Here is a 144,179-nt window from a genome sequence, read left to right as displayed (position 1 = left end):
GCCCACCCACCAGAGAAGTGAATGGATACGGCTCTCCAGAGAAGCAATGTGGGGAGGTGCTGGTGAAAAACTGGATGTGGTGTGTGTGTGCATTTGGGGAGGGGTCACTTCTTCTAAACACAGCTGACTCACAGACACTCCATCACTCCCTCTGCACCATGGGCTGTCCACACCCACAGCGTCCCCTGCCCTGCCCCTCTCCCTGTTGAAATCAGGCTTGAAAGGAGCCTTCCATTGGCTCCAATAAGAGGCTTTCCCAAGCCCAATAGTTATACAAGGTGGGCAGTGGGGGAAAGAGACCATCTTCTTGGAGATTACAGCTGGAGAGGAAAAGTCAAGTCCCCCCTCCCCAGCTGTACTCTCCTAGAAGCCTACTTCAAAACAGGCTTACAAAATTGAAAAGTGAGTGTGTACAGGTGTGTGCAGTTGTTTGCAGTATATGCACAATGCCCACAATTGTTTCTCCAGTTTACAAATGGGTCCTAAAAGTTGGTATCCTTTTTTGGGCCCATGGGATGGGCTCCCCTTCCTTGGAGTTTGTTTAAAACTGAAAACCCTGTGAGATTAGGCAGAGTGGCCCAAGGTGCTTCCTGACTGAATCTTTGAACCTGAGTCTCCCACATATTAACACAACACTTGAACCACTACACAACACTGCCTCCCTGTGTATTCAGGTTATAAAAGCCCTATGGGTTATAAGGGCTCCCCAGTATGAATGAGAGGATTGTAGCCTTTACAACAGGAGTGGAGACCAGATGAACTTATGAAGCTGCCTTGGAGAGAGTCAGACCATTGGTCCATCTAGTTCAGTATTGTTGGCACTGGCAGGCAGTGACTCCAGGTTTCAGGTAGGAGACTTTATCAGTCCTTCCTGGAGATGTCAGGACTGAACCTGCAACCTTCTCTGTGCAAAGCAGATGTTCTCCTACTGAGCTATGAATCATCCAAACCTGATGTCCTCCAGATGTTGTGGATTCCAACTCCCATCAGCCCTAGCCAACATGGCAAATGGTTAGGGATAATGGGAGTTGCAGCCTATCAATGTCTGAAGGCTCCTCATCCTTGGCAATAAAGGCAGCTGGTAGTGCTGACCAGCACTTCTGCTGTCCTCTGAATATCAAAATCTGGAGGCACAACTGGGTGGTGCTGTGGTCTAAACCACAGAGCCTAGGGCTTGCTGATGAGAAGGTTGGCAGTTCGAATTCCCGCGACGGGGTGAGCTCCCATTGCTTGGTCCCAGCTCCTGCCAACCTAGCAGTTTGAAAGCACATCAAAGTGCAAGTAGAAAAATAGGTACCGCTCTGGCAGGAAGGTAAATGGTGTTTCTGTGCGCTGCTCTGGTTCACCAGAAGTGGCTTAGTTATGCTGGCTACATGACCCGGAAGCTGTCTGTGGACAAATGCCGGCTCCCTCAGCCAATAAAGCGAGATGAGCGCCGCAACCCCAGAGTCATCTCCAACTGGACCTAACGGTCAGGGTTCCCTTTACCTTTATTTGCATGCCTTACTTGTGATTGTCTCAGGATCACCTGGTTGGTCACTGCTGAAAACAAATTATTGGCGTGAGATGGATCCTTTGTTCAGCTAGTTAATTTATTATGTCTTTATATTCATGCAATTTCCTTAGCTTCAGGTTGCCCCCCAAAGTGGGATAAATTACAACTGGCTTTGTTAATCCAACAATGATATCGTGTTCCCACAAGCACCTGAAGGGTGTGTGCTTCTAAAAAGGAACAACGGGCTCAAGTGACAATTACTAATACTGTTTCAATGTTGTGGGACTTACTCAGTGTTTACTTAGCAAGCCTTCTGTTTGCTTCCCTGCTTATCTATCATCTGCTTGTTTCACTACTGGAGGAAACTTAAGATCTGGTTCATCAGGGCTGTAATCCTGTGTGGTGCCATTGTCTCACATGTGAACAAGTGAAACACCATTATCGTTTCGTAATCTTGTGGAGCATTTACACATTACACTTCATTATGGTGACAGTAAGAGGTGCTCTGTAATTGCTTCCAAACAGCTGACAGTGGCGTCGAAATGGCCCACATGATCTGAGCCAACCGCTGATCGAAACATCTGCATGTTATGTGGACAAGCAAAAGGGAAACTCTCCATGGTGGAAATAATAATATTCTGCTTATTCACTAAAATGTATTTTAACTGGCTTTGTGTAGGTAGAATATGCCTTCTAGGGATGCCTACACATTGTCAGTATTTTGCAGGAAGAATAGAAGCTCATGCTGGAACTTTAGGCTTGTGTATTAGCCCTAGTGCAACAAACTGAATTTTAAAAAGGCAAAAATAAAAATAAAAATAAAATGGTCGTTTGGAAAGTGATACATCAAAAAGTGTGGGATGAACAAACTCCTAATAGGAAGCGGTGCAAACACCCTGCAAGCAAATCAGGATGAATGTTCATTGTCGTGTAACTGCCCCGTAAACTAATCAGAATGAATGCTCAGCGAAGTCTAACCATTGTGTAGAGCAAGTTAGGATGAATGGTTAATAAACAAATAATTTGAAGGAGGCCTGGGTCTACCATCAAGGTGCGTTAGTGGGGTGGAAAGTAAGACAAGGAACAAGCTCTCCCAACCACCCCTTTCCAATGGTTAGTTTAATTTAGTGTTGTTGTGTCCTGCCATTCTTCCAAGGAACTCAAGGTGGTGCAATTCAGCATCATCACCATGCCTCTCTGTGTGACAAATAGGTCTCTCCCTCCCAACGATCTTATTCTTCTACCTGTGAATTGAGGGACTCTTGGCTCTAAACGAGAAAGTGGGAATTTAATAGATTGGGAAATACTTTAGGCCCACATTCCTGGAATGGAATGCATGGCGTGGTTGTTGAACCTGGGACCTCCAGGACCTGGGAGATGAAGGATAAAGTCCTGACTCAGCCATGATGCTCACAAATGTCACCTTGGACCAATCCTGGTCTTCTAGCCAGGATAATATCTAGTAATAATATCTAAAAATACACAGGCAGTTGGATAGTTAATCTAGACTTGAGAAGAGATGTTATGGATGTGTCCTGTCCTGGTTTGCTTCCCCCACTTTTGCTCTTCCCACCGAGGGGCACCAGCTTGAGGCAATTGGGGGGGCTCAATGTTGCGTGCATGATGTCCCAGCATCACCCGTGTGATGTCTGGAGGAGCTGGTTGCGGAGCCAAGCACGGTGTGCCTCCAGTGGCTGGTTCTTCCTCCATGATGCCACCTTCAGCAGGAGGTTGCTTCAACCCCTCTATGGCAGCAGAGCAGCAGGAGGAGAAGACGGCCACTGGAGGCATGCCACGGTCAGCTCCACACTACCCCCAAAATATAGGGGCCTCCAAAAGGGGTTGCCCCCTAGGATCTGGCACCCATGTTCCTACCCAATACATTCCCTCGCCTACCTGCCCCTGTCTATGTGTCTGGAAGAGAAATTATCCTGAAGTCCTGAAGAAACGCTGCCAGTCAGTGCAGACAATATTAAGCAGGATGGAATGTTGTTCTGACTCGGTATAAGGCCGTTCCCTATTCCCTGTCATCCTTCATGGCTGGGTGGGGATTTGCGTGATAATTCCCCTACCTAAAATAATAATAATAATAATAATAATAATAATAATAATAATAGTAATTTATTTATACCCCACCCATCTGGCTGAGTTTCCCCAGCCACTCTGGGTGGCTCCCAATCAGGTGTTAAAAACAGTACAGCATTAAATATTAAAAACTTCCCTAAACAGGGCTGCCTTCAGTTGTCTTTTAAAGATAGGATAACTGCTTATTTCCTTCACATCTTAAGGGAAGGTGTTCCACAGGGTGGGCGCCACTACTGAGAAGACCCTCTGTCTGGTTCCCTGTAACCTCACTTCTCGCAATAAGAGAACCTCCGGAAGGCCCTCGGTGCTGGATCTCAGTGTCCGGGCTGAACGATGCGAGTGGAGACGCTCCTTCAGGTATACAGGACCGAGGCCGTTTAGGGCTTTAAAGGCCAGCACCAACACTTTGAATTGTGCTCAGAAGCGTACTGGGAGCCAATGCAGATCTCTCAGGGCTGGTGTTATGTGGTCCCGGCGGCCACTCCCAGTCACCAGTCTAGATGCCACATTCTGGATTAATTGCAGTTTTCGGGTCACCTTCAAAGGTAGCCCCACGTAGAGTGCATTGCAGTAGTTCAAGCGGGAGATAATTAGAGTATGCACCACTCTGGCGAGACAGTCCGCGGGCAGATAGGGTCTTAGCCTGCGTACCAGATGGAGCTGGAAAACAGCTGCCCTGGACACAGAATTAACCTGCGCCTCCATGGACAGCTGTGAGTCCGAAATGACTCCCAGGCTGCGCACCTGGTCCTTCAGGGGCACAGTTACCCCATTCAGGACCAGGGAGTCCCCCACACCCACCCGCCTCCTGTCCCCCCAAAATAGTACTTCTGTCTTGTCAGGATTCAACCTCAATCTGTTAGCCGCCATCCATCCTCCACCCGCCTCCAGGCACTCACTACCTTTAAGTGGTGCCCTGCAAATTTGCCTTGTGAGAAGGCCTCCTCTCTCTGGATCTTGGTAAGGTTGTCCCTTGAGAGGCTCTTAATAAAGTGATAGGAAATAAATGCACCTCTAATATTTGTCTTTTTAACTAGGGAATAATGTTTAAGAAGAATGACAAAACCGAAAGCAGCTATTTCTTCACGTAGGAGCCTTCCAGAGAAGAGAGAAGGTTACTGTGTCAGAAAGCAAAACTAAAACAGAAAGCCATTGTGAGGATGCCCGGGAGGTGGGTGGGGCAGGCATTTGGGAAGCACAATCGCTCCCCTTGTGCGAGCTGCTTTGCGTTCCCACCAAATATTCCCCATTGATTGCAATACCATGCTAAATATTTCGTTCCATTAATGCAAGTTGCTGCAAAGTGGAGACAACGGTTCCCCTCCTCTTGTCAAAGCAGTTGTAGCGTTTTAAGCGATGCTGTTATCTCCGACATCTTTCCCCCCTCTTCCTCTCTTTCAGAGTAAAGCATGAGGAGCTCAGCTGACTCAACAAATGGCTTATTCATGTCTAGACTGATCTCTTTCATGTCACTTTGCTGATGGTGGTGGTGTCTGTATTTTGCTGCAGTGCCAGCTCAGAAGCTGCTACTACCAGGCTAGTCCAGTAATCAAACAGAAAACGTTTCTTGCAAGGATCAGCCTGGGGCTTTTTTAATACCACGGCAAACACTGATACAGTGCACCAGCAGGAGGATCTGCTTCTAGACTGCCACCAGTTTTGCTCTAGGGATTCGAGCACAAACCGGAAATCTAGGTTTGTGCAATTAAAGGGGATTAAAGTGCTCTGTCACACCACTGCAACAAATCCACTTTAAAAACAACCGCAGACTTTTTGTGCTTAAGAAAGTGACACATAAATCCATTGAAAAGTGTGGGACGCTCAAATGATTAACGAGAAGATGAATAAACATCTCATAAGCAAATCAGGATGAATGCCCGTTGACGTAAAATTTGCATGCAAACAGATATTGCCTGCTCACAGACCTGTCACAGGGCGCTTCCAAACTGGTGGCATTTTTGAGTGGGATTCATTCACATACTGGTAAGTTCAGGTTGCATCATTCTAGCTGGGAGGTTTTAAGTAGCCAACCTGCTTCCCAAATAAAGACCGGAATTTTTGCAATAAGGAAAGTGATGGGGAAATGCACTGGAAACTGTGGGATGACACTTGCTTTGACACAAGGTAATTTAAACTACCTGCAAAGAAATCAGGATGAATGCTTACAGATATCGATCGGTTTTATGTGAATTGATATTTGTTCCAATTCAGTGGTAACCCACAAGTTTTCCTGGGGAAAGCAGCAGGACAAGAGGAAATCACTGTCAGAGCAGAAGTGTGGATGAGCCCTAGCTGCCCACCCTCCATTACTGTCTGCTTCAGACTTATGGTCTCTTGTCTTCCGTTGTGTCTAGCTACTCAGGTTGCCAGCTGGCCAGAAAAAGAATGGCCTGGCCTGCTTTGGGGGTAAGATACCAGCTAGAGATACCAGCCTGGAATTATCATCAGGCCCAGTGTCAGCACCTGCCATAGGGGGTGTCATGGGCCAGGAGTTGGCTTCACCTGCTCAACAGCAGTCTGAAGTGGAAGAAGGTGGAATGACTCCACCTGCAGCTGATCAACCTTCAAGGACATAGAGAAGGCCCTGATGGGAACCAGCTGGCACTGATAAGAACCAGCTGGCTGCAGCCTTCTTAAACAGAGCTATCAGCAGCTGTCACAATGCTCGCTGCTCTGCGATTTTCATTCCTACAGCTCTCAGCTCTGCATTTGGACTCTTGGCTGTGTGATCATTGGACTCCCTGACCTCTGGATTGTCTGACTACATGGGTTGCTGTTTGTCCAACCCTTGGAATGGACCTGACTTCATATTCTGCCTCTGCCTCCAGGCAAGTATATCTCAGAGACTCTTCTATTTGCTTGGCCTCACACTCCACTGAGCTCTGCACACTTGCTCAGCAATGGGACTACAAGAGTGGGGCGTGGTGGGGCTTGACAGGGCCCATCTTGGCTGTCACCTGACACTACAATGGACTAGAGAGGGCCTGTTGGTGGTGCCGCCACTGGCTGCTGTCTGGTTGATGTTGACCGGTGACAAGGCCTTCTAGGTGGTGATTCCCATTTGTGAGATGCCCTCTCTGGTGATGTGTGTGTGTGTCTCCAGCATTATTAACTCTCAGGAGGAACTAATCTCTTTTGAGGAAACACACATTAGTAGCTGAAATAACTTGTCTCCTTAAAAATATTTACAAAATGTTTTTAGATGAATGTTTTCAATTCCATTGGGAGGTAAGGCATCATAGAACTTTTATAACAGCACTAACAACAATATTCTTGCAAGTGAGTTAGTGAGGGAGAGGGCATCCAATATGAGGAGAAAGTCAAGTGAATGTAGAGCTCTCTGGAAGGACATTAAGTTAAGAGGCTATTACCTTCTTGTACCACTGCAGAGGTTGTATACTAGTCTGCTAAAGTCCTATGTCAGGAACAATGAAAACACACTTTGGGTTAATTTTAGAAAATGCACTTCCAGGTTTGCTCTGTATAGTAAACCTGCAATGCTCAGATTCAAACCTCTCTCCACGTATTTCAGTCAGATGCTGCTCCTTTCTCCCTCAAAGAGCATACAAGGAATGCAATCTGGGGCTGGTCCTCTGCTTCCGTGGGGTCCCAGTGAACCAGGAGGCTGAAGGAGGATGCTGCCCAAGATGTTCCAAATATTACATGGCTCCGTAACATTTAGGGCAAATAAAACAAGACAATAAAATGGTTGCTGCCAGTGAGAGGCGCCATTTTTTGTGGTAGCTGCTATTTATCTTTTCTTGCCCCACAATGCCAGGGATAGATGATTTTCCTGGGGAGCAGGTTTTCCTGGGGAAAGCGGGCAAATGAATAATAATAATAATAATAATAATAATAATAATTTATTATTTATACCCCGCCCATGAAAAACCTCTCCGACCCATGCCTAGAATTCACAGAACAAATGCATAGGTAAAGTAAAGGTAAAGGGACCCCTGACCATTAGGTCCAGTCATAGACAACTCTGGGGTTGCGGCGCTCATTTCACTTTATTGGCCAAGGGAGCCAGTGTACAGCTTCCAGGTCATGTGGCCAGCATGACTAAGCTGCTTCTGGCGAACCAGAGCAGTGCACAGAAATGCTGTTTACCTTCCCGCCAGAGTGGTACCTATTTATGGTACTTGCACTTTGACGTGCTTTCGAACTGCTAGGTTGGCAGGAACTGGGTCCGAGAACGGGAGCACACCACGTCGCAGGGATTCGAACTGCCGACCTTCTGATCATTAAGTCCTAGGTGCCGCCTGTGTCCCGAACAAATGCATAGGAAGGGACAAACAGAAGTATGCATGAGCCCTACGTACAGGCAACTCCCATTTTGCGTACGTTCAAAGCACGCACGACTGTGCATGCACATGTTGGTTTCAGACCCAGAAGAGGGCAGAATGGGGGTGTGACAGGCTTGTGCACATTCAGTCAACATGCATGATGACCTGGAACTCAAGCCCCATGCAAATTGGGGGTTGCCTGTATTGTAATAGTACTTGGCCCATTATGAAAAACATGGGCAAAATACTTTGCTAATCTTCCATCGATGCTTACTATACCTGTTCATTTGTGTGACTGACCCATTAGGCCAACAAAATCACATTTTAGTTCACTTGCTTTCTATTTCCTATGTATTTATTACCAGCACATGCCCACAGCCTAGGTAACATTCTTGCTATCCCTGATACGGTCAGCAGATGACAGCATTGAATTATTTTAAAGGCAGGCTGTTAAATATATTCCCAATTTGCCCGGAAAACTATCAGGCCATGAAGTGAAGTGGGAAAAGGTGCTTAGAAAACAGATTTTCTTACAGCCTCTCTGTCCCACCATAGGACTAATCTCTTTTGAGGAAATAACCCCTCATTCACACAAATACACACACTACATGTACACCTGACCCCGGGTTTTCTGTAAAACATTTTTGCAGTTTTTTGGCAGCTCACTGCTCCATGTTAAGAGTTTCAGACTCGCTTGTGTTATGAGTTTCTGGGTGCCAGACACTGAACCCCTGGATTCAAATGTTAAAATATAAGGCAACCCAGTTTCCTGGTGAAATCGCCTGGGTGATGGGCCATTACAAGAACAAAAGGAAGGTGATGAGCCATTAGGAAAGCCAAAGAAAAGGGCAAATGGCAGGCATGCCTCCCTCAGCTTAGAGTGAGTTAGAAGACAAAGGCCAAGTTTCAACTGGAGTCTTTAGGGTTGGCTGGGATGTGACCTGGAGGAAAATGGTTGCAGCCTAGTAAAGGCGATGAGCTGGAGAAAGGGTCAGAGTACAGTAGTTGATTTTTGTTTTGGATCCAAGGCTGTGCCTAGGGGAGAGGCAAGACCCTCTTGGGGTGTTAATGCTGTGAACGCCTCCATTGTAGGCCCAGGTTGTATATATGTGTAAATAAACTGTATATCCTAGAGATACCACAGTCTCTACCGAGCCTCATTTCCAAAACGAAACACAAACCCTGGAACCCCTGGAATCTCACACCACACCGAGATTGGGGGTGGTGTGCAACAATACCAGTAATCATGCCAGTAAATGCTGAACTTCAGGCCACCATACCAACTCCATCACAGAAGTCACATGGACCCTCTGTGAACATGCCCAACTGTCCTCAAGCAATAGGAAGGAGGCTCTAGGTTGTGGGCATTGGCGATGTAGGTTGGAAAGGTTCTTGTCCTAAAAGTGGGGGCATGTGGCTGTTATGTACTGAGTTGAATAGGATCCAAAATGCAGCAGTCTGATTGGTCCTAGAACAATAGGATCCAAAATGCAGCAGTCTGATTGGTCCTAGAACAATGCAGCAGTATGATTGGTCTACAGGAGCCACCCAATCCAGCTCCAGATGGAAGTGAATCCACAACCTGATTGGCCTACAGGAGAATTCTGGAATTAGCCAATCACGTGCAGCCCACTGTGTAAATAATGTCTATAAAGCAGATACTTTGGGGGGACTTCCATTCCTCCTCACCACTATGAGCTGAATAAAGAGCATGAAATCCACTCTCTGAGTATATTTCAGTGGCCCATTTAAAACTGTGCCCTACTGCCTCAGAGCATTTGGAAATGGTCTTCTCCTTTTTGGACAGTCCACAAGCCAATACGGACCAATCAGGATGGGCTGGGCTGCCCCAAGACATTTTGCTGACTGAGAGTGAAGGACAAGATGGTACCACCACCACCACCACCACCTTTCTCTTCTGTGCTTGAGAGGAGCAGCGGAATTGCTTAGTGATCAAGCTGTGCATGCACATCTCTGCTCTCTATCACATTGTCACCACCTCCCATCCCTCAGCATCTGTTGCCTGAGGTGGTCGTCTCACTCTGCCTAGTGGTTGGGACAGCTCTGAGGACAGCTGAATGTACTGACTATGAAAAATTGTGTGTCTGAACAATAGCTTATACCAAGAACAAACTTAGTTGGTCTCTAAGGTGCTACTGGACAATTTTTTTATTTTCATATATATTATGAAAAATACTGTTTTTGTGCAAGAAGACATCTCTCCGAACTCTGGGGGGAGAGAACATGGAGATTGCTGCTGCAGTGCCCCTTTGAGACATATGGAACAAGCCAGATCTCCTCCAATAGTGGGGCCTCTCCTCACCTTTCTTTCCTGCTGTGGGGAGAAGAAACTTTTTATTTCAAACTAACTAGAGTTCCCGATGACAGCCAGACTTGAAGAATTGTGGTTTGAGAACCAGCCAGGATCTCAAACCACAGCTTGATTCTGACTTGTTCTAACACAGTTTAAACAAAACCACGGTTTTCTAAATTTGTACATCGCGGTGAACTGTGGTTAGCTTAAAACTGAAAACAGAAGGCACTGACTCATCCTTGTGGGCATGGAAGATGGAGAACTAGCATGTGAAATCCTGAGGCTCCTTTGTGTAGCCAGTTCCCAGAGTGGTTGAACAACCAATCGCTTTCCCCAGGAAACTCTGGGAAGGGGAACAGGGAGTCTAACAACTCTCAGCTCCCTTAACAAACCACAGTTCCCGGAATTCATTGGGGAATACCATGATTGCTTATAGTACTATAAGCTCTAAATGTGTGGTGCAGATGTGAATTGTTTTATTATATTTTATTATATTTGTTTTTAGTCTGTTCTACTGTTGTATATTTTTATTGATGTAAACTGCTCTGGGGCCTACTGGTGAAGGGCATTATACAAAGCCCTTAAAACCTACTAGGAGTGTACTTTATGTCTACGAAAGTTCATGGTAAACAAACACGCCCAAAGCATCCATTTTAAGCAGTCAGGGAACCTGTAGCCCTCCCAATGTTGTGGGAGTCCAAGGCTGTGTACACATTACTGACTTAAAGCTCAGCTAGGTCATTCTTTCTCTCAGTTTGGATCAAAGCTAGTTTGGGAGGAAGATGCATCAAAACAAAGGATTTCAGATGAAACTGAAGAATAGATATTCTTCTGAGAGGCACAAATACAAGATGGGTGACACCTGGCTTGAGAGCAGTACATGTGAAAAGGATCTAGGAGTCTTGGTTGACCACAAACTTGACATGAGCCAACAGTGTGATGCGGCAGCTAAAAAAGCCAATGCAATTCTGGGCTGCATCAATAGGAGTATAGCATCTAGATCAAGGGAAGTAATACTGTCACTGTATTCTGCTCTGGTCAGACCTCACCTGGAGTACTGTGTCCAGTTCTGGGCACCACAGTTCAAGAAGGACACTGACAAACTGGAACGTGTCCAGAGGAGGGTAACCAAAATGGTCAAAGGCCTGGAAACGATGCCTTATGAGGAACGGCTAAGGGAGCTGGGCATGTTTAGCCTGGAGAAGAAGAGGTTAAGGGGTGATATGATAGCCATGGTCAAATATATAAAAGGATGTCACATAGAGGAGGGAGAAAGGTTGTTTTCTGCTGCTCCAGAGAAGCGGACACGGAGCAATGGTTCCAAACTACAAGAAAGAAGATTCCACCTAAACATTAGGAAGAACTTCCTGACAGTAAGAGCAGTGGCGTAGTGTGGGTTGTCAGCACCCGGGGCAAGTCAAGTAATTTGCACCCCCTAACCCGTGGATTTGCGCCCCCTAACCCTAACCCCCAGATGTTGCGCCCGGTGCGGCCGGCCCCCCCTGCACCCCCCACGCTACACCACTGAGTAAGAGCTGTTCAACAGTGGAATTTGCTGCCAAGGAGTGTGGTGGAGTCTCCTTCTTTGGAGGTCTTTAACCAGAGGCTTGACAACCATATGTCAGGAGTGCTCTGATGGTGTTTCCTGCTTGGCAGGGGGTTGGACTTGATGGCCCTTGTGGTCTCTTCCAACTCTATGATTCTATGATATGGATTGTGGCTAACTTCATGTGTGCCCTGCTTCTCAAACCAAGAGAGTGTACTGGATTCAGAACGAGAAGAAGCTGCACATGCACCTTCCGTCTGCAAGCTTAGCTTTCCGAAATCATGCCTGCATTTTGCTGGTTTGTCTCATGCCCAAAGCTTAATTGTGCAAGAAATAGTCTGGAAATGTAGAAACATTTACTCTCTCACTACAGGAAAATCCTGGGACCAGTTCCCACTCTTGCTTTCTGTAAACTCCTTCATTAGCAGCTTTATTTTCCCTTCCCAGCTTCTGTGCCGATCAGTTCCTAGGAACTTGCAAATGTGAAGTGGAACAAGCCATGTCACAGGGAGGAATTCCTTACAGATTTGTTACAAAAACATCAAAGTGTTTCAGATAAAGGTCAAATTCCTATGTATTGCTTTACTCGGCTAACTTAAGAGTAGGAAAGGGAAACATCATTAAGGAGCTAATGGGGGGGGGGAAGCACTCCGTTGAGCAATATATAAAACAATCCTGATTTTCCTAATTAGTGGTTTTAGTTTAATAAGGAGATTGTTCACAAGAATCAGGGTTTACTGCTCCAATCCCCTCTTGAGATACACATGTATGAAGCAAGTGTGGCCAAGACATTTACCATCCCTGTTCTAATCAGTAACTCCACTTTTAGGCATACACCATTGGATTCAAAGTGTTAAAATAGTTGGGGAACCTGTGGCCTTCCTGGTGTTCCTAGACTTCAGCTCCCACCAGTCACTTCCAGCATGGCCAGTGGTCAGGAACGATGAGGTAGAGTCCAGCAATATATGGAGACCCACAGATTCCCTGCCTCTGCCTGAAGAAACTGAATTGGCAGAAGAGATCCTAGGATGAATTTAGTCAAATGTTTGAGCAAACTTTTATTGAAAAATGCCACAAAACCTGGGATATTTTACATGCATCATCGCAGACCCTCCAAGTGTCCCTATTTTCCAGGGACAGTCCTGGATTTACAGAAGTTACCCCGGTTTCTGATTTGATACAGGAATGTCCCATTTTTTTCTTCAGACATTCCTATTTTCATTGGAGGGTATAGAATAGATAATCTCTATTTTCATCGGAGAAAAGTTGTAGGGTATGCATCATGTTCTTGTTTCAAGTTCCCCCAAAACTCTGCTTCCTCTGCCTTGCCACCCACCCTCTAACAGAGCAAATACCGGTCCTTTGCAGCTGAAAACTAAAGATATATGACAACTTCTGCTTAAGACTTCGGTCCCGATTTTCCAGTGACAGTGCCAGAATTACGAATGCCATCCTGGCTCTTGATTTGATCCTGGAACGTCCCTATTTCTCCCACCAGTGCTGCCGCCACTGAGATTGGGATGAGCCAGTGCCTGTCCCAAGCAGTGGCGACAGTGGTGAGGGAGCATCCCCTTGCCTTTCCACAGCTGCCACTGCCAGCCTCCTTCCTTGGGCGGGTCATGGCATCTTCTGGATAATGGGAGAGGAGGAGGAGGAGAGGCTGCTGAGGCCCAGCCCGTATGACACGCCAACTCTGAGGGATAGGCAGAGGGCAGGGCCACCCTGGGTGGGAAGAAAGGGAGAGAGGAGTGGAGCACAAGAAGACTTGATTTAGATAGATAGATATAGACAGATAAATAAAATACTTCGTGTGCCCATGTCTAATCTTGCCCCTTTCAAATATTTATTTTTTGGTTTGTATTTTTTTTATATATATAAATCAACCAAAGAATAAAATTCAGAATTAAGGGATTTTCTCAGGACAGTGGAGGGTGTGTGTGTTGTGTCCTCTTGGTGAAGTGGTGATGGCACTTGCCTGTCTAATGAAAGAAAATGCTGGGGGGGGGGGACAAAAATGGGGTGGGGGTTTGAGGAGGGTCAGTTGGGGTAGGGAGTGAGAAATGTCCCTGTTTTTATCTGAGGAATGGTGGAGGTCTTAGTGTATCCCCAGGTCTTAGCCTGTTCCTGTACATTGGGCACTTCATAAGAACATCCCTGGACAGTAACATTTTATGCTTCTGAGTTACGAGGATACCACATACTGAGGACCATCATTTATCCTAAGAAAGGGCAGTTTTGTTTTTCCACATTACCTGCCTCCAACCCTGGTGAGCATCATCATTTAGGAAGGACACCCCACCCCCAGCTCTGTATTACAGATTACATGTGATTTTGTTCCTCAACCCACACTCTACTTTTAGCCTGTCTACATGTTGGGTAAAGTTTATCATTGAAGAGATAGTTAATGATAATTCATTTATTGCATTTTATCCTGATCTCCTGAACTCCTCCAATGATTTGAGGAGATGAGCTGAACCACTGAAGAGATAGTTAACCATAATTCATTTATTGGGTTTTTCATCCCAATCTTCCTGGAAGGAGTTTGTAACGGCATACCAAGTAACAGGGCAGGGCAGGGCCTACAAGAACTCCAGGAATTAGGTTAGGCTGAGAAGTTGGGAGAGGGCCAGGGTCACCTCGTGAACTTCATGGTCCGAATCTAACACTGTTTTCATTGCATTACCAGCATCACAAGATGTCACACATTCAAGGCTTTAATGGCAGACAGCCCTGCCATTTCTATCTCATTTAGGCAATAATACATCAATCCCACAAAATTAAGGGTGTGTTGAACATTAATGCATGAAACAAATCACCGACTTTTTCTATTCTTTTTTATTTGTAAGCATTAATCTGGAAAGGATCAGAAGACCATTTCCCATGGAAAATAGACGACAAGGATCCCTCCTCTGCTCAGAACAGCAGCCCCCTAAGTCTATTGTTTATTAATAGTTTTGGAGCTTTGTTACATGTCTAACCCGTCAATTACCCCTTAAGGAAAGGGCAGCATCGCTATTTGAAGCTCCTGCAGTTAAATATCCATCAAAGTCTCCTTCTATTAATAGAACACCAGCAAACGAGTACGCATTTGGTTTTCAGCACACAGAATACATCCATTTATTTATTTTGCATATTTACCTTGAATGTATCCAACAATGGGCCTTTTAACCTTTCATCTCACTTCCTTCCCCCCACCAAAAGCATGTGGTCCCCCTTAATGAAATCTGAAATAGCTCCTATGACAGGAAGGTGATGATGCCTCAACATACCGGTAGTCTTTCCAAATGCATTTCTGTTGTAGCAATACCATTGACTTGTCACTGAGATTTCATTTCTTTTAACTTCCATTAGCTAGTTAAACCACAAACAATGGAGCAAACTAATTTTATCCTGCCTGTATGAATTATCCATTTAAACTTACTAGAGCATATGGTGTAGCCCTGAATAAAATGGTTCCCAAGTGGTTTGGTTTGGTGGAGTTGGCTACCTATTTTATGTCTTGCTTTCCCACAGATTTATGAGGGGAGGGGGGGGAAACCCCCACATAAAACTCAGTACCCTTAATTGAAATTCAGCCAATGCCACAGGGGAGCTGTCTGGAATTAGTTCCAAACCACAAAATTTGCATACTTTCCTTCTTGGCATTATGATTCATCCTTACTCACCTATAAATTGGTTGCTAACACAGGATCTATACTTCATGGCTGACAACATGTACTACTATAATGTGGAAAATCCTTCCCTCTGCCATATGTGAAGCAGGGAACATCAGTTGCTTTAGATGTTGCGTAAAGTTGTACCATGTTTTCCCTAGTCTTTCCCTGGTTCATAAGATTGGACCCTGTTTTATGTGTGCGGATCCTCTGACTCTCTGCTTTATTTTCTTGTATACTGTTGTTTTATTGGTTTTAGGTTGTATTTTTGTATTAAAGGATATTATTTTTATATTGTACGTAATGTACATCGTATCTTTGCTTACTATGACTGTGACCCCTTGTGTCCATGTTAACAGGGAGGCAACACTGTTCAATTTGGGTTGCATTATGTCTGCCCACTGACCAGGACCCATTTGAAACTTGGCTAACCCAAACCTTTGAGGTTTATACTACAAGGAGAAACTTAGACCTTGAGGTTCTCAACATGATTCTATTTTTGATTTTCCCATCTTCTGGTCCACCCCACAGCCCTAAAATAGTGCTTTGGTGTCTTTTTTTAACTCTCTGGTTTCAGCTGCTTTGAGAAGACTTTTTTGGAGGTTTCCATTACTGGAAATGGATATACTGATTTTCTTCCCACTCATTCTACCTAACCACTAAGTAGACCCTTAAGCAATCTCCACTTTTGTATTCTTCTGAGCAATAATAACAGGATTCTACAGCTGTATACCAATGCGGTTTCAGCTGCAGGAAATCTGTGCTCTGAGCTCCATGACTTTCATTGAAGGAATGGGTGGCATACATGATCCTAGTGATGGACAGCAGGCCATGATATCCAAATCCTCCACTGTCAGCTCTGTGTCTCTTTAGTTGCGACAAAGAAAACAAATTCCTACTTTTAAAATTTAGACACATTTGTATCCATTAGGAATTTCCCCTCTTAAAGGTTGAGTTTCTTAGAACAGTTCCCTCCCCTCACAGGATAGTTGCCAACTATGGGACTAAACAACACAATACATTTAGCACCATCTCAGTTTCCAGTGCAAATAAATGGTTTACTCTGGAATGGGAAGTTGATGATTTCAATGGAAAAGACTCTGAGTCACAGCTTCCACACTGTACCAGCTAAGTTTAGGTCAGAAGGTAACTTCTAGCCTTTTTATAGGACTTGTGGGCATTTTGAAAAGGGGCCTTGAGGTGCTGTGGAACTCCAGTTCCCATCAACCCCAGCCAGCATTGCCAGCAGAGTTGAGGGGAGTTGTAGTCCAACAACATCCAGAGAACTATAGGTTCCTCACCCCTGATTTAAAACATTTCATGACAAAGGTTCCCAATCACTCAACGGATAGAAATCCTCTTCAGGCCCACATTCATGGGGACATGAAGCAGGAACTGCACACCCCATCTCGTTGCATTTTTTTTAACCTTCCTGGGTTTACAGCATTGGTGGCATAATATTTTTTTTCAGGCTGAAGACTCGTGGACAACCTTCCTACAGTGGCAGACCCTCCAAGTGTCCCTATTTTCCAGGGACAGTTCCAGATTTACAGAAGCCATTCCAGTTTCTGATTTGATCCCAAAATAACCCGCTTTTCCTTAGGACATAATAAAACATTAAATATTTAACAACTTCCCTATGAAGGCAGCCCTGTATAGGGAAGCTTTAAAATGTTTAATGTTTTATGTTTTTATGTATGTTGGAAACTGTCCAGAGTGAGTGGTTGGGGCAACCCAGTCAGATGGGTGGGGTATAAATTGTGTGTGTGTGTGTGTGTGTGTGTGTATTGATTAGGACATCCCTGTTTTCATCAGAGAAATGTTGGAGAGTATGCAGCGGCATGCCTGTGGTGGACAGGGCCTGATGCAAAGATGTGAGCAGGGTAATGGACGCAACTCTTTCCTTCGTGCAGTACGTTGCATTCCAGCCTTGCAAATGGGCACTATGCAGACACTCCACATATCTCTTCCTCCTCCTTCCAAGGAGGCAAAAGACATTATCACAATTCAAGGACACATTCCAGCCAGGCAGATGCATTCAAGGGGTGTGGGGTCTCAGCAGTGTTTCTCAAACTTGGTTCCCCAGCTGTTGTCGGACATCATGCCTAGCTAGCAGGACCAGTGGTCAAGGATCATGGGAGTTGTGGTCCAACAACAGCTGGGCTCACAATCAAGTTTGAGAAACACTAGCTCCTTCTCACACGCTCCTTCTTGAGTGGTTTGTCCACCTTTGGTCCCCACCCTGCACTCACCTGAGATTCCTAGAAGGTGTCTGGTGAGGGTAGCCAATGGGTCTCAAAACCTTGGTGAGTTATAATCTTCCTCTGCATACAAAGACAGGTTCAGCGGATGAGACCAATAGTGGGTCTAACAGCCAAGAAGGTGGTTTCTGCACATGCTGTAGAAGGAAATGAATATAATAAAATGAATATAATAAATATATTGTTATATAAATATAATTCTGAAGGCTCGACAAAATCACTCTTCCATGTCTGTAGATATGATGGAGACTCTTCCTACAATGGCATTTGGGGGACATCCTATAAATAGATGATACCACACCTTTATCTGAAGAAACAGCGGCTTCTTTGAAGAATTAAAAAAAAAAGTAAATGGGTGTTTGACGGCCTGCTTGATGTGAGTTTGGCTAAGAATGTGATGTTATTACATTTATGGATGCAAAGGCAATGTGATCAGTTTAGTTTTTTTCAAGACATCAGCCTAGGAAAGAGGTGCCCCTTTACTGAATAATTATTGATATATCAAAGAGTAAAAGCCTTGGGGTGGGGGCAACTGTTGAGTGCAGCAACTGCTATATAAGAAAGCAGATATAGACCAGGAAGCAGTTTTGTTATTGTCTTTTTGCCAGCACTCTCAAGTAAATACAGTGTCCCAAATCAAGAGCAATCCAATCTGTCTTGTTTTAGAAGTGGTTTACTTCATTCCCACTTACATGAGATACTTGACTTTTCAATCTGAAGTGACATAAGCATGCTTTGAACATGTCTCCAAACCCAATATTTACTTGAGAAGTTTGTGCTAAAACATCAGGGGTTGTGAAAATCTTTTTGCTTATGTGCAAATCTTCGAGATTTCAGAAAGGCATATTCTTCAATAGGGCAAACTTTTTACCATCAGTTCCAACCAGAGCTGTGCTAAAACAGGTATTGTTACACATGGCCATAGCCTTTGGCAGGCAGAAATGATGTCAGTGACTGATTGATGGTTCCATAATGGAGCTTAAGAGTTAGATGGAGTCCTCAGGGATGTTCTGAATGGAGAAAGCTTTCAGAGAGAGAGAGAAAGATTACTCATCTCTAGGGATGCAGAAAATTCAATTCAGTTCATACTTTGTGTGAAGGTATCTAATTCACAACACCTAAAGTAATACACAGACCAAAACACAGTTTTCCTTTGAAATTCAGTTTTCAGAATTTCTTGATGCAGTTTTCCACAACCCCAAAATGTGTATATTAGGAGAATGTGTATTCAAAAAGGCATATATTAATAAAGATAATGTACAAAATGCATTGTATTGGAGGAAAAATGTGTATATAAGGCAACATTGCATTGAAATGTATAGGTTAGGGGAGGAAATCACCCTAAATTCCTGATGAATTATTGTGAAGACATTTGCTTTAAAAAAAATTGGCACAAACTGTTGCAGCTAGGGCCAAAGGCATAAGCATCGCTTCACCCTCCCTAAGCCTGGCAGATGCTTTCCAGGCTTTGGAAAGGTGGTGCTGGCCTTTAATACTACAATTTACCAGGAAGATTTAGGGTAAGGTTACCAGATTTATTTCAGTGAATCTGGGGAATCAATCAATCAATCAATCAATCAATCAATCAATCAATATTTTTAAAAAGAGGGGGAAAGTTATAAAAAATAAAATAAAGAAGTAATATCTTCTCTTCTGTGGTCTCCTTTGTTGCACGGCCTTCCCCTGGGTCCCAGTCTTTCTTGGAGCGCTAGCCGTGTTTCCCCCTCCCTCTCCCTCCTTGCACTGTGATCCCCTACAGGCTTACTCAGGAGTAAGCATTAGGAGAAAGCCCCTCCTGCTGCTGCTGCCCTGCCTGCCTGTCTGGGTGTCTCCTGCACAGGCATCGTCCGGTGGCCGCCCATCCGCGCCGTGGCACATGCAGTCAGCCACGTCCAGGGCAGAGCTGGCGGTGAGCAAGTGAGAGGAGGCGTGCTTGGACCAGATCAGCTCGTCTCCTGCTTGCCTCTAGTCTGCGATGGCCAATGATGAGCTGGCCAATAAGCTGAGCCACCACTTGCAAGTTGAGGAGTGCAATGGCAAAGCCAAGCAGCAGCCACAGTTGCCCAAGCACCACCCAGAGGCCGAGCCAACGGCCTTGGGCAGCAGTGCTGATGGCAAGCTGAGTGCCAAGTTGCAGCGGCGCACCGAGCTCAATGACCCCACGCAGCTCTCACCCAGCACCGCGTTTTCAACCCCTACACCAAGTCCCCATATGATGTGTCTTGTGCACAACACATCATAATATGGGAAGAAGAGTTTGGATTTGATATCCTGCCTTTCACTCCCCTTCAGGAGTCTTAAGGCGGCTAACAATCTCCTTTCCCTTCCTCCCCCACAACAAACATTCTGTGAGGTGAATGGGGCTGAGAGACTTCAAAGAAGTGTGACTGGCCCAAGGTCACAAAGAAGTGTGACTGGCCCCAGGGGACTTCCAGCGAGGCAAAATGACGGGCGCCACGACAGTGGAAAGCTCCTGAAGCCAGCCAGAGCCAACTGCACTACCAGGCTGGCTCTGGACTGCTGAGACTGCCGCTGTTGCTGCCATGTTTCCCGGGGACATTAGATGAAATCCGGGGACATTCCGGGGATAGAATTTGTCCGGGGACAAATTTGCAAATCCGGGGACTGTCCCCGGGAAACAGGGACGTCTGGTAACCCTAATTTAGGGGACTGGTCTAGTCCCCCATGTCCACTGCCCACGAACTTACTGCATTGACAGAATTTGCTGCTTCAAAGCTAGAAGCGAGAAGTCTCCTCTGGGCAGCGCATGCCTCCCTGCCAAATCAGTCTTTATCAGTGCCAGAGGGGACAAATCTCCCTGCCGATTGGCAGGTGTGGCAAGAGAGGATGGCACACTCTCCTCCTTGCTGCTCCACATCCTCCTCCAATGCATCTTTGCTGAAATCCCTTTGTGTAAAGTGGTGGCCTTTAGTGGATCATGCCCTCATTTACTTAGCATTTTCTCTCACCCACCTCTCCTTTAATAAGGTCGTGTGCTGCTACAACTTGTTTTCTAGAAGTTCTGGGGTTACCAAGTGCTTGACAGAGTTCTCAGAGGGGAAGGGTGATTTAATGAGCCGCCTCTGTCATTCTTATCTCCACTCTCGTTGCCATTGATTACTCTTACTCACCCAGTGTTATTGATGACTCTTACTCATCCAGGTATCTTGTTAAGCCCATTAGGGCAAAGTTGTACACAGGGTGCCGAAAGGTTCAAAGAGAGAAGAGAGAGAGAGTGTGCAGCATTTCACCATAGTATCTGCCTTAATTGTCTCTCTGCTGTTTGTTTATGTGCTGTAAACCCATCAGATTATGTCTTATCAGGGAAATAATATGCTGTATTCCCCTGACAATCCTGCTCTATGGCCCTTCACAGATAACAGCAAGTTGGGTTTATAGAAGATGAAAAGATGAATAATATACTTGCTGCAATTATTCTTCAAGCCTGAAGAATGAAGAAACAATATGATCAGCCCATTTTTTTTTTATTTCTTTATCTTCTACAGTTATAACCTGCTTTGCTTCCATCATGGAACCCAAGGCAGCATAAATGGGGTTCCTTTGTAGTCAGCCATCCAGGTGCTGCCCAGACCTAGACCTGATTACCTTCAGCAAATGTGCCTTCAGACCATACCTGAACTCTTAGATGCTCTAAATCTCTGAATGTCCCATCATCTGAATCATGGAGGATACTCCTAAGAGAAGGGGCTTTCTCAGTAGGCTCCCATAGCCCCATTGTGGAATGCTAGCCCAAAAGAGGCCTTGCCTGCCACTGTACTTAATGACTTTTCATCTTTGTCTCAAGGCAAATACCTTCATATTTTCCCATACCTTTTCAAAGCACAATTTAATCTCCAAATTATGCTGTGGTTTTAGCATGGTTCTTAATGTTTTTAGCCTGTTCTTAATGCTTCCCCCAACTTCTTTCCCTTACATATTTTTTAAAAAGTGAGTAAGGAAATGTAATTATCTGAAATGCCATTCAGTGATGATGGAAGGTTACTCTGCACATGCTCAAAGGCAGGGATGAAGCATGGCATGTAAAACCTGTCCATGCACTGCTAACATTTCCTTGACATTTCCTTTGTCATTTTTCCTAGCTGCACCTTGCAGAATTCTAAAGAATTAGTGTATCCTGACCCAAAGAAAACACAGCTTCTACTTGTCTGCACAACGTTCAGTATCAAATGACCATCTAATGGGTTCTTCAAGGAGTGCCAATTGCCTCACACTTCCCTTCTGCTTTTAGAGGAACTGACCTTTTGCTGAGCCCTTGAACTTTATGTTAGTCACCGGCAGCTTGGGAAACAAAACGATTCTTGGAAGTGATGCTTATCCTTTGAACCATACATGGAAAGCAAGTGGCAAAGAAAGGGAAAGGATTAAAAAAAAAAGAGAGGAAAAGTGTCAATTTTATCCATAACAGCTCATTCTCTGAAGACAGGGTGAATTCCCAGAACCGGTTTGAACTGAGCATATTTAAGCAAAGGGTTTTGGTTTTTCTGTCCTGAACTTCGTACTTGGGCTTTCCTTTGAGAATAGCTAGGAAACTTCATTTTGGTCCAAAATGCTGCTGGGCAGGCTCCATCCTCCATTCAAAGCTGTCAACTTTCAGATTTGAAAATAAAGGATCAGCAGCCTCAAAAATAAGGGATCAGCAGCCTCACCTGTCCCGGGGACAGTCTACGGGATATCTAACAATCCGGGATAGCAGTGGGAAGCAGCGGGAAATGGTGCTGGAACAAGGGAATTTCCCACCAAAAAAAGGGAAGGTTGACAGCTATGCCTCTTCCTAGAAGCCCCCCCTCAAAAGAGGACAATAGAGGGTAAGGATTTGCATGACATTTTCACATGGTTATTCTTAGATCTAGCTGTAGATCTAAGAATAATGATTTAAATAGAAATACATCTCCCCAGAATGGAGAAGACTGTGGTCAGATGACCTGTGTGCCTGTTCAGCCTGGTGCCCAGGTGGTGCCTGTCATAAATGAGCAACACCAGACCGATGCTGCCCTCCCTACTTCTGGTTCTTTATGAAACAGGCTTTCCAGCAGGAAGTGGCTAAGAGACTCAAAAAAGGTGCTGCATTAGCTAAGACACCTGAGTCCTTCCTGCACCCAACCAGACACTGTGTCTATCCTCACATAAAGGACAAAAGCTTTAAAATACTTCTAGCCATGCTAAAATAGAAACAGTGCCGCAAGCCAAAAAGTTATTGCTTCTGCCATGATTCGTGCTGGACAGGTAAGCAAACTCATTAGCCAGAACCCAAGGTCTTTCAAAGCAAGAGAAATTTAAAATCCTACTTTATTCCAAAGACACTTATCAGAAAGTACTAGTTTGCAGATCAATTTTTGATAACTTGTCTATGTAATATCTATCCAGATATGTTTTCTAAAATAGTAGTAGTTTGTATTTGATTTTTTTCCATTCAATATTCCTAAAGTGATTTAGGTTAGGATCTTCTACTATATATTTTGGAAAGTTGCTATGCATTTTGACAAATTTTAAGATATCATAACCAAATTTCTCACAATGTGGCAGGTTTTTGACTATGTTTGGATACATTTGGACAACATTTTGAATCAAGGTGGTAGAACAAAACTTTCAAAGCTGCAGTGGTTCCTGAGACCAAGAGTTTGGAACAGGTTTAAGTCTTCCCTTGCCCCAGCCTGCCATGGCCACACTTCCAGAATGCCTCCCTTTTTTGGCACTTGTACCAGCATAAATTACACTGATGATGGCTGAGACCTGCGAAAGCCTAACATCCGTCAAATCCTGACACTCTCATACCAGCATAACTTGGATTTGGATTGTGCTGTGACTCACCTAATTCAATGCTCCTCCATTCAAAATTTCCACATACACGGAAAACTAAACATCAGAGGGAACATTAGTTATTACATTAGTTTTCTGTGTAGAAGAATTGTATGTTCGATGGGTGGCTTCCCTCCCCGCACCATGTGTGTGTGTGTGTTGTGTGTGTGAAAATTTTGTTTTGTTCTTGCATTCACTGCTGTGAACTGCTGCTACAGCCTGCAATGGTACAAACCAAAGACATATTTTGCCACCTCAGTGAAAACAAGGCCAAAGTCCCTTTCTATTAATAGCACACTAGGTTCAAGGGGTCAGTCGTGAAGGTTTGTCCTGGTCAGTTTTCTATGGAAGAAAGTTAAAAATAGACAAAAGTCCAACTTTGGTAAAACTTTAATTTGCTGAGGTAAAAATAAGTACCACAACAGGCCTGGCAGGCCAACAAAAACATTTCTAGGGGTCATTGTGCCTTCAAGAGCTGCTTAAACTGTGGAATAAGCATAATAACTAACAATTCAGTTTTCAAGATGCTTCAGGAGGCCAAATACCAGAGGAATAAAATTTGGATTCAGCCAGCAGGGACACCTGAGGATCAGAGTCTGCAATTTTGATAGCTGCTTCTGTTGCAATGCATTTCTTCCCAGTTAAAAATATTCAAAGAGAGAAGCATAGATCTGCATCATCAATATTGGCCAGTAGTAACTCTCCAGAGTTTAAGGCAGGATACCTTCCCAGCCTGGTGATGTTGAGGATTGAACCTCAATTTCTTGAATTCAAAAAAGCTGCTATATCACTGAGTTATAAACCTGCCACCCTCCATTGCTTCCTTTTACCTTATTTTGATTTTGTGCACTTCAGAATAAATTCAGATATGTTGGAAACTGCCCAGAGTGGCTGGGGCAATCTAGTTGGATGGGCAGAGCAATATTATCATCATCATCATCAAGAACAACAACAACAACATCGTTGTCGTCATTGTTGTCTTCATCTCTCAAGCCACTCTGCCATTAGTTTGTTTAGACCCATATTGTCTACTCTGTCTGACAGCAACTCTCCAGGGCAGCCTTCTCCAACCTGTTACTACAACTTACATTTGTCTCCTCAGCTGGTATAGCCAGTGGCCTGATTATTCTGGCTGGGGCTGATGGGAGATGTAGTCCAAAACACCTGGGTGGCACCAGGGTTTTCTCCAATTGCATGAGATCAAGCTGTTGAATAAACCCATGACCAAAGAGTCCAAAAAAGAAGAGCAGCAGTGACGAACAACAGTGTGCACTTTATCCATGGATCTTGTCACAGCATGAAAGGGCTGCTAGAACAAGGTGGTGTGAGGACATGAAAGGCATGACTCAAGTTCTACATGAATGGGAAGATCTTGATGGTACATGAATTTGGACAGATAGGGCAACCCTACGACATGTGATTTATTAGATTTCCTCCTGCTGCTCTTCTATAGAGAGCACTTTGTGTTCTGCATTTAGTTTCCAGTTGGTCCCCCATGCAGGCATTCTCTGGACCCAAATCCGCTTAGCTTGCACATTGTTTCAGGAAATGCAAATTGGGTATATTGGCATAAAAATGCAAACAGGTTAATTCGGAGAGGGAAGCAGGAAACAGAGGGAGGCAGATCCCCAAGAGAGTGTATGCAGTCATTTGCGGCCGCCTTCTGCCAGGCTGCAGCTTGAAAGCTGCATGCATAGCCCTCTTAAAAAACAAAACAAAAATTAATGCACCTACACTCACCTGGATATTCAAGTATGGCCTGCTGCCACCTGGAGGGGGCCAAGCAAACCTGGAGACTTCAGGGCAGCCCTGAGGGTCTGGCAACCCTAGTTACTGGTTTGTCTGTTGCCAGTCTGTATGGTACCAGTTTGCCAACTGCCTACCATGGACGTTTCTTATGCAGAGGTAACGGTAAAGGACCCCTGGATGCTTAGGTTCAGTCAAAGGTGACTATGGGGTTGCGGCGCTCATCTTGCTTTCAGGCCAAGGGAGCTGGTGTTTGTCCACAAACAGCTTTCCGGGTCATGTGGCCAGCATGACTAAACCGCTTCTGGTGCAATGGAACACCATGACGGAAATCAGAGTGCATGGAAACTCCGTTTACCTTCCTGCCATAGTGGTACCTATTTATCTACTTGCACTGGTGTGTTTTCAAACTGCTAGGTTGGAGCTGCAGGAGCAGGAACAGAGCAATGGGAGCTCACTCGGTTGAGTGGATTTGAACCGCCAACCTTCCAATCGGCAAGCCCAAGAAGCTCAGTGGTTTAGACCACAGTGCCACCCTGTGCCAGCCCCATAGCAACATACCCTTGCTTTCTGGCTTTGAACTTTACAGACTTGCTAGGAACTTGCATGGCATTGCCTTCCCTAAAACAACTGGCAGCAAGTTAGTGTGGAATGTAGAACTCCAGTTTCTGTACATTTGTGTATGCAAGCATGAAAGATCTTGTACCTCATACAAAGGGTCTTTGTTCTCCTCCTCTCTCACCCCCCCCCAATTTTAGATTTCCTGTAGGCAGAGACAGAGATAGCTGTCTCTGCCTCTGTGGAGAGGGCATGGCCATGATAAAGGAAAAAGGTGTTCCATGAGGCTGGCACAGAGAGCATTTGGCTTGATTGACAGGGCCAGCTCTACCGTCAGGCAAATAAAAGCGGCTGCCTCAGTTGTGGATGCTGGAGAAAGGTGTTAGAGCACAGAACTAGGTGTGTCCCATACAGCTTGCCCTACATACCCTAAGCTAGCCCGCTGAATTCAGGTGCGGTGGAAGATAGTGCCCCATTGTCAGTGTGGAAGTACGAATCGGCTGCCAGTCTGGTTGGCTTCTGCACATGGAACAGGGGTGGGCACCCTCTTGTCCTTTGCTTCAGACACAAACTGTTTTGAGCCAGCCCAGACTGTTGAGTTACATAAACGCACACTCTCAGAAAGTGAATTAGGTCATTTGGAAGCCTTTTATGGGGTATATCAAACAGAACTAGAATTTTCTAGTGTTGCTTGTATAATAAGCCTCTGGGATGCTCCAAGAATCCCAAAATGTTATTTGTTGTTGAGTAACCAAGCATCTGCAAGATATCTCTCCTGCCTCCAGCAGTCATGAATCATGAAGCAGTTGGAAACAAGTACTTTGTCCTCTAATAAGTAGGTTAAACATGACTATGATTGGGGTGAAGGCAGGAATGTTATGTTGGATGATTACTGTTTTCTTGGATAGTTCATGCTTTCAGAGTTGTTTTTTGATGTGCTGGGGTTTTTTAAGCACAAGCTGTTGCAGGACCCAGCCTGGAGATTCCATACATGCCATAAAAGATGTGAGGACTATATAGTAAAGATGGAAGTTGAAATGATCATTTTATTATTTTGCTGTTGTTTGGTAACAGGGTAAACGGATCTTCCGATCCTGAAAACGAGCCAAGCCATGTAAAATTGCAGCACCCTTGTTAACATTTCTGCACTCCATATTCATGTTTATGATGCTTCCAGCCATATTTCATGTCATCAGAGCACTTTGTGCATCATAATGAAGAGCTCATTGCCAAATAACCTTATTTTGGTTTTGGCGCAATGCAGAAGGCATCTCGCCAAATCTGCTGAGGGTGCCACTCGTGTTGATATGACTCCACTGCTGAGAGTTGCACAAATCCCTGCAGATTGTGTGGAGTAAAAATAAATAAACAAGTTCAGCTCTAAGGGAAAAACCCTACACTCCTGGGAACTGTGGCAGAGAGGCTGTTGGATTCTTCTGACCTCCCTCCATGAGCAGAGAAGGAGGTCCACCTCCGCAGGATTTCTGGTTGCAATGGCGGAGACCTCTTTCCCTATTGCTGCTCCGCTGGCGAAAAGGGACATCTCAGGGTTCTCGGGGATGCCAAGGACCATGGCTCAGCAGCACATCATCTGCTTTGCATGCAGAAGTTCTCAGGTGCAATCCCCAGCATCTCCAGGTGGGGCTGGGAGAGACTCTCTGCCTGAAACTCGTTGTGGACAATGCTGAGCTGGATGGTCCAATGGTCTGATTCAGTATGGCAGCTTCCTATGTTCCTATGTACCTTGGATCTGCACTCTTCATTAAGCCCTCCTGTCCCCCTGATATAAGGATAGGGGAGAAATTCAGTTCAGTTTGCATTTGAAGGCAAAGTGACCAGATTCACTGTCTGAAATAATAGACAGCTATCAATCAAAATTCACACTGCTCCCAACTTTGCAGTCTCACCAGCCAGGCAATGCGCTTAAAATATGTGAGTTTTGCAGTTTTGCACTAAAATACTGGTGACATTTAATGGGGACTTTTAAAGGGGGAAATAAATAGCAATGTGGAAATGCAGAGAACTGAATTTAAGACTAGAAAAATGAGAAACTGAGAGAAACTGAAATAGACAGACTTGTACATCCCAAGTGGCAAGCCCCTGACAAAGGAGATCAGCTACACCTGCCTCAGACTCGGAGCTGTTATTTTATCTCCAATGCAACAGATGAGAGGGATTGATTAAGTTATGAAAGGTTGGACAGAGCAGAAAAGCCACCAACACCCACTTGTGCTATGGCTGGCACAAATCCAGCTTGATTTAAGAAGTTACTGTTCTCTTCTACTGCCTGTAACCTCCATAGGATTGCTTTCCTTTTCTGGATAACTTGACAGCTCTTTTGACATCGCCTGGAATATGCAGCAGTAAACAAAACTGGGAATGCTTCCGTTCAATAAGATGAGAGTGTTAGGAAGCCTGAACTCGACCCCTATTAAGCAGTCGTCATGTCTTTGTCAATGTTACGAGCTGTCTGGAGCCTGGGAGACAGAATGGGGAGTACATTTAAATGCTTATTTAACGGTGCAAACTAAGAACGCGTCTGATTCGGAGATAACTTGCTCTGTAGCCGTGACTAAAACTTAGGCGATTGTTTGTTCTAGCGTATTGATTATGTAAGTGGAGTCTAAGGGCAGCTTTACCCTTGCATGCTAATCTCTACCAGATTATTGGAACAGGTTACACTATAACCAGAGTATCCAGGGTTCAAATCTCTGATGAGCCGTGGAGCTTGCCAGTGACCTTGAGCCACTCGTGCTGTGCACATCCACACCAGCACATTGAAAGCACATGGGGAGGAAATCAAAGTCGCACTGCACCAGTTGTTCTGTAAAGCAAGCATCTGGGCTTGCCAGAACCAGACAGAATCACTGTTCGCTCCTTGCCCACTGTGCACTCTTCTGGGGAGTTCTCCTGATACTATTCCAGAGCCACTTTTTTTTAAAAATAATATTTATTACTTTTAAAAGAAGAGAAAACAGAAGCAAAGAAAAAAACACAAAAGAAGAAAGAACGGAATATATATATGTATATATACACACACACACACAATAGAATACAACATAAAAACAGTACAAAACACAACCTAATCACTATAAACTAAACTAAATAAACCCACTCCCTAACCCTAATCCTAAATAAAACAAATCAAAAACAATTTAAAAAAACCTACATCCCTCCTTTTCGAAACTCTTTCTTTCATTCCCTTGTTTCCTTGACCTCCTCTCACCTCCCTTTTTGTTTTCCACTTCTACTAGTTGTTTCAGCAAATCCTTTCCATCTTTCTCTATTCTCTATCATATTATACATAACATATTTTCCCCCTTATCCTTATTTTAACATTAAAACTAAAATACTTAACTCCTTATAACATTTCTGCTAAATCCATAAAATATCAATCCACCAATTTTCTATCACTCATTAATTTTGCAATATTTCTATATATAAACTTTAAATTTTTCAATCTTCTTCCATCAACTCCTCTCCCTGGTTTCAGATTCTGCCAGTCCTTTCCATCAATTCCATATAGTCCATCAACCTGGAGATCTTATGCCCGAGGCTCTTAACTCTTTTCCAGGTCCCTTCTGCCAATCTTGTTCATATTCTTTAATGCTAGAGAGCAAATCTCGAGAAAACTCCATCTTAACAATATTTTTATTCCTTCTGGACAGTTCAGCCAGATTTCCATAGTTGAACCTAGGGTCTATAAAGTGTTTCAGGTCGTATTTCAAGATTCTTCCAAATCCAAAGGCCCCCAAAACTTCAATCTCCTCCAAGTTCAAGTCCATGTCCCAGAAATCAATTAATCCCTGGATAGAGGGATCATTCCGACTTTCCTTCTTCAGTCCAAACCAATCCTCGAAATCTGACTTTTTCTATATTCAATCATAAAAGGCCTCAATTTATAGTCCTCAATTTGCTTCTGTAAAACTAAGAGTCCCACTTGTGTTATTTTAGGTTCAAAAACAACAACTTTCTCCTTTTCCTCCACCATTTGTTCTGCCAAAGTAGGTTCCTGTGCCAAGTCCTGAATTATTCCTGTGTTGATGCTCTCTTCTCGTATCAAATTAGTCACTTTCTGTTCCAAATTATCAACTTTAAAAGTCGTGGCATCCGTCTTTTTATTAAGCTCTTCCAGCGAATGATTTATTTTGCATAATAGAGTCACAATATCTTCTCCTATCAACATTTTGAATAGTCCAAGGTCAATCACTGGTTCTCAGAATCCTTATCTTGCAGCTGGAGATCCCCCAGTTACACTCCTGTAACAGTTTCAAAAGCTCCCTCTAGAGGGAAACAGTCTCCACTTGTATGAGTTCTTTCAAGCACAACTCAAGCAATAAACAAAGTTTTCGGTTACTTTTCCTCCATTTTGAATGCAGAAGAGGACAATGGAAACAGCATCTTGCTCTTATTTCAGCTAGCTGTCAAATCTGTTCTGTCAACGAACTTTCCCCAAATGTCATCTGGCAGCCCGTTCCCAGTTTCAGAGCTGAGGTGATTTGATTTTCCCCTCATTCCTGCAGGCTTACTAAGTTCAAAATTCAAAGCTTCCCCCCTTTTCACCTGCCTCCAAGGGGGGGTTCTGTATTTTTAACCGATGGAAATTTAATCTTTTATCAAAGGCTTTCAAAGACTTTAGCTTGTAACGTCTTTGCTCCAGTCTATTTACAAAAGCGGAAGGCGGACTTCCTGTTTATAACCTTCCCGCTTCAGCGCCAAATTAAGATATTTAAAGATCCAATTTTCCATTCTACTCACGGGTAGTTGTTTAAAATCCAATTGTCCACAGGAAAAAGTCAGAGCTCTCCAGCAACAGCAATGCAGCTTCACTCCATGAAAAAAGCAGTCGATTCAAAGCACCACGCCGCTCACCCCACGTCGCTCCGGATCCCCAGAACAGGGTTTCCCCGCGAGTAGGGGAGGCGCAAAAGGTGCCAGCCGAATCCCAGGTTCACAAGCTTTTCCCGCTTGTGATTTCAATGGGTCTCCACCTTCGCCGTGGCGGTCAGACCCTGTTTTCCACGGAGTAAGTTCCTCCCGATCAGAGGAGCTCAGCCATTGCCGGAGGCACCAACCCGGAAGTCTCCAGAGCCAATTTTGTGGGGTGCAGGGGCAAGTAGGAAGAGGAGATGGAAGAAAGCCCCATGGCGCATGGAGAAGTTCCTGGGAACTTTGGTTTTAAGGGTGCTGGGAACTGTAGCTCTGTGAAGGGTAAACTGCACTTCCCAAGATCCTCTGGGGGAAAGCCATGTGTTTTAGATGGTTTGGATGTAACGTCCTCTCTGATTGGGTTGGCTGCAGATTATTGTTTGCTCCAATTCAGTTTTAAAGAGCGAGATTTTTTTCAGGGAAGCTCTGGAACAACAACAAAAAAGGGTGCTCAAAGACAGAGCTTTAAAGTGCGCACCATGCCTGGAAACCATGGAGGAAAGGTGAGCCCACAGCCAAACTGCATCGCAGGGTGGTTGTGTAGCACGCACCACATGAAAAGAAAATATAAAGGGTTGTACACAACTTTGCATCTGCCCCTGAATTTCACTCTGCTAGTTTCCCATTCTTTCAAGTTCATTTTGAATTAGATTCATATCCTCTGAAGTGTTAGCTGTTCCTCCCAGTTATGTGCCACACGCAGATTTGATAAGGATTCCCTCCACCCTTTCATCTGCATAATTGTTTAAAATGTCGAAGAATGCTGCCACTGATTCCAAAGGTGATATAGAGCCATCCATACACCTGGGAATAAATTCATTTGAATTCAGCGGGATGAAGAGTGAAATAAATAATCCTTTACACAATCCTTTACATTAATAAAACTAAGGAATATGCGGTGCTGCTATCACAGTCCCGGGGCAGTCACATTTTACACTTACAGGTAGGTAGCCATGTTGGTCTGCTGTAGTCAAAACAAAATAAAAAAATTCCTTCCAGTAGCACCTTAGAGACCAACTAAGTTTGTTACTGGTGTGAGCTTTTGTGTGCATGCACTTATACTGTGAATGTTGGGGAAATGTGATATACAAGTGACATAGAACAGACAAAGTCATTCAGACATTCTGTTGATCTGTTGTCTTGTTCCAAGACAACAGATCAACAGAGCCAGACTGATACCCAGAGAGAACTTGCTGCAAGACAGACCCAAAAAAGAAAATAACAGAACACCTCTAGTCATCATATACAGCTCCCAAGTTAAAACAGTACAACGCATCATCAGAGATCTACAACCTCTCCTGGACAATGACAGTTCTCTTTCTCAAGCTCTGGGAGGAAGACCTTTCATTGCCTACAGACAGCCACCCAGTCTTAAACAACTCCTAACCCACAATAATACTACTACCAGACTTAACACGGACACTGGCACCAGAGCCTGCAATAAACCCAGATGCCAACTTTGCTGCCACATACACCCGGACAACACCATTACTGGCCCCAACAACATCACACATACCATCTCGGGACTATTTAACTGCTCATCGTCTAACATTGTATATGCCATCAAATGCCAACAGTGTCCTTCAGCTCTCTATATTGGACAAACAGGCCAAACCTTACGCCAAAGGATAAACGGACATAAATCTGACATCAGGAATCACAAGACAGAGAAACCAGTAGGAGAACATTTCAATCTCCCAGGACATTCTATACAAGATCTCAAAGTAGCTGAATTGGAGCAAACAAAGGAATTTCAGAAATAGACTGGAAAGAGAAGCTGCTGAATTGCAACTTATTACCAAACTTAAAACCATGGAGAGACCTGGTCTTAACAAAGACATTGGATTCTTATCTCATTATACATGACAAAGCCATTTTTCACCTTCTCACCCCTTGCTTTTTCCTGTAAGACCTATTGCAGTCGTTAAGAGTCGTCAACAGGCTCATCACAGCTATCTGCCAATCACCCATTCCCACCACCCTTCTGAGTAATACCCCTCCCCACCTTCCCACTATTTAGAAGGGTCTGGTGACTTCTGTTTCAGTGTATCTGAAGAAGTGTGCATGCACACGAAAGCTCATACCTAGAACTAACTTAGTTGGTCTTTAAGGTGCTACTGGAAGGAATTTTTTTATTTTGTTTTGACTATGGCAGACCAACACGGCTACCTATCTATATCATTCAGATACTGTAAAACTACTCAGTAATGTTTGTATATTTATAAAAATCAAATAAATGAAACATTTTTTTTTCTGGGAAGGTCATAATTATCACCCTTTCTCAGAAATACTTTCAAAGATCAGCACTGAAGGTTGCCTTGTGCATTGAAAGGTCCATTCATTCAGGACAAATGGTAACTGGCCGCCAGGTATGGTTTTGTATTCATCTCATAACAAACAGCATTTGAATTCCCTTGTTATTGTTATAGGTAAAATTATCTTAGCTTCCTGTTTAACTGAAAGTGTTGTATCCTGGGAACTGTAATTTCCCCTTAGCTACAATTCTCAGAACTCTTAACAAAAGACAAAACATCCGTTCCTTTCTCCTCAAATTATATACTGTTTTTATCCAGTTTTACAGAGTAATGTGTTATCACTTTACTTTCTGTCTGGACTCCATATGTGTTATTTATATGACTTTGCTAATGAAGCATAAATCTGTGTGCTAATGGAATGAGTTGCATAGTGCTACATTGGATAAAAACCATTATTATTGCCATTCTTTTTTAAACAAACAAACAAACAAACAAACAAACAAACAAACAAACAAACAAACAAAAACACCTTTTTACTGCTTCCTTTTGTAAGTCCCTTGCTGTGATGCCCAAAGTTATGATTGTCCCCCAAATTCATCCATTATCAAAACAGTATTATTATTATTTTACACTGTGCAGGGTTTCAGTCTTAAGCAGAGCTAACTTTAGCTGGATTGCAGCCTTCCTGTAGGTTAAAGCTACAATCCTAATTACGATTACTAGGGAATAAGCCCCAGTGGAATTTACTTCCGAGTAATGAATAGAATTGTGCTGTGAATGTGCTTAGCTGTATTGCTGCCTTATATAAAACACAGGATTTTCTCTCTTATTTGTCCTGCATTGTTGTTTTTTCTCCAAATGTCACACATTCCTATGCTTCATACTCAGCAGAAAAATCAAATATTTGTTTAACACAAAGTATGTCATTCTGACATGATCTGGGATTTAATCACAATAGTGGAAGGCAAGAATTCATTTTGCCATTGTGTGTGTTTTTTTCCAGAATGAACCCAATGACTGCGAAACTTAATCCTCCTGTCGACTGTTTTGATAGTTTCTCATTCTGTGTCATCGGGTGCAACCAGGCCGTGTTAATGTGGAGAGGTTCTCCCATGAAATAAACGAACAGTTGGATTTTCTTGAAACTAAATGGGAGGTGGACACACATATTTACAAGTGTGTGTGGCCTCCAAACATTAACCAGCTATGACATGGAGATTTGGGTCACTCTCAAGGTCAGCCCTGTCTCTTTTAGATAGTGGAAGGTCCTACGGGAAGGACAGTGTTGTTCAGTTCCTCTCATTCCAGAAAGACTGTGCCTAAAACTCAGAGTTTGGAACTTCAAAGAAGCTGTGCATGGTTGGGAATGGGAAGTCCTGCCGCTCCTTTGAGCAGACCTCAGGTACAAACACTAGACAGGACCAAATCCTGACCATGCACCAAAAAAAGTTTTTTCTTCTTCCCCACCTTCAACCCTGCACCTTCAAGATATGCATTTCCTAAGAAGTTAAGCACCACTTCATAAGAGTAAGAGAGGCCCTACTTGGATCAGCACCCTATTCTCCCAGTGGCCAACCAGGTACCTGTGGAAAACCTGCAAGCAGGTCCTGAGTTCAGGAGTACTTTCCCCTCCTGCATTTTCCAGGAACTGGTCTTCAGAAGCTGCTGCTTCTTCTGCTTCTTCTTCTTCTTCTTCTTCTTCTTCTTCTTCTTCTTCTATCACTCATAGCCGAGTATGATTGTCTTCCATAAACACGGTTTTTAAAGTGAGTCCATAAGTGACTGTGTAGGGCAATTCTGGATCCACACGTCCTTCCACAGTGGGGACATAGGTTTCCATGTGGGAGTTGATAACGGTGAGGGTTTGCCAAGCATGCCTTCCTCTTAGCACATTTCTCCCTTTCATCCTGAGTTTGAGTGTCTTCAAAACCCATGACAACTTTGGTAAAAGCTCTTCTCCAACTGGAGCACTCGCAGGCCAGTGTTTCCCAGTTGTCTGTGTTTACACTACATTTTTTTAGATTTGCCTTGAAAGAGTCTTTGAACCTCTTTTGATGACCACCAGCATTACGTTTTCCATTTTAAAGTTCATAATAGAGTGTCACACTGCCTCTGACCATGGAGCCAGAGGATTAGGGGTGCCGTTGAAACCTACGCTGAGATTTAGATCATATGTGTATTTACTAAAACTTAATTGAAAGCTGTTGATAGATCACTTAGAAAGTTTCTCAATCACTTGACGCCCATAAACAAAAGAGAATATCACATAAAACCAGACAGTCATTTTAAAATGCTCTCCTACATTATTTGCCGCAGAGCAATGCTAAGTTGAGAACATAAGGTGGGGGCTGCTCAATCAGACCAGTGGCCCATCTTGTCCAACACCCTGTTCTCAATGGCCAACCAGATGCTTCTGGGGAGCTGGAAAGAAAACCTGAGTTCGACTGAGCTCTCTCTGCTTGTGATTCCCATTAGCTGGCAGGGGTATACCGATGGGGATCACCAGTGCTTCCCCCCCTTTTTCTAAAAAAATGTTTAGGGTTACTCTCATTTTGACTCAAGAAAATCACCATTTTATAGTTCAAATTGGGGGAAATACAGTAAATGGACAAAAGTACAAAGATAATAATAATAATAATAATAATAATAATAATACAACATTCAAAAATCATTTCATTATAAAATCAGTTCAAATCAGATTAATGGTAACCATTGGGCTAGAGTTCTGTGAGGATTGCCAAAGGAGGGGGTCAGGCTGTGCCTTGGCCAAAGGCCTGGTGGAACAGCTCTGTCATGCAGGCCCTGCGGAAAGATGTCAAGTCCCACAGGGCCCTGGTCTCTTGTGACAGAGCGTTCCACCAGATCGGAGCCACAGCCGAAAAAGCCCTGGCTCTGGTTGAGGCCAGCCTAACCTCTCTGTGGCCTGGGACCTCCAAGATGTTTTTGTTTGAAGACCGTAAGGTCCTCCGTGGGACATACCAGGAGATTCACAAAATGTTTAGGGGTATGCGTCCCCCTGCATCCCCCCAGAAAAAAAGCATGGGGAATCACTGTGTGTCAGAGGATGCACATGAAGGATCACCTCTTGGTGACATCCCACACTTAGTTGTCCATCCTGAACACCAGGATGATCAGCACTGGCTGAATGTCACATCAAGCAGCCCTTTGCTTGTATGGATATGGCCAGGTATATCTGACTCCCATTACAGAACTCTGAATTTACACAATGTCACTCAAACACATTATTCAATTCTTGCCCAGAATTCTGAGCTACACGAACCCTTGTCTTATCCTTCAAGTCACTTCGCGTGTTCTTAAGCAAAAGGACATGCTCAGGATAACTGATTGCAGCTTTTAAAAAATTAATTTATTATTTATACCTGAGCTGTTAAAGGGATCCTGAGTGTGTGTTCCTTCTTAGAAAATTTAGCGTACGTCAGTGCGCAAGGATTCCAATTTTGTTTTTAAAAGAGTAGACCCAGCTTGGACAATCACCCCTGGATTCATAAACTATTGTGTACAAAACAAGAAATGAACATTGGAACCAAGCACTCCTCTCTCCCTTGTTCCCACACCAGCTTTTGTGTGAAGTTGCTGATTTATGTTAAGATAGGATTATGCTCAAATTTGGGGAATTCTGACTTAATGTTGGGCAACAAACAAGGAAAATAAGCCAAGAACGCACCTCTATGGCTTCTTACAAGACAGAATCTCTGCACCTAAGCCAGAATGTGTTGTTAGGTGGGGAGGAAGCAGGAAAGAATGTCTGGTCCCGACTCTCCCTTCATGGCTTCATAAACTATGGATTAAGAAGTGGAGAATGACTGTAGAATTTAGGCCACACAAGACTGAAGTCATCTCACCACTGACATGCATTTTTGTGTGAATCAGGTCTTAGTAACATAAAAACAGTCAGAAGCATGTTTATTTTGATAAAAGGAGAGTGTTCAGGATAATCTTGGAAATCACTTTGCCCAGTGAATGTCTGGGATGTGGTTACTTCCTGACATAAGTGGTATGAACAAGTATTCGGGGAAACCAGCTAAGACCTGTAAGTACTGTATTGTACTGTTGTTTGTAGCAATAGCTTACAGTGTATCAAAATCCACTGCTTTGTCTTGGAAGTGGAGACAGTTAATGCATTAAATTTGGTAAGATGATGCACTTGGTCTATGCCTTTAGAAACTGCAGGTTCACCCTGTTTTTGCACAAATATACTTTGTTGTTTTTAATCCTTCAAAGTTGTTCAGAGATTTCGCAATGCTGCTGGTTGTGCAATGTTTCTTAATGGGCTGGAAAATTCAACGTGCTCCTGGGTTTAGCCCTTAATGATTAAAAGTGCCCCTTTCTGGTGTGCCAACGGTTTGCAAACACATTATGGGTAAGGCTGTGCTTGCATCTGCCAATAATGGTTTAATAATAGGCTTAAGAAAGTGTCCAATTAGTGGAGAGAAATAAAGCTGCAGGTTTTTCTTTGTAACTGCATGCAAGATCGCTCATGCTGAGACCTTGGCTTTCTGGAATGTCCTTTTGAAGCTTCATTGCATTTCTTGAAATAGATAAAGTGGATTCATACTGTAGCCATATGTCCTGCTTGAGTGAAGACAGGTTTCTATTTGAAAGACTGTCCAGCCCAAGTCGCACTTAAGGATAAAAAACAGCAAGAAGGGAGGACAGAACCCTTAAAATTTCCTATCAACAATTAGCACCTGGTTGGGCAGGAGAAGAGTCTGTGAGCAGAGCACCAGGTCGCAGTATTTTCCACAGTGACACAATTTAGTGCATTTATACTCTGGTAATTATTTATAGCAAATTTGCAAGTATGCATATAGATGAGCATGTGCAATTGCAAGGCACATATGTGACATCTTTTTGGGTGATTCATTTCTGTTTGGGGGGCATTATGTAAGAAGCTACATAAATACACAGTGTCTTGCACGATTATAAGGGCAGCAATAACAAAAGAAACACAAGACGGAAAAGTGCCCTGAGATAATCAGAGAACAATGCAAGCTAACCAGATGTTCACCGCATAGCTTCTTTTATAATTTGGGAACATATTATGCAAAAGCCGAGTGTTGCCATCCATTCTCAGTCTTTTATACAAGCATTTTGAGTCAGGCCATTGGTTGGTGCTGGATTCAGGTTCGGGGAGACACAGCCTCTCACTGCCACTTTGCAGTTGCCACCCCCCCCTGCCTCTGGGCTCAATCTTTACCAATACCCAGAGAGAAAGGTCCAGTGGCACCAACTTGCACCCACCATCAGGGGTGCCCGGGGCATGTGCTGTCATTGGAACACGCATGCACACCAGTGGGGCATGGTGATTTTGTGTGCACATGCCCCCACAACGTGTGTGTGGAGTTTGTGTGTGCCCTGCCCCCTCCTTTAAAATATTGTGGGGGCCAGGGCACTCACAGCCCTGGGGAGCTGGTGTGCCTGGAAAGGACAATCAATTTTACAGTTGACAGCAGTTCCTGCTCCTTCTTTTCACTCTCATTGCTTGCCGTGCCTTCTGTTTACTTTCATTGCTCTTCCTCTGAGTCAGAACAGGCGAGGAGGCTACAGCAGCAACAAGAGTAGTCATCAGGTTCAAGAGACTCTAGCAGTCAGTACAGTCACACCTCATGTTGCATCCACTTCATGCTACATTCTTTCAGGTTATGTCCCGCAGTGACCCGGAAGTACAGGAAAGGGTTACTTCTGGGTTTCGCCGCTCGCACATGCGCAGAAGCAGCGAATCGCAACCTGTTGCGTTGTGTTCTTTTCATGTTGCGAACAGGCCTCCAGAATGGATCCCGTTCACAACCAGAGGTACCACTGTAGTGGGGCCACAGCTGGTCATAAATACCCAATGATGTCATCCTAAGACACCAAGCCAGACATTGGACTGCCTCTGTTTGAACTATGTCTAATTAAGTGTTGTCTTCTCCAGAGTGAAAGCCAAGAGTATTTCCCAGATCTGCTATCTTAAATCATTTTAGCAGAAAACTCCAAGGATTGAACCTGGAATCTTTTGCCCTTCTACTTAGCATGGTGTCTGAACCCTTGCCAGGCAACAGAGGGACAAACCCCCATGGCAGATTGCCAGGAATGCACAAGAGAAGGGAAAGTCCTTACCATCTGCTTTTATTCAATATTCATACAGAGAGGTTTGGGAATGTGGCCTCTCAGAATAATATTGTTGCACCTAGTAAATCTCCTCTCCCCTTCTCTCCCACTTCCTCATTCATTATCCCTTCTACGGTTGGTGCTGAGGGCCCTTTCTTTCTGGGCCCTTTGCTCTCCTATTTTTAAGGCTCGCCGGGTTCTGGGAGATGGTGGGTCTGGAATGCTTTCTAGTGATAACATGTCAGCCAGCTATTCCAGCTCTGCTTGCTCATCCTCTCCCATCATTTCCCATCTTTGCTCTCATCTGCCTCTGAGCTGTGATCTCCCTCAAACTCCTGTTGTAATTCTGAACTGTCTTCTTTTTCTCTGGAAGGGTCAGGCTGGGGAGACGGTTTCCACCATTCCTCCTCTGCCCAGTCCCTGACAACCCTCCAAACAAACAAAAAACAAACCTTGACTACAGCTTGCGATTGTCTGGAGTGAGACGAACCATGAACCTTGGTCATGCTAAGCCAAGCCATAGCTTGACCCAGGCATAGGCAAACTCTGGTCCTCCAAATGTTTGGGATTCCCATCATCCCTGGCCACTGGTCCTGTTAGCTCGGGATGATGGGAATTATAGTCCCAAACATCTGGAAGGCCAGAGTTTGCCTATGCTTGGCTTAGCCCAATGTGGTGTGGGAACAGGATGGCTGAGAGAAGCAGCAGCCATGATCTGCCCATTGGGAAGCCACACGTGTGTATTCATGCCAAGGCATATGGCCTGGTATGAACCATGGGCTGTGTGTGTTTTAAACTGGCATATGCATTCAACTGGAAGTCCTGTTTTGGTTGGGACTCCATGATGTATGCACATGGATACTTAAGTGTTCATGTCTTGCTGCATGTGTTTGCTGTGTGGGAAGCACGGATGTAATAGCAGCATACATGCAGCAGACTCGATTGCTGTGTGGTGCAACTCTTTCACACTCACAGCTCTGACAAAAACAAAATCCATATCATTGGCATGTATGAGCCTCCTTGGCTCTGCATTCAGACCTGCAGGTTCTCACATTTACAGAAGGGGGGGGGACATGCCATCTCCAGCCCAAATCCTGATGGCACGGCTGTACCTCTGCCAGCTGGAAACCAGCTACCAAACAATCATATGCTGCTAATTTTCTGCCCTCGGCACATGACTTGCTGCCTCCTCTACTTCATTTCCATCCATATGAACCACTTTGAGTTCAGTGGACACGTTTAACAATTAAGTGCCAAACTGTTCTAACTTGCCAGCAGGAACATGCCCAAGAAAGCAAAGGGTAATTTTCTCAGGTAATCAACTGCATTCCTCTCTGCTGTTGTTTTGAGAATATCTCTAGAAGCTAAACGTATTTTGGATTACACAAGGAGGTTTGCTTGCCTTCCATAGGGGATTGCTGGCTGGGTCTGTTCATATGAGCCATGTTTCCAAGGCAGATTGCTTGTAAATTTCAACCCTTGTCAACCTTGGCTCAAGTGAATTTAGGTGGAAGAGAAGCCTGAAAATCCTACAGAAGCCCATGGACATGTGCCAAGCATGGGATTCTGATCTCCCTTCTGATGACAATGCTTTCCTATCTTTCAGATTCAGCCCTCTGGCCCTGGCCCTTGAGACTCTATCCTTACTCCAAGCCATATGCCGTATTAGGCCTCCTGCAAACACTTCTAAAGTGCTTTTGCCTGGCTGGAATGCACAATTGAGCTCTGATAATGCTTCTTGCTTGCCTGGATAGAGAGATGAGAGTTCAATATGTTGTGTGTTTGTGTGCAGATCTGGCTTTTACATGGCTAGTCTGTCCAGAGGTACTGTACAAAATATAACATTATGTTAGAAACAAGACATGCATCATCTATTCCATACCTTTAGCATATGATGGAGAACTTTTTGCTCACCCAGGAATTTCCTGGCTAAGGATACTGGTGTGTGTCTTGTTGGCTGCTGTGGAAATTGCATTTTACTGTAATGTTTTATTTATTTATTTATTTATTTATTTATTTATTTATTTATTTATTTAAAATAGATGCAGCAATGCAGGAATAGCAACTAAATGCTGGAATCTCAACTGCACTCTTTTGGAATTCCTAAATGTTAAGTGGTATATAAGTCTTTTAAATAAAGAAATAATACTGCATAGGAGAAAGAATATTTTGCTTTTGGCCCCACCTACCACAAGAGAAGACTATAAACATTCCTCCACCTCTTTTGTAATTGCAAGCAATGTGTGTGTGTATGGTGAGGGGAGGGGAATCCATCCTTCTACCATTCTGAGTGAGTGAACAAAATGGTGGATTGATGTCCACCAGCTACTAATAAACAAACTAATGACCTTTGGATAAAGTTAATTTCTGGGAAGAAGACCATTCTACTACCTGTCATGACAGGCGAATGAAGTAGTTCAAAGGCATATGTCCAAGGTCCCTTGAAACAATCAGCTTCTCCACCCCCATCCTTCTACCTGGACACTGAGGTCCAGCGCCGAGGGCCTTCTAGCGGTTCCCTCACTGTGAGAAGCCAAGTTACAGGGAACCAGGCAGAGGGCATTCTCGGTGGTGGCACCCGCCCTGTGGAACGCCCTCCCACCAGATGTCAAAGAGAACAACAACTACCAGACTTTTAAAAGACATCTGAAGGCAGCCCTGTTTAGGGAAGTTCTTAATGTGTGACATTTTAATGTATTTTTAAACTTTGCTGGAAGCCGCCCAGAGTGGCTGGGGAAGCCCAACCAGATGGGTGGGGTATAAATAAATTATTATTATTATTATTATTATTATTATTATTATTATTATTATTACCTGCTCATGTCCTTTCAATTCACCCTGATCAAATTATGTTTGCAGTCAAGGTTCCAGAAAGTCCTATAGAGTTGTCCCCGCAACAACCTATTCACAGGATATTTATCAGTAAAACGGAGGTTCAAATCAAGGCTTTTTAGAAGGAGAATAAAAGTGCTAGTCTTATTAACAAGAAGTAAGAGAATCTGATCTTGCATAAACAATTTAGCACTAGTAAAAACCCTAGTTGATTTCAGTGAAAAAGACCCAGTTCTTGTTAGGGGATTGCCTTAAGGTACCTGCAGGTATAAATTGCGTGCATATGCCATGGCACTGTTGCAGAACAATGCCCCTTTAGCAGTGTCCTGTAAAGTCCATAAACGTTTTTCATGTGTCCCCGACGCCCCCCTTTAGAGCTTCTTCCTCTTCATGTCACACACATGGCCCGAGAACAGTTAATTCCCACTCTGTGCTTCTAAGGGCTTCATACACTTCGAAACAATGCAAAAGCAGGAATTAGGCAAAGAGGACGTGAGTTCAGTTTCGTAACACTTGTTGAAAAGTCTGGAATTCATTTGTCCGCAAAGTCGTGCTTAGCACCACCCACGCTCTGGCACACATTTCTGTTGTAGGCTAATCTTTTTTAGATCGGTTTCTCGCTGATTTGTCATGAATGCAGCAGCATCTGACTGAGTCTATTGGGGGAGAGAAGAGAAGTGGAGGAGGACGCCTGTGGCATCACAGGGGGGGAAATGCATGAATTAGCCTTCCATCTCGTAATCAGATTCCAGTAATCAGAACCACCTGCAAGTGAAACCCTTTCAAGTACCTCTTTTGCAGAACCAGAAGGTCCCATAATTTATTTCAGGAGAACTTAAGAAAAAATGGATGTACCGTGCCATATTAGAAGCAAAAAAAACTTGATGACTTGGAAGAGCCGCAAATAGATTCCATTGAGCCCATGGATTGATAATATGGACAGACTAGTTACATACGAACGAATTGCATGTCGACGCAAATTAAGAATGGATAAATATGAAGAAATCTGGAAGGAATATTTAAGCAATAAGGCAGACAGTGGTGGGAAGTAGGGGGAGGAGAGGTGGGAAAATATTGTTAAAAAGGTGTAGGTATATCAGTATTCAAATCTGAATTGTCAAATTGTGTTATTAGTGTTGTTATGGTTTTTGTTGTATATGTCTTTTGCGGTTGTTGTTTGTATTGAAAAAATGATTAAATAAATTATAAAAAAAGAAAAAAGAGCAGCCCAGCTGGGCCAGGCCAAAGGCATATCTCGTCCAGAATCCTGTTTTCATCATGACCACCCAGATGCCTATGAGAAGCCCACCAGCAGAACATTAACACGGCAGCTCTTGCCATTCCCAATAACTGGTATTCAGAGGCTTACTGCCTCTGGCAGTGCTCTGAAGTTGGGAAGACAACTGAAAAATGATCCTTGAGTGGCAGGTAGGGAAAGAAGGGAAGGAGGAGAGAGTAGACTGCCCATGAGTGCAGGTCTGGGGAGAGCATGAGAGTGCCATTTACAGACCCTCCAAGCGTCCTGATTTTCCAAGCACAGTCCCAGATTTACAGAAGCTGTTCTGATTTCTGCTTTGATCCTGGATTTTTTTCTTTTTCCTTCGGACGTCCCTATTTCCATTTTTATCCCTAAGATTTTGAGCCCCAGCGGGGAGAAAGGCAGGTGTTAATCAGTCAATCATTCTGGGAAAATGTGTTGTATTGAAAAAATAATTTTAATTTATATATTTTGAAAAGCAAAACACAAGACAAATATGACTGTTGGTTTAAAACCATTTTTTTTACCAGCTAGCTTACATATTGACTGATGCAGAAAAGTATAACAAAATGATTCAAATAACATGCAAATATTTTAAAAGGGAGTTGTATTTCAATGTAGACAACCAAAGTTCATACTATATATTGTTGTCCGTGAAGCAAAAGCAAAACCCTAAAGGCAAGCTTAACAGGTTTGTTCTGAATTGCCTAAGGACTGTTTCAGTTTGGATGCTGATTTTACAAGTGTAAAAGCCAAGCTGGTGACGTGTAAGATCTACAATATAGTTGTTTATCTGTCTTATTGTGTCAGCAACTTGGCTTTTGTGCCAAACGTCTTGCAGTATTGCAGTTGAGTAGGCGATAGTCCCAGAAAGTGAGGCATGTATATACCTATAACTCAAGAGTGTGTGCTTTGGGAATTCAGACTGTAGGATTTATGCTCCTGAGATAAAGGTCTTATGTAAAATAGATTGTAATTTCAGCTGCCACAAGTTGTCATAATGCTTTGATATATAGGCTTTGTGGAAGGATGAATGCCGCACTGTGCAGATAAAATATTGCTCTAATTCCTCATACTTGGAACAGCCTGCAAAATCTGCAATATGGGAAGTCTGCCACCCTACTTGGTTAATGTAAGAAGAGCTGGCTAGGACAGGGTGGCATCCTGATCTCGCAGTGGACACCCAGATGCATGTGGGAAACCTGCAAGCAGAACCTGAGCACAACAGCCCTCTGTCCTCCTGGGGTTCCCAGAAGCATTACTGGCTCAGACTCTGGAGGCAGAGAATAGCTTTGTCCATGACTTTGTCCCATCCTCTTTTAAAGCCATCCAAATTGCTGGCCATCCCTGGCTCCAGTGGGAGAGAGTTCCATAGCTTAACTACGTGTTGCATGAAGAAGCCCTTTCTCTTATCTGTCCCAAATCTTCCAACATTCAGCTCCATTGAATGTTCATGAGTTCTAGGGTTATAAGACAGGGAGAAAAACCTTCCTCTATGAACTTCCTCCATGCCACGCATAATTTTATATACTTCCATCATGTGGTCTCTTACCCACCTTTCCTCTTAACTAAGAAGTCCCAAATGCCACCCACTTTTCTTCATAGAGGAGTCGTTGATCATTTTGGTAGCCCTTTTCTGGGCCTTTTCCAGCTCTGCGGTATCCTTTTTGAGGCAAGGTGACTAGTGCACAGTTTTACTTTCAGTTCCTTAACTGATGATCCCTAGCATGGAATTTGCCTTTTAGAGCTGTCACACATGAGGCTGACATCTTCATCAACTGTGCACTACATCCCCAAATCACCACCTGTTCAGAGCCCATAAGCCTATATGTGAAATTAGGTGGGGGGGTTGTTTCTTTGTTTGTTTGCAAAGACATGTATCACTTTGCACTTGCTTACATTGAATTGCATTTGCCATTTTACTGCCCCTTCACTCCATTGGAGAGGTCTTTTTCGGAGCTCTTTGCCATCTCTTTTTAATGACCCTTACTGGTGGAAATACTCCACAAACAACCCTAGAAGAGTGAGCATGCTCAGTAGCGAAATAATACTGGTATAATTGGAAATGAAAAATGTAATTGGGTGCATGTCCCTTCTTGAGTTCCTTACATCTTGTACTATTTTGGAGGTGAGCAAGGTTGACTGAATAGGAGCACACCTGCTGGATGAAGAGGCTACACGGCAACATTTGATTGTAGATCCTACTAGTTATTCCTAATGTGGAATTTAGCTTTCTCTGTAGTTAAAAAAACATTGCTTGTGGTGCTACAGGTATCACACACAGAGATTTCATCTCTTCCTTAAATATCTGAAAACTGTTGACAAACCCTACTGTAATCTCTCAAGATCAGCAATCCTCACACTAATCAGCCACCAGTGGGTTCAACAGGTTGATAGTTCCTCATGGACTTGCAGGTGATCTCTTAAGCCATGGTGCAAGTAATGTTCTGAGTAAAGTTCTTTTGAGTAGCACTCAGACACTAGTGTGATGGCCTAGGACTTGGAACCAGAGGAGTCTCAGTCGGCACCAGATCCTTTGCCTCAGCTAACATCTGAACCAAGTCTGGGGCTTGATCCTGAAGAGTCCCAGTCTGCACAGGTTCCCCTGCAACAAACACCAGCTGGGCCGAGTCAACGGCCTGAGCCTGCCCTGGCTCCAGATGCAGGGATGACCTTGTTGCCTCCAGCTGGGCCATCACTTACAGCTGCTCCACTGCTGGTTGGTCAGGGGAAGCTGAGGTGGCCTCTGGGTCTAGTAACCCACCGACGTCTCCCGAACTGCAGAGACTAAGGTCTGAGAGAAGGAGAGACCTGAGTACTCACAGGAGGAGTGCTTGCCTCCGGGCGAAACACATAGGCGAGTCGCTGGGGGATCAGGACAGGCCGCTACCCCGACAAAGACAAAAGGCTGTCAGACCCTGCACCAGGTTGCGGGAGCAACATTGCTGCTTGCTGGATCCTGCCTGAGATCCTGTACCTGTCCTTGCCTCGTTTCCTGCCTTGGTCCTGTTGGACTGACTCCTAGCGGAACCTTTGGATTCTGGGCCAGTCCTGGACCGTGTTTCACGGGTTACCCCCAGGCGCAGCACATAGAGCTTGGATTTTTTTCCCTTCTGAGCTGGTGGCAAAATATGACGAGCAACTCACAAAGAATGCAGGTGACTTTCTAAAACGATACTGGATGACGTGTTCAATACAAGCAGAGGCATCATATCTGGAAATTCTTTTTTATTACAAAAAAGCATGTGTTTAGGTATCAACAAGAGAAATTCCAAACACTGAAAAAAATAGCAATTCTGTACAATAAATCAGCATCTGTTGACAGTTCTCCAAAGTGTACAAGGATCTTTGTTATATAAAAAATGTTTAAAATATAAAAAACACAAAAATTCATGTAAAAAAACCTTCCAACAAGGAAGCTGTGCGCATATTATTCAGGAATGGGTGAAAACATGAACACTAATGCTCATATGCTACTGCAGATCATGATGCTGAAATGTGTCTCTGAGCCTCTCTAAGCTGAATACAAGACCACCAGATCACCTGCACTGGATCAGAGCAATGGTCCATGTAGAGCAGCAACTTGTTCCCAACACTTCCTCACCTATCGTTGCTCCCGGCAGCTGGTATTGAGAAGCAATTGTGCCTTTGAACCTGGGAGGTTACATACAACCATACAGATGACAACGTCCAATCCCATTTCAGAGCCATCAAAGCTACAGCCCATCACATTGCCTTGCAGCAGCAAATTTTTGTGAGTTCATTCATTCATGCACTGTGTGAAAAAAGCGAAACACCCACCAGCCACTTATTTTGGCAGCCAAGGTGCTTCACACATTACCCACATTACGCAACCCCCTCCAAGCATTCTAGGCAGCCCCTGATAGGTTCCAGCACATTACTGGGGTGCTGTGTGTGGCTTGGTGAGTCATGTCTTATGCAGGCCTGACTGTACTGAATTAGTCTCTTCAACCCATAAGTACAAGCCCTGAGGTGGGCAAGTGCATTTTTAAAAACTAGAGCAGTTCTGTAGACCTGTGCGCACCCCACCAGCCCTGTCAAGTTGTTATCCAGAGCATCAGAGCACTGGATTCCCTGTAATGGTCTGTTCACGAGCATGAAGAACTATGTAGAGCCTATGGGGATTTTCCATGCAGAGCTAGCCTGAATCAGCCCACATTTTCTGCAGTGTGAACCATCAGCAGAGGTTTGGTACATTGTTGGTTTTTCCCCAAATACAGTTTTTATCAAAATCATATAATGGTAAAAGTTTCACGGCTACTGCAGCAAGGCTTTTTAACAGATACATAAAGGGAAATGGATTTAGTGCAGTTTTTCTCCCCTTTGTAAAAAAATATTTTTTAAAAAATATAAACACCAGGACCCTCTTGGAGTGCTTTTTTCTCCTTATCACAACATTCCTTTGTAAAAGGAGGTAGGCTGAACGAGACCTGCAGCAGACAGAAATCCTCACTTTGAAAAAACCTACACAATTCCTGCAGGATGTCAGAAACAGCAAAATTTTCATCCCCCTACACACCTCAGCACTGAACTCACTGTATCATTTCATCCACCCTTGGCCAGTTGATCCTAAAAACATCTAACAGGAAGGCTGTACCGAGCCATGACCAGCAGATTTCACATGGGCAGGTGAACAGAAATGGATTTTTGTCAGGGCTCCATGAAAAGATCCATTGTCTCGCACCAGTCTTTTTGCTGTTTTCTCAGTTTGCACCTTTTAAAATAAAGGCTGGTCCTTGTTGGTTTTCATTGCAGTATTCAAAAGATTACTTAGGTGCATAGTTTGACAGATCTGCCCCCAAAGCAAGGTCAAAGCTAACTTCAGATGCTCCTTGATCTCTCTTCCATCAACAGCACATAGGTCAAAACATGCTTAGCCCCTGGTTGCTGAAGGAGGTTGGGTGCCAAGCATTCAAGGGGGTTGTCTTCAGAAAAGGCAGCACTCAAGCAACTGTCTTCCTTCAAAAAGTATCTGAGGGAAAGGGGAAGAGAGAAAAGAACATTTACACATTTACATGGTCAAAGTAATCAATTATCTTAGTAGTCCACTGATGGTATTTAGAGGTAGATCTTGCACAAGCCATATTGGAAAATTTATCATGTGGTTAACATGGTTTGTGCACACTTTTGAAATGTAGGTTGGATGGTAGCTGTCTCCTGGCTTCCTTCTGTTCTTCCCGATTTGCTCTGCAAAAACGAGGGCTAGAAACTTGCTCTGAAAATATATAGAGGCTAGAATCAGCCAGGAGCCCTTGCTGCTCTGAGTATTGTCAGTTGGCCAAGTGTTTCCCCATCCTGGCTCTAGGATGATAGTTAAATGAAAAGCCAGTTCTGCTCATTTCATAGTTTCACTGTATAACCTTGCAGCAAGTTAAGGCATGGTGGTGTTTTCAATGTTCAGGAACAGATGGAGCGGACAAGAAAAAAGCTCTTATTGGGCCAATGTCTCCTGAAAAGCAGAAACACATTTCTGAATCTACCGTAACTCTTCAGGAAGCTCTGAAAACTCAGGCACTGCCTAACTTTCAGAAACATGAATTATGTAGGGTTGCCATACACCCGGAATTTCCAAGACATAGCCGGAATAATGCAGTTACAAGCAGTGTCTGGGCAGAAATTGGCCAAATGTCTGGGAAAATTGGAATGTACAGCAAAACTTTAAATAGCTCAACAACACCCCCCCCCCTCAACATGTGCTCAACAACTTGTCCAGATTTTCACTTTCAATATGGCAACCCTATATGAAGTGGGCCAAGAAGAGAGTCCATTAAGGCGCCATTTTCTGGGACCAGCCTGGCCACAGAGCTCCAGCTTCATTTACCTTTATCGCCTTCTGAATGCAATGGGAACTTCTCGATGGGGGATGAGGATTCCCAAGTGCAGCGTTTCCACCGGCTTGTCATCGGTCGCTACAATCTGATACTTCCGTATAAGCTGCAACACAAAGACAGAAGGAATCGAACCCAGGCTGCTCAAACTCACCCTAGTGAGCACATGTGGGAAGGAACTCATCCCAGCTTGTATCTAAGGGTTAGTCTGAGCCAGGGACAATCCTCAGAACCTGCCAGCTCACCCTCAAAAATGAGCTTCAAAGTCAAGGCACAGCCTTGCTACTCCCAATGACAAAGCTATGATCCATCCCAAGTTTAGCATGGGTGGCTAACCCCTCGCTGTGATGTCCGATATGACTGACAGGTGAGCAGCCTCTCCCACCTGTTCACATGGCCCAGGGGAGTGGGGGCACCTAACAGTTCTACCCACTTCTTTTATATGGGTGTATTCAATCCTAAGGACGCAGGTGGTGCTGTGATCTAAACCACAGAGCCTAGGGCTTGCCGATCAGAAGGTTGGTGGTTCGAATCCCCGCGACGGGGTGAGCTCCTGTTGCTCAGTCCCTGCTCCTGCCCACCTAGCAGTTCGAAAGCACGTCAAGTGCAAGTAGATAAATAGGTACCGCTCTGGCGGGAAGGTAAGCGGCGTTTCCGTGCGCTGCTCTGGTTCGCCAGAAGCGGCTTAGTCATGCTGGCCACATGACCCGGAAGCTGTCTGCGGACAAACGCCGGCTCCCTCGGCCTATAGAGCGAGATGCGCATCACAACCCCAGAGTCGTCTGCGACTGGACCTAATGGTCAGGGGAACCCTTACCTTTACCTTTACTCAATGCTAATTGCACAAGACTTACTTAGGTCCAATAATTTCAATGGGTTTACTCCATGGTAAACTTAGCAGGATGCAACCAATAGGATTTGATGTATGGAACACACCTTGGGGTCTTGTGATGAAGGCTGTGCCATAAGTAAATTTTTACCTACTCAGCCCTACACACACACACACACACACACACACAAACACACTGACTGCTATTTGAAGGAGGGTGAGAAGATGTAATTGCAAACATCTTACCCAACAGAGAGCTAATTGAAGCTGTAGCTCTGCCAGACGGCGTCCGATGCACATCCTTTTTCCAATCCCGAATGGAACATGAGCAAAAGGATTTATGTTCTTCTGGAGCCAACGCTCTGGCTTAAATTGAGTCCAGTCGTTGAAGTATTCTTCATTGCATCCCAGAGAATGGCTGTTGATCATCAGCACCGTCTGTAAACATGGAAAACAGCATGGGGCGAGTGAGAGAGGGGAGTGAAGGTCAGCCGGGTGCAGTTTTTCTAAAGACGGAACATCAAGCCTTGTGTTGCTAATGGAAAAAAGGGCTGCAGGAAAAAGGAAAAGCTGTTTTCTCGACAGAACCATGATGTCGCATCAAAGGCTGTTGTGCTTCCAAGGCAAGTGAGAAAAGCATGGAGCAACAGCCAGGAGACGCTAATTTTTTTTTCTAAGAAGCCCCAAACAAACTTCAAGTTGGGATTTATTTCCAGGCAGGGGTTTCAAAATGGAAGAAAGCAGATGAAGCCTTAATATTTTCAGTGAAATTGCCTTCAGAGCCAATTCAGAGTAGAAAATAGATAATATTCTCTTGCCTGTGAGTGTTTTAAAGGCTAAGCGTGCTTTTTTAAAAAAAACCAAGCAAACAAGGTGCAATGTGAGTAAAGCTTAGTTTGATCCAGATTTCATCAGGCTTCTGTCTGCACCCAAATTTTCAAGCCCATACCTTTAATAGCGGAACAGTCAGAAATTCAACAGGTGCTGTTTCTGCTGCAGATTTTCATATGGGGGGGGGGGGCGGAAGCTGCACTGAAGGCTCATCCAGACTTGAGCTTGCCCTGTGCTTAGAAAGCATGGGTCCAAGTGGCTGCCCCACGGCTTTCCCTCAGAACACCTGCTCTTTAAGTGATAAATTCAGCAAACGTCAATCCAGAGAAAACTCGATTGCCGTTGGCTCTGATTCAGTAGAAAAGATTAGGTTTCCTTGGGGGAAAGTGGTGAGGCAGGTCTGGATGAGCATTTTTGCCTGTCAGTATTAAAGGCATAAGAGCTATGTCAGAAGAAAATGTGCGACGCCTGGAGAGGGTGTGTTTTCCAGGCAAGCTTGATCTCAGGAACTTCTTTCATAAATTAAGTCAACTAACCTGCACTGCAAAGCAACATCTCAAGCCAGCTAGACACATTCTGTTTCCCCCTATACATCTCACGTTGTCGCAATAATTGATTACACCTTACGGTGCTCAAATTCAATTGGAGTGACTTAACTGTGAACTCCGAAAAGTAGCTCTTTCAAGAGTACAATGTGTTAGAAAAGTGACTTTGCAGCTGCAATTCTACACTCATACCACGTATAAAGCACAGTACATGACAGCTTAGACAGGGGAAGTCCTTTGCTGAATTGATCAATTTTCCCCACACTCACATAGAAGAAACCATCACCAATGTACCAGGGTGCCCAGTGCTTTTATGAATAGCAACAAAAATAATAAAATAATAAACTTTTATTATAGGGCTGCAAATGCATCTGAAGTTAATTTTGCTGCTGGAAAATGCAACTCACCCCTTTAGGAAGAGCGTAGTCTCCAAGGACCATTTCTTGGTCCAGGGTCCGAGTGGTAAACGGCACAGAGGGAGTTAACCTACAGCAAAAAAACGAAGCACATTTTTTACTATGATTGAAAGACAGATCTACCAGGAGCCGGATCCTGAGAACTGTAGTTTGTTAAGGGCGCTCCTAACAACTCTCAGCACTCTTCACAAACTACAGTTCCCAAGATTCTTTAGAGGAAGTCATAACTGTTCAAAATGCTTAACTTTTTAAATACTTTTTAAATTGGTTTTACACAATTTTATACATTTAAACGTTAACCATTTCAAACATTGAAATAAAAGGGTCTATTGAACCTTCGGACCTCCTTCCCTCCCTCCATGGATTCCATATTTAAGATTACATTTTTGCATCTTATACCATTATCCATCTGTTATATATCCATGGTTACCATGGTTAATTCCACATTACAAGTGTCATTACATCCCTGCCAATGTTTTTAACTGTTTACAGTGGTCTTTTAAATAAATTTACTCGTGTCTTTAAAAAATACTTGATCTTCCTGGTTTCTGATCTTGCCTGTCAGTTTCGCCTGTTCGAAATGCTTTAAATGAGTGTAGCCAAAGAAAAGAGAGGCCGTTTATTTTCATACTAGGCCGGGAAATTTACCTCATAGATTCTTTCAGGCATGCCTTTAAATAGGGCATCTTCTTCAGATGTTCAGCATTTGGGTTCTCTTCAGCCGAGACCACAGCCTGTATTTCCTCAAGTAGCTTTGCCTGGACGTGAGGGTTGCAGGAGATGTTGTAGAGAGCCCAGAGCAGACTGTTGGCTGTCTGCAAAACGGTAAGAGAGACTGACTGAGCTCACTCAGGACTGCTACGTTAACATGAGTAAGGAGCTGGTAGAACAACAACATCATGAAGCCTTTCACAATGGGATAATATTTATATGTATTATCTGCAGTTGGCTTCTTTACATTACAAAACAGAGCTCTGCCCTAGCCTAGGAGACCTGCGGGCATAGGGCAGTATATTATTATTATTATTATTATTATTATTATTCAGACCACTTGGATTCGTAGTACAGTGGAACCTTGGTTCTTGAACTTAATCCGTTCTGGAAGTCCGTTCGACTCCTGAAACCATTCAAGAACCAAGGCGCAGCTTTCAGATAGCTGCAGGAGCTTCCTGCACTCAATCGGAAGCCGTGTTGGATGTTCGGCTTCTGAAAAACGTCTGCAAACTGGAACACTTCTGGGTTTGCGGCGTTCGGGAGCCAATTTGTTCGGCAACTAAGCCGTTTGAGAACCAAGGTACCACTGTAGTACAAAAGGCATTTAGAAACATCAGGAGAGGAATGAGGTATTAGTGACATGCTACAGTGGTACCTCGGGTTACAGACACTTCAGGTTACAGACGCTGCTAATCCAGAAATAGTACCTCGGATTAAGAACTTTGCCTCAGGATGAGAACAGAAACTGCGTGGCGGTGGCAGCGGGAGGCCCTATTAGCTAAAGTGGTACCTCAGGTTAAGAACAGTTTCAGTTAAGAACGGACCTCCAGAATGAATTAAGTTCTTAACCCGAGGTACCACTGTATTGGTCCTGGAGAAGACTCTTGAGAGTCCCATGAAAATCAAAAACAACTTGGCACAATCCAGGGGAGACTTAGTAGATGTTAAGGCATTGTTCAGCAGAGGAACAGGATTGCAACCTATTAAATGGCAATGATGGTGATGATAGTCAGTAAGAACAAGAAGGGAGGAAATCAAATGAGGAAAATGGGTCACAGGAAAGAGGAGACTATCATCTTTCTAGCTGGGTGACCGTTAAGAGGATCCTTGCCACGAATGCAGAGAAGCAACCTAGGATTTACCGTTTCAACTCCAGCAATCTGGAGTTCCGTGATGGCAGCATATAGCTCCTTCTTTGAAAGCTGACTCCCAAAGTAAATGTCACAGAGGAAATCCTCGCTGGGGTTGGCAGAGTGTTTCTGCAGCCTGCTGTCAATAGAGCATTTCACTGTGGGAGGGAAGAGAGGAAGTACTGAGCAAACAAAAGCAATGCTTATAGGCCTCGAAAGTTGCAATGTTCCTCCGTTTCAGAAATTCCTTGCACACAGAAAACTAGGTGTCGAGGACAATCGTTGAATAGTTTTCTATGTGCAGGCTTTTATTGTATTGTATTATAGAGAGTGTTATGTACTGAAGTTCTCACCCTGGGCCAGCAGGGGGATACTGTAGATAGTTATGCAAATAAGGGGTCGAAAGTGACGTTCAGTGATTGGATAGTTTTAGAAAGTTGTTACAGTAACGTTGTACTGGAGCTCTATATAAGCAGGCTGACTGAACCCTTCAGTTCAGTTCTGTCCTGGCCTGTGAATAAACAAGAGCTGTTTGAAGAATCGCTGTGTCGTCTGATATGTTCACCCACAACTTAACAGAGAGGATCATTCAAACATGCTAGCCACTGCCTAAAGTTTTAAATACTGCACCTCCCACTCTGTTTGCAAAATGGAGCAAGGGGAAGAATTTTAGATATGGGAAAACCAGATTCAACTCTCTGCTTTGATCTTAGGCAGGCCACTCTCTCATAGCTTAACCAACCTCACAGGGTCGTTGTGAGGCTACAGAAATGCTACCCTGAGCTCCTTCAGAGGAAGCTTGCAGCATACACTTATGAAATGCCTGAAAAACAGAGAGCCAGCTGTTTGAGAGAAGAGAGCCAAGCAATCTGAAGTTGCTTTACGCACTGGTCTATTCTATCAGAGCTTTTGAGGCTTCCGTGGTGAACTCGAGCGACCCAATTAGCTAGGGGTGGGCAGAAGATAGGGCTGTTGTAGATCACCAAGGATCTCAGGCTCCCAACTATGGGAGCAACAAAAGGATGCCCTTCTCCCCATCCTAAGTGATACCACCAAAATAAGGAATGCTTCACACCCAGGAGTGATTTTGTGTGTGGAAGGACTGTGAGGTCTACTCAGTTCTAGTACTGAAAAAACACAAATTCCTGGGCTCGGCATTCATTACGTTGAGTATATTTCTTTTGCACCTGGCTCCAATTGGTAGATCGCATGGTTCTTGCAAAGAAGAAATTAGACCCCTCATGCCTGATATCTCCACATAACCAATTTCAGTTTCATATTTTATAGTGGGCATATATAACAAGAAGCTAAACAGCCACCCTGGCAAGCCAGGGTTTTTTTTTTTTTGAGAGGGGAGGGGGTTAGGAGGGAATGCACTAAACTCAGACCAGGGACACCTGGCTTTAATTATTGGTTCAACCATGGAGCTTAATGGGGAAGCTTGGGCAAATTACTATATTTTAGTCTGACCAACCTCACAGGGTTGTTGTGAAAAATAACACGCGCTAACTCCATATATGCTGCCATGTGCTCCGCAGAAGAGAATTCAAATGTATATCGAGAGTAATTGATAAATTAACTTTCAGGTCAAGTGCAGTACAGTTGCTAAATTGTAAGATGCAAAGCTTATTTCACAAGATACCACCACTGCCACAAGGTGTGTTCAGCTACCTGTCTTAAAGATATTGTCCCACGCCTTTGTGTGAGCCTGCCAAACTTTAGTATTCAGGCTTTTGTGGAGCTCAACGGGTGTCACCATCATCTTCCCAAATGTACTCATCATCTGCAAAATGGCAGCGAAGAGATGAACTGCATTATTAAAATGAAACAAAATGTGCACTAAAACAAAGAAGAGCAGGAATCAAACCTGTGATTGCAGCAGAGAAGTGAACGGCTTTGAAAGAGGATGCGACCAGTTCATGGACAAGGCTATCAGTGCCTACCAGTCATGGTACTGGATGGTCTGCCTTCACTGTTGGAGATAGTATGCCTCGGAATACCAGTCTCTGGGAACTGCAAGTGAGGAGAGCACACCCAGGTCCTGCTTTAAGTGTTTCCTAGGTATCTGGTTAAGAGCCTTGCTGAAATAGCCTGGAAGACCATCTGGTCCAGCTTCCTGTTTTTGGTGGCTAGCCAGATGTCCACAGGAAGCCTAAAAGCTGAACTCCTGGGTGCAACAGCACTCTCCCACTTGCAATTCCCAGCAGCCAGCATTCAGAGACATATACTGCCTCCAACAGAGGAGGCAAAACATAGCCATCCTACTGAGCACCAAGTACTATTTCTGTGCAATTCATAGAAGGGCTGGGTCAATAGAATTCCTGCAGCTCCTGAGCATCTTTACTCATGCTCCTTCTAGATATAAAAGACCCTTTACTCAATCGTGCATTCCCATGAGTGGTCCATTCATGCCAAAAATTACTTAAGAAAACCACTATTTTCTAGAGACCATCACAACTACGATGACAGTGGTAGAGCATGTTTTGCATGCAGAGTTCCCATAATTTCCAGGCAGGAGTAGGAAAATACTCCCGTCCAAAACCCTGGAGATCTGCTTTCAGTCGGTCTATACAGTGGTACCTCCAGTTGTGGATGGGATCCATTCCGGAGGTCTGGTCGGATCCCAAGTTTTTTGCAACCTGAGGGCCGCTTCTGTGCATGCATGTGTCGGAATTCAAGCCATATCAGGAGAAACTGGCAACTCTCCCAGGCACTCGGCTTGATCTCCTGTTGACCTCCCTGGCTGCATTCCCCAGCAAGATCCAGGCTAGGTCGCAATAGGCGATCCTTCTCAGCGTGAGAAGAACACACCCCTCTTTCCTGCCCCCCCCCCGGGCAGGGGAAAGAGATAGACAGAAACATATTTACATGCCTTTATTTCTGTCTTTGCAGCTTTACAAAAAACATGACTGCTCTCTTCGAGCTCCAGCAGTCTAGTGACAAATACTTCCTGGATAGGAACAAACGGAAGAGCTCATATTACACTCTGAGCTAATTCCGGTGCTTCGCACTGTGAAATGACTGTCCCTCTGATTCCCACGGGCAGTCCCAACATTCCCATCATGTTTACTTTTCAAGCTAGCACTTTGCAGCTTTGCAGCTGCATTGCATCCATATCGTAACCTGGTATCTTAACCGGGTGAAACCCGGTAAAATACTTCCGGGTTTGTTGCGTGCACATCCCGAAGTGTACATAACCAGAGGGTTATGTAAACAGAGGTTCAACTGTACCAGCATCCCCCAACCTTGATGGAGAAAGACTGTACTCCTTACCTGACCTCCACTTGGCTGAGTTTCCACAGCAGAGGGGAAAGGGGAGGGGCATGGCAAATGGGCTGGCAGAAGTGCTGGATTGGCTCCACCAGCGCATTTGCATCCCACCGACCTGGTGAGAGTTGAAGTACAAAGGACACTAGATTGGGAGAGGGCTAGCACAGACTATTCAGAGTTATGTGTACCACCGCTACATCAGGCAACTTCCTACACTGCTGTCCATCAAATGGCTAAAATGTTCAGCGTGTCATTTTTTCATACCGTTTTTATGGCTTTGATAAAGTTCAGGCCTTCATCTCCAGTGTCCTGCTGCAGGAGCCCAAATCTCTTCCCGTACAGTACCAGACAAATACCTATCATAGAAAAGAAAGCCGTAAGGATCGATGCACTGCCATCAGGGCATCTTATAGCAGAAGCAAAAGAAATAAGAGTCTCACAAATCCTTGTCTGAAGATAACTTATATCCTTATATATAACTGAAGAAGGGGTGCGAAGGGAAAGCCCATAGCAATGAGAGGTATAGACAAGCAAATTGCACATACAAAGTTCATTTTGTTTGGGGATGAGGAACAAAGAGTTCAGCCACACTCTGCACTATGGTTTATTTCAGATGCAATGCCAAACCATCATTTGACATTACACACCCAGCCAGAACTCAAACTCATGTACTCTTCCTTCCTCCGATATAGAGTGATTATTTCCCTAGTCTGCCGTGAACACTAGGGGGGAAATCAAATGAACCTACTCATGTGTTCAACATGACTGGGGTAGCAGTGTGGGAATGTTCAGGAAGGCAAGAGAGGATATATTGTTTATTAATATCCTTCCTAACTTGCGTTAGCAAGTTCCTTTACTTAGCAGAGTGCATTCCCCTTTACACAGCACAGCAGATAGCTGGTTGCAGGCTTGTGTAGGCCTCTCACTATCATACAATTTAGTATTGAATTGTATGTTCCTGGTAAGTTCCCTTTTTATCCCTCTTAAAAGAATAAAGGGGCCACAATCTTATTTAAAGTAACAAAAAGAAGCTTACTTACATCAGGCCGAGCACAGTGTGATCCTTGAAGGCAGGCTTTAGGGCTTAAAGCAGGCATAGGCAAACTCAGCCCTCCAGATGTTTTGAGTCTACAATTCCCATCATCCCTGACCACTAGTCCTGTTAGCTAGGGGGGATGGGAGTTGTAGTCCCAAAACATCTGGAGGGCTGAGTTTGCCTATGCCTGGGCTTAAAGTCACAAATATGTAATTTGGATCTACCCCATATGGGGGTGAAATCCCAGTGACTGCAAACTATCAGTCACTGCAGTTCACACGATGAAAGGAAGATGGAAAAGAGGAAGAGTGGCAGCATATCTTGTGCTTTTGTTACCTACCCCAGGCTAAAGGGAAACTTACTTTCAAATGACCATTTGTTCAGTTCAGAATACAGATCTTCTATTTCTCCATTCTTGTTACAAAGTGTGTCTATCCGATGCATAAAATCATCTAGAACCTAAAAAGGGAATTAAATTTGGAATATTGGTGAAAAGCAAAATATTATTTTTACAAACACTCTTTTGCTATGCACATACATGCGCGCGTGTGCACACACACACACACACACACACACACACACACATTCCGTAGTACAGGAATGTGTTATTTCTTCCCCTTCTAAGCTGAAAATAAAGCTCCACAGATATGACTTATAAAAACTCCATTTTGTTAGTACTGATAGGTTTGTAGACCACTCTGAGAATTCTTTGTTCTTGTATCACCAGTCAACTCACTAGCTCCACCTCACGTCTGTAAAGGTTGATGTACATCAGCTGCTATTGGAGAATATCTCACAGCAGTTGGCAAATGATGAATGCATCTTTGTTGTGATTTGTTTACAAGAGCAGGTAAAGACGCTTCCAAGTGTAACGTCTCAACTAACTCATGTTAACTTGTTTCATAATATTGGTAACACACCAAAAGGAAGAAAAGAAACAAAGGAAGCCACATATAGGTGGAGGGAAGTCAAGATTTATGTCTGTATGTTTAGTTTGTATGTTTGTTTTCTTTTTTGTAATCTAAGTTGAGAGGTGTATGTATCTATGTATAATAAGTTTGTTTAGTGTTCTGGTTTGTGTTTGTAAGTATTGCATGTATCAATAAAAGTTAAAAAAAATTAACTTGTTTCTGCCCGGGGTGGGCAAATAAACTGGGATTTAATGAGTCCCGCAAAATCATAGGTGCACATCTACAGAGAAAAGAGGGATTTCTCTGGTAGCCTCCAAATTGGAGTCAGTGGGTGATATTCAACTAAGTATTAATCAGAGTAGACCCAAGGAAATTAATAAACATGGCTATGTTAGGTTCACTAATTTCAATAGGTAAAACTTAGTTGAATATTGCCCAGTCAGTTCAGTACTGCTCCCATCATGAGCACCAACAACTTCAGTTGCCATGTGCTGGGGGAAAAATCAAGTGACACTGAAAGGGTCCAATGAACACTGGATTCTATAGACTGGCAAACAAAATTCTATAGACTGGCAAACAAAATTTGTCTGATTACCTGAATCCATTCACAGCCAATACCAAAGGCAGAGATGGACGCATAACTTGTGGAACTGATTGACTGCAGAACCATGCATTCATCAAAATCAAGTGTATAGTCTTTCCTGGACTCAACCATTGGAACTGAAAGTGGGGGATTGCATTTTGCACACATTACTCCATATAAAAGCTCACCCTGAATATAGAAATTTGGCAATCAGGGAGAAAGCCCTAGTATAGCCCTCTATTTGATATACTAGGTTTTTACATTCAGGGATTTATTTGTGTGAAAGAATTGAGATTTTTGCAGGGATTGTTTCTTAACTCCCTCTTCTAAATGAGTCCATTCACAAACAAGGTAGCTCAAAATATTCAATTACATCTGTGCCTGGATCTGACCCAAACTGGATTTCATGATGCTTTACAGTTTAATCCTATGCATGTCTACGGAGAAGTAAGCCTTACAGTGTTCAGTGGCTATTGAATTAAAGCCTTAAGAACTTAGAAGACAAAATTAAGCATAAGTCCTTATGAATACCTCATTGATTTTGGTGTCCAGCTTCATAATTTCTGTGGGCTTCATTAATTTCTTCTGAAATGCACTTCTTACTCGCTGCCAGTCTTTCCCTTCTCTGTGTGAATGAAAAAGAGAAAGAAGTTAAAAGAGAACCTCATTTACACATGTCTACTATACTGTACTAGATTCCATACACACTGCAAATGCTGACATTTTCTACTTAAGTTAGCACTGTGAAATGTCAGAAAATGCTGATGGCTGAAATCTAAAAGCAGTATATTAGCTGGATGTGCCTTGAGCAAATACTAGGTTTGAGCAATTTACAGATAAATGCTAATATATGCCAAGGAAGGTTAGAAAATGCCTAAGATGAATCTGACAGTGTAAAAAATGGCCTTATGCTTAAAAGCATCACTTCCTGGGTAATTTTCAAAAGTGACGCTCAAAATCAGTTTTACAGAATGTTCCCCACATTCTCTATTCCCCTTCTGATTTGAAAGATGGTGGCATTAGCAAAATAGTGCATTTTATCTCAAAGTGCTTCACCTGCCATACCTATTTTTTTTACTCCTGCAATTTTTTCTGGTGAGGGGAAACATACTAAAGCAGAGAAAATAACACAGACCCTTCTCCCAGTCCCAAAGCTGTGACCAGATTGGTAGATTTTCCTAAAGATGATGATGATGATGATGATGATGATTAAAAAGCATTTTGGAGTGGAGGAGTCAGAGATCTCCCAGAATAACATGCAGTTTGATGCTGACAGTGCACCAGATTGTACACACAAGATGCTCTGAAATGGCTTATGCTGAACTATTTTCACAATATGAATGTAAAACCTCCATAGGCCAGAATGGGCATTTAGTTTCTGTGGACAACCTTCTATTTAACAACATTCACACACAGCACAAATAGCTGAGGAGATATACAAAAGTTTTTGTTTTCTTTAATCAAACGCAAAAAACAAATTAAGCAAATTAAAGCAGTTGCTTGATTTGGTCTTGATCAATGCGGTTTTCCCCCAACTAAATTTATAAGCACGAGAAAAGCATCCTGTTATTAACATCACTTGGAACTCCGAGCCAAGCCACTAGAATCATAGGAAGTTTTGTGACGCTTAGTGATTTCAGCAGGATGCTGTGAGTGCTTTCCTTCACTGCCCACTGGCTCTGCCCCCAACTATGCATGCCACTCACTATCTTAACTCCTAACTCAGTCCTAACTCACAGGATAAGCAGACCATAGCCCTCTTTACGGTAGTCCCGGTAGGCTTTCCAAGGCTTGATCTCAAGGCGCTGTGGGTAGGCACTCTCTTTTCTGTAGAGGGCCTCGAGCAAGCAGGGCGCACCGATGTGCACCGAATCGAAAGCCCCGAGTTTCATGCGAAAGATCTTGCCAAACTTGCGGTGGTAATCGGCCTGCAACCAAAGGGAGAAGGAAAGGGAGGGTAAAGAGGAGAGCCACTGTGGATCCAAGTTGCACATACAAGTGTGCGCTTACAGATTCACCCAGGTGACAATGCGAGTAGAAGATAAAGCACCTGCAAGCCAGCATCACTCCCCTCTAGAATAAGGTTACCAGATTTTTTTCAATGAATCCGGGGACACTTTTCAACTTCAATGGATTTTGTATGGAGACTGATTTGTAAATCCGGAGACTGTCCCCGGGAAACGCGGATGTCTGGTAACCTTACTCTAGAACAGCAACTGGTCCCAAGCCACATGTTTTGTATCCCCGGTCTATCCATCAAGGGACACTTCCAGATTACGGCTATTTTCAGGCAGGATTCAATCACATACTGGCAACTTCAAGTCTGGTGCAACCAATCAGTTTCCCCCAAAGGATAAGGAAAGGGATGAGCGACTGCACTGGAAATTGCGGGGGAACACAATTTCACGCAATATATTTGACACACACACACCCCATGCACCATGCAAACAAATAATAATGAATGCTCAACAAGCAGGTAGTCTGGAAGCACCCTAGGTCAAGACTTCCCAGCTATGCCACTGGAGACCCAAGTTTTTACTTGAGATGGTCAGGACTAAACTTGTGGCTTCCTCTGTTGGAGCACTGAGTTATGGGGCTGCCTTGGGCTGTTTTAGGGGCTGTGCCAAAAGGCTTTCGAACCCAAGGAATCCCCCAGGTGGTTTGTGCCATACGATGCCCTGTAAAGATTGGCGGCGGAGGCTCACAGAAGCTACTCACCAGCGTCTCGTGCTGTCTCTTGAGGCCCCCTTTCCAGAGGATGTCCAAGAGGCTGCCCATCAGAGGCCACTTGGTGGGGCCAGGCAGCGCGGAAAGCGCGTGGGGCGCCTGCCTGGGGCAGACGGGCATCTCCTCCTTGGGCTGCAAGGCGCACACCGACGAGGTGGGCAGCAGCTGCTGCTGCTGCGGAGGGGCGGGCGCGCTGCCAGGGCCTCGCCGCTTCACGAGGGAGCCGAGCAGAGGGGCGCGCTTTAAGGGGGCGCTCATGATGCCCGGAATGGTCCGAGGGAGGGAGCCCGAAGGAATCGAGCTCGCCGCACGTGGATCGAGACGCACACGACCACGTCGGGGTCTCTCTCCAGCGTAGGGATCTAACCTGACCTCCGGCGCTCGGTGAGATCTGGCCACAGGCTGGATCTCAAAAGCCGCGCGCAGAAGGAAGCCGGTAAAACTTCGGGGGCGCAGCTTGGCGGGATCCGGATGCAGCAAGTTGAATTTTAAATGCAGGTGGGGAGGAAAAAAGAGAGGCAGCACCAGGAGGGTCGTGCAGGAAAGTCCCGCTAACAGCCGCGAGCTTTAAGGCACAGGATCGCGCTGCGCAACGATGCAGGGATCTGCGCAGAAGCCGAGAAAGGGTAGAGGTGAGTCTCCCCCGGCGCAACCTAGTCTCGGGGGGAGGACTTCGCGATCGGCCGTCGGGGCTGTGGTTGCGGCGGGCTGCTTCCTCTCAAGAGATCTGGTTTCAAGAGATAACCACGCAAAGGGGTACTATATTGCGCGCCGGCTCCAGGTGTTAGAAGATCCCATCGACGGCTGGGAGCGCGGCTTTTATAAACCTCCGGGGCTGGACGCCGGACTCTCCTCCGGGGCCAATGGGAAGGGAGGGGAGGAGAGCAGGGCGCGGGGAGGGACCGGCTGCGGCGAGCGGCCCTCGGGGGAAGCCGCGGCGGGGCTGGCGGGTTGCGGGGCGGATCAGGTGACTTTCCAGGCGAAATCCCGACCCACCCGCTCTCGCCTCCCTCCCGCGCGGTGGATGCAGGACGAAGGCAGCCGGGGAAGCCTCTCCGCGAGGCTAAAACGGCTCGGGATGCCCTCGGCGAGATCCTTGTCTTTCGGCACCTTCCCCACCCCCCACTATCCCGGCCTTCTTGCCCAGAGTTTTCCCTTCCTTTTGACTGAGCCTCCGATCTTTGCGCCAACTACCGTGCGCTACTAGGACTGCCCTAGGCTCAGGAGTAAGTCCCATCGAGTTCAGTCGGACTTACTCTCAGGTAAGTAGGCGTAGGATTGCACCGTCAGCTCCAGAGCCAGGTAGAAATTGGGAGGCGAGGTTGTGCTCTTGGCGCGCCAGCTAAAAAAACAAAACAAAACAGCGAAAGAGGAGTCCGAATGGAGTTTGCAGATGCCACGCAGTAACCTGTGGCGTCGCATCGCGCACCGATTTGTTTCTATAAGGAAACTACGCACCGCGGAGTTGGCACCATTTTGATTAGGGCTGCGGCGCTGGGCGGGATAGGGTTAAAATTCCCTAAACGAAATCCCCTCCCCTCAGTTGCTGTCAGTGGGGGGGGGGGGTATATGATATTGGCGCGTGGTCTAGTTTGGTGGGTGGTCTCAAGGACTCAGGCTCAATCCTGTAAATTTTTACTCAGCAGTATGTCTCGCTGGTTTCAATGGAATTTACTTTCTGGTAATCGAGCATCACATTGTTTTATCCTAGGCTGAAATCCTATGCACTCTTACCTGGACATCTAGTAAGTATACATGAAGCCCCCATGGGCACCCCGCCCCGTCAGGATATAAGTTTGGACCACAGTGAAGTGGCAAACAGTTAACCCCCCTCCCCTTTTCAGTGTGCTGGATTTGGCTCATATCCCATGCCTGGAATTTACTTTTTTAAAAGCTATCCGCTCACACGTCCAGATAACATGAATGACATCCCATCTAGGTTGTTCCTAGTGCCTGAGATGTGTCTTCAGTAGTGATTCCCTTTCTGGCACAGTTTTGAGGCAGGTGCAGAAGCGAGGTGAATTTTAAAAAGGCCCACAGCTTAGTCATATTCATTAACAGTTTGCACATGGCAATTGGCATTTGTTATTGCAATTTGCATAGTGTTTGTTATTAAAGTTTAGCGGATCATCACACACTTCCGAGTTGGGGGTTGGGGAGAGAGATTTATAGTTTATAGGCAGCAGACCAATTCTTTCCTTCCACTTTAGGGGCTGCATCCTTGCTGAAATGCTGGAATAAATATAAAGAAGGCTGAATGAGAATGTAGTTGTTACATCAGGAAGGACAGGACTGGCCTGAGGCAGAAGTTTCCTGCTAAGACGCATGCCACTCCCCGTTTTCATAAGCTGTTTTTGAAGTTTCTGGAATGGAAAAGGAGATTTGATTCCAGCCCTGTGGTTGTGATGTAACCCACAGGCGAGGAAGTCAAGACATCTGCTACTCCCTTCGTTAAGTACTTAATCATTGCCTCCTATTTTGTTTTTTGTAAAGGTCACAATAAACGTTTCAGAAATAACAGCCATTCCTTGTCCATCTTCAGGTCCTTCCCATGTGCAGGACAAACACATGTTCAATTTCCAGCAAAAAGGGGGGGGGCAGGTTGGTTGATGAACTTTAGAACACCCAGAACAAGATGGTTTTGCAGGATCAGAGATGATTGCTTGAAAAATCTTGGCCACTCTCCACTCCCTGATGCTGCTAGACACATAAATAAATACTGTATATTTCAAAACATGCAGGTGGGGTTGGCCTGATTTCCAGTGCAATCCTAGGCATATTTAGTAGTCTATTAATTTCATATATGTGTGCTCCCAGGTGAATTATGACTACAACCATAATTATCCCCCCAGTCATTTTCAAAAAGGTCAGATTGGTAGGCACATAGTTTGTAAAATCTACAAACAAAGGAATGCAATTAGCAAATCCAGAAATAGTGATCGGTGCAGCATATTTGCATATTTGCATTTTACTTTAATGAATATGTGGTAGATTGATATCCTTATAGGGCCATATTGTTATATCATCCGTAGGACGTGGATGGCACTGTGGTCTAAACCACTAAGCCCTTTGGGCTTGCCGATTGGAAGGTCGGCAGTTTGAATCCGCACGACGGATTCCCAGCTCCTGCTGACCTAGCAGTTCAAAAGCACGCTAGTGCAAATAGATAAATAGGTACCACTGTGGCGGGAAGGTAAACGGCATTTCCATGTGCTCTGGTTTCTGTCACTGCGTTTTGTTGTGCCAGAAGTGGTTTAGTCACGCTGGCCACATGACCTGGAAAGCTGTCTGTGGACAAACGCCAGCTCCCTTAGCCTGAAAGTGAGATGAGTGCCGCAACCCCATAGTCGCCTTTGACTGGTCTTAACCGCCCAGGGCTCCTTTACCTATATTGTTATTTGAAATCCCATAAAAATAAAAATAAATTAATCACCTGTGCTGCAGAAACCAACTAAGTGGTTTTCAAAACCAAGTAAGAAAGGAGAAGCTGCCAAATAACTTGGACTTTGCCCAGGACAGAGCAAAGTGAACTTCTCTTTGGAGAAACTTCCCTTGTGTCACTGTGCTAAGCCACCCACTGAATGTCTGAAGGCAGGACCATCCACAGCAGTCTCCAAGAGCTTGCTATGGAAGAAGGCAGTCCTCTCATTGATGGGTGGACATGGACTGATAATGTTTGGAGGGCTGTGGTGAGGGTGGGATATGGCCCTTTGCAGGACATGTGACAGCAACATTTCCATCACCAGTCCACCAGACTCCCTGGCTTCATTCACATTGCATTGGGATGAATGGAATAATGCATGAATGGAATAAATATTAAAGTGCTGCTTTGTATACTTTGTCTACATCTTTAATTGTCAGCAAGTGAAAGTACCTGTAGGTAACCTCAGACATACAGTATTTTAAAAATTATGTTGAGAGATTTATAAGCCACTTATTCGCAACATGTACATACAGTGGGACCTCGGGTTACATACTCTTCAGGTTACATACGCTTCAGGTTACAGACTCCGCTAAACCAGAAATAGTACCTCGGGTTAAGGACTTTGCTTCAGGATGAGAACAGAAATCGTGCTCCAGTGGCTCGGCGGCAACAGGAGGCCCCATTAGCTAAAGTGGTGCTTCAGGTTAAGAATATATATATTCAAATATATAAAAGGATGTCACATAGAGGAGGGAGAAAGGTTGTTTTCTGCTGCTCCAGAGAAGCGGACACGGAGCAATGGTTCCAAACTACAAGAAAGAAGATTCCACCTAAACATTAGGAAGAACTTCCTGACAGTAAGAGCTGTTCGACAGTGGAATTTGCTGCCAAGGAATGTGGTGGAGTCTCCTTCTTTGGAGGTCTTTAAGCAGAGGCTTGACAACCATATGTCAGGAGTGCTCTGATGGTGTTTCCTGCTTGGCAGGGGGTTGGACTCGATGGCCCTTGTGGTCTCTTCCAACTCTATGATTCTATGATTCTAATAGTTTCAGGTTAAGAATGGACCTCCAGAACGAATTAAGTACTTAACCTGAGGTACCACTGTATTAAGATGGTAGATTGGGCAACTAAAATCCAGGAAACACTCAAGAAAACCAATGAAACCAATCCTCCAAACAGATAAAATTAGTAAAAATTCAAAAAAACCAACATAGGTAAGTAAACTGTGTGGTTGAGCGGGAGGGTAGGTTTACTTTAATTAATTACAGAAATCAAGCATCTAAAACTGCATAGCCAGGACACCTGTATAATGTCTATAGACCATAAGAAGAGCCTGCTGGATCAAGTGAATAGTCCATCTAGTTCAGGATCCTGTCCTCACAGTGGTTAACCAGATGCATGTTCAAGCAGGACATGAACACAATAGCATTCTGCCCATCTGCAGTTTGTAGTAACTGGTATTCAGGCACTGGTATTCAACAGCAGAGCTGGAACATAGCCCATATGGATGGTAGCCATTTATGGGCAGTGGCTTCCAAGGCAGACTTGGGTTGTTTATTGGAAATTGAAGCACTACATTTGGTATTCCTTCCAGTAGCACCTTAAAGACCAACTAAGTTAGTTCTTGGTATGAGCTTTCGTGTGCATGCACACTTCTTCAGATACACTTCTTCTGAAGAAGTGTGCATGCACACGAAAGCTCATACCAAGAACTAACTTAGTTGGTCTTTAAGGTGCTACTGGAAGGAATTTTTTTATTTTGTTTTGACTATGGCAGACCAACACGGCTACCTATCTGTAACTGGTACATTTGGTATGTTACACTGTGTAGTCTGATGGATGTAGTGGGATAGACCTGGCCCTTTTGCCTTAGAGTAAAAAATATTTCCCTATATTTCTCAATTTAAAGCAACTTGGGGTGTGTGAAGGGAGGCACTCCAATTTTAATTGCAGCTGGTTCCTTGATCAAGCTCACTTCCCTGAATTTGCTGCTAGAATTTGCTCTTGGGGAGGGTGGAGAATAATAGCACAGGTTATTTTCTGCTGAAGTTTTGATGGCAGATTTGTGAGTGTTCACAAATCTGTTCACTGTGTTCACTGCAGATCAAATCAGAATTTTACTCCTCTGCAATTGCCTTTCCTGAAAATGGAAAATATGATCACAGATCTCCTGTGCCCATGCCTGTTTTCACCCATAAACAGGATGGCAATACAAATAAATGCCAGACTAAACCAGCAGACAAAAACATGCCCTAAAATATGAAGGGTACATTTGAGATGTACTTTGGTCTCTGTCACTCTCTCAAGTCAAGCAGGATGTTGGCCTTACATGAAGGAGCTATTCCTCCCTTTTGAATCAGCTAGGCTTTTGTGTCTGTGTGTGGCGAGGCAAGAAATAACACAGCAATGCTTTCTTTATGCAAACCAAAGTTATTTTTGTTTGGGGAGGCACTGAAAGAATTCTCTATCCATTTGCAGCATGAAAAGGCAAACCACTAGTATTTGAAACCTGTAGAGATTTCCATCAAAACTATAACTAATTAAAGATTGGTATCATCATCTCACTGGGTAACTGCAATTTCGCTAGTAATTAAACAGGGGCTATCCTGCTTGCTGAACAGAGCTGTGATGCTAGCTATAACCTTTCATTGAAAAGCATGTTCCAACATTGCCTTGAGTTCTCAAAACAACCAGGGCCTCTCACATCACTTGAACTGATTTTGCATCTGCATTATTAACTTGCTTGTACTGAACTGAGAATTGGCACAGGTTCACGTTGGGGCAGATTTGTTTTGAGTTTTGAGAGCAGGGATGGGAAAACTCAGGTCTGTTTATCTCGCCCACAGACCATGCCTCTCTCATCAGGCCACAGTCCTTGCTGCTGCTGCTGCTGCCTGGATAGATTGTGTCCTTATAATGCCTCTTACCTGCCTGGACAGAGTGTGCATCTAGAAACCTCTCGCTTTGGCAGATAAAACGTTGCTCCAATACTTGGAACAGCCTGCAATATCTGCAATATGGGAAATCTGCCACTCTACCCCAGTTAACGTAAGAAGAGCTGGCTGGAACAGGCTGGCATCCTGATCTCGCAGTGGACACCCAGATGCCTGTGGGAAACTCGTGAACAGGACCTGAGCACAAGAGCTCTCTCCCCTCCTGGGTTTCCCTAGCAGCTGCCATTCAGAATCATTACTGCCTTGGACTCTGGAGGCAGAGAATAGCTTTGTCCATGACTTTGTCCCATCCTCTTTTAAAGCCACCCAAATTGCTGGCCATCCCTGGCTCCAGTGGGAGAGAGTTCCATAGCTTAACTATGCTCAGTGTGGAGAGGTTTACCTGTCTCAAAGCTTCCAAAACTCCACTTCAATGGATGCCCATAAGTTCTAGTGCTATTATGAGAGAGGGAGGGGGGAAAGCTTTGCTCTGTCTGCTTTCTTCATGCCATGTACAGCGGTACCTCGGGTTCAGAACTTAATTCGTTCCGGAGGTCCGTTCTTAACCTGAAACTGTTCTTAACCTGAAGCAACACTTTAGCTAATGGGGCCTCCTGCTGCTGCCACGCCGCTGCTGCACAATTTCTATTCTCATCCTGAAGCAAAGTTCTTAACCCAAGGTACTATTTCTGGGTTAGTGGAGTCTGTAACCTGAAGCATCTGTAACCCAAGGTACCACTGTATAGTTTTATAAACTTCTAGCATGTCGCCAGAGGTGGATTTAGGGGAGCATGACCGGTTTGGTCAGCCATGCTTTGGGATTCACATTCCCTTGAATTTTGCAACGTAGTCCTTCAGGGAAGTCATGTGTACAAAGATGCATATGTTCGCATAAAGTGTACATTAAAATGCAATTATGTATGTATTCATGTGTTTATTTATTTTATTATAATTAATACCCACCTTTTGCCCTAAGGTCCCAGCGTGGGTTACACCAATTAAAGCAGAATATTAAAAGCAATTTAAAAGAACTTAGTAAAAACAACCAACAGAGATGCATTACGTTAGGGGAAAATTGCTCTGCACCTTCAGCAAAATTGCATACGGACAGGTTATATAGTAGGAGGGATTTGCACAAAAATGCTGATGAATTTTCATGAGGAACTTGTTTAAAATAATAAGTGCAGGCTGGTGTGGGAATGCAAAGTTCTGAACTTCAAAGTGGAATGATGGATGAGACACCAAAATGGGCAGATCCTCTTATCTCTCAGCAAAGTCTTGCTTCTGATTCTCCCACTGAATAACTACATGGTAGGTTTTTTGATGAGGGACGTGGGTGGCGCTGTGGGTTAAACCACTGAGCCTAGGACTTGCCGATCAGAAGGTCGGCGGTTTGAATCCCTGCGACGGGGTGAGCTCCCGTTGCTCGGTCCCTGCTCCTGCCAACCTAGCAGTTCGAAAGCACGTCAAAGTGCAAGTAGATAAACAGGTACCTCTCCCGGGGGAAGGTAAATGGTGTTTTCATGCGCTGCTCTGGTTTGCCAGAAGCGGCTTAGTCATGCTGGCCACATGACCCGGAAGCTGTACTCTGGCTCCCTCGGCCAGTAAAGCGAGATGAGCGCCGCAACCCCAGAGTCGGCCACGACTGGACCTAATGGTCAGGGGTCCCTTTACCTTTTAGGCTTTCTGAAAGCACACATGGGGAAGCTGAAGTCCTGAAAGTCACTGGGGTGGAGCAAAGCCTAGCCCTGAGCAGGGACCCTGTTGCTCTAAGTGTTCTTGTGGGGAAAGGGAGGCTTCTCTCATCCCCCTACCCAGGCAGTTCTGAATTTTCAGCCTTTATTTTACTCCTTTGACAGCTATCTTCAACAGAGATGGCAATAGCAGTTGTCCTACATAATATTAGGCTCAAAGGCCTGCACTAGAGCTATGATGGCTGTCCTGGTATTTTCAAAAAGTAAATCCAAAGCTTTGGGACCACCCAGCTTCACTTCAAACCACTTTGGCTAGAGCCACTTCATAAGAAGATAGCTTTGAAGGTGACCCGGAAACTACAACTAATCCAGAATGCGGCAGCTAGACTGGTGACTGGGAGCGGCCGCCAAGACCACATAACACCAGACTTGAAAGACCTACATTGGCTCCCAGTACGTTTCCGAGCACAATTCAAAGTGTTGGTGCTGACCTTTAAAGCCCTAAACGGCCTCGGTTCAGTATACCTGAAGGAGCATCTCCACCCCCATCATTCTGCCCGGACACTGAGGTCCAGCGCCAAGGGCCTTCTTGTGGTTCCCTTGCTGTGAGAAGCCAAGTTACAGGGAACCAGGCAGAGGGCCTTCTCGGTAGTGTCACCTGCCCTGTGGAACACCCTCCCACCAGATGTCAAAGATTAAAACAACTACCAGACTTTTAGAAGACATCTGAAGGCAGCCCTTTTTCGGAAAGCTTTTAATGTTTGACAGACTACTGTATTTTAATATTTTGTTGGAAGCCGCCCAGAGTGGCTGGGGAAACCCAGCCAGATGTGCAGGGTATAAATAAATGATGATGGTGATGATGATGATGATTAAGAACCTGCTGGACCAAGAGCCCATATCTAGCCCAGCACTCTGTTCTCACCCACATGCCTCTGGGAGATCCTGACTTTGGGTGGAGGCCCCAAGTACCTCCGAAGTGACCTGTTTCAGCTTGATACCTGTGTGCCACTGGAAACGGATGCATTGCACAGGCCACCCATCCCATTCCTCTCAACCAAACCAACCACATGGGGTTGTTGTGAGAGAAAGACTTGGGAGGAGGGAGAATACTCGTATTTGTTGCAGCAAACTCCACCAGAGGAAAGCTAGGTGTTAATATAAACCGATAAATGAAGAAGATAAGCACACCTTCTTTCTAAGAAGGACTTTGACTTGAAAATCAGCTCAGTAGAGTGGCAAAACAAGGAGGTTGCCTTCAACAGGAGCAGAATCCAGCTAGAAAAACCGAAAGGTGTAGGAATGTTTCTACTCCCCACTCCTTCCTCCAGTGCACACTAAACAAGGGCTTAGTCAGATAACTTTGTGAGAAGCCCTTTTGAGTCATAAACGTTGCAACAGGGAGTGCACTGCATAGCCTTTTTATCAGTAAGCAAACACAAGAGCCCCAAAAAACTGATATGTTCAGAACTTGTATGAAGTGTGGCTAAGGTAGGTTCGCAATGCAAAAATAGATCTAGCTAAGCTCTTTGTAAAGTCTCTTACATAATTCCCCAACCTTTGGATCCTTTCAGAGAAAGAACTTCATTTCAGCTGGCTCTGCCCAAGTAGTCAGGTATGCACTCTTCAAATCCTTCCATCTCAAATGCTTCAACGCTATGAATTATTTGCACCACATGGTGTTAAAGAGAGGCTGCAGGCGGCTTTGTGACCGACCAGCGAGACGCTGAGGTGGCTGGCTGGCTCCGCCCACCTGTGCACCTGGGACTGGGCAACCGGGGGGGGGGGTGCCGCACAGATCTTTGCACCCCGGTGCCACATATGCTTACGACAACCCCAACATATATGCCATCTTCAGCTCCTTGGAGGAAGGGAGGGATAAATGCAGTAAACAATTCTATTTCATAGAGTTAACTGAATGCATTTAACATGCAAGGTTGACTGGTTGTTTGGCTGGTGGTGATTGCTGTGTAAATACAGTGGTACCTTGGGTTACAGACACTTCAGGTTACAGACACTTCAGGTTACAGACTCCACTAACTCAGAAATAGTACCTCGGGTTAAGAACTTTGCTTCACGATGAGAACAGAAATTGTGTGGTAGCAGCGCAATGGCAGCAGGAGGCCCCATTAGCTAAAGTGGTACCTCAGGTTAAGAACAGTTTCAGGTTAAGAACGGACCTCCAGAGTAAATTAAGTTCTTAACCTGAGGTACCACTGTACAGGCATGAGGAATCCTAAGTAGCTTTTTGACTGTAGGAAACAGAATAATTTAAACTGGAGAAGTGGCATGAGGGAGTTGTTGGTTGAACCTATTTGGTGCCCCGATCAAATCTCTGATCTGCTTTACAAAGTGAGGGTGCAATGAAAACACCAAGAGACCCAGCTATGAATTCCCAACATTGTTTCTGTTTTGGTCCTTAAAACGCAAACACTGAAATTCTCAAGATGTCAAATGCTGAGGCTGATGAACTGCTCTACTTCCTTGGTGCATCTCCATAAATTTATCCTCATTCCCCTGATGTGCTGTCATTTATGTAGCCAGAACAGGGCCACTCACAAACAAGTGAGAGATATCCACTTGCTTAGGAGAAACCTGTGGTATTTGTGTGTGGAGAAATCCTGAGGAGGGGAAACCACAAAAGCAGCTCTGTAAGGAATGAGCATGCTGAGTTGAGGCAGAATGCTACTTGACGGCTGAAATAGAGTAAAATGAAAAACGGGGATGGAATGGCTGAACAGAAGCAATCCACACTGCAACATTTTGCTGCAGTACTACACATACACAGGCACAGTTAGAGAGCTTGGATAAGTAAAAATAAGTGTTACCTGCAACAAGATACTGGAATGTGAATTCCTTGTGTTCAAGCCCCCTTCCTGGTATCGAATGATGTGGCACACACACCAGGAATGTGATCTATGTGGATGTCATTCAGGACCACATGTGCAACTTTGCTTTGATAAAAGTGGCATTGAGCATGGTTTGCAACGGATTTTGACAGACTATACGCCCCTTTCCAGTGCTGTTCTAAGTGAAACACAGAGATGACTTTGTCAATCTTTCACCACCAAGTGAGTAATTGGAGCTGTTGAGAAAGACAATAAACTGACGATAAGCAAGTAACCTTCCAGCCTTCAAGACATTGCTGAACTCAGAGCTATGGGCTCTGCTGATGCTGAGAAACTGCCCTGGGGTGCAGTTTGTTCCCATTCCTCCAGCTTCCTTTGAGAGCAAGCAAAAAAGAGTGAATGCACAAGGCTGACCTCGGGAAAAGTGTGTGTGTGTGTGTATTTGTGGATACAGGGCAGACTTTGCATCCTCCTCTCACACTGCTGAGCCCCTTATTCCCAGAGCTAAGTGCATGCCATGCCTGAAATATAAGCTGTGCCAGGGTTTTCAGCTGGCAACATTGTGGCTCAGCTCTGACATGGTGGAAGCAAGATGGGAGGAACATGCCTCTGAGCAGGTACAGAGTGCACTTCACCTCTGGTTAATTGCTGAACCCACCCGACACATGAAGAAGGGGTTTGCAGATGAGAGAATATATGATAACCACCTTCAAATATCTGAAGGCTGTCACATGGAAGATGGAGCAAGCTTGTTTTCTGCTCCTCCCGGAGGTACGAAAAAGGAGAGTCCAACAAAGCATTAGGAAGAACTTTCTGGTGGCGAGAGCTGTTTGAATGGTAGTACACTCAGCTTCATTTGAGGTTTTTAAACAAAAGTTGGGTGGCTATCTGTCAGTGAGGCTTCAGCTGGGATTTCTGCATTGCAGAGGGTTGGAATAGATGACTCACAGGGTCCTTTCCAACTCTACATTTCTATGATTCTAGATGGACTTCAGATTGAACATTAATATTAAAGGTAAAGGGACCCCTGACCATTAGGTCCAGTCGTGGCTGACTCTGGGGTTGTGGTGCTCATCTCACTTTACTGCCAGCATACAGCTTCCGAGTCATGTGGCCAGCATGACTAAGCCGCTTCTGGAGAACCAGAGCAGCGCACGGAAATGTCCTTTACCTTCCCGCCGGAGTGGTACCTATTTATCTACTTGCACTTTGACATGCTTTCGAACTGCTAGGTTGGCAGGAGCAGGGACCGAGCAATGGGAGCTCGCCCCGTCATGGGGATTCAAACCGCCGATCGGCAAGTCCTAGGCTCTGTGGTTTAAGCCACAGCGCCACCCGCGTCCATTAATATTACTAGAAATCAAATGCTGACCAAGGCCACTATTTATTTATTTGTATAAAATCTATTTATTGCTTGCCTTTGTAACTCTGTTGGCATAGCAAGCAACAGCAAGCAACAGCATTTTGAACTGCCCACACTTTGTATGGATTTTGCTCTTATGAGGGCATCTAGGTGTCTTCTTCACCCAGGGGTGGCTTGTCCCGTTTTGCCACTTGAGGCTGCCTTGATCTGCCACTGCCACCTGGCACTGCCACCTTGATCTTGTCGCCACCATCTGCTTTGCCACCGCTGTGTGCCTTGCCACTGTCAAGGAGGAACAACATCTCTGGGAAATCCTCCTTCCAAATTCACTAGCCATTTAAAAGAGATGGTACACAAGCTGTCGCCAGACTTTTAATTACCGCTTTCAAGATTAAAATAGCAGACAGGTAGTGTAAAAAAGAATCGAGCAGCGGGTCCTAGGGGAAGGCCTTCAGGCAGGCAGGATAAATTAGCAAGATATTTATAGTAACTGGGGATGGGGGGGGGTGGATCTGGCAACCAGCCAGCCCAGTCCAGTGGCGTAGCGTGGGTTGTCAGCACCCGGGGCAAGGCAAGTAATTTGCGCCCCCTAACCCGTGGATTTGCGTCCCCTAACCCCAACCCCCAGATGTTGTGCCCGGTGCGGCCGGCACCCCCTGCACCCCCCACGCTACGCCACTGGCCCAGTCACACGTTCCTGCTTAAAAGGTCCAATTGATAACACCTGCTTTTGCTGAAAAATCCATCCAGGCTAGGTCTATATTGAGCCCAAACTCCCATTTCCAGTGGGTCTGTTCCTGAGCCAGGCTCATCTGCAAAATCCAGGCGTGCTTGCTTGCTTGTCCAAAAATCACTCCATGAATCCCTAAAGCACCATGACCACCACGTTTCATTGTGACAAAGCACTTGCAGGCTTTAGATTAGTTCTTTACTGAGTTCTGTGTGGGCTCACATACCAGTCTCCTCTGGGCAAGTTGCAGGGAAGAGTGCAAGTCTCTCCACTTGGTTCTGTTACTCAGGTTTCGGTTACTGGAGTCATGATCTTCAATACTCCTCGTCCACCCAGATTTCTGTCTCTTTGTTATCTCTGCCAGCCTGTCTCTCCCACCTGTATGCTTTCAGCCAAGGTCTGCTCTAAAGCTTTATCAATGGATCAGTCATTTTGAAATGCCTCTTCCCCAACTTTTGGAATTGCTGCAGAAGTCTCTCTCTCTCTCTCTCTCTCTCTCTCTCTCTCTCTCTCTCTCTCTCTCCATCTTCCTGCAGTCTCAATGACAGTTAATTCAAACTCTAGGGCCACAGTTGATTGAACTCTGCGCCCTCTAAAAACCAGGTTAGATATCTCCATTCTTGAGCATTGATGTTAAAGATTAGATGAGTCGGCCCGAGGAGGCTCCTTGGACAGACTCTTTGCCTTGGATCCTGCCTGTCTTTTCCATTCCCAGCCCAGCTGCAATTCTCCCTCCTCAGGAATGGTTTGGATTAGGGAGTGCACATATTGCCACAGGGTGGGGTGGGGGGACGGGGGGGGGGGAATGATTGCACCACTTATCCCTTCAGAGGGCCCGGCCTCCAATTAGAGCACATCAGAAGCCCTTACCAGCATTCGGTCTCCCGCTCAAGCCCCAGGGAGTTTGCTTAAGTGATGAAATAAGAAGGAAAAGATGGGGGGGGGACTTTGCAAAGGGAAGGCGATACATTTCTAGTTACTCTAGTAGGGTCAATACTGAAAGAACAGACAAGGCCCCCTCCCCCACCCGCTCAAAGATCTTTTGTTAAATTATGCCCACGTGATGATTTGTGTTCATGATGGCGCAGCTCTATGTGATCTTCCTTTCAATACTGTTTGCAGCTGCAAAGATTTCAAAACACATGTACTGCTTCATTTCTAATCAGTGCATGCCCAATTCCTTCCTGCAGAAATCCTGTAAATTTTCATACCACAAATGTTTTGGGGTTTTCTTTTCTTTCTTTTTTTGTCCTGCAAGAGTGTCCCTCTATTTTAAAAAAAGAGTGTCCCTCTATTCACCGATAATGCGATAACATTGGCCACATTCACACCATACATTTAAAGCAGTGTCACGCCACTTCAAACATCATGGCTTCTCCCAAAGAATTCTGGGAACTGTAACTTGTGACAGGGCACTAAAAGTTGGTAGGAGATTCCCCCTGCTCCCCCCACAGAGCTACCATTCCCAAAGTTGAATCCTTTTCCCCAGAGGACTCTGGGAATGGTTTCCCAGCAACTCTCAGCAGCCTTGACAAATTACAGTTCCCAGAATTTTTGGGGGGATGCCATAATGTTTAAAGTGGTATAATACTGCTTTAGGGACGCAGGTGGTGCTGTAGGTTAAACCACTGAGCCTAGGACTTGCTGATCAGAAGGTTGGCGGATCGAATCCCCACGACAGGGTGAGCTCCCGTTGTTTGGTCCCAGCTCCTGCCAACCTAGCAGTTTGAAAGCACGTCAAAGTGCAAGTATGATAAATAGGTACCACTCCGGCAGGAAGCTAAATGGCATTTCCGTGCGCTGCTCTGGTTCACCAGAAGCAGCTTAGTCATGCTGGCCACATGACTGGCAGTAAAGTGAGATGAGCACCACAACCCCAGAGTCGGCCACGACTGGACCTAATGGTCAGGGGTCCCTTTACCTTTACCTCTAATACTGCCTTAAATGTATAGTGCAGATGGAGCCTGATTCAACTACTAGTCATCAGCTCTGGGATATGGAATGTGTGTGTGGGGGGGGTCTTTGTTACGCATTCATGATTATTTGTGTCCATGATGCAATTCTGCTGTCAATACGGTTTGCACTTGCAAAAGGTTCGGGGTGGTCACACTGCTTCCTTTCCAATCAGTGAGTAGCCTGCAACTTCCTGCTCAAATTCCTTCACATCATGCTGGAAATGTCCTGGTTTATTTTTGTCCCATTTTAGTTGTGCTATATGACCCCTCTGGGCAGCAATAACGTGGTAGCGCTGGAGAAACATTGCAGAACAAAACTAAAGCAGAATAAATCCACCATGAATCCACTGCTACCGTATCAAGAACATGTTGCAGAATACACCTGCAATAAAACGCCAATCTAAATGGGCCCTGGGGCTAGTCTCAGCACCTTTGGGTGCTAGTCTCAAATCCATAATCAGGAAGCTGGCTTAGAAAATACCCTTCTGTCATTTCAGAATATGATTGAAGGGTGGTGGTAAACAAATAATTGTTCTTTCTCTAACACTGATAATGATAATGATAATACTGTTTTAGTGTTGTTAGCCGCCCTGAGCCCAGCTTTGGCTGGGGAGGGCGGGATATAAATAAAATTTATTACTATTATTATTATTATTATTATTACTAATAATACTCTATGCATCTGACTGCATAGAGTATGCAGTCCCATCTGTATGGAAGTGAGAGCTGGACTATCAAGAAGGCTGATCACCGAAGAATTGATGCTTTTGAATTATGGTGCTGGAGGAGACTCTTGAGAGTCCCATGGACTGCAAGAAGATCAAACCTCTCCATTCTTAAGGAAATCAGCCCTGAGTGCTCACTGGAAGGACAGATCCTGATGCTGAGGCTCCAATACTTTGGCCACCTCATGAGAAGAGAAGACTCCCTGGAAAAGACCCTGATGTTGGGAAAGATGGAGGGCACAAGGAGAAGGGGACAACAGAGGACGAGATGGTTGGACAGTGTTCTCGAAGCTACCAGCATGAGTTTGACCAAACTGCGGGAGGCAGTAGAAGACAGGAGTGTCTGGCGTGCTCTGGTCCATGGGGTCACGAAGAGTCGAACACAACTAAACAACTAAACAACAACATGCATCTTACTGCACTGCCCCAGCCACTCTGGGTGGCTTCCAACAAAACTAGTGCGTGGTGTGTGTGTGTGTGTGTGTGTGTGTGTGTGTGTGAATCAAGCATTAAAAGCTTCCTGAAACAGGGCTGCCTTCAGTTGTCTATGAAATATATAGAAATTCCTCCATAAGCATATATCCTTAAGGAGGTTAGCTGTACGGATGACTTAGGAAGAATGCATGAGCAACACCAACTATGAAATGCAGCTGCATTGGCCTTCTTAAGGGACCCTTGATTGTATTGGATTTTGTGGTGTTGCCATTGTGATGATTCTATTGTTATGCAAGCATGACATTATTCACATTTGTGGAAAGAAGCAGAAAAACCAGGAAGGCATCCCACACAACTTCAAAGCAGCCAGTCGCCTATTTGCAGTAAAGGACAGCAAGTTCAGAGAGTTCATCTGATTGTGCCAAGGACACGGCTTTCACTTTTAAAGGCCAGGGAGTTAAAATAAGTCTCCGTCTCAGCAACACGTACCCAGGACCCGTCTTGCCTGTGCATGCGGAGGAAAGAGTTCTTTGTCAAGCTGTAAAGCCATCCTAGCCTTCACAACAAACTCTCTCCTCCCCCCCTCACTTTTATCTGAAATTCTTTTTGACTCAGACATAGCAGGGATTATTCATATGTGGAAGTCATTGGGTCTCTGGGAGAAAGAACCCACCTAGGGTAATTCCCTTTGGAGAAGAGGAAGCAACTCACTCACCTCTGCAAAAACATTGTTGTTTTTTTAAAAAAAACTATTAAGTATATCAGAGGTGTGAATTGTAGTCATTTGCCAAAAAAACCCCAACCCTCCTATATTTAAGTTTAGACCATATTTCATCAGTTAGTGAAATTGCATTAGAATGTTACCGAAGGAGAGAAATATCCTCACGTGGTTGAGGAATGCCTATGGATGTGATTTCACTAATGCTACAAATTGTTCTACCTGCACTCTGCAGCCTTCCTGGGTGCCCGCTTCTCAATTAAACTGGGAGGGCATTTGGAAGTATCAGCAGCCAGGGAGGCTGCAGAGTGTAGGGGAAATGTTTACTGGAAGGAAACACACACACACACACACACACACACACACACACACCCACACACCAGGAAGAGCCAACAAGAAGAAGGGAATCTGGAAAGTCTGCACCCACATACATTCCAAAGATATTCTTAAGTGCCCTGAGAAGGAGAGAGAAAAATGGAATCCTTTTTCTTAGGGGAAAAACACTTTCAAGAAATTGGAATACAGTGGTACCTCGGGTTAAGAACTCAATTTGTTCTGTAGGTCCGTTCTTAACCTGAAACTGTTCTTAACCTGAGGTATCACTTTAGCTAATGGGGCCTTCCACTCCTGCTGCTGCGCCGCCACCGCGCAATTTCTGTTCTCATCCTGAGGCAAAGTTCTTAATCCGAGGTACTATTTCTGGGCTAGCAGAGTCTGTAACCTCAAGCATCTGTAACCCGAGGTACCGCTGTACAGGGGTACCTCGGGTTAAGTACTTAATTCATTCTGGAGGTCCGTTCTTAAACTGAAACTGTTCTTAACCTGAAGCACCACTTTAGCTAATGTGGCCTCCTGCTGCCGCTGCATGATTTCTGTTCTCATCCTGAAGCACAGTTCTTAACCTGAGGTACCATTTCTGGGTTAGCGGAGTCTGTAACCTGAAGCGTATGTAACCCGAGGTACCACTGTACAAGTTTTGGCACAGTACCAGTGAAACACGGGGTTGTAGCCAAGGTAGCAGTACGATAAAGCCACCAGCTTGTCCTGCTGGTGAAATATTTTTGCACAGCTTGCTGGCAATTTTGTTGCACAACAGATGGTGGGATCTGCTGAGCAATGAATTTCCACTAGTGCAACTGCTGCTTTGGATTCCTCTGTTGTGCAGTGTGGAAGCTTTCCTGTTTGCCTACACATTAATCTTCACATTTTACTCTGGCCCTTTGGTTTGACCCTCTGGTGTTCCTGCTCCAAGCGCAATAAGACTCTAGCCACAATGGTATGTGGGGTTTCCTGTTGGGGAAAACGGAGAACAATGTTCACCAGGCCACCTACAAAGAAGCCTGGCCATGCTGCTCTTTTGTAACACATGTCAGCGTCAGAGGGCAGAAAGTCACCTTGGAAAAGTCAAAGCAGGACCAGCTGTTGGACTCAGCAACCTGTTTTTCTGCTCTCCCTTTGCAATTCTCCTGGACTTAATAAGCTCCGGCTGTTCCCTATTCGTGACCAGCTGGTGTGGCCTGGTGGTTAGAATGTTAGAAGCACTTTCAAAAAGGCAGTTATTGCTATTGTGTAAAAGAACAGGGACGTGGGTGGCGTTGTGGGTTAAACCACTGAGCCTAGGACTTGCCGATCACAAGGTTGGCGGTTCGAATCCCCATGACGGGGTGATCTCCCATTGCTTGGTCCCTGCTCCTGCCAACCTAGCAGTTCGAAAGCACGTCAAAGTGCAAGTAGATAAATAGGTACCGCTCAGGTGGGAAGGTAAATGGCATTTCCGTGCGCTGCTCTGGTTCGCCAGAAGCAGCTTAGTCATGCTGGCCACATGACCTGGAAGCTGTACGCCGGCTCCCTCGGCCAATAAAGCGAGATGAGTGCCGCAACCCCAGAGTCGGTCACGACTGGTCAGGGGTCCCTTTACCTAAAAGAACAGCATCACAGTATCACAGTGTATTAGGAACATAGGAAGCTGCTTTATATGGAAGCAGACCATCTATCTCAGTATTGTCTAGCTGACCGGCAGCAGTTTTCCAGGGTTTCATGCAGGGGGTCTGTACCTTGAGGTGCCAGGGACTGAACCAGGGGTCTTCTACATATGAGGGCAGGTGCCCTACCATGAGTAAATCCTACCGAGTTCCATAGCTGCCACTACCTTGCTTATTCAAATGCATTTGCATATGGCTTTTCAAGAAAAAAAAATCTTCCTAAATTGGTTTACATGTCGCATGTGGAACACATTATAAAGTACAACGGAAGATTATACGAAAAGATGCCGCAAGAATCTCTAAAAAAACCCAGTTGTTTCAAAACATTACTAAAAGCCAGTGTAATTCAACATAACACAAAATTATCAAAATGAGGCAAAATACTGGTTCTGCAACTCTGATCAAATTGCTGGCCCATTTTCTTTCCACATCACTGAGGCTGGGAGAACACAAAGTTCTCTGGTGGAGCAACTGTTTATATTTTCCCAGGCGTCGCCCTCCTGGGTGAACGTGTGGGCATAATGAAGCCAAAGAAATACGCCCAGTCTCTCTTTGAAATGGAATTATTTCGGACAGTGAATCCCCATCCATGGAATGTTTCCTAGTCATGGAATTCATTATCTTCATCAATTTTGCAAAGACCTTGTTTCCTGACAAACCGGAAAAGTATAAACCAGATCCTCAACACCAGAGCTTGCTGTTGGAGGCAGTACACTTCTAAATGTCAGTTTCTTGAAATCACAGGTGGAAAAACCCTGCTGCACTTGGGTCCATACCTATGGGCTTCCTGCAGACATCTGGTTGGCCATTGTAAGAACAGGATACTGGACTGGATGGGCCTTCGGTGTGATCCAGCAGAGCTCTCCTTATGAGTATTAAGGAGCCAGCTGCATGTGTTTCATGGTCTCTACCCACAGTGTTTATTTGGGCATTGGCACTGAGTCTAAAAGAGGTAGCCAGCAAAGGTATGCGATGCCAAAGGGGTGCAGATATCTGGACTCCATCCAAGTTAAGGGAAATGCTGCTGCTAAAGAATGCTTTGATCTCCCCAATTTGCTCTATAGTCCGTGCCAAGGCTGTGAGCTCATCCAGCACAGCCAGAGCCACACCTTGTCTCCCCTCCCGCTCCCCTAAAGCTTGAGGCTCATATGAGAGGAAAACATGGCTTGGTGGCACAACATGTCTCTCGCAGCTGCCTTTGTGAAATGTTATTGCTTGACGTGATTTTTTTCTTGTATTATAGAATACAGAACTAGTTGGTAAAGTGAATGTCGAAGGTGGATCAGAGAGTTATTACCCCCACGAAAATTGTGGAGGGAGCACCATTCATTATTATATAAAGACAATTGTTATGTTTAATTACAGTGGTACCTCAAGTTACATACACTTCAGGTTACATACGCTTCAGGTTACAGACTCCGCTGACCCAGAAATAGTGCTTCAGGTTAAGAACTTTGCTTCAGGATGAGGACAGAAATCGTGCTCCAGCGGCGCGGCAGCAGCAGGAGGCCCCATTAGCTAAAGTGGTCTTCAGGTTAAGAACAGCTTCAGATTAAGTACGGACCTCCGGAACGAATTAAGTACTTAACCTGAGGTACCACTGTAATATCTTCAGAGGGGACAGAGGGCCAGGTTGCAACTTGCAGATCTCTACAGCAAAAAGGAAACAACTAGGGATTTTTTTCTACGTATAAGCAAGTCAGGAAATCTGGAAGTTCCCACCATTGAAGCAAGTGGCTTCACTTCAGCTACATAGATCTCTTGTTGCATTCTCACCTATAGGGAACAGTAGTGTTTTTATCTTTTGCTTAACAAACCTTTTCTCTCCCTATAATTGCACTGCTCTGTAGCCTGTTTTAGTATTGTGATTCTGCATTTTTTATTGATTCATAGCTCAAACTTGTGCATGATTGTTTGTTTTTTTTAAATAATAAAGGCCTGCTGAGTTCAATGACTTCAATCTCGGCTAGCTATCACAGACCACTGATGTATTATGAATAGAATACAGTGAATAAATAAAATAAACAATGTGTCTGTGGCACACCGCCACCCCAAAAAAGAAAGATTTTCGCCACCAACACAGAGGATGCGAGAAGACATACAAGTGTTGCACAAAAAGTGTTGTGCATGCTACACGGTGACGTTAATTTAGATGGACATGTTTGTTGTTGTTGTTTAGTCGTTTAGTCGTGTCCGACTCTTCGTGACCCCATGGACCAGAGCACGCCAGGCACTCCTGTCTTCCACTGCCTCCCACAGTTTGGTCAAACTCATGCTGGTAGCTTCGAGAACACTGTCCAGCCATCTCGTCCTCTGTCGTCCCCTTCTCCTTGTGCCCTCCACCTTTCCCAGCATCAGGGTCTTTTCCAGGGAGTCTTCTCTTCTCATGAGGTGGCCAAAGTATTGGTGCCTCAGCTTCAGGATTTGTCCTTCCAGTGAGCACTCAGGGCTGATTTCCTTAAGAATGCATAGATTTGATCTTTTTGCAGTCCATGGGACTCTCGAGAGTCTCCTCCAGCATATGCACATCTAGAAATTTAATTTAAATCAGAAATAGATCTCTCCCAAGTGGGGCGGATGCTGCGGGACCACCAAGTCCCATCAACCCCTAGGTCAGGGATGCTGGGAGCAACATCTGGAGCGCGGCAGATTCCCGCGCCAACCTGCAAAATCCCAAACCCTTCCCCGTGTCCGCTCTGCCACCTGCTGGCTCTCGCCGCGCGCGGCAACCGGACCTATTGGGCGCATGCGCTTTCCCTCTCCGATTTTTGCCGGCCAACCGGCATTCGCCTCCTCCCTCCGCCTCTCCTTTGAAGCCGGGCGATACCAACATTTGCCGCAGAGAGGGGGGTGGTACCCTCTGATAAGCTTGAGGGGAGGGAGCGAAATTCCCTTCGAGGAAACAAAATAACCCCGGGGTATGTTTTAATTTTTCCTCAGCGGAGAGAAACAAAACAAAAACCGGGTTGGAGGAGATCCGAGTGGGGGAGCTGTCTCCCCCTCCAGAGGAGAGGACGTAGTTCAGTCCCCAAGATGGCGGCCACCATGAAGAAAGCGGTGAGTGAGCTGCTGAAGGGAGGCCGGGGAGGGAGAGGTTGTGGCGGCTACGGAGGCGCCTCCGGTTGTGGCCTTTGCCTTGTGAAGGGAGGCCGAGGGGGCCAGGCGAGGCGGCGGGACCGGGAAGCCTCGGGACTCAGCCTCGCTCTCCCCCCAAAATAACGATCTTTGGCCCGAGGCCAAACAGAACCATAAAAGCTTAGAGTCGGAGGGGACACCCGGGGGTCATCTAGCCCAACCCCCTACGAGGCGGGAATCTCAGCTAAAGCATCCATGGCCACCCAACCTCTGCTTACAAACCTCCAAGGAAGGAGAGTCCGCCACCTCCTGAAGGAGACGGTTCCACTGCTGAACAGCTCTTCCTACCAGAAAGTTTTTCCTGATGTTTGAGTCGGAATCTCCCTTTTTTTGCAACCTGAAGCCATGGGTTCGAGTCCTACCCTCCGGAGCAGGAGGAAACAAGCCTGCTCCCGCCTCCCATGTGGCAGCCCTTGAGATATCTGAAGATGGGTATTTCCTCTCAGTCTCCTCTTTTTCAGGCTAAACATGCCCAGCTCCTTCAACCGTTCCTCATAAGGCTTGGTTTTTCAGGGTCTTTTTGCCCTCCTCTGCAATTTATTATTAAATTATTGATTGATTTAATTTATATACCGCCCTATACCTAGAGATCTCAGGGCGGTTCGCAGAATAAAATCAAAATATAAAACCACAAAATACACAATCAAAATAAAAACAATCCCCTCCCCCCCCCAAAAAAAACACATTTCAAAAGGGCATAGGACCCTCACAACATTTAAATTAAGGCAGTTAACCAACCTGGACAGGAGCCACTAGTTGGAAACGTTCCAGCTTGTCAACATCTTTCTTAAATTGTGGTGCCCAGAATTGGTCACAGTATTCCAAGTGTGGTCTGACCAAGTCAGAATAGAGTGGTTCTATTACTTCCCTTGATCGGGACGCTATACTTATATGCAGCCTAGAATAGCATTAGCTTTTTTTGCTGCTGCACCACACTATTGACTCATGTTAACCTTGTGGTCCATAAAGCCCCCTAGGGCCTTTTCACATGTACTGCTAGCACTCTAGCTGTTTCCCATCATATATTTGTGGAGCTGGTTCTTCCTGCCTTAGTACAGAACCTTACCTTTATCCATCTATCCAGATACTAAATGTTGCTGAACGTGCTTTAGCTAAATCTATTCTTTGGTACATACAAACAGATCCTGTTGTAAGACTCGCTGCCTCATCCTGTGCATTTTTCCTTGGAAGAAAGTCTCAATAAATTTAACAGGAATTGCTCCCAAGTTGGAGTGTACAAGCAGGCTGGTATTCACCCTACAAAGAATCTGGCCTTTTGGACATACTTGTTGAGTATTGGGTGGTGATTGTTTTGTGCATTTGAAGGGCTTTCTGGAGGGGCACCTATGTTAGTTCCTTGCTGCAAAACAACAAAAGACTCAACACATTTATTATGGCATGCAGGTTACAGTCCACTTTATCAGATACAGGAAGTGTTTTCCTGAGTTGTGGGTACATTTTGTGTGTTTGTTTGTGTGTGTGTTGGGATTTGGTATGATCAGACAGACATGCAATGCAGAAAATTATAGACAGTTCTAATTATATTATTAGCAGTGTCCATTCACAGTAAATAAGAGTTGAAAAGACGTATCCTTGCATTGGTAAGCCGATTGATACATGCAGTTAATACATAGAAATCTGTCGTGTCAATTCAATCCACATGTGACAGCATTGAACATCTTGATTACTGCACAATTATGCAAAGGGCACTGAGGGAGAAAAATGCACACACCCCATTATAAACTATAGGGCATTGTTTATTTTATCTGTTTACTACGGTTGGATCCAGACAAAGTTAGTTTAATTTTGTCCCTTTTGAAATCCATGCAGCCTAACTTAGCCAAGACTAATTTTTCACATTTATTACTTGTGTCGGCTTCTAACGTTACATTCATCTCCAAGGTGCTCAAGGCAGTGTATGTGGTTCTCTCTCCCACAACAATATTGCATATTGGACTCTCTATTGCATCTGCAGAAAATAGTAGCAGGAGACTTTTTCAGGTGGTTCGTAATTTAACGGAACCACCTTTACCACCGGGGCTTTGTAAAGACCCCAAGATCTCCTGCAACGATTTTGCAAAGTTTTTTGCAGATAAAATCACTCATATTCGGAAGGAGCTAGACACCACCGTGGGAGCAGGGCTGGGGCGGGAGAGTGCTAGAGCTCTGTCTGGTCAAGTTGCATGGAATCGATTTCAATCCATTACCCCCGAGGATGTGGACAGGCTGCTTGGACGCGTGAAACCAACCACCTGTCTCCTGGATCCTTGCCCATCCTGGCTAATAAAAGCAAGCCGGGAAGGGCTGGGCGATGGGCTCTGCGGGGTGGTGAATGCTTCCCTCTGTGAGGGAGCATTCCCAGATCCGCTGAAAGAGGCGGTCATCAAACCGCTTCTTAAAAAACCATCTTTAGACCCGGCCAGTATGGCCAACTATCGCCCAGTCTCAAATCTTCCATTCTTGGGCAAGGTGATTGAGCGCGTGGTTGCTGAACAACTCCAGGCATGCCTGGAGGATGCGGACCATTTGGATCCCTTCCAATCGGGATTCAGGCCTCATCATGGGACTGAAACTGCCTTGGTCGCGCTGGTTGATGATCTCCGGCGAGCTAGGGACAAAGGTGAGAGTTGTTTCCTAGTTCTGCTGGATCTCTCAGCGGCCTTTGATACAATCGACCATAACATCCTTCTGGACCGTCTAGAGGGGCTGGGAGCTGGGGGCACTGTTATACAGTGGTTTCGCTCCTTCCTCCTGGGCCGTGTTCAGAAAGTGGTGGGGGGGGATGAGTGTTCAGACCCCTGGGCCCTCACTTGTGGGGTGCCTCAGGGTTCCGTCCTCTCCCCCATGCTTTTTAACATCTATATGAAGCCGCTGGGAGAGATCATCAGGGGGTTTGGACTGGGTGTCCATCAATATGCAGATGATACCCAGCTCTACCTCTCTTTCAAATCAGAACCAGTGAAGGCGGTGAAGGTCCTGTGTGAGTGCCTGGAGGCGGTTGGAGGATGGATGGCGGCTAATGGATTGAGGTTGAATCCTGACAAGACAGAAGTACTGTTTTTGGGGGACAGGGGGCGGGCTGGTGTGGAGGACTCCCTGCTCCTGAATGGGGTAACTGTGCCCCTGAAGGACCAGGTGCGCAGCCTGGGAGTCATTTTGGACTCACAGCTGTCCATGGAGGCGCAGGTCAATTCTGTATCCAGGGCAGCTGTCTACCAACTCCACCTGGTACGCAGGCTGAGACCCTACCTGCCCGCGGACTGTCTCGCCAGAGTGGTGCATGCTCTAGTTATCTCCCGCTTGGACTACTGCAATGCGCTCTACGTGGGGCTACCTTTGAAGGTGACTCGGAAACTACAACTAATCCAGAATGCGGCAGCTAGACTGGTGACTGGGGGCAGCCGCCGAGACCACATAACACCGGTCTTGAAAGACCTACATTGGCTCCCAGTACGTTTCCGAGCACAATTCAAAGTGCTGCTGTTGACCTTTAAAGCCCTAAACGGCCTCGGCCCAGTATACCTGAAGGAGCGTCTCCACCCCCATCGTTCTGCCCGGACGCTGAGGTCCAGCGCCGAGGGCCTTCTGGCGGTTCTCTCATTACGAGAAGCAAAGCTACAGGGAACCAGGCAGAGGGCCTTCTCGGTAGTGGCACCCGCCTTGTGGAACGCCCTCCCATCAGATGTCAAAGCGATAAATAACTACCTGACATTTAGAAGACATCTTAAGGCAGCCCTGTTCAGGGAAGTTTTTAATCTGTGATATTTTAGTGTACTTCTGGTTTTTATGGAAGCTGCCCAGAGTGGCTGGGGAAACCCAGCCAGATGGGCGGGGTACAAATAATAAATTATTATTATTATTATTATTATTATTATTATTATTATTGTTTGAGAGACAGTGATTGACCCAAGGCTACCCAGTGAGCTTTACGTCCAAGTGTGGATTTGAATTTGGGTCTCTCAGGACCTAGTACAACACTAGCCAGCATACTACACTGGCTCCTTTGTGATCTCAGGTGTTACCTATGGTCACTTTGTCTATGCTAATGTCCCAAGGTGTTTGTCTGTAAATGTCCTCATGCTCCTTGTTAATCTGCTTCTGTTTCCTTCCTGGTCTTGCTTCTTTTGAGTTTATAGTAGCCAGCTGGTTTGAAATCATTTGGAAAATAATGCTGGTAAAATGTGGATATGTTGACTAGCTAATCTAAAGCAGAAACTTTAATGGTGAGCACACTGTTCCATAATTGGATTGAAAACTCATATGATTGTCTTGTGTGTTATGTGTATTGAGCTCTCCCTGTTTCTGCTGGTCTTTTCCAGGCAGCAGAAGATGTCAATGTTACCTTTGAGGACCAACAGAAAATTAACAAGTTTGCAAGAAACACCAGCAGAATTACAGAACTGAAAGAAGAAATAGAGGATAAAAAGGTACCCTTACTATAGAGCCAGTGTGGTGTAGTGGTTAAGAGTGGTAGACTCGTAATCTGGGGAACCGGGTTCGCGTCTCTGCTCCTCCACATGCAGCTGCTGGGTGACCTTGGGCTAGTCACACTTCTTTGAAGTCTCTCAGCCTCACTCACCTCACAGAGTGTTTGTTGTGGGGAAGGAAGGGAAAGGAGAATGTTAGCTGCTTTGAGACTCCTTCAGGTAGTGATAAAGCGGGATATCAAATCCAAACTACGACTACTACTCTTCTTCTTCTTCTTCTGATGGGAATCTGTTCACTGTATGAAATCCTAAGCACACCCAGCGGTGTAGAAGGTCCCATTTAACTTCCAGTGATATGAGGTGGGAAATGTTATATTTTTCCACACTTCTTTGGAAATGCATTGTTTATATAACGTTGGTAGCACAATGAATGGGCACAGGGCAAGTCAAACTGGGTAACTGAAAATGCATACTAGTCAAATCAAAAAATCAAAGTTGTGATTAATGTTTTTCTGGTGTTCACTAGGAAGCACATATATATATGTACACAACTCTTCAGGCATGCTAAAATTAGTAGGTTACAGTTTTTAGTATGTTACTAGTAACTGGATGGGAGAGTTACTGATCTCTTGATCACAGAAACAGCTTCAGAACTTGCAAGATGCATGTGATGACCTCATGATGCTTGACGACGATTCACTACTGATACCTTATCAAATTGGAGATGTCTTCATTAGCCACCCACAGGAAGAAACAGAAGAGATGCTGGAGGAAGCAAAGGTTGGTGCTTATTCCTTGTGGATCTTCTGTGGGTCCTCTCAGTGATGCAGCAAAAAATGTTTGTGTGTGAAGCATCATTGAGTCTGGCAGATGAAAACCTGATAAGAGTCTTCTCTCTTTCTCTTTCTCTTTCTCTTTCCCTTTCCCTTTCCCTTTCCCTTTCCCTTTCCCTTTCCCTTTCCCTTTCCCTCTCCCTCTCCCTCTCCCTCTCCCTCTCCCTCTCCCTCTCTCTCCTCTTCTTTCTGTTTGTCACTATACCTTGGGTGGTACCTCGGGTTAAGTACTTAATTTGTTCTGGAGGTCCATTCTTAACCTGAAACTGTTCTTAACCTGAAGCACCACATTAGCTAATGGGGTCTCCCGTTGCCGCCACGCCGCTAGAGCACGATTTCTGTTCTCATCCTGAAGCAAAGTTCTTAACCCAAGGTACTATTTCTGGGTTAGTGGAGTCTAACTTGAAACGTATGTAACCCGAGGTACCACTGTAATATTAAATACTATAGTATTAAACATTTCTGCTGTGTAGGTTTTCTGCATAGGACAGACACAGTGTAGGAATGATTGCTGGGTTGTGGAGCACACTCCCGCCTGCGGGCAGCCTCAGCTGTCTGCACGCGTGACCTTGGGGTGCGGAGCACACTACCCCTCACAGATAAAGCCACAGCTGTCTGAACATCTTGCCCTCTGTCTAACCTTTTGCGGTCTTAGTAGTCTGCCATGCCCTATCTGTGACCTTTGTCTCTTTCGAATAAACATTGTGCAAGGGGAAAGTGACACGGTGGAAACAGGTGCCAAAATAACCTGTGCCACCCCTCGATTTCAGGATTGGAAGGTGTGTAAAGGTCACAGTCCAAAATGTACCTGCTTGGTTTTGCATATTGTGTCAATAAAAGGAGCTTCTGTGGGCCTAGCTGGCAGCTTGCATACACACAGCTCACCTGATGATCAACACCTGACTCGTGCCTTCACTTCACACAGCATCCATATTAGCAGGCCGGTTTGCCCCCATACTGCCCCACCAATGTAGCAAGATGGGGAGCTGCCTTATAGGAATTTGGGCTTGGTGTCAGAAGCTGACATGCATACAGCTCAGTAGCACGGCATCAGTTTTGCATGCAGGTCTCAGATTCAGTCTCTGGCGTCTTCAGGTAGGAACTGGGAGAGAGCCCTGTCTGAAATGCTACCAGTCAGTATTGACAGCATAAAGGTAGATGGGCCAATGGTCTGTCATAGTGTATGGCAACTTCTTGTGAAATGCCAGGGCTCATGTGCCCTGGAGGGCCCTCTGGGCTGACACTGGTTGCCGGTGTCTCTTTCTTTTTTCTTTATGCATTTTCACTAGGGCAGTAGGCTGGTAGTGCTCAGTCTGGTGCTGTGAAGTGAAGCCACAAGCTGGGGCGAGGCTGCAGCAGCCTGCCATCTTCCTTTCTCCAGTGATGCCTACCCATGCCACTGCTTGGTAAGGCTATCTGAAAGGCCCAGCAGGCAGATGCTGAGGTGGATGGGGCAGGGCCCCTCCAACTGGTTGCCAGCCCTGTTCCCTGGCACCTGATTAGCCATTTCCCCCAGTAGTAATACTAGAGGTTGTGAGCCTAGTCGTCACTGAGGTGTTAAGCTGGCATCTTGAATGCATCACTCCACTGCAAAGGTGGAAGGGACATAGCTCCACATTAGAACATCTGTTTTGCATGCAAAAGGTCCCGGGTTCCTTCCCTGACATCTCCTGGTAAGGCTGGGAGAGGCAATATTTTAAAATGGAAGATCATTATTGGGAGCCCCCATTTGCAGTTTAAAGTGGTACTGTTCATACACAGGTTTACCACCTTATGGAAAACTAGGTTTGCAGGATTTGGAAAAACTTAGTGGCTCTGAACTCCAGTGCTTAACACCTCAGTATGTATACCTTTCAGTGGGACATTGATACATTTGCCTTCTTATTTATCATTAATATGTATGCTCCTGGTTTAAGTATAAAACTCGCTGGATTGGATCCAGAGTTAAGCATGCCTAATGATGCTAGTGGAAGCTGATCCCCCCCACCCCCGAGCCTCCTGATCTTTGAAAATACTCCACTGGGGCTGGGGGACCTGCTCATGGAGGTGGGCTGTGGTGCAGGAAGGTGAATTCCCCCAAATTTTGTGGAGGCTGGGGTTTGCCATGAGCCGGAGAGGATGGGGAAGGCAGCTTTTGCAGCCCCCAATTTGATTAACTCTGGATACAACCAGCTATGTTCTCCCCATCTTGAAAAAAAGTTATAATTAGAAAAGTGGTCAAAACTGGCTGACACTGATTTTCATGAAGCTCATCAGATTTCATTTAGGATCACTTGAAATGCATCAGTCTTGGTCTTATAAACCGTTGTTTATTAGATCAGTAATGAGTACCACTTTCTTCCCTTCTCCTTCCTGACTTACGCCTTAATGCCAGACTCCTGGAGTTTGTTAGGCCATAGTTTCCCATTCTATCCAACCTGATCCTGTTTTCCAAGCAGCTGTACAGATCTTTCTTCTGCTTTATTCTAAAAAGCTCTAGAGTCTATGCTCGGACAGATTAGGAAGCTTTTCCTCTGATTCTGATTTTTACAAAAATAATAATGTTCTAAACCCCTAAGCCTGATTAATGTGTTTCCAAAAAGCTTGTTTACAGTGTCTTGTCATTTATAATAGCCGGTCCTGTAGAAAATCTATAGGTTTCTTCTGAGAACTGGATGTTAGGCAGTTGTGGTTTTTTATGATTTGTTTGGGGTTGTTACTTTTTCTTCTTCTTTTTCTCAGAAAAACCTGCAGGAAGAAATTGGCGCTTTGGAGTCACGAGTAGAATCCATCCAGAGAATATTATCAGACCTCAAAGTCCAGCTTTATGCAAAGTTCGGCAACAATATAAATCTTGAGGCAGATGATAATTAAATATTGTAGAAATAGTATTTTGTTTTTGTACTAATTATTCTGCTCTTGCAATAATGTTTTGAGAAGCCCCACATATTTGTTCGTTTTCAGAAAAAATGCATTCACTTGTCTGTTTCATGTATTTAAAGACGGCATTCTTATTTTGCAAATGTATCATTATTTATATATGTTAAGTGAATAAATCCAAATTCCGCAGGTGCATTATCAAGGTTGGGTGCTTAAAGGCTTATTGAAATGATAATAAAAGTCAAACAAACTTATTGCGTCTTGTGCTTAAAATGTCCTTCCAAAAATAATGTAGTATAACAATGGGATGGTGTGAAATCGCTCTGTAGACTCAATGATCAGTCTTCTTTCTGGCAATCATTATCTTTGAACACCTTCAATTTAATGGTAATGGGAATATAGAAGCAGAGGGACCGAGCTGTGACCCAGGAGGCAGGCAGCTCAAATGTCATCTTGCCTGTGAGCTTAGGATAAACTGACCTTAGGGTTTCATTTACAATATGGGGCTCATAACACTGACGTACTACGCTGGTTGTGAAGACTGAGACAATGAAGTCCTATGGATACCTGGTTGCCACCAGAGAATATCTTAGCACTTAGAATAAACACCCCTAAGTGCAATTTTTTAAATTAATAATTGCGCTGAATCTCCTGTATTCAATGTGTTAATTGCATTGCAACATCCAGCATTGGTGTTATAAAAATGTAGGGTCAAATAGTTCTTCCCTATCACTTACTTTTACACCATAGCTATTGATTTACCAGGTGCCATTTAAAAATGGAAAAGCAAGGCCTCTACAGTCTTTAAGTAAAGCAGAAGGGGGGGAAACGGGGGATGGAGCAGTCTTTTTTCATAATGTTCAAAACCACATGTAAGGTGCCTAGCATAAGCGTAGAAAATCCCAGGACATTTGTATATGAGAAAAACATACCACTGAGAACCTTGTCTTCTTCTTCTTCTTCTTCTTCTTCTTCTTCTTCTTTTTTTTTTTTTGATTTTCAATTGCCTTTTATTACATTTTGAATTAAAACTGAATTCAAATTGTAATACAATAGATAAAAAATAAAAGATGCAACAAAATACACACACACACACACACACACACACACACACAATGCAATGGATACATGCAGGGCTGGATTTAGGTTTGATGAGGCCCTAAGCTACTGAAGGTAATGCTTTATATGTCCAGCTGTCCTTTGTCAACAACAAATTGTCGCTGTTTTTTGTGTTGAATATTTTAGGGAGCAGGCGGGGCCCATTACTTACATCATCTTCTGTGCCTTTGTGGCTAATGAAGCAAGCTGCTATTATTGACTGTCCAGAAGATGGCACTAGAATGCCAGCTATCTCTAGGCAGAGAATCGGGCAAAGAGATTTCCCCAGAATAAATTGTCGTATTTGCCAAAGAACCACAAATTCATTTCAGCAGGAAGAGGGGCTTGGGCTAGATAAATTAATGGAGAGGTGGTCTGTCAATGGCTGTTACTCAAGAGGGTGATATGGAACCTTCATGTTCAGGAAGCCACTGACTACCTGCTTCTAGGGAGTGATAGCAGGAGAGCGTAATTTCCCTCATGTCATCTTTGTGGATTTCCTGGGGTTAACCGGTTGGTCACTATGGGAAGCAGAATAATTGACTTCTGTGCCACCAGCAGGGCTTTCCATCTGCTCTTGGATTCTAGCTCACCTCTGCAGCAGAACATCACATACTTATCTTGCCCCTACAACAGAAAGTGGTTCAGATTATTTCAGTCGGCTCCAAACCCGATTTTCAAAAGCCAAGAAGCAAACAGGGAAGAACAGAGCAGAGTGCCATTTACTTTGTTAGTGTTCTTCACTAGCGAACATCTTGGCAGGCTCTGAGCTGCGTCGTGTGCCTCCAAACCATTCTGTCAGCTGAATCAGGATTGTAGAGTTGGAAGGGAGCCCTAGGGCTATCTAGTCCAATCACCTGGAATGCAAGAATCTTTTTGCCCATTGGGCTCAAACCCACTTCCCTGAGATTAAAGGTCTCATGCTCTACTGACAGAGCTATCAGACAGGAAATGAGAGACTCATGTAGTAGGCAGTCCTTTCTCCAGGGAGCTCTCATTCCACCCACTCTTGCCTCCCAGGAACCCGGTGATGAGTGGGTTTGGCTGAGAGGTAGTGTCTGACCCAAGGCCACTTTCTTGGCTGAGCTGGTGGTGCAGATAGGTAATTTTAGATCCTAGGCTTGATCTTCAGAAGGTACTTCAGAAGGTAAGGCAGTTCATGTGGTTGGGGACCCTTCTGCTTATTCTGCTGAGTGGGGCCCTGCACCACTAGGTTGAGACTTGGAACTCCAGTCTCCCCAGCTGATGTTCAGCAATCTATTCGCCATTGTGGCTGGCTCATATTAGTCCTTTGAACCACTAGGAAAGTGCAGAAACATTTGCTTACAGCCATCTTCTAGATGCCTCCTTGCATGTTTTTGACCTGGTCTTTACTGTCTCGGCAAGACAAGGATGGGCTGATCTTTCAGGATGGAAGTGAAATGGCAGGAAGAAGCAGCTTTGGCCGCTCTGACAGTGACCCAGTTTGTGCACGTAACATAGCTGTCAAGTGTCCCTTATTTGGAGGGACAGTCCCTTATTCCAGCGCCATGTCCCGCTGCTGTCCCTTATTGATGGATGTCCCTTTAATGATGTCCCTTAAATTTCAAAGGAAGCAGCTCCTCTTGCTCCCTCCCTGCCAGCCAGGGAGGTGGGAGGCTCCAACTGTGTTGCTTGGCTGTGTTGCTCACCCAATAAGAAGTCTAAGAACGACTGGGGGGGTGGAGCTTGCATGCCTTGTGTGTGGCTAGTTAATGAAGCTGAGGGGTTTTTTGAATGCTGGACGCCATTTTGTTGCACGTGCTGCTGCAAACTTTGCAGTGCAAAGCCAGGCCGGGGAGCCATCTTAAGTTGAGGCTGCATAGGCCTTGTGGTGCATGTGATTCAGATTCTATTCAGTTGAACCTCTGGTTACAAAGTTGGTTGGACAGTGTTCTTGAAGCTACTAGCATGAGTTTGACTAGACTGCAGGAGGACAGGAAGACTGGAGTGCCTGGAACAGGTGAGGCTGCCGTCCCTTATTTTGGCTGCTGGTCCCTTATTTTCAAGGCTGCTGGTCCCTTATTTTCAAATCTGTAAGTTGACAGCTATGGCACGTAACCCTATGCCAAACTATGGTTCAGCAAGAATGAGCAAATGTATTATGGCTTCCTGGAGAGAAGATTGTGGCTGTTTTGCTCCTCTTCCAATCTTGCTGCTGCCATGCTGCTGTGAGCTAAGTCATGGTTCGGCTTAGTGATACATCCGATCTTTTGCTCATGGTTTATCTCATTGCAGGCAAACCATGAGCTGTAGCTAAGGTTTGTTTTACTGCCAACAGATTTTAAATGTTTTCAACATTGTTTGTAATTGTACTTTGTATCATGTACCGTATTTTTCGCTCCATAAGGCACACTGGACCATAAGGCGCACCTAGATCCCGCTCGCTGTCTTGGCTTCCTCTTTAGCCGCACAACCTCTCCGGCCGGGAGAGGCTGCGCACGACTATGGCAATTCCCCCACCTCCCGCAAAAGCCCACAGGAGCCGCGCACCCTTTAAGGAGCACGCGGCTCCTGCAGGCTTTTCTACGAGGAGGGAGAAGGGACTGACTGGCCACGTCAGTCCCTTCTCGCTCCTGGGGAAAAGCCCGCAAGAGCCGCACAGAGCTTGTGTGTGGCTCTTGGGGGCTTTTCCTGCCTGCCTCCCCCCTGCATTCGCTCCATAAGACGCACACACATATCCCCTTACTTTTTAGGAGGGAAAAAGTGTGTCTTATGGAGCAAAAAATACGGTAAGTGTTTGGCACCTTTTTCTCCTTTGAGAAAAATAAAAATGAAACACCACTTTGTGCTCTGATCAAATTCGCCCCCTCCTCCTGTGGCTATTTTTAACCAAAGAAATTTGTTGAGAGATCTTATCATGGGGGCCTCATGCCACATGTAGTTTGGACTTCATTATGTGTATGTGAGTTCATATCTCGAAATAGTTCAGGTAACTTATTGTTCTCCTTGTGTGCGCGTGTGTGTGTGCGCTTGTAGTTCACCCACTTGCAGAAGCAAGAAGTCAGTAACCAGCAGAGACCTTTTCTTTAATCATTGAACAACACAACATAATTGTCTTTGGAAACACCAGGGCAATAAGCTGGTGCCAAAGAAGGCTTATTAAGTGCAACATGCAAAGGCAATGCTTGAAAAGTGGTGGACAAAGACAGCAGGCACAATATTGGCCTGTTTTAAAATTAGCACTCGGGGGTAAACTAATAAGATGTGCACTTTGATTCTGGGTTGTGTTTCTTCAATCTCTGCTGCCCAATAACACAATTAAAAGTTTTGTATGGAAGGAAGAAACTTTGGACGTATGCTTTCAAAAGGCAGAAAGATTCAGTTGGGTACAAAGGCCTACTTCACACGTGCTTCAGAATCTCTTGGGTACACTAGACACTAGATTACCGGCACTAGAGCCCCAGATGAATGTGTGAATGGAGAGCCGAACACAGTCTTTAACTGCATAGCTAGCAATTCTGTCCTGCATTATCCTCCGGAGCGATTTTTGAACCAGCCAAGAGAAAGCACTGCTTTACACAGTGCATGGTTAAAAACAATGGGATTTGCTACCCTAAGTGGTGGTGATGGTCACCAATTTATATGGCTTTAAAATGGGATTAGACATATACATGGAGGATAATGGTCTCAATGGCAACTAGTCGTGATAGATAGGTGGGACCTCCAGCACACCAGTCATTGGGACTGGAGAAGGCTGTTTCACACATGCCTTACCTGTGAGATTCCCATAAGTATATGCTTAACATGCATCTCTTTATCCTGGCCTTTGACGCCCAAGATCTAGCTGTCTAATCTGTCTGTCTATCTATCTATCATCTTGGAATCTACCCCATTCAAATTGTAACTTGTTTTAACAGATTTTCATTTTTTAAATATATATATATGCAAATATAACCAAAAGAAACAGTGTCAGCTTACATTAACAATAAAGCTAACCCAATTAACCTGACCTAAGGGTATAAGTTAATATAAGCACTCCATAGGTCCAAACAGATATTGATATGAGATGGACACTCATAAGATATACATCTGAACATAGAAAGGAGCAAGATCTTCAGAGCACTGAGGAGCAAAGGTGAGTATTTATCCTTCCAACCTTGAGGTATAAGTTTCTTTGCAAAGGCTTGCAGGATCTATTTCAGTTGTCTTTCGGATTTAATTGATTTCAATATTGTATGTTTATATTGTTAATCTGCCCTGGGACCTTATGGTGAAGGGCAGGTAAGAAATCCAACTGATCATCATCGTTGTCATAATCTAGTTGGCCACTCTGGGAAACCAAAAGGTGGTCTAGATAAGGCTTTGGTCTAATTCAGCAGGGGCTGTTACCTTCTTATAGCCCTCCTCACCATTTCAGCTCTTGCAGTAGGGTGTGGCTCCAATGCCCGACATGGGTCTCTTTTTTAAGTAGGAGAGCTAAGTGTGCAAAATCATCAAGCAGATGTAAATAGGTGTCCTGATGTCATCCGTCAGAGGTGGTGTCCAGCACTAGCGATTGAAGCTAAATTTATGCTCCATTTCTGCATGTTGATTGGATGTTTGTCACTTCAGACAGAATGCTTGGAAAATTAGGCAGCAAGGAAGCTTTTAGCCAGTGGCAATGATGAATTTATTAGGGATGTGGGTGGCGCTGTGGTCTAAACCACTGAGCCTAGGGCTTGCCAATCGGAAGGTTGCCGTTTTGAATCCCCGCGACGGGGTGAGCTCCCATTGCTTGGTCCCAGCTCCTGCCAACCTAGCAGTTCGAAAGCACGTCAAGTGCAAGTAGATAAATAGGTACCGCTCCAGTGGGAAAGTAAACTGTGTTTCCGTGCGCTGCTCTGGTTCGCCAGATTCTGGCCACATGACCTGGAAAAACTGTCTGTGGACAAATGTCGGCTCCCTCAGCCAGTAAAGCGAGATGAGCACCGCAACCCCAGAGTCGTTCGTGACTGGACTTAACTGTCAGGGCTCCTTTAACTTTTTTTTTTTTTAAAAAAATGATGAATTTAAGGTGGATGTGAGCAGTTGTGGGGTGTTGTCTCTCTCTCTTTTTTAACTACATGCAATTGCTTGGCATACTGCCTGAAAAAAAGGGACCGTGCAAGTCTGAAAATAGTGCGCCAAGTAGATGCAAACTGCCACTGGATGATGGACGTCTCCTTCCAATGCATGCAAAATTGGTGCTAAGCACTGCTAACAGCTGCTTGATCTCAACGTAATAATAAATTAAGAGAGAGTTGTGCTAACAAGCAGCAACATCATATATTTATCAGTCTGTGGATTCCGGATCTTTTAATTTGGCACATTTGGAAGAACACAGTGAAGAAATAAAATGAAAAATAAGAAAGCTGTTTCATTGGTCTCTGGGACTACCCCATTTCACTGAAATATGGAAAATCTCATAGTAACTAGCTGTGACATCAAGCATTTGGAACCAGAAGCCTGGAATATATTGTCATTCAATTTTTGCAGTTGGAATAATAATAATAATAATAATAATAATAATAATAATAATAATAATAATTTATATCCCGCCCTCCCCAGCCGAAGCCGGGCTCAGGGCGGCTAACAACAATAAAACAGACTCTCTCTCTCTCTTTCTTTCTCTTCCTATGTTTGGAAAAGGCTTGCGTGTGGCTTGTGGCACATTTACCCTTGGTAAAGTGTGTGGGTTTGTTTTTTTTTGCTTTGCCGCTGAGTAAAAATAATTAGGAAGTGGTTTTGTTGTGTAAAAACACCAAATCCACTGCAATTGCATGACCTGAATTTGCTGGCATGCAGTTGACTCTCACATGCAACATTCCAACAGTTTTCTCAGTTTCTACTTTTTCCAGCCTTTTATTCCAGATCTTCATGTTTCTGCAGCAATTTGCACTATTGTTGTTGGTTGGTTTTTTAATCCTCATGAAAGTTCTTCAGCATTTTAGTGCAAATTTCTCCTAACACATTTTTACGTGCAGTTTGGACAAAGTATACCCATTTTTGCAAGCTGATTCCCCGAGTATAATGCATGTTTGCCATTTTCCTTAATGTATGCATTTTTGTATACTCTACTTGGGTGGAGAGCTGCATTGCAAATCTTGGAGGAGTATAAATTTTGATGGCTGGCTGTGTTTCAGTTTGCATATTATTCTGGAAAGTGTGACTTGGGTAGATTCTCCTTCAGATGCGCACCAAATCCAATTTCTCCCCTACCCTTAGTTCTGAAGCCGCCCAATGTTCTGACACCATTGCACTGTGTGTCCCCCTGCCCTCGCTTGGCAGTCAGTTATGTACCACAGAAGCGCACAGCATAAGCAGACAACAGCAGCAGCAGCAACAACAACAACAACTGATTACTTATACCCCGCCCATCTGGCTGGGCATCCCCAGCCACTCTGGGCAGCTCCCAACAGAATATTGAAAACATGATAAAACATCAAACATTAAAAGCTTCCCTAAACATGACTGCCTTCAGGTGTTTTCTAAAATCAGGTAGTTGTTTATTTTCTTGACATCTGTTGGGAGGGCGTTCCACTGGGTATGCGCAACTACCGAAAAGGCCCTCTGCCTGGTTCCTTGTAACCTCACTTTTCGCAGTGAGAGAACCGCCAGAAGCCCCTTGGTGCCAGACCTCAGTGTCTGGGCTGAATGATGGGGGTGGAGATGCTCCTTCAGGTATACTGGACCGAGGCCGTTTAGGGCTTTGCTTTAAAGGTCAGCACCAACACTTTGAATTGTGCTCGGAAACGTACTGGCAGCCAATGAAGATCTTTCAGGACCGGTGTTATATGGTCTCGGCAGAAATGAGGTAAGCTGCAGTACACATTTGAGTGGAGAGAGAAAGAATTCATCCTGCAGGGCTGCTATGTTGAATGGCAACCCCATAACAGCTCTTCCCCAGACCTTGGCCCAGATCCAAGGCAAAATGAAGCATCTCCAACTCTAGCGAAACAAAAGGGATGGAGGAGGCATGCTTTGTTCGGCACTCGACAGGGTCCACTAAAGGTTATTCCTACCTTCAGGGGACCGGCTTTCCAAAACGACAAGCCGTTTCATTAGCGCATCTCGATTCGACGGACACAGATGAAGGAGAGCTTCCTTGCTTAAAGCCTTCTATCAGAACTCGATAAATAATTCATGGGGCACAGTTTACCGGGTACATTTGGAGTCACAAATTGGCTGTGAGAAAACAAGCGTGATTTTTCTCCAGTGGGTTAATTATTCAGGATGAGTGGCTAAATTGCCCCCTCGTTCCTTCCTGTCTGTTTCCTTGCAAATATCCAATATTTAGGTTGTGTTTAGATGCTACATGGCACACTGCTTCGGATGCTATTGATCAGTTCCCCCCCTGATTAGGGGAGCGTCCCTCATAGAGTAAAGTCCGGGAGCGAATGTTCATGATTTCTCATCTGAAATTCAGTTTGTGTTGGTCATCAGCACTGCTTGCTTTCAAGGCTCTCCACTTTTCCTGTTAGGAATTAACTAAATCTGTAGACTATTGGGGTGGGGGGAATTCTCAAAATGCCACTCATCCATGGAGCTATGAAGTATTACATTGGGTTTCTTTTTTTTACCTCTAAGGGAAACTGGAGGTCATCCAGCTGATCGACTGGCTTTGTGTAGGATGCAACTGTGGCATCCCTGACAGATGGCCATTCATCCTCTGCTTAAATACCTCCAGCCACACCTGGTTAGCAGTAGTAGAGCAGCACAGGAACTGGCCAAAGGCAAGGTACTCAGAAGGGCTCCTCACCAGCTTGAGCCCAACTTTGTTGTGCTGCCCACTCTCCTCCCTGCTACACCTCAAAATCTCTCAAATCTGCAGAATCCAGAAATGCACTTCACTCATTCACTGAACGCTTATAGGAGAAGCAGACCTCCAGAGATCGGGAAACACAGAGGACTCTGTAAGGCAGAACTTCCATAAACATAATTTTACTGTGCTTTTATCAGATTGTTTTTTACAGTCATGGCTCCCCCCCCCCCCCGGGCTGTCTTAAGCATATGCAGTGCCGGGGTTCAAAGATCCACCCGGCGCCCACCCCGGCTGCCCAGTCCCAGGCACGCAGGAGGGCGGAGCCGACTGGCTGCCTCAGTGTTTTCCTGGCTCGGTAGCCCCCGAACTTGCAGCAGAAGAGCCTGCCGTGGGGCTCCGACCAATGGATGTGCTCTTCCCCAGACTCAAATCTCGGGCCCTGGACTCTTGGTCTGGTGCCCCTGAGAGCCCGGTGCCTGGGTGCCCCGCACCCCTAGCACCTATGGGTAAGATGGCCCTTTCCCCAAAGAATTCTGGGAGCTGTAGTTTGTTAACAGTGCTGAAAGTTGCCAGGAGGCCCCTATGCTCCACCTCCTGGAGCTACAATTCCCTGAGTGGTTTAACAACCAATTCCACAGGGAACTCTGGGATTTGTAAGGAATAGTAATAGTCTTCTCTCACTTGGTTCCCCATTGACTGATTTGCGGAGGTCAAATCAGTAGCCATTGATACCTTTATTCTCCATAGTCAGAGGCAGTAATGCTTCTGAATACCAGTTTCTGGAAATCGCAGGAGGGGAGACTGTTGTTGGGTTCATGATGTTCTTGTGTGTTTTCTGCAGGCATCTGGTTGGCCACTGTAAGAACAGGATGCTGGAATGAATGGACCACTGGCCTTGACCCATGGTCTTATGCTTAGTTCCCACTCAAAGCAATTTAATTTGATGGCGTCACTATATGCCACATGGAAAATTACTTCTTTTCATCTCCCCTGAATCTCCTGACACCAAGCTTCATTTGCGAGAGGGAGAAAAACACGTCTCTATCTACTTTCTCCACACCATCCCACGGTATTAAGCATCTCTGGGCTACAGAACATGCCTAGATTTGGTCACAGTAGCCCACATCCTTAGTCTGACCTGGACAGTTGATTTGGCGAGAAGACTCGAATCATTTCCATTCCCAGCCTCATTTTATTCCTGCTTCAATTTGTTCCTTGGGACAGGAGAAACAAATGATTAGACAGGAACAACATAGTTATTATTCCGCTGAAACGGCAGCAACACTGAGAGTGCAAGATGACATGAAGTCCATGGAAATTAGATATAATCATATTCTCTGCTCAATTTGTTTCCCTCTCTGGGGTTATTTTTAGTCTTGTTTACTTTAATTGTGTGGATGTCTGAAAGCCTATCTCGTTCCATGTTGCGCAGTGCATAATAGTGGTTCCTTCTGTGTCTGCCATGCAGTCATTTTGTTTCCAGCCTTCTCCGTTCAGATTTTGCATACACGATGCCATGCTGAGCACAAGATGCCCTTTGCATCTCCGTCTTTCATTATAAGATCCACTTTTCGAAAAGGAGTAGGAGGTTCAAGGTCTTTCAGGCTATTGGCCTTGCTACATTCAGCAACAAGGACTTGTAAGGATGTTTGTCTCACTGTGGATACAAGTCTTCTTGAAGGCAGCGGCCCTGTGAGGTCCTGTCTCTGAGAAGGTTTGTAAGCATCATCAGACAAACATCCTTACATGAAGTAGTGGCAGTTTTTGCTCCAGATGCTGTGCCTGCACCATCCCAAGCTCCCTGCTGCCTTGGACCTCTCAGTAGCTGGCAGTGGTGCATGGCACAAGGAAGCCAGGTCAGCAACACAGGCCCACCTGTGCTGCTGAACCAGCTGCTACCTGCTTACAGGTCCCCTGAAGACCTTGAGATGCTGGTCAAGAGTAGATGAGACATGTGCCTCCCACATGCTTATAATCTACAGAAACTCGCAAGGGCTATAGATAAATTTGAAAAGACTCATCTCTGTTGTGCATCGGTTACACTGGGAGACCTAGTGTGATGGTTCAGAATGTGCAAAGCAGTTTGGCATCCAACTTCTTTGAAGGAAGGGGGAGTTGTCAGTTTGGCTCGGATTCAGCTCTTACACAAATGTCCAGGGTGGATGAAGCCTGCCAAGTTACAAGGATATAAGTTCAAGGGCTTTGGGGCCAGACACTGTTCCGTTTGGAAATTAATGGTAACAAGCAGCGTGTTCATAGGAAACCTGCAGGAAAACCTCATCAGAATTTCATTTCAGGGATGAGTGAAAATGGACTCCCCCCAAACTCTCCACATTTGCAGGTTAAATTGGAGGGGAACATTTTGCCAAACATCCTCTAGAGAGGCAGAATTCTCCAGCCATTTTTGGGGGGACAAAAACTGAAATGGCTCAGAACACCTTCTGAGAAATTTTGGCTCAGAATATTGATAGTGTTGTATGCAATGCTGTGCAAGAGGCATTTTGCTAACACAAAGAACTTTCCCTTCCCCTCCTCTCCAAGTGTGTTCCCCCTCTCCAAGTCTGCTCAGGGTGGTCCCCAACCCCTAGAGCCAACTTTATGGGGAGAGAGACAGTTGCAAAGGAGAGGATGGAGGTGTTCCTTTCTGCAAGCAGACATTGGATGTGTGAGTGGCATGGCAGCGATGAATACAACCTTTCATTCCTAATGGTGTATGCAGGGATCAGTGGGTGAAAAGAAGAGGACTGAGCTTTTCCTCCAAAATATTGCTTCCTTTTCGAATATTATTTTGCATTCTGGTTGTATCCATGGTTCTGCTCAAAATTCTCCGCACCATTTGCAGAGTTGAGGGTGGAGACATTTTGCCAAATATTCTCTGAGAACGGGTCTCAAATTCTCCAACGGTGTGTATGTAAGCTTCAATTAAAACTAAGCTCAGATGACCAACAAAATTGGAAGCCTTAACGCAGCTTAATTTCTTGTGACAGAGAAGCAGTCTTCCTATACCCTGGCAATTTTTCAGCCGCATGCTCAGAAAATAAATGGTGATCATCCTGCTTCCTCCTTAAGCAGAACCACTGTAAACTAGTCTGCAAATGAGAACTTGTCAGGGGGAAAACACATAAATTAACCCTGACAGCTCAGCTGCACCAAAACACATTTATGAGTCAAAAGAATGCAAATTGTTATTCATGCTTCTGGGCTGACACCAGATACCCAGGCAATTCTGACATTCATTATTGTGGTGTGATCATTGGCATTTGTGTCCTAGACAGAAGCCCAGCTCTGTATTAAGGAAAGGTTACTGTGTGGGTCTTGAAGTCCTCTGCAAGGCAGTGCAAAAGTGTAACAACGGTTGAGTTTAGACTTTCTCATCTGGAAAGATTCATGACAGCAGGCAGTGGATGTTGTCAGGGCTTGGGATCAGCTCAGAGCTAATAGATGCCATAACTTAGTAGCTGACAACATGCTTTCCATGCAAAAGGTTTCCTGTGCATCTACAGCACAGTTACAATTGGTAAGGCAATTGTACCCCAGGTACAAGCATCACTGTGGCTTACCAGCAGGGAAAGGGGTGAGGTAAACATGGTGAAAACACACCAGTAGATTCAATCCAGCACCCCCATCAGTGTGTTTGCACCGCACTGACCTAGCCATCACCTTGTCCACCCCAATGATGGTCAAGGGTTTGGAAACCAAGCCATACAAGGAGCGCTTGAAGGACCTGGGTATGTTTAGCCTGGAAAAGAGAAGACTGGGAAGAGACATAATCGCCATCTTCAAATATCTTAAGGTCTGTCACATGGAAGAGGGAGCAAGCTTGTTTTCTTCTGCTCTGGAGAGTAGAACTCAAACTCAGGCGGTTGTGGACTCTCCTTCCTTGGAGGCTTTTAAGCAGAGGTTGGATGGCCATCTGTCATAGATGCTTTAGCTGAGATTCCTGCATTGCAGAGGGTTGGACAAGATGACCCTCAGGGTCTCTTTCAACTCTATGGTTTTATGATTCTGTGGAAGGTCAGGTAAGTGCTGCTGCCCTGCTCCAATGTCTGCTACAATTGTGGCAACTGCATCTATAGAAGGTCACGGTTCACAGGTCTGGGAGAAAGCTTGACCTGCAAGGCAAACCCTAGACAAGACTGCACCCAGACCCCAGTAATGAAGATACAAGACATTTTGTGGGGTTCTTACATATTTAGTTAGGCATTTCTATGCCACCCAGTCAACTGTGTCCTCTGGGAAGCTCAAAAATTTAAAATCAATAGACTGCTAACACAACCAACAGTGCTAAAATCATGCATCGTAGAAAAGCAACACCAGCACAAAATTTATATAAATCAGCATAAAATCATAGAACAGCTTAAAGTCAGTAAGCATGCAGTACTTACAAACCAGCAACCGTGGCATTTTAAAAAGCCTGGGAGAAGAGAGAGGTCTTCACCTGGCCTTGAGAAACTCATAGTGTAAGTTTCCTTGAAGAAACTTTACAGGAAGACTTAATAGATGTAATGTACAGTTAAAGGCATTGGACCACGAGCTCACATAAATATCCTTCTAAGGAACGTACACATAACCTATTGATGTGCTTGCTTAAGCAAAATCAGAAAGCTAAGCACCAAGACCTACATTCAATAGAAGAAAGATCAGCCTTCAGATGCAAAACTGGTGAGTACATGTCTAGGCTGTGGACAGATAAATCTGCCCCAGTCTCTTCTGTACTGTTTCCACATGTGGACATCTTAAAGTATACCCTCTCCTTCTTCTTTGTGGATTTTTAAAAAGATAGTTCTGGGGGCAACCCCACATACCATGGAGCAGCACTTACAAAATGTATGGAGAGCTGTTCTGTCTCCCTCCCTCCTTTGCTTTAATAGTGTAAATCTGCTTAGAGCAGCTTCAAAGAGCCAGTGTGGTGTAGTGGTTAAGAGCGGTAGACTCATAATCTGGGGAACCAGGTTCGTGTCTCCGCTCCTCCACATGCAGCTGCTGGGTGACCTTGGGACAGTCACACTTCTTTGAAGTCTCTCAGCCCCACTCACCTCACAGAGTGTTTGTTGTGGGGGAAGAAGGGAAAGGAGAATGTTAGCAGCTTTGAGACTCCTTCGGGTAGTGATAAAGCGGGATATCAAATCCAAACTCTTCTTCTTCTTCAAAGCATGGCACCTCCACAGCACAGGTTCAAAATGCTTTTAAAAATGGTGCACATCACTTCCTGTGTAATTCTATGCACAAAGGGCCATTTTATTTCAAAAAAAAGAGGCTGCCCCCATCATTACTGTGGAATAGTTGTTCCCCACCAAACCAGTGCTTCCTGGGGGAATTCCTCCTGCAACATTCCCCTCATGTTGATGATGAGCCAGACAGGCCTTGAGTGGAACTCTTTTTCTAAGCCTTGCAGCCTTAATGTGTAGATGTGAGGGTACTCAACTTATTCCCCAAAAGTGCCTCGCTTTGTTTGTCTTCCACTTTTCCTCTTTAACTCGCATGGCCTCTGCTTATACTCAAGTATCCTGCCAAACCTAATAACTTATCCTGAACAATGTGGTGTAGGCAAAATCAAACAAAACACCCTTTCAGGGCCGTCTTTACCCAGGGGTGCAAGGGGTGCGGGGAACCCGGGCACTGAATTCTGGGGGGTGCCTGCCGCCTAAGCTCTTAACTATCTACCTGTTATGAAATATTAAATAATTTTGATCAGGCTAGAAAAATAATATATATATATACACCCAGGTATTACTGAGTTGTATACTTACAGTTTCACTTTTGACTTTGTGAGTTCATTTACCAAAGACGCACCGCACCAGCGGTGGCGCTTCTCAGACTTGGGGGCGCTGGGTGGAACTTTGCACTCCGGCAGCGCATATGCTAAAGACTCCCCTGCACCCTTTCAGGCCCTTGACCAGAGATGGGGAACCTGTGGCCTTCCAGATGTTGTGAGACCACAGCATGCATCATCCCGGACCATCGGTCATGCTTATTGGGACTGATGGGAGTTGGAGCCCAACAGTATCTGGAGGGCTGCAGCTCTCCCATCCCTGCCTTAAACCAATATGCTCATTTGAGAGGGAAATTCATACTGAGCCCAAATATATTTGGTGACCAGAAACCTTTCACAGTGTACCAGAGTCAGGCAGGTGGTGTTGGACTGAATCATAGAATTGTAGAGTTGGAAGGGACAATGAGGACCACCTTCTCCAACCCCTTGCAATGCAGAAATCTTTCGCCCAGCATGGGATTCTAACCCAAGACCATGAGATTAAGAGTTTCACACTCTACTGATTGGAGGTGGACCTCATCATAAATAGCTGGTTTTTCCAAGGCCCTCCCACCTATATATGTGGGTTTGCAGCTATCCACTGACTAATTTGATTTACATCCTTCATCTCCTATAACAAGAGTAGCCAGTGCAGTGTCCTCCAGATGCCTGGGACCACAACTCCTGCTTGGCAGGGGGTTGGACTCGATGGCCCTTGTGGTCTCTTCCAACTCTCTATGATTCTATGATTCTATGAACTCCCATCAGCACCAGTCACCACAGGCAATAGTCAGAGATGATGGGAGCTGTGGGACTCAACCTCAATTGTTGGCTCAATTCTTTCAGGTGACTAGGAACAAAAAGAACTCTTCTGTTTACCCAGAAGAGAACTGGAAGGGAGAATAGACTGGAATTCTGGGAGATTCATTGTTAGTCTTCTGATGGTCCACCCCTCTTTTTGATATGAGTCTCATCAGGGCAATGAATTGAGACATGGAGTCTTTAACCCTTTCCCTTTGGACTAGTCCCCCAACCCTGCTGAACAAAAATGTCTCAAATTTGCAACCCGTGAAGTTTGTATTTCATTGAAGCAGAGGGCAGCCAGGTGACTGCTCACATATCTCTCAAAGCCACAAATCTCAGTTTGGCCTGATTTTGGAGTCAACAGTACAGGACTTGATGACTCTATCTAAGGAGGCATTGTGTGTTCAAGTTGTCTCCCAACAAATTGTGCCACAAATTCAGCGGGGATCAGTATGTTCCTATGTCTCCGCCATCCCTGCTAACTCAATACAAACATGCACACAGTGGGCCAAAGACCTGTCATTGTCACACCAACCTCAAGATGAAGAATTCACTTTCCCTTTTTAGTACTTGCGATTGTTGGTTTGACTTCTGTAAACATCCTGCAGAAAATAATAATAATTGAAATGCTTGAAGAGAGAGAGCATTTGTCCTCTTGTGAATAAACAAATTTTATTCAGTAGAAAATGTAATATAAGCAAATAGAATTACCTCTTCACTCTTGATACTAACAGGAGCGAGAATCTAGGATTAAAAGCGAGAGGGGAGAAAATGCTTCCTTCTATGCACCTGTCATTCTGAATATCATGCAATCAAATTTCCTCCTAAATCTCATCAGATGAACTCCCAAAGTCATTGCAGAGATAATAAAATAGGTTATGACACTAGTCTCGTATACATCAAAATGTCTTTCATATATCTTTAAGCGGTTATTAATCTCTGAATTAGTTTAGAATACATTAACCTTCAAGGTAAATTAGTTCAATCAAGAAAATGACTCTAAAGAATAGACTCTGTCATATGCATGCATGCAAATGCACACACACACACTCACAAACTCGGTTTATGAATTTCAACAAACCTTAATCCAGGGGTAGCCAATGTGGTACCCTCCAGGGGTTGCTGGAATACAACTCCCCCATCAGCCCTAGCAAGCACAGTCTGAAACACAAGGGTGTTGGCAGGAAGATTCCCCCATCCCTGAATGGCACCACTGATTAAACCAGAGTTAGCCAATATGGTGGTGTTGACTAACCCTGGTTTAATCAGTGATGCCATTCAGGGATAGGGGGAACATTCCTGTCAACACCCTTGTGTTTCAGACCATATGAAATTCTTCCTTAGGAGGGAGTCTGGCCAATTCACAGCTTCTATACACTCTGTGAATACTGTTATAAACAGTTAAATAGACCATTGCTCTGCTCCCACCTTCTTATTCTCCCTCTCCTGCATCTTTTAAATGTCTGCTATCAAAGTAAGGATGGATGGACAGAAGGTTTCCACATAAAAGGGGGCAGAGAGAGGAAGACATGACAATGCTGAAGAGTGTCATGGATGGAGGAATGAATCAGTTCCACCATGGGGAGGAAGAGAGGCAGCCATGATAGAGGGACAATGGGCTCTTGGCAGATTGACATCATGGTGCTGCCTGGACTGCAAGATCTTTCTGAATTCTATACAACCTTAAGGGATAGAGTTTGAGACCGTGTGAATGCAAAGCCGGTGCTCTATTCTGGAGTTATGGCTGCTCTTCCTCGGGCTATGGCCCTTCCCATTCCTCTGGGGAATGTAAATGCTATGACCCTCTCCCTGCTTGTTGGAAAACCTGTTGAGATGCCATTTCCAAGGCGATGCACCAAGGATGCATACCGGTAATTTAGAAAAGGGTGGGGAACCTGTGGCCCTCCAGATGTTGTTAGACATTGCAAGAACCAATGATCCCTATCTTTAAGTCTGAACAAAATGCTTGTTTAACCTGGAGGTAAGCTGTCTGAATTGTGCATTGCTTTGTAACGATTTGTTGGGTCTCTGGACTGTAATAAAGATTGATTGATTGATTGATTGTTAGACTACAACTCCCATCATCCCTGACCATTGGCCATACTGCCTGGAGCTGATGGGATCTGTGGTCCAAGAATACCTGGAGGGCAACATGCTCCCCACCCGTTTTGAAAGGTGCTTAGGTATAATTCTTCCTGCACTACTTTTGTTCTTACCTACATTTAAATGTATGCAAATGTAACTGACTGATCAAACCCATATGAGTAATGATAAATATTTATTTAATCGGGTGGCAGTCCTAATTTGAATATATATGGACATGGCACTAGTTTAAGAAACCCGCCGCTTCTATATCTCACCGGGTTCCTTAAAGATTTCTTGTGCGTATCGGGAGCGGAAATTAAACCTGATAACATGTCGCAACTCCATCAACGATCCAGCAGCAATCGTTTAAAAGATTTGCCCAGGGTAATTTCGGGAATGATCTGTATGCTGACACATCGTGCAAATGACGTGGAACAAATTATATTATTTCAGCCTGTTTATCATCTTGTCAACATTTGTCTTCCGCTTTTTCCATACAGGATTGTAAATCAGACACGCGCAGGGGAAGTCAGGGGAGGCACTCGCCCGTCTAGAGTCGCAGTAATAGAATGATGAAAAATGCATCCGTTTATCTGTGGGAAAAGATTTAAAGGTTGTTACATTCATTTGTTACCTAGGATCTGGCATTTTATCATACAGACTCTGCTTGGCCAGAAAATTATCTCTTTTCCTCAAGTCCATTAAGGATCTCCTCACAACTTACAGAGTCCTGACAAATATAAATATTGAAGCCCATTCATGAAAATTGCATTTAAACCTGAGGTTTAAGTGGGCTGAATGCATGATTAAGTACCCTGTTAATTAACCTTTTTTTTTTTTTTGCAATGATAATTGTAAATGTGCCATCATACATTTTAAATCATTTATACTGCCTACAGAATAATACAACTATTCTGCCTCTTGCAGGCTCCAGAATTCTGAACATGGGATGCAGCCACCATTAAAATACACACATACACAAACACTGGTAGATGAGAATGGAAAAGAAGAATACTGGGTTAGAGCCAACTTTTGTTAGTCAGACTTAGATTTAACCTAAGTTAGTCACATTGAAACCAATGGGACATGAACTATTTATTCATGACTAACCCCTCACATGCAAACAAAGGTCCGTGTAGTAAATCTATGGTTTTCCCAGTAGTGATGTATGGAAGTGAAAGCTGGACCATAAAGAAGGCTGATCGCCGAAGAATTGATGCTTCTGAATTATGGTGTTGGAGGAGACTCTTGAGAGTCCCATGGACTGCAAGAAGATCAAACCTCTCCATTCTTAAGGAAATCAGCCCTGTGTGCTCACTGGAAGGACAGATTGTGAAGCTGAGGCTCCAATACTTTGGCCACCTCATGAGAAGAGAAGACTCGCTGGAAAAGACCCTGATGTTGGGAAAGATGGAGGGCGCAAGGAGAAGGGGACGACAGAGGACAAGATGGTTGGATAGTGTTCGCGAAGCTACCAGCATGAGTTTGACCAAACTGCGGGAGGCAGTGGAGGACAGAAGTGCCTGGCGTGCTCTGGTCCATGGGGTCACGAAGAGTCGGACACAACTAAACGACTAAACAACAACAACAACCTCTCACATTGATTTCACTGTGACCTAAGTGCAATGGGTCCAACCCCCTGAGATTAAGCATAGTCTCCTAACTGTGCTCTTGACTACTTCAGATGACCTGGTTATTGAGCACTCATCCTGGTTTGCTTGTACAGAACTTACACAGATGATGTCTTTATTGAGCATTTGTTCTGATTCATTTGCAGGGAGCTTATATAACAAGGAGCATTCATTCTGAATCCAGCCTGATTTGTCTATGGCTGCATTCAGATGTGGGTTTATTGTGGTAGCTTTACTGGTTTGTGATACCAGTGCTTCTGTCCTGATTTCCAACAATCATTTTATGCTGCAGATCCATGAAAACTCTAGGAAACTTGCAACACAAAACTCTTGCAATATTCTAAGTTTCTAGGATTGCAAAGGGATCCCCCGGATATCGCAGAAGTAAGTGCTGAGATTTCCAGAGGTGTCTTTTATGTTGTGTGAAAGATCACAAACATAGTGAAAGGAAGATGGAATAAATTGTTATTTGAATGCAGCCTATGCAAATGTGGTATGTCTTCTGGTTAATCTGTTGTTTATCCCACATCTTTTAGTTTATTTCTCTGTCACTTTCCTAACTGTAAAAAGTCCATGTTTTGTGTGAATCTGTTGTGCTAAAGCAAGAGAGTGCTTCAATCCATTTCAGTTGTGATAAACTAAATTTCTCCTATGTGATTGAATCTCTTCCACAAAATACTGACAGTCTGGAGGTGACCATTGGCTGTTGCATATCAGGCAGATGGTTACAGCTGTGCTTTCCCCCATCACTGCACTATAATTCTGAGAAATGCTACAACTTTCTCACATGCAGCCATTCAATAGACATGCGCCTCACCGATTAAGAATGATGGCAGCCCCATTATTATTTGCTTGAGTAAAAATGCTCTGAATATGATTACTGAGTGTACGTTTTGCTTTAAGGTTGCTGAGTTGCTCCCAGTGGCGTAGCGTGGGGGTGCTGGGGGGGCCGGCCGCACCGGGCGCAACATCTGGGGGGGACGCTCGCACTCGCAGCTCTCTGCCCCTACCTGGCTCACGGGTTAGGGGGCGCAAATTACTTGCCTTGCCCCGGGTGCTGACAACCCACGCTACGCCACTGGTTGCTCCTCAACACCTTTAAATTCACTGCTCACCTGGGGAAAGAAGGTAAGAGCAGCCTCCCTCCTCCCTGTCCTTTGGACTAACCCCTTCCTCTGCTTGTTGTGTCCCATACAGCATGCATGGGAAAGGGAAAGATGAAAAGACAAGTGTAGTCTTTGCAAGGTTATATATGACCCTCAAATTCTGGATTAGAAGGAACAACCTTTATTTCGCAACGTTCTGCTCAAAAACTACATGCGAAACTGAAACTAGTTACAGTGGTGCCTCGCAAGACAAAATTAATCCATTCCGTGAGGCGGTATAGCGGTTTTTTCGTCTTGCAAAGCAAGCCCATTGACAGCTTAGCGGATTAGCGCTATTAGCAGTTTAGCGGCTTTTAGCAGATCAGCTGATAAGCGGCTTAGGGCTTAGGAAAAGGGGGGGGGGAGGGAAAAAACCCCGCAGGAACTCGCAAGACATTTTCGTCTTGCGAAGCAAGCCCATAGGGAAATTCGTTTTGCGAAGCGCCTCCAAAACGGAAAACCCTTTCGTCTAGCGGGTTTTCCATCTTGCGAGGCGTTCGTCTTGCGGGGCACCACTGTATATACCCCTTAGTTTCCTTTCCCTGCTGGTCTCACCCAGAATTGATTCACCCCCATACAACCATTTCTAAATCACTTTAGTTCCTACTCTCATTTCAAGAAGCAGTGGGGTGCATAGGCATCAACTACCTGGGGCCCTTGGTGCCTGAGCACCCATTAAATTCCCCATGAAGGGGCCAGGCACTCACAAATTTGGGTGCCAGGGCATACACACTGTGTGGCCCCCACGGCCCCCAAGCACCCACGGTCATGGGGCTAAGCTGGCACTCCTGATGGGGTAAGACAAGAATGCAAGAAAAGACCTGTCGGATCAGGTCAAAGGCCCATCTAGTCCTGGACTCTGCTTGAGGGATGTGTTACAGAAGCCATATCTCTTCCAGGTTATTCCATCACATTTCTCCTCCCTCAATGGGTATTCACACATTACATTCCCTGAGTCTCCTATCTGTCTATCTGTGTACAGAAGTAGTTGAGCTGTACAGCTATTCAAGTGCAACATTTAACCAGTGTATAGTCTGTGGGCTTGCGTACACAACAGTTGAGGTGGACAAGTCAACAAGTATGCACTCTTTCTCACAGACACTTACGGAAGGACATAGGAGGCGATCTTCTACCAAGTCAGATACTTGGACCCGTCTAGCTCTGTATCACCCACATTGGCTGGCAGCAGAACTCTAGGTGTGTGGCAGGGTTCCCTCCCAGCCCTACCTGGGGATGGCAGAGATTGGACTCGGGACCTTTTGCATGCAAAGCAGACGGCCAACCACTGAGTTACTGAACTTTCCCCTCAACCTGTGCATGTGTAGAGAAGGCATGTACAGTGTGTTAAGCGTAACGTGTGAACTTATAAACTTATAAATGCCATCTCCAACTCCTCCAAAGATTCCATCAAAGGTGTCTCCAAAAATTTTTACATATCACTTGGGAAGACAGGCGAATTAATGCCACTGGAAGAAGCAAAGATCAACAGTGTGGAAACAATGATTCTTCAATATCAACTTCGCTCGACTGGTCATGTTGTGCGGATGCCTGCTTACCGTCTTCCAAAGCAACTACTCTATTCCAAACTTAAAAATGGAAAGTGTAATGCTGGTGGTCAACAAAAGAGGTTTAAAGACTCCCTCAAGGCAAATCTTTAAAAATGTAGTATAAACATGGACTACTGGGAAACACTGGCCTGTGAGCGCTCCAATTGGAGAACAGCCTTTACCAAGGGTGTCATGGGCTTTGAAGACACTCGAACTTAGGACGCAAGGGAGAAACGTGCTACGAGCAAGGCACACTTGGCAATCCCTGACTGTGATCAACTCTTGTCCAGAATCCTATGTCCGCACTGTGGAAGGACGTGTGGATCCAGAATTGGCCTCCACAGTCACTTATGGACTCACTGTTAAGACCGTGTTTATGGAAGACAATCTTAGTTGGCTACGAGTGATTGCCAAAAAGAAGAAGTGAACAAACCTCATTTCTCCCTCTAACAATTAGCAAGTCCTGTGCCCACTGAGCATGCACAGTCCTCACTGGGCTGCTTGAGATTATCTAACACCTCCACGTTTATGGCCCCTGCCCAGTCATTTTTGCATTTCTGAAAACATTAGTATTCTCATGAGCCTGTTAATACCTCCTCTTGCATGTGTATGGTCCTGTTTCAGCTGCATTAGGACCTGCATTCAGAGAATGGGTTTGTTGTTTGTATATCTAGGATGTGTAAACTGGTTCCAGAGAGAAAACTTCTATTTTTATTTTTTGAAGCAAAGAGGTGAGAGCAGGGGGAGCCAGAGACCTGTTGTCTTTTCTTTATTGCTAATGTGCTTGCAGACTGTCAGAGTTACTGTTGTTTAGAAAAACCTAGCATATTGATTTCTTACCTCCTTTGATAAAACAAAACTCTTTATGAAACTCTTGCTGCACCTATCTCATTGACAAACTGTAATAACAGCTCCTCTCCCCAATGGTGGAGCATAATTCACAACCTGGGAGATATATCAAAATTGCCTCTGCATATTTGCATATGCGTTCTTCAGTTATTAATGAGTTAGTGGCCTTTGTGGATGAAATAAATAGTACATTAAATAAAGAGGGGAGTGAGGCACTATTAGCAGGAGTAAAGCCCATGAGCGAAGGCTTTAATTACACTCCCCTCTTCAGGTCATTAGCTGCATAACTACCTGTGGATGAAGTGATAACTAACCTCTCATAAAGCTAATGAATTTGCTTTGGCTAGAGCAAAACGGCACGTGCACAGCCCCATTAGACAACCTGAATAATTGAAAATCAGTGGTTGCATATGGTTATGTAAACACACCAGACTTTGTCTTCTTACGGTATGGATGGAGGAACATTTAATCTGGCCTGCAGTTTTAAGCAGACTGAACAGATTTTCTACTCCTCAAGTAATGCACAGTTCAGAATGTAATTCTCTTTTGGATTTTGCCCTTCTTCCAATTTTATTCCCCTGTGCTTGGCTCAAAAATGCAATCACTCAATCAATGTGAACCTTACAATAAGATATTCAGATATGGCTATATGAAGTATGTTTTTTGATAATATTTTGTGGTTCATTACATCGGTAGATATGTTCTAATGAAGTTTTTTTTGTAACTTTTTAAAAAATCAGAGATAAAAATACACAATTGACACAGATCGAGAATAAAGTGATTAGTCAAGCCCTGTCTTGGACATGCAATGACAGGCAGCAGTGGCGTAGCACAGGGGGCATAAAATTGTTAGGGGGAGCAAAATTTCAACACCTCATGCTGCCTCAATACAGCTTTGTGCTTGCATTGTGGGGCTCCATTGAAAATGGCTTCTCCATACGAACCAGGAAGTGACCTCTCCAGACAACGAAACAACTCTTCTTTCCTTATCTCTGCGGCTGTGATCTTCCAGGTGATGCAGACTCTGTAAGGCAGTTGAGAGTGCATGCATATTCCATCCGTTTCCCTCTTTCCCATCCTCCCTTCTGTATGGCCTCAGGTACTGGCAACCCACGCTATGGCACTGACAGGCAGAGCCAAGAAATTATCGTTTGTCCCTATCCTGTTTCCTGCAGAGTTTTGCAAGGGCAAAATAGAGGAAGAGGCAAGTGACCTCCAGAGCCCCCACCTTGACTAGTTATAAGAAAGAAGGCAGGTGGTTGGAGGTTGCCTGACAGCAGATTGAGCTCAGTGGGGCCCCATCTGCTGTAGGGATCAGCCTGCACTGTACATGTGTGATAATAGCAATTCTTTGAATTTGTGAATATTGGGTTGTATCCCAATCAGTACTTGTGTGTATCTGGAGAGGGGAATACCCCACATCTCCTCTCCTATTTAAGATCCTTGCCCCCCTCAAAGCCTTGCTCATGTTGAGGGATGCTCAGGAAAGATCTGGGATGTTGGTCTTGGGCTGTACAGTGGTACCTCGGGTTACATACGCTTCAGGTTACAGACGCTTCAGGTTACGCTTCAGGTTACAGAAATAGTACCTTGGGTTAAGAACTTTGCTTCAGGATGAGAACAGAAATCGTGCTCCGGCAGCGTAGCGGCAGAAGGACCCCATTAGCTAAAGTGGTGCTTCAGGTTAAGAACAGTTTCAGGTTAAGAATGGACCTCTGAAACGAATTAAGTACTTAACCCGAGGTACCACTGTAGTGGGAGGTGAGAATTGGGGGGGGGGCGGAATCAGGAGCAGTCCACCTGCATGAGTAGGCACTGTTTTGGGATTATTTCCCATGCTTCCAACTTCCACAGCACTTGGGTGTGTGTGTGAAGCAGGACTGGAGATGGGTGTGGCCTGCAGAGGGGTCATGGGCTAGGGGCGGCCAGATGGAGAGGCCCAAAGTGCTGCATTTGGCTCCTGAAGCTAAGGCTCCCCACCCTTGACATCACAGAATGGGATGTTCCTGCATGCATGACCAATGATGTTGGAGGCAGGATTAGCACTTCAGATTGAGGGAGGGGGCAGGTAGTTACAATCCCCTCTGCACCATGGGCTCAATAAAGGGAGAATTTCCCTTGCTCCAGCCTATTAAGGAAATTAAGTTTTCTGCTTTATCTCTGCTGCACAGGTGGATTTTTTATGTTATGTGGTTTTAAATTGCTGTTTTAATGATAGGTTAGGTCAGTGAATCAGGTTGTTTAAAGCACATTCTAAAGTACGAGAACTGGTGTAAAAATGTTTTAAATAAACACGTTTCCTCAGTCCTCTCACTTCCCAAGCAGCTCCAATTGCATCTGCTGTTTGAGAACTCCAGACACCTCACACTTTTTCAAAACGTGTCTTTTCAACCATATGCTCTCTGCTGAGACTATACATGCCCTTATTTCTTTTATGAAACACTAAAAAAGATCTGCAACGAATAAATAGCACTTTTTTATTCTCCCTTTATTATAATTGAACATTTTTATGAGATTGTCAAAGTTGGTAGTCAAATTGAGCTCTGTCTTTTGTGTCTAACGTGGTTAATTGGGAACGATTTTGCTACACATCATTTAATCTTCCTTTACGACCAATTAAAAGAGACCTGAGTGGGGTGCCAACCTTTATGGAAGTCATCGTATTTCATCTCTCCACGCTTCCCTCTTCTGACTCTGTTTGTCTTGAGCATCAGCTGAGGATACACCTAGAAGAACAAACTGTTATGATGGGAAATCCAATGCAATAAAAAAAATATAAAGCTTAGGGAAGAATTTTAAAATCCATATGGCTAATGCTGAAGCCAAGGCCTAAATTAACAAGAGAGACCCCATTAAAATCTGACTCCATCAAAGCAGATACTCTCAGACCTTCCAAGTGTCTCTATTTTCCAGGGACAGTCCTGGATTTACAGAAGCTGTCCCAGATCCTGGAATGTCCCACTTTTCCTTAGAATGCCCCATATTTTAATTGGAGAAATGTTGGAGGGTATGGAGTTAAGTGACTCCTAAGCCAAGGAGAGAAGTACCGTAATTATACAACGTTTAGAAGATAACTGAAGGCAGCCCTGTATAGGGAGGTTTTTTAAATGTTTAATGTTTTATTATGTTTTTATATATGTTGGAAGGTGTCCAGAGTGGCTGGGGAATCCCAGTCAGATGGGCGTGGTATTATTATTATCATCATCATCATCATCATCATCATCATCATCATCATCCCTGTTTTCATCGGAGAAATGTTGGAGGATATGTACTCTTAGGCCCCATCTGCACTGCACATCTAAAGCAGTATGGCTTCCCCCAAAGAATCCTGGGACTTGTAGTTTGTTAAGGATGCATGGAGTTGTTAGGAGACCCTTATCCCCCTCGCAGAGATACAATTCCCAGAGTTTTCTGTGAAGAGGACTTGACTGTTAAACCACTCTAAGAATGATAGTGGAATGGGCATTATGTGGCACCTGTAACAATGCCATCTCTGCCAAATGAAGCATGGGTATAAACGGGGAAGAGGGCGGCTCGGTGGTCTAAACCACAGAGCCTCTTGGGCTTGCCGATTGGAAGGTTGGCAGTTCGAATCCCCACGACAGGGTGAGCTCCTGTTGCTCTGTCCCAGCTCCTGCCAGTCTAGTAGTTCGAAAGCAGGTACCGCTGCGGTGGTAAGGTAAACAGCGTTTCCGTGCGCTCCGGCTTCTGTCACGGTGTTTCATTGTGCCAGAAGTGGTTTAGTCATGATCAAGGTGTCTCCCCTGCCAGGTAAGAAGGGGAGAAGAATTGGTGGAGGAGGATTGGAAGAAATTCAAGGACTATCTACAAAAATATTGTAAATTGTATGAATGTTAAAGAAAGATGTAAGATTAGTAATAGTTCGGCTCCAATAAATTAGTTATAAGGAATACAAATCTAAATGCAATTGAAAGAAAAGACAAATTTTGGAAATTTGAGATTTAATATTGGAAAACTACATCATATGAATTGAAATAGGTTAATAATTTGCTAGCAAAATCTATGAGTTTAGAATGCAGGAACAAGAGATGTGAGGAAGTCCAAAGATGAGAATGAAATGTGGATATTGGAAAATACTATGTTATTATGTATGTTTTTTATTGTTTAAACAAAAACTTAATAAATATCATTACATTCTAAAAAAAAAACACACACACAGAAGTGGTTTAGTCATGCTGGCCACATGACCCGGAAAGCTGTCTGTGGACAAACACCGGCTCCCTTGACATGAAAGCGAGATGAACACCGTAACCCCATAGTCACCTTTGACTGGACTTAACCATCCAGGGATCCTTTATCTTTGTATATACAGTGGTGCCCCGCAAGACGAATGCCTCGCAAGACAAAAAACCCGCTAGACGAAAGAGTTTTCCGTTTTTTGAGGTGCTTCGCAAGACGAATTTCCCTATGGGCTTGCTTCACAAGACGAAACGTCTTGCGAGTTCTTGCAAGTTTGTTTCCTTTTTCTTAAAGCCGCTAAGCCGTTAATAGCCGCTAAGCCGCTAAGCCGTTAATAGCCGCTAAGCCGCTAATAGCCGTGCTTCGCAAGACGAAAAGACCGCAAGACGAAGAGAGTCGCGGAACGGATTAATTTCGTCTTGCGAGGCACCACTGTATATATATATAATTTTTATTAAAGATTTAAACAAAACATATTATCCAAAAACATATCATCCTTAATCCCCCCCCATTTCCCTCCCTCCCCCCACCTTCCCACACAACCCCCCCCCCCCGACTTCACTCAGTTCCAGTCTTTGGTTTCTCTGTGAATGCTGTTCTCTGCATGTTACAAAGTTGTATAAATCCTTAAATTATTCAACTGATTATTGTCAATAAAAAGTTTGTGAATGTTTGTTCAAAACCTGCCAACGAGTCCAATTCATTTTGTTGCCTCTTCAAATACTTTGTAAAGGGTTCCCATTCATCTTTAAAGTCACAGTTATCCTTGTCCCGTAATTTATATGTCAATGTTGCCAGTTCTGCATAATCCATCAGATTTTCTTGCCATGATTCTTTAGTTGGAATTTCTTCAGTCATCCATCCTTGTGCTATTAGGACTCTTGTGGCTGGGATCCTTTACCCTTTTTTACCTATATAGAGGGTAAGACCAGGGACGTAGTGTGGGGGGTAAGGGTGCCAGGGGTTCTGTGGGCTTGGGTGCACAATTTTTGAGGGGGCGCGAACCTGTGGCCCCCACACAGGCACCCCCAGGACAGCTCCTTTCCTCCTGCCAAGGACCACGTCGGCCAGCCAGGCACCCCCTGCATGTGTGGGCAGGTGGCTCAGCGTGGCCCTGCTTTGCTTTGGTGGGGTTGGGGTCACTCCGGTGGTGCCAGCATCAAGGGCTGGGTTGGCACACACATGCCACTAGGTAAGACAATATCACAGGTGGACTGGTCCCAAGTTGTTGAGTGCTATATATCCTAATTGATCCTCTCCCCCTCTTCCTTTTTCCTTTCTCCTTCTGTGATGGAACTCCTATTTGGGGACTTCCCTGGCTCTTTTCTGGACCATGTAGGACCAGTCTGGACAGTTGGCCTTGGTGAAGACTTGACGTTTTCATCCTCCAAAAAGTTTTTGATTTGAGTTTCTGCTGAAATGAGGCTGCATTTTAATGTTGCATTTTAATCTTGTTTTTAAGTTGTATTTCAATCATTTGTTTTTATACCGGTGTTAGCCGCCCTGAGTGCGGTCTTGGCTGGGGAGGGCGGGGTATAAATAAAATATAATAATAATAATAATAATAATAATAATAATAATAATAATAATAATAATACAGTGGTACCTCAGGTTAAGTACTTCACAGTGCTTTGAGGGAGGGGTGCTGAAGTAACATACAGTGGTACCTTGGGTTAAGTACTTAATTCGTTCCGGAGGTCTGTACTTAACCTGAAACTGTTCTTAACCTGAAGCACCACTTTAGCTAATGGGGCCTCCTGCTGCTGCCGCGCCGCCGGAGCCCAATTTCTGTTGTCATCCGAAGCAAAGTTCTTAACCTGAAGCACTATTTCTGGGTTAGCGGAGTCTGTAACCTGAAGCGTATGTAACCTGAAGCATATGTAACCTGAGGTACCACTGTAATAGGAACGCCTTGAACTTGGCCCAGTAGCAAATCGGCAATCACTGCTGATCTCTGACCACAGCTGTTACAAGGCCTCCTGACAGCAATTAGACTGCAGCATTCTGCACTGACTGCAGCTTCTGGATCAAGCGCATAGGAAACCCCACCATTTTGCCCCTCCTGGTAAGCAACAAGGGGCTGCAGCTGGGAGGCTATTGCAGTTGGGAAAGCCATTACTTTAGGCTCTCTTGCACAGCTGGGGAAAGAAAACAGTGCTGTGAAGTCCCTTTGTGATTTGTTCTAGCATTGGACGTCTAACCACAGCAGAGGCATATGTTTCTCAGTTCACCTGTCAGCAAGCAAGGCTGGGGGCAGTCGTTTCCATGATCGCTTTGCCAACTGTTCTAAAGGACAAACTGTAACTTGCTCTATTATTGTAGTTTCTTTGTTTTCTTATATCTTAACACGCTTGGGTGGAAGTGTTCAGCCAGAGCCCCTGAAGGTTCCCAAAGGTTCTCCCATTCCCTGTGACACAGCGCAATGCATTTATTTATATTAGACGTAAATCAGCGAACTCTTTACTGACAACAACAAAAAATACGAAGTCGCAAGAGTCACAGAACAGTAATTTATCATGGGGTTCAGTGACTCAGAACATCGTAACATAAAAAGAAGACAGTTGAAAATCTGATTTTGTAGCGATCGGCCAAACCGCCTGAAGAGGAGGCAAAGCTGAAATGAAATACATGAATTTGGCAAGGTGGTATTCACATCTTTCTGTGATTTGCGAGAGTCTGTTCTCAGAGACCGAAGGGTATTTTGAACCCTTTAGAGTTTAGTCCAAAGAGTCATAATGGGCCCAGCCCAAGAAAATTTGCTGTCTCAGGTGGACAGCCCTCATAGGAACACAGGAAACTGCCTTATAAGGAGTCACACCATGGATCCATCTAGTTCAGTATTGTTTACACTGACTGGCAGCAGCTGTCCAGGATCTGAGGCAGGGAATCTTTCCCAGCCCTACCTTGTGATGTTGGGTACTGAACCTGGGAACTTCTGTGTGCAAAGCAGATTCTCTGCTACTCTTCTGCCCCCCGTTATTCTCCTTACAGAATAGACTGGCAATTGAATGTCACTTCAATACCAGGGAAAGCTAGGGATGGATTAATATTTCAATTTCAGTTTCTCTCCATTTCTCATTTCTTTCTGTCTTCACTTCACTGCATTTGTGCATCAGTTTGCAAGGTTTTTAGAAGTCCTCATGAAAATTCAACTGAATTTTAGAATGCATTTCCTCTGGCACACACACACTTTTTTTGCATACATATTGTTGCAAGCTGGGAATTATAGCTCTGTGAAAAATAGACTACAGTTCCCAAGATTATTTTTTTTCTTGGGGGGGGGGGGATGAGCTTTAGACTTGCTTTCTGGTTTATATGCTGCCTGAGTCTACGTAAGCTATGCTTCCTGAACAACAAAACATTGAGCATGCTCTGTCTCCACATTTTAAAACATTTCTACAACCACGAGTACCAGAAACTGACTCTTTTTATTATTTTTATAAAGGCATTTTTTAAAAAAGCAATGAATTGCAGCCAATTCACTTATCCGATCGGGCACTAGATACTGGAATCTTTATAAAGTTCATTTGCATAGACACAGAAAACAAATATTCCTCGTCATAACATTGAAGTGTAACATTTCTAAACTTCTAAATCCCCTTCTCTTTATGCTACTCTTTTGTATTATATTTATTCATTTTCTTATTGTGCGATTCTCTTTCGCTCAGACACCTCCTTTGATTTGGATTCCATTTTATGGCCAAGAGGAGACGACGCCTTGTCTTGGAAGCATAAATCAGTTTCAGTATGTGAGCTCCCAATGTGATAAGACATATGGAAGAGGAGAAGGTGTGTTTGCTGGAGCAGATGTCTCCTTCGGTTTCGGTGATTGGTATGTATCTTGCATATCTCTTTCCTGAGACTGCCCTGCTTTTAATCAAGAAGTCAAACATATACAGTAGCTTCACACTTATAAAATACCCAGTTTTGTAGAAAATAAGGAACGTAATGGAAATACGCCATTGGTGATGAACTGTGAGGCCATAAATGGCTTGTCAGAGCCTTCTTAGTGTCCAAGATTTTTGGAACCAGGCACTATGCGTTGGTGCAAGGGAGAATCCTCTCTGCAGTGACACCACAACTGTGGAATGCAATCTCCTTTGAGGTCCATGTGATGGAGAGAACACCAGAATTAGTTGGCCCCATCTGATATTAGTTCTGTTTCCACCTACCACTGGTCTCTTTGATTTTCTGCTTATCACTGCAGCTGGCTAATTCTGTTTCTTTGCATCCAGCCAAAGTTGAATGATGTCATAACGATGCCATGCAATGGACAGGTAGGTACCTTCAGCCTCCTGCCAACTTTGGCCTGTGCAGCTGAACCTAATGACATGGCCTTCAACATTCCACCGACGAAAATTGGGACACACAACTTTTGGTGCTGGGCTTTTTCACAGACTCATTCTCCTCCCTGAGCTCAGTGGTAGGGCTGGAGGGGGGAAACAGGACATTCTGGGACCCAAGCAGAAGCCAGGATGGTTTCTGTAATTCTGGGATGTCCCAGGAAAATCAGAACAGCTGAGGGGGATGTAATAAGGAGCCAAAAAATGTTTCCCCACCCCTGAGTTAAAGGTGCTTTTCTCAGAAGCCTGACCTAGGGCCTATGATTTCATAATATAGCACTTGTTGATTATTTTGTCAATAAAGGGGGTGGTGGGAATTATTAAGAAGTCTGACAAGACCCTCAGCAATTTGTCAGTGGTCCCCAAAACCATGCGATTAGAGAGCCATTGAATTCACTGATTTGAATTCCCCCAAAGCAGAACAGATTTGTAAGCTGCGTTGGCTTCTGTTCATTTTTAAACCTACCAACCCACCAATAAAACTCGGTTGCTGCTGATATCTATATCTATGTCTCAGTCTATGTCTACATTAAGATTCATTATTGTGACTCTTATGATCAGTGACTGGTGAAAAACGAGAAGTCAGAGTTCATTAGCCACATCCTAAGAATAAATATGAGCTGCCATAGGCAAGCTATGAAAAGCGAGGCGTTTTTTTCTGGAGTTATTTCTGTATTACACCGAGTAGTTCAACCCCTGGAAATTGGGATCACTCCTGGCTTAATAGAACTTTGGCAAGGACACCAAGGATAAAGTCAAGTGTCACAAAACGTAGCGTCAGGAGATCTTTTATATCCCTTCAGGGAGGAGGAACATCTGCTTACCATCCCAATGACAGCCTTGCATTTATCCCTAAAGAAGTAAAGTGCAATGTTGTCTGCTCCCAAGCACCATATATGGGATTTTATTGATGCCGTTAAGATAGGCTGTTTATGACCATCAAATAATTTCAAAAGGGGTGCAAAGGGGGAAGCCTCTCATTTAAAAAGCAGTGTGGTGTCAAATCTCATCTTTTGCAGTAACGTATGAAAACACAACATGGCAGGAACACATAGGAAGCTCTCTTACACAGAGCCAAATTTAGTAGTCCCTCTAGCTCAGGCATGTCTACACAGACTGGCAGTGGCTCTTCAACAATTTCAGGCAGGGGGCATTCCCAGTCATACTTGAAGGGGCCAAGGATTGAACCTGTGACCTTCTGCCTGCAAAGCAGATGCTCTACCATTGAGCTACAGCCCTTCCCCAGCTTTTGTGCTGGCAAGTAATTCCATGTCAGGCACTGGCTGGAGGATGAGGAGTGGTGGGAGGCCCCAGCTGAGGAACTCCCTAGAGAAGTCATGGAGGAAGAAGGCTCAGCCCCAAGGGAGTGAGGGAGTGGTGGTGGCAGTGGCTGAGGAATAATAATAATAATAATAATAATAATAATAATAATAATTTATTTGTACCCCGCCCATCCAGCTGAGTTTCCCCAGCCACTCTGGGCGGCTTCCAACAAAGATTAAAAATACATTAAAATGTCACACATTAAAAACTTCCCTGAACAGGGCTGCCTTCAGATGTCTTCTAAATGTCAGGTACAGTGGTGCCCCGCAAGACGAATGCCTCGCAAGACGAAAAACTCGCTAGACGAAAGGGTTTTCCATTTTTCGAGGTGCTTCGCAAGACAAATTTCCCTATGGGCTTGCTTCGCAAGATGAAAACGTCTTGCGAGTTTGCTTCCTTTTTCATAAAACTATTAATACCCAGGGAATCCGTGCTCCTCAAGACGAAAAAATCGCAAGACGAAGCGACTCGCGGAACGAATTATTTTCGTCTTGTGAGGCACCACTGTAGTTGTTTATCTCTTTGACATCTGATGGGAGGGCGTTCCACAGGGCGGGCACCACTACCGAGAAGGCCCTCTGCCTGGTTCCCTGTAGCTTTGCTTCTCGCAGTGAGGGAACTGCCAGAAGGCCCTTGGCGCTGGACCTCAGCATCTGGGCAGAATGATGGGGGTGGAGATGCTCCTTCAGCTATACTGGGCCGAGGCCATTTAGGGCTTTAAAGGTCAACACCAACACTTTGAATTGTGCTCAGAGACATACCGGGAGCCAACGTAGGTCTTTCAAGACTGGTGTTATGTGGTCTCGGCGGCCGCTCCCAGTCACCAGTCTAGCTGCCGCATTGTGGATTAGTTGTAGTTTCTGGGTCAGCTTCAAAGGTAGCCCCACATAGAGTGCATTGCAGTAGTCCAAGCGGGAGATAACTAGAGCATGCACCACTCTGGCGAGACAGTCTGCGGGCAGGGTCTAAGCCTGCTTGGGCGCTTGGGGCAGTGCTCCCAGGGGTGGGGCGAGCCGCCCATAGGGGTGGGGCACACGGTGTGGGCCTCTGGAGTCTGTCTGCCTCCTCCCACTCAGCCGCCCTACAGCTGGGGGGGGGATGCAGCGGGCGGACTGGGCAGCATGGAGCCTGCGCGCGCCCAAGCCACCATGTCTCTCCCAGGGTAGTGGGACGCAGAAGACAGATCAGAGGAGGGAGGAAGCTGGGAGCTGGAAGTCACAGGAGGCTTGAGTGAACAAGAAGCACCAAAGGCAGGGAGGGCTGGATGCAGAAGGACACACATGGAGCTCAGGATCTGAAGGAGAGGACAGGGAAGGGCCAGACATTGCAACAGCTTCACAGCAGCTGCCCGGTCCCTCTGCCTTGAGCTCCCCTTCCCCTTTGACTCCAAGGTCACCCAGAGCTTTACAAGTAGCTGAACAGAAAAGCCCAAGTTGGGAGATGCTCCTCCCCATCAGAGACTGCTTGGAAGACGTCCAGAAGAGGAATGGTAACAGGAAGAGGAGATGTCAAGAGCAAAGCTTTGTGTGTTAAAGATGGCTCAGAACCCATTGAAGATTACTGGTCTAGATTACCCAAACTAGTGAAAATTTGGGGGTCTTGTCTGCCAAATTGTTCAAGGGGCCTAATAACTCAGCTGAGCTGTGAATCATGAAGCCCTTTCTGTCTCATGAATATAAATTCCCTTTTCAACGGTGTGTTTATAATAGAGTTACATTATTCATTATGGGATTGGCAGATTCTATATACAGCGTGGGGGCACAAACAACAGCACCCCCTCACATTTAAAAAGCAAGAACAATTTTCTGGCAACATAGAAATGATTGAATATCTAGGAAGATAGATGGTTTCATTTTAACTCCTGCTGACATGCAATATGTCAATTAAAATATTAGCATAATTTTTAATTCAGGAGATTGATTTTTTGGGGGGGTTGTTGCTTTGCTTTATTTTAATGTAATCCATCATTGTTTGCTCCCTGAGAGGGACAGGGTATGTTTATTTTGTTTTATAGCCCTGGTCCAAAATGGCATCTGCCGAGTGAATCATGAACTTCCAATTGCCTCTTCTTCATTAGTTTGTCCTCTAATCTGATCAAAGTGAAAGCTAGCACCCCTCAGAGGAAGAAGGTGGAAATACAGGTCTGGGGGGGGTACATAATTCCTCGTTATGCAGATGTATTCTGAAGTTAAAGGGAGGGAGCATGAGGATCTGAATAATACCTGCCTAAACAGAGGCTAAACCTGGGCCAATACTTTCCCATCCCTTCATTAGCTACTTAAAATCTACTCAATACTAGCTGATCATTGCAGGCATTTAAAGCAGCTTGATATAGACTGCTTGATTCCAGTGTTCTGGAACTAAGTAAAAAGGCGCATTAAGAGAACAATGGGATGTGAATTAACCTTTGTCCCCCCAAAAATGATATTGTTAGAGCTTTTTCATTCACACCGGCCAATGGTTTCCAATTCATTAACAGATGCAAAAATGGATCATCATGAATATCTGAGAAACACAAAGGCATTGGCAGTTATAGACTGGATAAATAGGATTTGGCAGTTAGCACGGCGGTTAAGAAATTAGTGAGATAGTAAGATTAAGGGATGGCAGACAGTGGAACTCTATATTTGTAACAGAGTGGTGTCCCCTTACTGATTACTGGAATAGGAATTATGGTGTTGAAATTTAGATGAATAAATATAAATACCCAGTGTGCGGAAACCGTGAAAAAGGCAAATTCTATTCTAGGGATTGTTAGGAAAGGAACTGAAAGTAAACCTGATATCATTGTACAAATCTATGGTTTGACTACATCTGGAATATGAGTTTGACCAAACTGCGGGAGGCAGTGGAAGATGGGAGTGCCTGGCGTCCATGGGGTCACAAAGAGTCAGACACGACTAAACAACAACAGCACATCTGGAATACTGTGTACAGCTCTGGTCGCCTCACCTGAAAAAGGATATTGTAGAGCTAGAAAAGGAAGAGGGTGTTTTTGGTAGTGACTCCCGCCCTGTGGAATGCCCTCCTGTCATATGTCAAAGAAAGAAACAACCATCTGACTTTCAGAAGTACTGCATAGAGAAAGTGGATAAGGAACATTCCTGCCTCCCTCACAACTCGAGAACTTGTAGACATCCATTAGGTCCAGTTGTGGCTGACTCTAGGGTTGCGGCGCTCATCTCGCTTTATTGGCCGAGGGAGCCGGCATACAGCTTCTGGGTTATGTGGCCAGCATGACTAAGTCGCTTCTGGCGAACCAGAGCAGTGCACGGAAACGCTGTTTACCTTCCCGCCGGAGCGGTACCTATTTATCAACTTGCACTTTGACGTGTTTTTGAACTGCTAGGTTGGCAGGAGCAGGGACCGAGCAATGGGAGCTCACCCTGTCGTGGGGATTCGAACCACCAACCTTCCGATTGGCAAGCCCAAGGCTCAGTGGTGTAGACCATAGCGCCACTCAAGTCCCCTGTTGAAAGATTAAGGACAGATAAAAGAAAACACTTCTTCAGACAGCACATATTTTGAAATCATGCTTTCATTCAGTTTTTACTGGGGGTTATTTTATCCCTATGATCTATGCTGCCTCCAATGTCAAAGGTAGCATGCCTCTGAATGCCAGTTGCTGAAGATAACAAGTGGGCAGAGTGCTGTTGAGCTCACCCCCCCTTGTAGATGTCCCCGGGGCACCTGGGTAGCCCTTTTGGTAGAGCTCTTCTTGAGGAATATCTTCCACCCCCCTATCTCGATGCAAGCAAGCAAACCTTTTATCTCTGTGCAATATCCTCTAGACATGATGAGCAATGAGATATTGAAACATGTTTATTTTTGTTTAATTTTACCCCGTGAGCTCAGTGATTAAAATCAGAACAAATCAAGGGGTGAATACAAATAATTTTTTTTAAAAAATCTTCCAATAGCAGCAGGAGTGGCATCAGACAGGCTCCAGGGGATGGAAGCAGGTGTGTTGGGGGGGGGGGAGAGATACAAAGTAAAATGCTCAGTGGAACTCAAGCCCACAGTGGTTCTTAAACTGGCAGCCTGAGGGATAAAAAAATCCCTTCCAGTAGCACCTTAGAGACCAGCTAAGTTTGTTATTGGTATGAGCTTTCGTGTGCATGCACACTTCCTCAGATACAATATCTCAAGGGCTGTCACTTGGAAGAGGGAATAAGCTTGTTTTCTCCTGCTCTGGAGGGTAGGACTCGAACCAATGGCTTCAAGTTACAAGAAAGGAGATTCTGACTAAACATTCAGAAATATTTCCTGACAGTAAAATCTGTTCAACAGTGGAACAGTCTCCCTTGGGAGGTTGTGGACTCTCCTTCCATGTGTTGCAGTCATGGGATTGTTTTTATCACACGGTGGTGTATGTTTTCATTCCACATTGTGGGAAGTGACGGAGACAGGATGTTTTTATTACTGTGTTTCCGTGATGTAGGATATTTGTCCCTTTGTGCTTTCTCTTTGCTGTCTGATGTTGAAGAGGAGGGAGCTGAGTTGAGATGCTCCAAGTGTGTATATGTAAATAAATGTAGTTTAGCCAAAAAAACTGTGCTGCTGAGTCTGAACGCTGACTGCCTATACTCTGCTGATCCTGAAGTGTGCTGATGATTCTTGGTATCAGTCGCTGTGATGTTCGGGCTGGAGAAAGCTTTTGAATCTCCCGAATGAACGACTAGGAGGGAGAGAACATGCCAGTTGGGCATGTGTCTCTGCTGGATTCCTACTCGTGTTTGGGACCTCCTGACACCTTGAAGGTTTTTAAGAGGAAGGATGACCATCTGTTGTAGATGCTTTAGCTGAGATTCCTGCATTGCAGTGTCTTGGACAAGATGACCATTGGGGTCCCTTCCAGCTCTACAGTTTTATGATTCTATGATGGCCACCATGCAGAATGGTGATATTTTGCCATGCCACTGCAAGCCTTTCTTTGGGGATGTCTGCCTTGGCATGGCCAAATTTTCGGCTGGCCCAATCTTCAAGGTGGCACACTGTCTGCACCCAAACAGCATGGTATATGGAACAATTTAGTGAGAGCTCCATGTGGCAGTTATTTAATAATCCAACAGGCCCCCCAGAAAACACAGAATCACTGAACGTACAAATGTGCAAGAGAAGAATGGTAAAGATACAGATAACTTGAATTTTGAAATTTTGTCATTGTTATGATTCAAGCTGCTTCTAGTTTTAGAGAGCATGAAAGAAGTCTGCATTTAAAATTCAGAACTTGGGCTCCAAAATTGCTCAGTATAGAAACATTTCAATCCATATCTCACATTGGAAAACAATTATTATAGTTCCTGACAGATGTAATATTCTAGCTGTAATCTTATTAGTAGGAAACATATGAATGAGACAAGCCGCAGTCAGGATGAATTTACTGCCAAGACCAAACTATTTATTTACAATGATACCCAGTTTTCGCAAGGGCAGATGGTTTAATTCTCCCAACCAGCTGCTAATAAATAGCATTTGGAAATTCAGAGGCGGAAAATCAAAGATAATATTACTATATCTCCTTGTAAACATTTCCAGTGCCATCCTATGCATCTTTACTCAGAAGAGTTTCGTTGTATGCAATAGGGAATGCTGCCAGGTAAATAGATAAGTGTTGCCATGCCTGTTTTAGAGATAAGCCCTTGATAAAGGTAATTGTGCTGAAAAGCCTCAGGCATATTTAACAATAAATCACTTCCTTGTTAGGCCTTCTCTGAGGCACATAGACAGCCTGAGACCCTCCAGATGTTGTTGAACTTCAACTCCCATCAGCCCTAGTTAGCTTGGTCAGGAATAATGGTCCTTGGAGTCAAACATGCTGGAATAGATAAACCCTCAGCCTGATCCAGTAGGGCTCTTAAATATGGCTGGAGAATAGTCTTGAGTTTTTGGCTTGCTTGCTGCCAAGGTACTGGTTTCTGTGATGTCATGAGGGGAACCTACAAGCTGGTGTGACCTGCTTCCTCATCAGCTGCAGTTCTCTTTGGTGTTTTGGCTTCCTTCTGCAACTATATCAAAAAGGAAACCCAGAAGCACCATTGTGCTGCTCTTTCCCCCTGGCTCATCTTGTTTCTGTTGGCTGTTTATCTGTGCTGTACTTAAATTGTGCAACAGCGCAGCTGTTGGGTGACTGTTTTGACACTCGCACAGGTGGGAATGCAGTCATGGCATGGTTCTCTGACCATCCAGTCACTTGGGACATGTAGGTATAAAAGGTACAGGGACAAGTAGAAGCAGAGCCTACAGAAACCCAGCTTCGGAGGGTACACACCGGTGTACACCCCACTGTTACCTGCCAGGTAAGGCGGAAAGGTGTGGTTTTTTTGGGGGGGGTGCCAGCTGGGACTTTGCGGGATGAAGAAGAGTTGAGAATGGATATGAATTTGGGGGCTTTCAAAGCACATCTCCAATCTGAGGTAAATGTTTAGGAGCTCCCAATGTTCTTACCTGAGCCAGGCTTGGAAGAATTTGACCAGCAATGGGAAACTGCAACTCCAATTGCTTATAGCTGCTGATAAATTCATCTGCCACTATTTTATCTAGTAGACCTCAGAGAGAGAAAGAGAGAGAGGCATCTGAGCAAAAAGAGAAAAAGGCCTAAAAGTAATTAAATCGAAATGCATATTGCAATTTTGTAATAATGGTGAAATTTTCATAAGTTGACTTTTTCATGAACAGACCCTATTTGCAAAAGATTTGTGGTAAATTCTGGGTTTCTGGAATGCACAGCAGATATCCCAATAGCTTCAGCATTTTCCTGGAATTCTTATACTTGTGTGTGTGTGTGTTCTTAGTGATATGTAGCAACTCTTAACAATCGCTATTATCTTTCCATTCTCTCATGCCTTTGGATGCACAGAGATAAAGCCAGAAGAATGAGCGATCATCTGTGAAGCACTTTGGCTTTGGCAGATGCAATTAAAGCTTTTGGCTCTAGACACAGAGCAGAACCTCGTATTATGGATACTTCAGCAATGATGGCAAAGATCCTAACGAGCAATGACTTAGCACTCTGAATTTGAATGCTCTGTCACAGTGGCTGTCAAGGTTTCTTGGAGGTTAGAAGCCGAGCTGGGTTCAGCACCATATGGTCAACTCATGTGAGCAGAGCTGATTTTGTATAACCGGGTTGATTAAAGTGGGAGGATGAACTGCTGCTACTACAATAAAAAAAAATTGGCTGTGTAATTTCATAAATACACTGTGTTACCTGCTACCCACAGTGAAGGACCTGGCCAATTACTGTGAACTGATATGCAAAATTCACCCCCCCCCCCGGCCACTTCCTGCTTTCTGGTTTCAACTTGCTTTGCCTTCCTCAAACTCTTTACTTCTCTTCTCTTCTACCAACTGACAATGCCCATCCAACACCTCCTCTTTGTAGGGAGGTACTAAGCCCCTTCAAGAAAATTGCATAAGTCTTATCAAAACTCTTGTAGCTTCCCTCTTGCATTTCTCAATGGACAAATCACTCAGTTTCGGTTCTCTGAGTTTTTCCTTATTATCCCAATCACATATCACATCACATTGCTTTTTTTTTTTTTTTAAAGGAAGTCTGCTTTTCTCCTGATATATTCATTATTATTTTTTGGCTGGAGAACTGCATTGCAACATTGGGAGAAGTGTGAATTTCAAAGGATAGCTGTGTTTCCTTTCACATACTGTTTCAGGAGCTGCAGATTCAGTAGGTTTGTGATTTATGGACATAGCTGCCAACTTTTCCCTTTTCTTGCGAGGAATCCTATTTGGAATAAGGGAATTTCCCTTTAAAAAGGGGAAACATTGATAGCTATGTTTATGGAGTATGTACTGTATTCTAGTTTGGGGGCTGTTAGAATCCCCACTTCTCTCCAAATCTATAAACTCTAGGCTTTCAAACAACACAGGGCCCACACCACCCAATTGATTACAGTGGTACCTCGGGTTAAGTACTTAATTCGTTCCAGAGGTCCGTACTTAACCTGAAACTGTTCTTAACCTGAAGCACCACTTTAGCTAATGGGGCCTCCTGCTGCCGCTGTGCTGCCGGAGACCGATTTCTGTTCTTATCCTGAAGCAAAGTTCTTAACCTGAAGCACTATTTCTGGCTTAGTGGAGTGTGTAACCTGAAGCGTATGTAACCTGAGGTACCAGGTATATTATTCTATTAATGCTCTCCCCACTTTTTTTGCTTGTGTTTTGAACCAGCAGTTTTAAGTTTTATAAGATAACAAAGCAAAGTCATTGACAATACAGTGCAGCAGAGAGAAATGTTAACTCTGCATCAGCAAAGATACTTTGGCTAATCTGAATACACCCCTCCTTGCTCCTCTTGTCAAAATCTGCTACTCTGGGTAATAAACCAGTTTAACAGAACTGAAGAAGCAATTGATCATCAGTCAATTCCAGAGCAGGGCACACAAATCCCCTGCCTAAACTTTAATTATGCTCTGCCATTTACTCAAGAGGCAAGTTTAGCCTGCCCCGTGTGCAAGCTCTTTATTTTATTACTTAACCGAATAGCTGTGGGATGTTTAAAGAGATAATAAAACCCAGATTATGTAGTTGTCAAACAGATCTATTATGGGAGTTGAGCTCATTAAAAAGCACAAATCAATATCACTCTGGCTTTCAGGACAATTATTGATTGCAGCTCCCCAGGTTCTCCTGAACACTTAGTATGACAAGGCCATGAGTTGTGGAGACATAGCAGCAACACGCCCTGGCTTTGAATAATCATTGCCATCATAAGAAGAGTGTGGGGGAGGATGTAGATAGGAACCATTACAAAACAGCAATTTTTCTTACTACAGGCTCATTTCCATTAAGCTGCTGGTTTCAGCACGTCTGAAACCCTGAAGAGCATCTTCTGGTCTTTGTAGACCAGTCACCTTCATCAAGGTTTCCAGATTTGGGTTCCTCCTTTTTAACCCAGAGATTCATTTGGAAACCTATCTCTTACCCCTCCCCCCCAACATATTTATAAGGTGGTTGTGCTCCTGACGTAACTAGGGTTGCCATACTGCCAGAGCTCACCTGATGTCTTCAGGCTTGCTTGCTTGCTTGCTCCCCGCTATTAGGTGACAAGGTAAGCGCTTGAATGGCCAGGTGGGTGAGAACACCTTATTTCATTTTTTGAAAAATTAAGAAGACTGTGCTGCTTGCAAGCTTCAGCCCAGTGGGAGCTGGCTGAAAGTTATTGCATAGAGTCTCTGCAGGGTGTGCCCTCCTCTCCTCCCTCTACCAGATAACCTGTCCTTGCAAATTATTGCATAGACCCATGACATCACCGGGGACCTCCTTAGATCTCAGGTTTAGGCCCTGAAATCTCAGGGCATGTGATGCTCCTGACCAAGCTACCCTAGTTGTGACCCATGTTTGGTGGGTCCCAAGCGACCAGTTGAAGACCAATTAATGTATGGGTTTGGGTCCTAACTTAGGCAAGGATAATGATGATCACACAAGGGGTCCTTTCTCCTTAATACAATCACTGTGTCCCCTGAAAAGCTGATTTTGAAAGTCGGTGGGGAATTTTCTGGATCAGAATCATAGAGTCGCAGGGGGCAAGTTCAACTCACTGCTTGACACAGGCACCCAGGGCTAGAGCTTCTCTAACAAATGGCTGTCTACCCCCCGGTTTGAAGACCTTCAGCCCGGTAGAGACCTGCCGCCCCTCTAGATTCCATGGTGCATTGCCCTTCAATTCTTACAGACGAAATGCAGAATAAATGCCACAATGACGTCTCTTCCCAATGTCACATGTTGAAATGGATGCAAAAAAAGGAGGGTTATCGCTTGGAACACGGCCAAGCGGATGTGTTTGCCGAGTTACACATTTATTCCTTCTCTGCAGCGTGTAGGTCAAACGGCATCAATTTAGAAGTCAGGCAATGTTTTCCCTTTAATTGCCAGAGCTGACAACTAGCTGAGATGCAAACGTCAAGCAGGGAAGAGCAATCTGGATGGTGCTTGCCTCCTGAGCCATCACCTGTGTTGTCAAGTGAATCTTCCTCCCCAAACCTTTTCCTGTGGGTATGGAGGATATATATGCTCAAAATCTTGCATCTCGTCTTATTTTGCTTTTGCAATCCAATCACAGAAACCGTTGTGTCAGCAAACAGACACTTAAGATCGGTACCGTTGTGTCAGCAAACAGACACTTAAGATCGGTACCCATAAGGGTTTTTACAAGGCTTGCACCTGAAAAGTGGTGCTGGGGTTTAGCACCTCAGAACCTTCTGTAATGATGAAATGCATCCTCTCTCCCCCTCTCCAGCCCCATGTTCCAGAATTGCTTTGTTGGTGTAGGCAGAAGTGGTATTATTGGAAAACAAGGAGGAGAGCAATTCTATGCAAAAACTACCTTTTGGAACTCCATCCCATCTCTTATCAGGCAGGCTCCACCTCTTTTTGGCATCTTCCACCTTCTTGTGAGCATTTAGAGTTCTGAGGAGACCCCCATTCCCTCAGACAGGTACCATTCCTAGGTTGATTTAACCACCAATTCCTCTTCCTAAGGAACTCTAGGAACTGTAGCTCTGTGAGGGAAATAGGCATCACCTAACCACACTCAGGGACGCGGGTGGTGCTGTGGGTTAAACCACAGAGCCTAGGACTTGCCAATCAGAAGGTTGGCGGTTCAAATCCTCGCGATGGGGTGAGCTCCCATTGCTCGGTCCCTGCTCCTTGCAACCTAGCAGTTCGAAAGCACGTCGAAGTGCAAGTAGATAAATAGGTACCACTCCGGCGAGAAGGTAAACGGCGTTTCTGTGCACTGCTCTGGTTCACCAGAAGCAGCTTAGTCATGCTGGCCACATGACCCGGAAGCTGTAGGCCAGCTCCCTCGGCCAATAAAGCAAGATGAAGGCTGCAACCCCAGAGTCGGTCACGGCTGGACCTAATGGTCAGGGGTCCCTTTACCTTTAACCACACTCAGCACCCTTTACAAACTACAGCTCCCATTATTCTTTTGGGGGAAGTGATGGCTCTTTAAACTGGTATGATACTGTTTTAAATGTATAGTGCGGATGAAGGCTAAATTGTACTAAAAATAGACCCACTGAAATTAATGAACTTTGGTTAGTTGTAGATTCGGGTAGGTAGCCGTGTTGGTCTGACGTAGTAAAAATAATAATTAAAAATTTAACAAATTGTCCAGTAGCACCTTAGAGACCAACTAAGTTTGTTTTGGGTATAAGTTTTCGAATCTGAAGAAGTGTGCATGCACAAGAAAGCTTATACCCAGAACAAACTTAGTTGGTCTCTAAGCTGCTACTGGACAATTTGTTAATTTTTTAATTTATTTTGTTAGTTGTGTCCATTAATTTCAATGGGTCCACTTTGAGTAGAACTACCATGGATGCAAGCATTAATCATCAGCCTCAACTAGAGATGAATACTATGTCAATTTCAATTATTCTGCTTTTCATTTTTCCAATCTAAAATTCAGTCCACACCTTTCTGTGTCAGGTAGCCTTTTTTAAAAAAAGAGGAAATTCATATGCATTTGTTTGCACATTTCTTCTAATATACACATACCTCTAGGCAGTTTCCTCCAGTATACAAGCAACGTTTGCTTGTTTTTGCAAGCGATTTCCCCAGACATGTTACTTTCACTAAGGCACACATTTGTGTGCGTGTGCATGCACTTTACACACACACACACACACACAGTGCACCACAAAATTTGGAGCAGTGCAAAACTGAAAGGATAACTGTGATTCAGGTGACTTATTGGTTGGGAAATGAATATTAGCAAAGGTTCACCTTTAAATGTTAACAGATTTCTCCCCAATCCTTATCTTCTGCTGAAACCAAACTAATTTTTTATGCGGAAATCGATCTCTGAGCTTGATCGATGGAGCCGTGTACTCAGACAGCTTTACGATCCCAATCAGTCATTCGCAGCGTCCGGCACGCTTCTTTCTCAGCTGCGCAACAAAGTCGCTGTCTCTTTGGCCACGGCTTAGCAGAGTAGCATACAGCGGTGTAAAACAGTCTTTTTCTCCCTTGCTCCATGCAAGCATACACAGACAGATCCGTCTATTTACAGCTTTTATTCAAACATTTGTCCATCACTGCTTGCAGCCATGTTAAAACATGTCCGTCTCTCTCAAGACACACAGAGAGAACAACAACAGTACAGTCTCCTCCCAGATTCCTCCCAGCTTCTACAGCTGACGTCAGAAAGCTGACGCACAGCTCAGAACACTTAACCAGTTAAGTTCTGAACCCTCACACACCCCCTTGCGTTGCTTTCTGACAAAACCTGTGTAACATCTTCAGCAACACCTTGTGAGATCAATCCCTTCCCCAATGCCTTGCGCCCTACCTTGGCGTACCTGTTGGGCATCTGTGGAATCACCTCACAACTCTCAGAATCGCACTGTGCGAAACTTACCCACGTACTTGTGGCCTGGTACCTCTCAGGTGGAATACCCTTGGTTGTGCGACTGGATCTCCTAGGCACAAACTCTGGTGTTTCCTCTGGCTCACTGTCACCAGCAGGTGTGTCCTCTGCATCACGGGATTCCCCCTCTGACTTAAAGCGTCTTCGAATCCTCTCCATTACACTTACAGGAGAACTAGGCTCACTCTTGGGCAATCTCTTAACAGCTTTTGGAGATTCCCTATCCTGCTGCTGACCCTGGTCAGTGACCTGGTCGTCATCAGCAGACTCAGCCTCTTCTTCCTCCTCACCAGAACTGTCTTCTGGATCAGAGAGACATTCTGAGAGAACATCACGCTGTGCAGAAATCTTTGGCCTTTCACCCTGCTCAAAGAATTCAGCGTGTTTACTGATCAGCACCTTACTCTGATCACCTGACGGATAAGCAAATCTCCATGCACGAGCGTCTGGCTCATACCCACAGAAGATCATTTTCTGGACTTTGGCTCCATCTGGCCCTTGCAAAGCCTTAGGCACAGGGACAACCGCAGGAGATCCAAACTTGCGCAGAAAATGAACTTGGGGTTTGCGGCCATTTAACAACGAGTACGGTGTGTCACCTACCAGTGAGTTGTAGACACGATTCCAGGTGAACGACACACAACGGATTCCCTCCAGCCAAAACTTTGGAGGTAACCTGGCGTCTTTCAGCATCACCTGTCCAGCCTTAACCAGAGCTTCACTTCTCAGCTCTGCCACCCCCCTCTTACTGGGTGAAGTAACTGTGTGACGTATCCCTCTTCTGTGAAAGAACTGCTGCAAAGCAGAACCAGTGTACCTTGCATTTCTGTCACTAATGATCGCTTGAACCCTGGTGGAGAATCTCTGTTCCACCCCCTCAATCCAGCTCTTGATCAGCTGTGCTGCATCGTCCCTGGATTTGAGGCCGTGGGTCCAGGTGCTCTGCGAAAAATCATCCAAAAAAGTTAGCAGAAACCTGGCCCCTCCCAGACTTGGTTCCTTGACAGGACCGGCCAAATCTATGTGAACCAGCTCAAAAGGTTTAGTGGTTACCCGTTCCACCTTTGGGTAACTGCACCCCCTCACCTTCGCCTGCTTGCATGTGGCGCAACTAATGGCACGTCCACAATCTCTAATTTTACACCCTCTGGTAACCTCAGGAAGTACTTGCAGTTCTTCTAGAGAACTATGATTGGTCCTCTGATGCCATGCACAAGCACATTGAACATGAGTGGGAACTGTAGCACGCTGCGCCTGTGCTCTCTCAACCTTCCCCTCACCCCCAAGAGACGTTTTAAGAATGAAAAAGGTCATTCTGCCCCTTCTTAACCTCGGCAAGTACCCTCTCCCCTTTGGAGATTGTGCAGACATCATTTTCAAAACAAACCTGAAACCCTTTTTTCAACAAATAAGGCACAGATAACACACAATGATCCGCCTCTGGGACGATACAAAAACCCATCTGTTCCTGCAAAACAGAAAAATAGGCATTAGCAAACTTATCAGTCCTTTGTCCTTTTGAAACTGCCGTGCAATTCCACATCTCGACTGCAGGGGTCTCTGGAACCATGTTGCGGTTGGCTGTAGAGTCGATGACAAAGCTAAGCTTGGAATTTTCCACACAGCTGTGCTCAAACAAGGCCATGCAGGCAGTTGTTTGAAAAGACTCTTCCTGTTGTTTACCACGACGCCCACCTGCACGTCTTCCTGCCTGGCCAGTCTTGTTGCCATGGAAACTCGCCTGGTTCCCATGAGAAGTGTCCTTGCAAACATCCTGCATCGGCTCTCTGCTCCGGTGGGGGCTACTGCCACGCAGATGTTGAACTCCAGTGGAAAAACACTGCCCGGGGCTCCTCCCAGCTGGCCTGGCCTTCCTTCTCCTGGAACGGCACCTCCCACCAGCCTGGCCCCCTCTGAAGCTCCTCTTCGCTTCAGCACCAGTGGAAAGTTTCTTAAACTTGCCTTTGGAACTCTTCGCCCCCCCGATCTGCTCAACAGTGCTCCTTGAGACTGAAGTACTGGGAACTGGGGCCGCAGCCATCTTGGGGCTCTCCATTTCTTCTCCAGGGCCCTGGCCTCCTGCTGCAGTTTCACACAAACATCGCAGCACATTCCAGGCAGCCCCTGGTGTCTGTACACCTTCCAAATGGGGCCTCAGTGAAGCATCAACGCATGCTCTGAGCATATTCAGCTCTCTTTGCATTCTCTGCTTGCCATCTCCAGGCACCGCAGATTCACAGCCTGCTTCAGCTGGCTCTGACTGGCTTCCTTCCCAAAGCCCAGTGACCAAGAACCAGCCCCTTATTCTTTGCTTCCATTCTTGCCAACCTTTTAAAGTTAGCCATACCCTATGCGGAATTCGATCTCTGAGCTTGATCGATGGAGCCGTGTACTCAGACAGCTTTACGATCCCGATCAGTCATTCGCAGCGTCCGGCACGCTTCTTTCTCAGCTGCGCAACAAAGTCGCTGTCTCTTTGGCCACGGCTTAGCAGAGTAGCATACAGCGGTGTAAAACAGTCTTTTTCTCCCTTGCTCCATGCAAGCATACACAGACAGATCCGTCTATTTACAGCTTTTATTCAAACATTTGTCCATCACTGCTTGCAGCCATGTTAAAACATGTCCGTCTCTCTCAAGACACACAGAGAGAACAACAACAGTACAGTCTCCTCCCAGATTCCTCCCAGCTTCTACAGCTGACGTCAGAAAGCTGACGCACAGCTCAGAACACTTAACCAGTTAAGTTCTGAACCCTCACATTTTTGACCCCCTTATTCCTCTTGCTCCTCCTTTTTCACCCTTTCACTCCTGTCCCTTTATTGTAATGCACATAGCTGTAAGCGCCTCAGGGCAGGGACTTGTCCTTTTTGCTGATGTTATTCTTGAAAGCATTGTGTACATTGATGGCAGTCTCTAAATGACGGGAAGCAGGATGACTTAAGATAATCAAAGAAGGAAAAAAGTAGTTATGCACCTCCAATTTCTGCTAAAAGAAAGTGCAGTTCAGAAATGAGCTATGCACTTATTTCAAACACTTACTCTAAACAGAGCAGCAATATGCGGACTGCAGAAACACTGATGTCCCACTGTTCGCACTTATGTTCATCCTCTGAACAGTCAGGCGTTTGACCTTGCCTGACATTCAGCATGTGTTGAATTGCTGCGTTATTATAATCATGCTTATCCTCTCTTACTTTCCTTTCAAATTTCCTATTTTTCCTTAGGCAATTTTATCCCCATCTGTGAAAGCATGGCATTTTTTTTTTTTTTTTTTTTTTTTGCAGCTTTATCGAAATACAGAGTTTGATCCTAACTATGGGGCATTTTGCAAAACAAGTCTCATTGAGTTCAATGGAATCTTTTACAAAACACCTGAGAATATGATTGCCGTGTTACCCTACAGTCCAGCAAAGTATTAGATCCATAGATTTCAATGGGATTAAGCATGTACAACTCTGTGTTACGGGTACGGCTGTGTTGATCACTTCTGTGCATGGTTATTTGGCAGGAAGTTGGTCCAGAGAGCCCAGTGTGATTTATTTACAGTACAAGTAAAGGAAGTATGCATAAAGATTGCCTGTTCCAACTAGTTGCCATATATGAGCAGAGCTTCTAGGGAGCTCAGCCAACAGAACTGATGACAAGATTGCTGAATTGCTAATAGACCCCTTAAACAAAGAAACCAAACTCAAAACACAGCCCACAAAATAACTTAAAAAACCCCACCACGTTGCAAAATGCTGCCAGGTGTGATTTCTATGAAATCAGGGATGTTGGATTACTAGGATTGTTCAGCAATGTCATTTAACATGACTAGTGTTATCCCCTTTTTCCGTTGGTGGATACTGTACATTTCATGAAACGAGGTTATCAAAATTCATGAAAAGCAGGATTTGGAGTGAAATTGGCAACTCCATCAAAACAGAACAGTGTCCCAAACCTACGTACTGCTCTGATGTCCGTAATCCACATTACTTTTATCAAAATTGCTAGAAAATCTCCCAGAAAACATGCTGCTTTCAGCACCCAGCCACTTTCACAGGTTAGATTCTAAAAAGATCATTTGAACATCTCTTGCTATTTATGTTAAATGTCAGATTGCTATTCATATGAAAGCAAAGGGGAGTGGGGTGAAGTTTTTCTTTTTGATTATATCCTTTTCGAAACAATAAACAAACCTTTAAAAGAAAGAGAGAGAAAGCAAAGGAGAGAAGAGCTTGGAAAGTTCATTTTAAAAAGGAACTAGCTCCTGTTCAGTTTTGCCCCTTTACAAAATGAATTAGTTCAGTTTGAGTTCATCAAGTTACAAGCTATTGTGCTGAAGTACAGGGCTGAAAAGTAAATCCACACAGAAGTAATAAGATTTCTGACAGACAGACAGAATGTCAACAAGTGAAGGTTTCCCCATCATTGTATTTCCATACTAGAAAAGACTTACCCTGTTTAATTTGTCCCAGCCGCACCATTGTTAAAAGGACAAGGCATCACTCACATTGTACTTCTTACTACAAACTGCTTCCATTGGAAGAAAGCAAATCTCTTCAGTAGAAAAGATACAGAAAAGGCCTCACATTCCTTCCTTCTTATTGCTTAGCAACAGTGATTGACTCAAGTGTCTTTAGGACCAATGGCACCTCACTATCTGCCCAATAAGCCCTAAAATGGTGCCTCCACATTTTGCTTTCTAACTTTCTTTATATGTCTGATAGCTTCCATTATTTTTGAAAAAGTTATTCTAAGGGCCCAGGCCTCCTGCTGGGGGGTGGGCAGGGGAGGGAGGGAATAAATGTGAAGATGAACTAGAAATTGTTCAAAGTTCTACATTATGAAGCCAATTAAAGCAAGAGCTCCTTTAAATCTTATGTGTGAAGCCACATAAGCTACACTTGTCCCCTTGAGTGCATCCCCAGTGGGAAAAGTCTATTGGGGGCTGTGGTCACATGGTGGTTGGAGCTGGAGCCAATGGTGGGTGGAGTTTTATTAACATTACAATGATGCTTGGGGGACGAGCTTCTCTCCCACCAGCCTTTATATTTCCCAGATACAAATGAATGGAGACACTGCTGGAGGGAGGATAGTGGTGAATCAATAAAACTAAGGCAGGAAATGACTTGTGCAGAGAGTGATGTTTGCTTCTCTAGTCACCCCTTTTCAACTCCTCAGGCTGTTTAGCACAGAGTGCATAAGCAAGAGAGAACTGCGGGTTTGTGCAACATTTATTTCCTTTCTTGCTTAGTTACATTTACATCCTGCTGAAGATCACAAGGCAGTTTGCAGTTTAAAATATTCAGATATCAATTCTTTTATAGTGTTGCCTAAGTGGGGGTTCACTCAACCCTTTTGCCTCTTGTTTTGAAAACGTGCATGATAGTTGCAGTGCCACTGACCGCACTCCCCATTGCTTGTTGGACGATTGTGATACAGTGGCACCTCAAGTTACAGACACTTCAGGTTACTGACTCCGCTAACCCAGAAATAGTATCTCGGGTTAAGAACTTTGCTTCAGGATGAGAACAGAAATTGGGGGGGGGGGGCGTGGCGGGAGGCCCCATTAGCTAAAGTGGTACCTCAGGTTAAGAACAGTTTCAGGTTAAGAACGGACCTCCAGAACTAATTAAGTTCTTAACCCGAGGTACCACTGTATAGGGACATAGGACATCACTCGCCCCTCCTGTTGTTTCCAGCAACTGGTATTCAGAGGTAACAATGGAGTTGGGTGGCGCTGTGGGTTAAACCACAGAGCCTAGGACTTGCCGATCAGAAGGTCGGCAGTTTGAATCCCTGCGATGGGGTGAGCTCCCGTTGCTCAGTCCCTGTTCCTGCCAACCTAGCAGTTCGAAAGCACCTCAAAGTGCAAGTACATAAATAGGTACCACTCCAGCGAGAAGGTAAACGGCATTTCTGTGCACTGCTCTGGTTCGCCAGAAGCGGCTAAGTCATGCTGGCCACATGACCCGGAAGCTGAACGCTGGCTCCCTCAGCCAATAAAGGGAGATGAGCGCCGCAACCCCAGTCGGTCATGACTGGACCTAATGGTCAGGGGTCCCTTTACCCGTTCCACTTTAAACATTCATAGCTTGCTGCAAAGAATCATGGGAACTGCAGTTTGTTATGGGTGCTGAGAGTTAGGAGACCCCTATTCCCCTCACAGAGCTATAATTCTCAGAATGGTTTAATAGTTAATCCTTTCCCCTAGGGAACTCTGGGAACTGTACTCCTGTGAGGGGAATATGAGAGTTTCCTACCTAACAACTTTCAGAGCAAGCTGGAATTCCCACAATTTTTTAGTGGTATGATACAGCTTTAAATGTATAGTCATCAGGGTGAAAGCCTTTATCCTCTAAATATTTGTCTGATTCTCTCTTAAAGTCAAGCCATTCAAGTTGGTGGCCCTCACTGCTTCCCGTGCGAGAGAATTCTATAGTTTAACAATGCACTCCGATTAATTAAATAGCTCAACAATTTCCTCTCCCCCCTCCCAATTAAAGATGCTGGCCTGTTTTGCTTCTTGGAAGAGCTTGCCCTGGGAAGAGTCTTCCTGCCTTCATAATCATATGCTGGGGAATCACACTGGGAAAGCAAGGGATGTCTAATAAGTTAATTTCAATTCCATGTGAGCTCATCCCTCTCCTGCCTGCTCAGAATGCATGAGACGGCACTGGTTGTGCTGGCAGATGCTTGCTCGGCAAATGTGTCCTTCTGCCTGTCTGCCCCCAGAAACTGAATCCAAGCTGAAACATTTCAAACAAATGGCTTTTTAAATAAAATTAACAGCTGCTACTGTATTGGCCTGTGGCAGCATTTCTCGCCTGTTCTCCCATTTTTCAAGATCATCTCAGATCCACTTTTATTTTTTTTAAGGAAAAAAGTCTAAGAAATAAAAACACAGCACGCTGGGCATACTGATGCTTGTTGATTAATTTCTTGAAGGTGCTGGGAATCAGACAAGGCTGGGAGGGTGGGGCATGCTTAGAAATATAGTTCAGTGGTGGGACTATGAAAAGTGTTTAAGGGGAGTGAGTTGCAGGGAGGCAACGCAAATTGGCGGCAAAACAGAACTGGGAGGGAACGCTGTTTTATGCGGAGGGGAAGGGATACAGAAAGCCCATCAACTTGTTCGAAAGCAGCAATTCCAACCATGCACTGCAGAGCACCCCATGCTCTTGTGTGCATGCTGAGCATGGCAGAAGGGAAAGGGATAAGTCATTTTTCAGGAGGGGCA

The 144,179-nt window shown here is 44.8% G+C and overlaps 2 protein-coding genes and 2 long non-coding RNA genes across 5 annotated transcripts; 3 read left to right on the top strand and 1 right to left on the bottom strand.

Annotated features, from left to right (window-relative positions):
- Window positions 1-46,359: 46,359 nt before the first annotated feature.
- CYP24A1 (cytochrome P450 family 24 subfamily A member 1) lies at window positions 46,360-62,857 on the bottom strand. 2 transcript variants are annotated; one of them, XM_081867817.1, is made up of 12 exons: window positions 62,748-62,857; window positions 60,998-61,188; window positions 59,792-59,885; window positions 58,129-58,225; window positions 56,995-57,086; window positions 55,132-55,243; window positions 53,473-53,618; window positions 52,265-52,431; window positions 51,608-51,686; window positions 50,071-50,262; window positions 48,989-49,101; window positions 46,360-48,139 (listed from the first exon to the last, which is right to left on the bottom strand). In XM_081867817.1, exons 2-11 carry the CDS (start codon window positions 61,150-61,152, stop codon window positions 48,991-48,993), a joined length of 1,245 nt encoding a protein of 414 aa, XP_081723943.1. In that variant the 5' UTR covers window positions 61,153-61,188; window positions 62,748-62,857; the 3' UTR covers window positions 46,360-48,139; window positions 48,989-48,990. The 2 variants fall into 2 exon arrangements, with proteins under 2 accessions (XP_081723943.1, XP_081723942.1); XM_081867816.1 differs by lacking the exon at window positions 62,748-62,857 and adding an exon at window positions 61,979-62,443.
- On the top strand, window positions 49,121-78,033 carry LOC309345188. The gene is made up of 3 exons (XR_014158073.1): window positions 49,121-49,197; window positions 49,267-49,468; window positions 77,734-78,033. It is a non-coding gene; the product is annotated as an uncharacterized lncRNA (long non-coding RNA).
- On the top strand, window positions 62,937-64,511 carry LOC309345190. Its single transcript, XR_014158075.1, has 2 exons — window positions 62,937-63,249; window positions 64,198-64,511. It is a non-coding gene; the product is annotated as an uncharacterized lncRNA (long non-coding RNA).
- Window positions 78,034-83,668: 5,635 nt separating the features above from the next.
- PFDN4 (prefoldin subunit 4) lies at window positions 83,669-92,303 on the top strand. The gene is made up of 4 exons (XM_081868182.1): window positions 83,669-83,852; window positions 88,250-88,357; window positions 88,997-89,137; window positions 91,912-92,303. Exons 1-4 carry the CDS (start codon window positions 83,829-83,831, stop codon window positions 92,041-92,043), a joined length of 405 nt encoding a protein of 134 aa, XP_081724308.1. The 5' UTR covers window positions 83,669-83,828; the 3' UTR covers window positions 92,044-92,303.
- The last annotated feature ends 51,876 nt before the right edge of the window (window positions 92,304-144,179 follow it).

This window comes from Podarcis erhardii (assembly GCF_964252035.2).
Source record: "Podarcis erhardii genome assembly, chromosome: 6".
NCBI lineage: Eukaryota > Metazoa > Chordata > Lepidosauria > Squamata > Lacertidae > Podarcis > Podarcis erhardii.
The sequence above is the reverse complement of the archived record's forward strand: the minus strand, read 5'-3'. Positions and strand labels throughout refer to the sequence as shown.

Excerpts from the sequence above, each read along its gene's own strand:
- CYP24A1 (XM_081867816.1), bottom strand. The coding sequence starts at position 62,245 with ATGAGCGCCCCCTTAAAGCGCGCCCCTCTGCTCGGCTCCCTCGTGAAG. Across the intron at positions 58,226-59,791 it reads TGGACACCAAAATCAATGAG|GTTCTAGATGATTTTATGCA; the intron begins GTATTCATAAGG and ends TTCCCTTTTTAG. Across the intron at positions 52,432-53,472 it reads AGATTGCTGGAGTTGAAACG|ACAGCCAACAGTCTGCTCTG; the intron begins GTAAATCCTAGG and ends ACCGTTTTGCAG.
- PFDN4 (XM_081868182.1), top strand. The coding sequence starts at position 83,829 with ATGGCGGCCACCATGAAGAAAGCG. Across the intron at positions 83,853-88,249 it reads CGGCCACCATGAAGAAAGCG|GCAGCAGAAGATGTCAATGT; the intron begins GTGAGTGAGCTG and ends GGTCTTTTCCAG. Across the intron at positions 89,138-91,911 it reads AGATGCTGGAGGAAGCAAAG|AAAAACCTGCAGGAAGAAAT; the intron begins GTTGGTGCTTAT and ends TCTTTTTCTCAG.